The sequence below is a fragment of the Talpa europaea genome, assembly GCF_964194135.1.
Source record: "Talpa europaea genome assembly, chromosome: 16".
Lineage (NCBI taxonomy): Eukaryota > Metazoa > Chordata > Mammalia > Eulipotyphla > Talpidae > Talpa > Talpa europaea.
In genome coordinates, this window is record NC_140084.1 from 37,830,196 (window position 1) to 37,969,231 (window position 139,036).

At 55.3% G+C, this 139,036-nt stretch overlaps 5 protein-coding genes across 11 annotated transcripts; 1 reads left to right on the forward strand and 4 right to left on the reverse strand.

Moving 5' to 3' along the window:
• Positions 1 to 17,778: 17,778 nt before the first annotated feature.
• KIFC3 (kinesin family member C3) lies at positions 17,779 to 46,792 on the forward strand (the record flags this gene model as incomplete). The annotated part of the gene is made up of 20 exons (XM_084256868.1): positions 17,779 to 17,980; positions 20,400 to 20,542; positions 24,902 to 25,040; positions 27,864 to 28,066; positions 35,627 to 35,692; positions 36,255 to 36,398; positions 36,516 to 36,755; positions 37,579 to 37,752; positions 38,287 to 38,434; positions 38,516 to 38,646; positions 39,845 to 39,956; positions 41,234 to 41,415; positions 42,483 to 42,587; positions 43,718 to 43,848; positions 44,362 to 44,485; positions 44,656 to 44,785; positions 44,863 to 45,092; positions 45,428 to 45,562; positions 45,942 to 46,053; positions 46,767 to 46,792. Exons 1-20 carry the CDS (start codon positions 17,809 to 17,811, stop codon positions 46,790 to 46,792), a joined length of 2,847 nt encoding a protein of 948 aa, XP_084112994.1. The 5' UTR covers positions 17,779 to 17,808.
• A 1,669-nt stretch (positions 46,793 to 48,461) lies between these two features.
• On the reverse strand, positions 48,462 to 66,481 carry KATNB1 (katanin regulatory subunit B1; the record flags this gene model as incomplete). Of its 3 annotated transcripts, none has more annotated exons than XM_084256730.1 (19): positions 48,462 to 48,594; positions 48,876 to 48,992; positions 49,202 to 49,276; positions 49,349 to 49,425; positions 49,661 to 49,810; positions 49,904 to 50,023; positions 50,175 to 50,230; positions 50,867 to 50,935; positions 51,342 to 51,472; positions 51,590 to 51,780; positions 51,921 to 52,071; positions 52,226 to 52,297; positions 52,605 to 52,720; positions 52,955 to 53,038; positions 53,668 to 53,709; positions 53,984 to 54,084; positions 58,775 to 58,892; positions 62,183 to 62,313; positions 66,442 to 66,481. In XM_084256730.1, the coding sequence occupies 19 exons, from the start codon at positions 66,479 to 66,481 to the stop codon at positions 48,462 to 48,464; spliced, it is 1,974 nt and encodes a 657-aa protein (XP_084112856.1). The 3 variants fall into 3 exon arrangements, with proteins under 3 accessions (XP_084112856.1, XP_084112855.1, XP_084112854.1); XM_084256729.1 differs by having other exon boundaries at positions 50,175 to 50,242; XM_084256728.1 differs by having other exon boundaries at positions 49,904 to 50,041; positions 50,175 to 50,242.
• A 4,919-nt stretch (positions 66,482 to 71,400) lies between these two features.
• DRC7 (dynein regulatory complex subunit 7) lies at positions 71,401 to 88,507 on the reverse strand (the record flags this gene model as incomplete). 2 transcript variants are annotated; one of them, XM_084257661.1, is made up of 17 exons in its annotated part: positions 71,401 to 71,526; positions 71,620 to 71,759; positions 72,364 to 72,558; positions 73,684 to 73,794; positions 73,879 to 73,989; positions 74,601 to 74,816; positions 75,622 to 75,842; positions 76,804 to 76,932; positions 77,080 to 77,208; positions 78,270 to 78,342; positions 80,293 to 80,424; positions 82,266 to 82,484; positions 84,131 to 84,289; positions 85,673 to 85,867; positions 86,606 to 86,731; positions 87,732 to 87,906; positions 88,302 to 88,507. In XM_084257661.1, 17 exons carry the CDS (start codon positions 88,496 to 88,498, stop codon positions 71,433 to 71,435), a joined length of 2,622 nt encoding a protein of 873 aa, XP_084113787.1. In that variant the 3' UTR covers positions 71,401 to 71,432. The 2 variants fall into 2 exon arrangements, with proteins under 2 accessions (XP_084113787.1, XP_084113786.1); XM_084257660.1 differs by lacking the exon at positions 85,673 to 85,867 and having other exon boundaries at positions 88,302 to 88,498.
• Positions 88,508 to 95,768: 7,261 nt separating this feature from the next.
• On the reverse strand, positions 95,769 to 106,147 carry ADGRG3 (adhesion G protein-coupled receptor G3; the record flags this gene model as incomplete). Its single annotated transcript, XM_084256869.1, has 10 exons — positions 105,418 to 106,147; positions 103,775 to 103,921; positions 102,919 to 103,053; positions 102,406 to 102,445; positions 102,189 to 102,289; positions 101,949 to 102,061; positions 99,476 to 99,756; positions 99,222 to 99,315; positions 97,287 to 97,561; positions 95,769 to 95,881 (listed from the first exon to the last, which is right to left on the reverse strand). The coding sequence occupies exons 1-10, from the start codon at positions 105,538 to 105,540 to the stop codon at positions 95,769 to 95,771; spliced, it is 1,422 nt and encodes a 473-aa protein (XP_084112995.1). The 5' UTR covers positions 105,541 to 106,147.
• Positions 106,148 to 122,767: 16,620 nt separating this feature from the next.
• Positions 122,768 to 133,759, reverse strand: ADGRG1 (adhesion G protein-coupled receptor G1; the record flags this gene model as incomplete). 4 transcript variants are annotated; one of them, XM_084257702.1, is made up of 13 exons in its annotated part: positions 122,768 to 122,898; positions 123,874 to 124,142; positions 125,467 to 125,575; positions 126,531 to 126,799; positions 128,189 to 128,307; positions 129,100 to 129,203; positions 129,478 to 129,520; positions 129,717 to 129,833; positions 130,117 to 130,248; positions 130,762 to 130,909; positions 131,243 to 131,372; positions 132,778 to 133,197; positions 133,696 to 133,759. In XM_084257702.1, 13 exons carry the CDS (start codon positions 133,757 to 133,759, stop codon positions 122,768 to 122,770), a joined length of 2,055 nt encoding a protein of 684 aa, XP_084113828.1. The 4 variants fall into 4 exon arrangements, with proteins under 4 accessions (XP_084113828.1, XP_084113826.1, XP_084113827.1 ...); XM_084257700.1 differs by having other exon boundaries at positions 126,531 to 126,817; XM_084257701.1 differs by having other exon boundaries at positions 129,478 to 129,523.
• Positions 133,760 to 139,036: the final 5,277 nt, after the last annotated feature.

Below are 139,036 nucleotides of genomic sequence, written 5' to 3' on the forward strand. Positions count from 1 at the left end.
ACGAGAACTGGGGTACAGGCCAGAAGCGTGGGAGGGTGAGAGGATTCACCAGAGACAGAGTGGGGAGCAGAACAGGCAGATCGACTGATAGACACTGCTGAGGGGAGCAGCAGGCAAGACAGGAGAGGTCTGCCGCACCATGTGGGTAGCTTCCTGGCCGGCCGGGATCAAACCCGCACTGCAGAGGCTGCGGACAGCTTCACAGCGCTGCGCTCAACCTGCTGTGCCACCGGGGAGGCCCTGAGCCTTGGTTTTCTCCTTGGAATTTGGGGGTACCAACAGCACCTATCCATGTGTGGATTAACAGACAACACTAGACTGTGTCTGGGGCTGCCCCGGCATGGAGTTCACCGTGGCCGTGTTCATGCCCCAACTCAGCCAGGAACAGCGGAGGGATCCCCCTTTCTGCCACACCAACTCCTCAGTTCAGCTGTGAAGGCCTCATGGGTTCTTCACCTGGTTTTTCTCTCCTTGGGAATGGCTCCAACAGCTGGCCTTGCTGCTGGCAGAGAGCGGCGACAAGGGACTGAAACCCGAGAGGTGAGTGTAAACCCCGGATTTACAGTGACTTTTATGAGCTTGGCAGGTGTAGCTCAAGTGGGTGTTATCAGTAAGCGCAGCAGGGCCATGGATCACACCAGGTAAATTGCCTCAACCGGAGTGGCAAGTCTTGAGATGTTTCCATCAGACCCCCATAGTGGAATGTGCTGGAACTGGCGTCACAAGACCTGCCACTCCTTACCTGTGTGACCCGGGCCAGGTTAATTAGCAGGGACCCTTTTCCTCTTGGTTTGTGGCACAGAGAAGGAAGGTGACGACGATCAGGAGAAGCTTTGTGACCTGCTGGGTGCCGGGAACCTCTTTGAGGAGAGGGTGATGAGCGTGATGTCGGGGCAATATGATGTGGGCACTAGGATCAGAAACTGGGGTCCAGTCCCGACTATGTGAACTCAGGCAAACTGCTTAAACTCCCTGAGCCTCCGCCATCTGTACACTGGCGCTAAGAGCAGTATCGGGGCTCTTGTATGAATGACACATGACATGCTGGATGGAACAAGATCTCCCACAAATTCAAGGTCTTTTGGGACCGTGATTGTGACTTTATTTAGCAATGGGCTCTTTGCAGATGTAATCAATTTAAGATGAGGTCACCCTAGATTAGAAAGAGCCCTAATCCAAAATGGACCGATGCCCTCAGAAGAACAAGATTTGGACAGAGACAGGGAGGGGGGAGCACCACGGGGAGATGGAGACAGAGGTTGGGGTGACCCGTCTACAAGCCAAGGGCTGCCAGCAACCATGAAAAGCTGAAAGAGACAAGGCAGGGATCTTCCCCAGCGTTGGCAGAGGGATTGTGGCTCTCGACGGTTTGGATTTGGGCCTGCAGCCTCCAGAACAGGGAGGGAATAAGTTCTTGTCATTAAACCATCCAGATCGTGGTGATTTGTTTCAGCAGCCACAGAAAACGCATGTGTGTCTTACTCCAGACACAGAGCGCAGTGCTGCAGAGAGACCGCATAGAGGTCAGCCATTATTATTATTATCGTTCTTATAATTATCTTTATTAATGGTTCGCGTTAGGTTGTGATGGCTGCGGACGTGGCTGGGGGCGAGCTCTGCAGCCACCTCGGCCTAGAGTCTTAGCCTAGGGAGGAGGGCGGGTGGCTGCCCCCCTTGGTCTCCACGAGCCTTACCTGGATGGGGGCAGCTGGCTCCTGTGACTCCTGGGGGGCTGGTTTTGAGGTTTGGGGTGGGTCTAGTATGGGAAAGGGTGGTGGCTGCCCTGTGGCCTCCTGGGTGCTGCCTGGTGTGGCAAGAACCCAGGCCTGGTTTCTGCAGCCCATCTCAGCAGATGCCTCATAAACCTGTCTGGCAACAACATTCCTCTGAGTCTCAGGCCAGCGGCTGTCACCCCACAGCCCGTGATGGTTTTGTAACGCGCTTGATGAGGAACATCAGCTGTGACTTGCTTTGGCAGTTCAGAGCCCAGAGTTTCCGTGGTGGACACAACCCTTGTCTTCTGCCCAGTTTCTGTTCAGAGATCCCCATGGGTTTTAGAGGCCTTGGGTGGGGGGGTGGAGACACAGCCTTGAGGATTCCCTGGACACATCGCGACTTCCTCGGGCCTGTCACAGTTTCTGGGTTCAGGACAAGTGGTGTCGTGGTTACATTTCAGGGGAGAGTGGGCCGCTGAGAGAAGTGGCCTCGGTATTCCTGGTTCTGGCACTTTCATTGGGCTGGCCACTCTCTGTTAGGGCCTGGGTTTCTCGCCTGTGAATGGGGGTGTCTCAGGAGCTGGAGAAATGGAGGGCACCCCTCCTCCCCCAACAATGACGCGAACACATTTGTTAGGACTATGATTAGCAGGTCGAATGGCTGGAAGAGGGTTTGATGACATCCTCTTCTGCATGTGTCCACTAATTTATATCAGGGCAGAGCAGCCCCTGGGGAGAAAAGGGACAGGGCGCCAAGCGGAAGTCACGGAGAAAAACCCATCTGCTCGGCAGGGGGTGCCCAGCTGAATCCATTGTAGGAATGGAGACTAGGGCTTCCCAGCAGAGCACAGGGCACAGACTTAACAGGTGCCCAGAGCTGACTGCTTGCCTGGGAAGAGAAGTGGCAAGGAAAGGAGTGGGGGGGCATGGAGGGGCACTTGGGGTACATCAGAAGAAGTCTGTGCCACCACGAATCTGGGCAACGTCTGGGTGGGACAAGCCAGGCCGGCCATAGTGGGGATGGAAGACATGTCCCCCTTCTCTGGCCTGTGGGGGCTGTTTCTCAGGAGCTCAGTCCTCATGTTCACTTTTGAAGCCTAGTTTCCAACATCAGGCACTTGGGGGCACCCCCAGCCTCCCTGGAGAGGGGGTTCAGGTGTCAGCATTGGTCGTCCAGAGCATTGCAGTTGAATAGTCAGGTCAGGTGCTGATGTGGTCACAGCTCAGCCAGTGGGGGTGCTGGGCAAAGAACCTTGCAAGCAGCCCCTAGGGCTTCTGGGAAAAGTTTGGAGGGGCACCCATAGAACACTGGGGTGACTGGAGCTTGGAGCATGCACACATGGGGCATTCTGTGCTGTGGCTTTGAGCTGGCAAAACCAACCCTGAAGCTATTCTGTTATACAAGTGCACGGATTCTGTTCCGGGCCAGCCTCTAGGACCTCCTCAGAGCCTTGGTCACTACCCAGAGGCCTGATCTCCAGGACTACGAGCATTGCTGGTTTGGGTCTGTGTCTGAGGGTAAAGACAGGACTGATGGGAAAGGGAAAGCCGGCCACCCAAGTCCCCAGCCTTAACTCTGCCAGCGTCAGGCCCCAAAGATGGTATCTTTCCAGCCATGATAGGGTGAGGCCTGAACTTTCTTTGGAGTGTGTACAGCTCTCTGTCTCTGAGCTCTTTCCCTGTCCAAGTCCACTCCCATTTTCATGCACACTTGAGTTTAACAAACAGGATTTGAGCATCTGGAGCTTTTTTTATTTTTTTTTGGCCTTTGTTGCAAAGCTCCAGGATTTGAGTATCTGGAACACTGTTTTGGCTTTGTTGCAAAAGAAAGAACAGCAATAAGGATAATGGTGGTGGGGCCTCCCTGGTGGCGCAGTGGTTGAGCGCTGGGTTGCGAATTGCGGGCGATCTCTGCGGCTCCGGTTCGATCCCCGGCTGCTCCCCGGCCACCAGAGGAGGGTCCCACATGGCGCGCAGAACTCTCCTGCCGCCCGCTGCTCCCCTCAGCAGTGTACTTCGGTCTTTGCCTGCTCTGCTCCCCGCTCTGGCTCTGGTGAATTCTCTCACCCTCCCGCGCTTCTGACTGTACCCAGTGCATGTATAAACAAAAACAAACAAACAAATAAATAAATAAAAACATGCCTCTATTAAAAAAAAAAAAAAGGATAATGGTGGTTACCCTAATAATAGCAATAATTTCTTCATCTGTCCCATGGGGTAATATTAATACTTGCCTCCGGGGGTGCTGTAAGATCATTTACATAAAGTGCACACACAGTGCCTGGCACATAGTATGTGCTCAATAAATATTTCCCATTATTGGTTGCCATTGATTGGTTGCCATCGAGGATCAGAGAAGTCAATGCCTTACCCAAGTTAATGCACAGCACGGGAGCCTGAGTCAAGGAACTCCAGTGTAATGGAGGAGACTGGCTAGTCCCCCGCAAACTCTAATCCAGTGTGCTAAGTGAGGGAAGGGTAGGTGGTCCTGGGGGAGCTCTGACAGTGTCAGGAAGACCCCATGGAGGGGGTGATGTTTCCATTGGGCCTCAGGAGGTGATGGCTTGTCATCATGGAAGGAACTGCATGTGCAAAGGCAGGGAGGCACAGGCACAAGGGGAACACCAAGACCAAGAAAAGCTACCTTGGCAGAGTCAGTGGGAAAAAAGGCTGGGCAGCTCAGCTGCAGGCAGATGATGAAGAGGCTGGAGCGCGTGCTGAGGAGTGACACACAGTGACAAGGACCCTAGTGACTCTGCCCTGGAGCAGCAGTGTGGTGCAGTAATTGGAGAGCCAGACTGGGGTCAAATGTTCAGGGCAAATAGCCCAACGTGCACCCCAGGGCAGGAGGAGAAGGCATTGCTAACTTATATTCCCTCAGTCTTTGCCAACCAGTGTGCGGGCTTGGGGTGGCTTTTTATGCCAGGAGTGTATGGGTCTGTCTTGAGGCTGTGACCTTCCAGCCACCTTGGGTGTCCTGAGTCCCTGGGTCTCTTCCCTCTGAAGACGTGCACTGCAGGGGCTGTGGGAGCACCAGACTTACCTTGGTGCACAGCCCGCCTGCTGGGACTTACTGGTCACAAGCAGACGGCCAGGCTGGAGGCTTGCTTCAAAGTCGAGAAAATCCTAATTGTTGGCAAGTAGGTACTTGGCAGCATGCGGGTTTGACCGCAGGGCTGAGATTCTTGAGAGCAGCTACAGTCTGCAAGACGCACTTCTCTTGTTCCTTTACGGCTGGGTCATCCTGTGCCTTATGCCCCAGGAGGCGGGCATGAAGGGATGTGTCTGCATGGATGGTGGTGGTTTGGCTGTGCTTCCAAGACCCTCTGGGAGTCTCCGCTTCCAACATTGAGTTGCCCAAACAGCAGGAGTGGCAGGCGCTTCTGTCTCTTATTGGCCCATTTTGCCATCCGTTTGAGTCCCCTGCACCCGTGCATCTGGCTCAGGGTCAAGTCTGAGCTGACATTTCCTCTGGGACGGTTGCATCGTCTGTGTCCCCCACTGCTGCCAAGCAGCACCAGGCTCTACCAATTTACGGGGGGGCCCTCAGGAGCAGCAGGAATTTCACATGCACACTGTGTAGATTGCAGCCGTGTTTCTAAGCCACAGTGAGAGCTTCTGGAAGCTTCTGGATCTGGCTCTTTGTTTCCAGGCACACCCCATTTGGGCAACACTTCACTTTGACTCTCAGGTCATCTCCATGACACTCCCCCTGCTTTGGCGTCCGTCCATTTTCCGGGCCTCCCCCTTGTTCCTCCAAGCCCACACCTGTTCTTCTTTAGCCTCAAGGAAAGCAGCACCTGGGGCTGGGGCTTCCGCACTCTGGCTAGAATCTGGAGCCCTCGCCTGCCACTTGGTGTCTTCACATAAACCTTTACCTGGCCCTGGAGTGGGGATGCTTGGAGGGGGTCGTGAGTTCTGAGGACCCAGTGCCCAGGAGACAAATCCTAAGGTTGGCCCTGGCCTACCTCTGTGCAGGCCTCTCCTTCTGCTGCCCCCCACTCCCTCCCTCACCTCCTTTCTCTCTCTCCTTTCCTTTCTTCCTTCTTTCCTCTTTCAGACAGCCTTATTGGGATATAATTAGCATGCCATAAAATTCACCCATTTAAAGTGTACAATTTAATGGTTTTCAGCATATTTGCAGAATTGTGCAACCATCACCATAATCTAATTTTAGAACATTTCATCAACCCAAAAGAAATCCATTAACAGTCCCTCCCCGGGTCCCCCCACCTCCCAGCCCCTGGAGGTTTTCATTCGTGAAGCTACTGTAAATGGTGACGCCTGAACCCCAGGCCCTGCACTGGAGCCCCTCTCTTGTACTAGGCCTTCAGCAAGCAGAATCACAGAATGACAATCGTCCCTTCCAACTTGCCCACCTGCTCCCTTGAGGCTTGAGGGCCAAGATGGTGACCGGTCGACCCTCCTCTTTCACCCAGAGAGGAGAAGAAACCAGCCTGAGGTCACAGTCGTGGGAAACATCACTGCCCCCTACTCATGCTGGGGCCTCCTTCTGGCCATTCTTACAGTGGCTCAGATCTTCCATCTGTAGAATGGGAATTATACCCCCTGCATGAAACTGTGAGGCTGACATGAAATCAAAGGCAATCTTGTGTGTAGTCCTGTGCCTAGCACACAGCTCCCCTCAACAGAGGCAGCATAATCATAGTCCAAGGTTGATGGCCTTGGCCTTCCAGGCCCTGCATATTCATTCTGGTTGTTTGGGATGGTTGGAGGGCCACTCCGTCCCCCTTGAAAAATGACAAATGAGAGCCACTGAAACTACCAAGTTCCCCGTGGCTTCTTCCCTGCCCCCTGAAAGCTGGTTCTGTCGGCAGGGCGGGCGGAAGGTTGAGACTTGTCTTGATGACTAAGAAGTCAGAGCTGTGGGAGTCTGGTTAATCAGCAGCAGCGTCAAAACTTCCTGTGGCTGTTTGCAAACATGGGCCACCCCCAGAGGAGGAGGAGGAAAGACCAGGGCTGGGGGAGAGGCCTGTGGGCTGCGGCCGCCGCACCTGAGCCGTGCTGCTGTGTAAGGTCAGCATGGTGGTGCTGGAGGCTGGCAGGGGGTGGGCCATCATGGCTGTGGTTCCTGGGGCACATGGATTCCCTCACCTGGCTGCTGCCTTGGCATGCCCCGCCCCTACCAGAACTTCCCCAGTGTCCCTCCAGGAACAGAAAACTTATTTTAATGCCCAGGTCTCTTGAAGGATGCTCTTCCCAGGAGTTAATTGATTTATTCAAGAAGCCAGAAAGTGTCAGAGCAGGGGTAACCTTGGTTGCACTAATGATTGCCTGGCTAGACTCTACCAGGGTTTAGAATGTTCCAGAACCTACCCGGGAAGGTTTTTGGGGGCTGAAGGGATGCTTCAGTGCTCCCTGCCTTTCCTAGCCCAGCCCGGCCCAGCAGACTGAAACGCGGCCCAGGAATCTGACACTCCCCTCTCTTGACAGCCATCACTCAGACATCTTTTTATATGCCTCGTGTCTCACAGGGGAGCCAGCCGGGATGCAGAATTTCAGATCCAAGAGAAAAACTGTAAATTAGCGCGAAAAGTCATGCTCGTCAAAACTGCTGCCAACACTGTGTAAAGTGTAAATTTGGTGCCGTTTCCTGATGGCAATCTGGCGGCATGTTTAGAAAGTAGAAAAAGCAATACTCAGACTCAGCTCAGAAACACTTTATAGAATTTAACAACCTCTCTCCGCCCCATCCCCACACCCCCAGGTGTTGATGGCCAAGCTGTTTATGAAAGTGAAAAAAAAAGAGGGCTACTCCCATAATTGGCCCCCAGTCTCGGTCAGCTCATTTGGCACAGTCTTTCTGTGGAATATTATGCAGCCCTTAAAACATCTTTTTCAAGTCACTTTTACTGAGTGCTGGCTGTGCCCCCAGACACTGGGCCCCAGTGCTGAATGGAACTGGGCCTCACTCTCAGTCTGGGGCCCCCAGTTCAGAAAAGAAAAGGCGTTAGGAGGAAAAAATCACGTGGGAAATGCTTGTTATATGATTTAAGAGGAGAAAAGGCAGAGTAGAAAATTGTAGCCTCTTTCTTCCTCCCACTATAAACTCACTCGAGTTTCTGGAATGCAGCTGCTGAGCTGTGGATGTGAGGAGCTTGTCCTTATTCTCGCAGCACCCCAGTGGGTTAAGTACCAGCAACACACCCATTGTCAAAGGAGGAAACTGAGGCATGGAGGAAGTGACTGAGCCACGGATCAAATCCAGGATCACCAGATCCCTAAAAACCCAGTTTTGATCATTGCCTGTACCGTCTCCCCTTAATATAGAAGTCATGTCTGTTCAAAGTCAAATACGAAAGAAAATTGAGGTCAATGACTATAAGTTAAAGGTGGGGGGGACAGGTGTCGGTAGCGGGGGGCCCTCTTGGTTTCTACTACGCTTGTACAGAAAAAGAAACTGAAGTTTAAAAAATAGTCACCTAGAATTTGCAGCAGATGAGGAGAAATGAATAGGGAAGTTGGGAAAAAATGGGGATGGTGTAAATAATGCACATCTTAGTTTAGAATAGGAGATAGGATGATTTGGGAGCAAGAAGTGGAGGGGGCTGGCATTTGGGTGAAGGATGCCAGGCCTTTCAGGGTCCATGGGAAGAGAGGACTCAGAGGAAGGGGGGGCAGGGCAGGTCTTATCTTCCAGGCCATTCTTGCTAAATTTTTTTTTTTTTTTAAGATTTACTTATGTATGTATACAAGAACTGGGGTATCGGCCAGAAGTGTGGGGGGTGAGAGGATTCACCAGAGACAGAATGGGGAGAGAACAGGCAGATCTACAGAAGTACACTGCTGAGAGGAGCAGCAGGCGAGACAGGGAGGTCTGCTGTGCCATGTGGGTAGCTCCCTGGCCGACTGGGGATCGAACTCTTGCTGCAGTGGCTGGTGATAGCTTGATAGCGCTGTCTTGAACCCCTGCACCACTAGGGAGGCCCCTCTTGCTAAATCTTTTTATTACCTGCTGCTTCAGTACATCTCTCCTCAATGTTTGCATTCCTCTCATTTTTATAGTGCAGGATATGATGAGGGGGGAGAGGAGGGAAGGCAAAAAAAAAAAAAAAAAACCAAACAAAAATAAACCAACCCTCTGTTTGCTTTCCTCCCAGGAGTGCAAGGAGGTGGGTATCTCTGCCAAATTCTTCAGGTCATAGAGAGGTTTTAAGTTCCCCTTATCTGAGAGTAGGAAGCTAGCTGAATCCAATCGCCCTGGCAAATGCAAAAAAGCATTCTCTGCCTAGACACTTGAAAACAAGGTGATTTTAGTAGGGGGAGGGTTGCTTTGGTTGGCGGCAGTTAGTTCTCCATTTAGAAAAGGGAGAACTATTTTCCCTATTGGGTCTCCCTGGTGGCACAAGGGGTTAAGTATCAGCACTGTCTGCAGCTACTGCAGCAAGAGTTCGATCCCCAGCCAGGGAGCTACCCACATGGTGCAGCAGACCTCTCTTGTCTCACCTGCTGCTTCCCTCAGCAGTGTATTTCAGTAGATCTGCCTGTTCTGCTCCCCACTCTGTCTCTGGTGAATCCTCTCACCTCAGGCCTGCACCCCAGTTCTTTTTTTTTTAAATGGCATTTTACATTTTTTTTTAATAGAGGCATGTTTTTTTATTTTATTTATTTATTTGTTTGTTTGTTTTTTATTTATACAAGCACTGGGTACAGTCAGAAGCGCGGGAGGGTGAGAGAATTCACCAGAGCCAGAGCGGGGAGCAGAGCAGGCAGAAGGACCGAAGCACACTGCTGAGGGGAGCAGCGGGAGGCAGGGGAGGTCTGCGCGCCATGTGGGACCCTCCTCTGGTGGCCGGGGAGCAGCCGGGGACCGAACCGGCGCCGCAGAGGCCGTGGGCAGCTTCGCAACCCAGTGCTCAACCGCTGCGCCACCGGGGAGGCCCCTGTACCCCAGTTCTTGTATGCATAAATAAAATGAATCTAAGAAGGAAGGAAGGAAAGAAGGAAGGAAGGAAGGAAGGAAGGAAGGAAGGAAGGAAGGAAGGAAGGAAGGAAGGAAGGAAGGAAGGAAGGAAGGAAGGAAGGAAAGAAAGAAAGAAAGAAAGAAAGAAAGAAAGAAAGAAAGAAAGAAAGAAAGAAAGAAAGAAAGAAAGAAAGAAAGAAAGAAAGAAAGAGGGCACCCTTGGCCTGGGAGTGGAGGGCACTGGGGAGCAGGAAAGGAGAGGGCCAAGAAAGGTACCCTGTTTTCAAATGTGTGGTGCCTGTAGGAGCTGAGTCAACAGCAGAGGTGACACAGCAACTTCCAGTCCAGCCCAGGGTCGTCCAAGATGCCACCCCTTCGTGTTGGAGCAGGGTGGCTTCTGGAGAGTTCTCTGGGCTGAGCCTCGAGCCAGCCCCTACAGTAGACCAGAGACTGATGCCCAAGGCTGCAGCTGGGAGTCAGACTCAAGCTCCCTGGGCTGGGTGCAGAGCCCTGTGGTCCCCTCCGCAGAGCCTCTGCAGCTCACTATTTCAGGGTGTTGGAAGATGTGTATTCAAAGTAGTGGCTTGTTGAGTCAGGATTACTTAATAGGCGACTCTTAATTCCAGAATGTTCACTAACTTCAAGAACTGTTACCCAGAACTGTGTAGGGAGGTTAACTTCACAGCTGCAGGGTGCTCCTTACAGACCACATGGGCATAATCACTTAAGGATCCATCTCTTCCTTCCTTTTGGTAAGAATTAGCATCAGTTTCTATGGAGAGAAAGTCTATTTGGATATGCTTAGTGTGCCCTGCCCGCCTCTCTGAATTGTACTCGGTCTGTTAATTTATTCAATGAAAACATGTGGTACCAGGCACTCCAGAGGCTTTCCCAGTGTTAAGTCAGGAGAAGTTCTGCCTACAAGGAGCTGATGTGGAGAGAGGCCACTGCAATCCCCAGCAGGGGTTGGGGGTGGCTGCCTGGAGGTGAACAGTCAGGGATTGGGTGGCTGCCTGGAGGTGAACAGTCAGGGATTGTGATGCCTGGGAGGGTCAGGGAAGATGATCTCTAAACTTGGAGGACTTGAGGGACAAGCGGGAGTTGGCCAGGTAAAAGCGGGTGGGGCAGGTGGGAGTGAGAAGGAGAGAGTTCACCTGGGCAGGCAGGACTGTTGCAAAGGCCTGGGGGTGATCGAATCACAGGTTAAATCATTAAAACTGGAAAGTCTTGTAAATCTTATCTGCACTCTATTCTGGGTTACTAGGAGAATCAGATCAAACACAATCTGGCATTTATTCCGCCCCCTTATTTCCCTCTGGGCAGAACTCAGGCCTGTGGCTACCTGGGGGTGATGTCTGAGAGATAAGGGGTTTCAGGCTCTTTGAGCAAATAACAGGCACTGCTACTCCCTGACAGGAGGACTGGGTGGATGTGGTTTCTGATCTATAGTGTTCTGACCGCTGCCTCCCTGAGATAGCTGTGCCTGTGCCAGAGGATGGACAGGAGGTCAAGGCCAAGGCTGAGCCCATCAGTCCTTATTTAGTGGTACAGGACCTCAGGGTGAGAATCCCCAGGTGTCTGTTAAATCCTCCACCCTCCCTGTGGCAGCCTCCAGATCAAACCACCAGTGAAGTTTCTGGAATAGAAATGACCTTGAAGTCACTGGTATGTAGTTCCTGGTGAGGTAGTACATTCTTCAACTAAATTCCAGCAATCGTGAAGCAATTTGTTTTTGTATTTCAAGGCAGACTTTTGCTAGAATGCTGAAAAGTCCTCCTAAAACTTCAAATTTCTTTCTCCTTTGCTGGTTCTTTGATTTTTTTTTTTTTTTTGCATTTTGCTTTTTGGGTCTTTAATTTGAATAAACTCTTGCACCCTTGCCTATATACACATGGTCGCATTATATATTATACATACACACCCATTAGGTTCATATTATTGTTCTATCACCAAGGGGAACAGGATGGTGCCCACCACACAGGGTATTGAGGGTTAAATGGGAGCTTGTTTATAAAGGGTTTAGTGCCGTGCCTGGCACCGTGTTAGCTTGAATAAATGGTCGCCTTTATGTGCATAGGGGAAAAGAAAAAAGGCTGCACTAAAGTGTTGGCAGCTTTATCTCTAGTGGGTGGGGTTATGGTTACAATGAACATCTTTTTTTTGTAATCAGAAAAAAGAACAATAAATGTTATTATTAATTTAAAAAATCTGGGTTTGGCTTTGCCGGAAGGGAACCTGCAGTTAATGTCAATGTACTGGCGTGCAAATAAGACAAACTGTCCCGTGTTACACCAGGACTTAAAGACAGACACTCCACCACCTTCCAGCCAAGTGAAAGGGACACGCTTGGTCAGGAATCTAGAGAAATTTCACCCCATCTAAACTTGCAGTCGCTCTGACCACTGGAGGGCAGGCAGCGGGGGATCTGAGTAGGTAAATCCCAAATGATGGCCTTCGCTCCCATTGCAGGGGGTGGGGGGAAAATTGGGGGTGATCCTGCTTCTTAACTGGCAATCTCTAACTCTCCAGGGAACTATTCCAGGAGAGTGACATTTATCCTCGAGTGGGCCTTCACGGGGCATGGCAGTTAGAAAATGACCCCCATGAGCCCACTTCCAGCAGAGGGATGGTGAGTGGCCTGGTCTGGCAGCCAGGACCCTCTGAGCACCTTGGCTGTGTCTCTGGTTGAGACTCTTGACCGCCAGCCCAAGACCAGGTGGCAGCAGGAGGCAGCACCCTCCTGGAGCCACAGTGCCCTCCAGTACCCTCTTTGCCTCCTGGGCCACCCCCTGCCAAGCAGGAAGGGGCCAAATGCCCATCCTCCTTGGATTATCTGCAGAAGCACCAGCCTGCGCTGGGCTTGCTTCTGAGCTTCTTTCTTCTCCTCCTTCCGCACCCTGGAGGGGACTGTGCTGTTGACTCTGGAGTAAAATGCCGCCTCTGTTTGGGAGACAAAGAACAGAGTGGCTCCCTCGGGTCAGCTGTCCCTCCTTGGCTGGCCGGCTCCCCGGCCTCCCCGGGGCCTCTTCTGAGGCATCTGTGACGAGGGCCTTGTGAGGCTAGACTGGGAGCTGCTGTCTGCTCGGGGAGCCACTGCCCTCTGAATGTCTTCACTGGCGCTTCAATGAATATTATTTTACCTTAAAAATACCCGCGCGGCTTCCCTGCCCTGGAAGATGTGAATTTGCAGGGGGCTGGGTGGGTGTGCGGTGGCTGGAGAGGCAGCCTGGCCTGTGTGTTCCTGCCAGAGCACAGGTGTGAAAGCGCATGTGCATGCTGACCAGCGTGAGAGCAGTGGGAAAGTGTGTGCCAGAGGTGAGCGGGAGTGTCACGGAGCACATGAGGGCGTGCGTGTGACAGTGTGGAAGTGTCGTGTGCGCTGGGCAATGTGCCAAGCATTTGTGGGGCAGCAGGTGGGAAAGCACCTGTGCTGGACAGTAATTTGAGTGGCGTGAGATGGGGTGTGTGCAAGAATGGGGACCAGGATTTGTGGACGCATGTGTGTGAGAGAGCGAGCGCGCCCCTGGAAGAGACTGTGTGAGGACTAACCAGAGCCCAGAGCGAGCGAAAGTTTCTGGTCCAGGGCTTGAGGCTGTTAAGGTTGGAGTGTGAGTGTAAGTGCAAGTGCAAACGCACGTGTGTGCGAACGAGTGTGGGCATGTGTGTAAGGACGGGGAATGTGCTCGTGTGAGCAGAAAAGCGTGTGTGCAAGCAAGCGTGTGTGAGGCGTGTGTACTGGCGCGGGGCCTGCACGCAGCACGAGCATGCAAGGCGACGCGTGTGCACCGGCGGGGGAGTGCGCGCTTGTGCACCGGCGTCGGGACCAAGTGCGCGCTTGTGCACCGAGGTGTGGGGGCGCGGGGTGGAGAGGGTGGGGGGCGGGAGGCCGGTGGGCAGGGGGAGCACTGGGGGGGGGCTACGGAGTGGGAGGCCCGCTTGTGGGTGTGAGCGCGCGTGAGTGCAAGTGAGCGCGCGCGCCGCCCCCCACTCGGCTCCAGCGGTTGCCATGGGAACGCGCCGCGGCCCCGAGTTAATCATTTCCTGTGGAAAGTGTGCGGGAGGGGGAGCGGGGCGGGCCCAGGAGGCGGCGGCGTGGAGCTCCCTCCCGCCGGCGGGCCGGGCCGGGCCGAGCCCCGGGCGCTGCGGCGAAGCCGGGATCCTGCCTCCCCCAGGCCGGTGAGTCGGGGCCCTGGGGCGGGCCGGAGTGCACGGGGTGCTCGGGGCGCGCCCGCTCTGCCGCTTGGGGCGCCGCGTGCCGGCCCCAGCTGTCTGCGGGACCCGCTCGCCGGACCCGCTTGCGGGGGTGCGGGGTGCGGGGTGCGGGGTGCGGAGGCCGGGCTCTGGAGCCCCAGCGCTGCGCCGCCGCCGCGCGGGTCCTGGTCGGCCGGCGTGTGCCTTCTGGACAGAACCTGGGACCTTCTCCACCCCCGGCAGGACAGGGGCCGGGCGACACGTTCCCAGGGGTGGGATCAGCCTCGGGATCCCCTATTTGATTTGTTTGACCCCGGAGAGTTGGAAGCTACCCAATAACTGCGCGCCAGCCAGCGCCACCCTCTCACCTTGCAGGGATCCCCTTTGCAGAGCTCCCTTAAAGGCTGCAGTTTTGGGCCCTCCTGTCACCACCTCCCCTGGTCAGTTTGTTTTGCCTTTTGCGGGGCAGCCAGGAGGGGGGGAGCCAGCTCGGAGGTTAGGGAGGAAGGCCAGGGTCTACGCCCTGCGGGGCACTGGGGAAATGAGCCATTGACAGCTGCAGCCTTGGGGGTCCCAGCTGGGAGGGGCACAAGAAGCCACCTCCTTCAGCTCCCTGTTGTGAGTTAGAGCAGAACTCTGGGTGCAATGAGGGGCCTCCAATGGGAGAGTCTAAAGAAGCAGCTGTATTTAAATCCTTAAGTACCATTTGTCACCTTCTCCAAACCCCAACACATCTGTCTCAAGGTGTGGGGGCTTGCAGCCTCTTACCTTTCCTGCTTTTCCTTCCACCTAAGACTGGGTGAGCACCTCTTCCCGTCCAGGAATATTTCCTATGCCCTTGATAAAGTAGCCATCTCCTTTGTGGGGGAGTCATTTGCAAGGAATGCAGACTCAGAAGGGCCCCATTATTCGTACTGAGAATTTTAGGGATACAGGCTGATGAGTTTTGCCAACCTTATGGGTCCCAGGGAGGTTGCCCTTGGAAGGTCCAGGACGTTTGACTGTTCGCAGGGGAGGTCCGGGTCCAGCCACCCTCCCCTCTGCCTGCTCTCCCAAGGAGACTGAGCTCTCCCCAGTAGCAGTCTCTGGACAGTTCTCAAGTCTTTCCCCCAATCAGTGCAGCATCCTGGGTCTGGGTGGGGGGGGTGGTAGGGCTGCAGGTCTACCGCCTTGGCCTAAATCCAGAATGGCAGCCCTCCTCTCCTGCCCACCCCTCTGTCTTCACCCACCACTGGACAGAGGTCACTGAAAAAGAAAATGTTTGAGTTCTTTGTATGTACCACTATTGTTCTATTGTATTCAGAGAGTCGATCGAGAGTCCTTATCCCAAGGCGGTAAGTGCAGTTCCTTCCATTTTACAGATGGAGATACTGAGGCACAGAGAGGCAAAGTAATTCCTCCAAGGTCCCACAGCTAGTAGGTGGCACAGCAGGCCAGGGCAGTGGACCTGCAGCTTTTGCTATAACCACTCCTCTTTGATGCCCCCTCTGCCCTCCCTTCCTCTGGAGTCCTAGGCTGTTGGTAAAGGTCCTGCCTTGGGCTTATTTGAGAGTCTTTGATGCTTCTGACCTTCACACCTCCCCCCTCCCCCACATCCTCAACTCCCCCTCCTACCCCTCCTCTCCCCAATGTTACTAAATTCAGCTGCCTTTCCTCTTCAGGATCTTGCACACACCCTTCCTCTTGATATCTTTCTGGCTGCCTCCCGGCTTCCCTTCCTGAAAGGCACAGAAATGTCTCCTGTCCCTGTCCCTCAGACTGTGCTTATCTTCAAGTCCATCCCCTCCACTGTGGAACCGACTTCAGTGCCCTGTGCCATCTTACCTTCCCTCTGCTGGGCACGTCGTGGAGTGTCTCCCTGTGTGCCTGCTGGGCAGCTGCTCCTGGGGCGGGGGGTTGTGTGCCCGGTTCTGTGCCAAGCAGCTTGGAGAAGAGGACTTTGGCTGCTCCCCCTGCTTCCTGGAACTCCACGCTGGTCTGTCTCCGTTGCTTCAGTGCAGCCGGCCCACATATTTGGATGATCCTCTGAAGGCCTGCCCTGCGGCCTTCAGGAGCCTCCTCCTCCAAGTTGTCTTCCACAGTCACGGGAGGCGGAGACTGAACTCAGCCAGGAGCCTGGCGTTCTTCTAGGGCACTGTGCACATCGGGCACCAGATCTTCGGGCCGCTCTCCTTCTGCCTCTCGGTGCTTCAGCCTTTTCTGCCCCACTGCCCACCCAGCATGCTCCAGCCTTTCCTATTGTCAGTCTCCTCCTTCCCATCCTAATAAACTTCCTCGAAGAGCAGGAAGTGACTGGCTTCCTCTGAGCCCTTCCTGCCCCTCGGTCCTTCCCAGGTCAGTGCTCTGCCCTGCTTGGCTGACGTTCTCTTAAGGAGTGCCCCGGGCTTTCTTGCAGTTTGACCTCTGTGGTGGGGCTTACTGGGAGCTGACCATCCTCTCCTCACTTCCTGATAACTCTGAGGACTCTGCACTGCTTGGCATGCCTGCCACCCCTCTAGGGTTCCCTCCCCAGCCTCCCTCCCCACCAGGAGTGGGTGCTCCCAGTCACCTCTTGCCTTGCCCAACCTTTGGTGATTGCACCCTCACCTGTGGCACCAGTGACCTTTAGCCCTCTAGCTGAGTCCCCGCCTCCAGCATGCGCTCTCTCTTCCAAGCTTCAGTCCAAGCTTGTGCGCATTCATTCGGGACATTCACAGGCCATGGCAGAGTGATAGACTGGAAGTGGGTAGAGTGGGCAGGTGCTGCGGGGCTGTGAAGACAAACGTAGCGTGAGTCCCACCCTGGGGAGCCAGAGTGTTGGGGAGGCGGGATCTGTGGAAACAGATAAACCACAGAGAGCAGTCAGTGCTGTGAAAGTGGGGAGGCATGTGGAAGGCGGTCCATGGTCCAGGCAGCGTCATTTGGAAGTTCCTCGGGTGCCTCCAATCCCACTCTCTTTAAACTGAGAGCTTACTCCATTTTGCCTCTCTGAGCTGTAAATGGCATCACTGCCCACGTTTGGGGATACAGTTTGGTCCCCTTAGGTGCCCCGAAGGCTGCTCTGCACATAGTATGTGCTTGATAAATACTTGGGAAGTACGTGCTTGAAGTCTGTGCTGTTCATTTGCTCAGTTCACAAGGGACCCATGGGACTTTCCATCCAGACTAGCGTTCCCCCGCCACCTCCCTTCTCCCACACCACCTGGAGCTCCCTGCATCCTGTCTGAGCAGTGAAGGCTTCATGAAGTGCTTGCCTCCCTCCTGCCTGGGAGCTTTGAGGTCATGCCTCTCCTGATCAAAGAGGCCCCCTGGAAGGTGCCTGGCACAAAGCAGCACTTGATAAATAATTAGTAAATGGAGAGTGAATGAATCCTTGTATCCCAGCACCTAGCAGGGGGCCTTCCAAGTTGTAGGCACAGGGTGAAGGCTACTTGAATACCCGAATGAGCTGACGCTGAGAGAATTTGCTCTATGGAAGCCTGGCCTGTCACTGACACAGGCTGAGCCCCTCCTCAGTGAAATGTTAATTTTCAGGGCTCCTGGCCAACAGCGCTGGGGCTGTGCCTGAGCCTCGGGGTTTGGGCACTTGGGGGTGTGCAATCAGAAAATAAGATTGTCTTGGGGGAAAGGATCAGATAGAGACTCAGGCTTCCTCTTTGCGGGCTTGGCCAGTCATCCCGCTGCCTTCCCAGTGGCCGGGCTGAGAGGTGGGGTGTCCACCACGTGCTGCCCCTACCCAAGCACCTCCTGGCCCACCATGAGCCTCACTCTGGGGAAACACACATGGACAAATGATGCCAGGGTCTGAGTCACCGGGGAGCCCTGGGGTCTGGGGAGTGGGGTCTGCTGGTCAGGGTCCCAGGCCACCCCATTCCGTAGACCATTCCAGAAGGGGGCCTGGGGTCTGCCCAGGGGTGCCGGTGAGCATTCTTCAATCTCGCCCCCCTTGTTCTCTCCTAGGCTGCCCGGCGCCCAGAGGAAGCCGCTGAGCCCCGGGCCATGGTCCCGTCTCGCAGGACGTGGAACCTGGGAGCCACGCCCTCGCTGCGCGGCCTGTGGAGAGTGGGCCGGGCCGGGGAGCCCGACCCGGGGATGGCTCGCCCCGCCCCAGCCCCAGCCGACCGGGCCGCCCGCCCATTCCCACACACCGGCCCGGGGAGGTTGAGAACTGGTGAGTCCGCATTTTTAAAATGCCTCTTTATTTCCCTTCCTTCCTCCAGATACCAGAGATGAGACCGGGGTTTCTCGCAAGTTCGTAGGCTCAGTCAGAGCTGTCAGGTAATTACAGGGTGCCCGGGCGCCCGCGGCGAGCGGGCGTGGAGTCAGGGCGTCAATCTCGCCGGCGCTCCCGCCTGGGTCGTCTGTAAAGAGAAGTCGTGGACGCCGAGTTAAACTTTAACGCGGTGGCTGGAGCGGGGGTGAGCGCTGCGGAGCGCCCCGGCACGCGCCCTGGCCCCTGCGTGCGCCCTGGCCCAGCGCCCGGCCGGGTCAGCGCGACCCCGCGGCCCTTGGCCGAGCGCACCCCCTGCTCTCGCTCCGGTGCCTGCCCCAGGCCGGTAAACAAGGTAGGTGAAGTGGCTGCCGGCTGCCGGCGCCCTGCGCAGCGCTGACACTTGATCCGCCTGGGCTGGCCGGGGGGTGGCCAGAGGAGTGGACGCAGGCTGCTCGGGAGCGTGGCCTCCCTCGTTTGGGTGCCATGCGCCTAGGGGTAGGTGCCTTCCAGGGCGGCTGCTATAGGGGCCCTCTGCAGGTGGGTGGTGAAGGAGCTTGCAGTCTGGGGTCCCCCCCTACTGTCCCCCTAGGGGAGCTGTCAACACCAGCTCTCCTTTCTGGGTCAGGTCCCCTGGTGACTCCAGCGTGGAGGCTGCTCTGGTGCCCGCTGGGAGCTGAATGGCCCTGGGCTTGGGAGCTGCCGTTGACCCCATCACAAGCTCCACTAGGGCTGGTGGTCCTCAAGTGTGGGGAGAGAGGGGTCTCTAGGGAAGGTGACTTCAGGGGGTTGCTGAAGTCCCTCCTGACCTACAGGCTGGTTTAAATGACCAGCCTGTCTTCCTGCCACGGTGTCTAAGCCCCCATGGAGTCTGAGTACAGAAGGGGAAACTGAGGCCCTGGGAGGACATAGGCAGACTTCTGTCTAGTCCCCTCCCACATGTGCATCCCAAAGGTGAGGTCCTTTAAGGTCTCTGCAGGAGACAAGGCTAGGTATGATCCTGGGGGCCTCCCAGAAAAGCTTGGTCTTTGAGAGGTCAGATAGCCCCCGTTTTCTGGAAGAGTTCACTCCCAACCACAAATGTAATATGAATGAGTATTGCTTTTCAGGGGCGGTGGGCGGGAGGGGATAAGAACAAACAACCCCAAAACATGTTCCCTTGGAAAACTAAAAACCAAAAGAAACCGCATAGGGGAGTATAAAAAAAAGAAAAGAAAAACCACCCATAAGCTTGTCACTGAACATTTTATATCTTTCTTGCCTCTGTGCGTGTGTATGTGTGCGCTTGGTCTGTTAAATGTGTATTATGAGGATTATCTGACCATATAGGCTTTTATCCTTTTAAAATTTAAGTGCAGTCAAATGACATTCTCTGAAATGCTAAGCAGTGCCTGCCCCTAGATGGGGTTTCAGCCCATTTAGTTGCCCCAAGGCCCCTCTGCTATCCCCCACTAGCCCCCTAATCTTACTGCTGCCTTGAGGGGGAATAGGTGAGCAGAGGATGCATTAATACATGGGGTCAGAATTCTGGCTCGTATATCCCTGGGCACGTTATTAACTCTCTGGGCCTCCAGTCCTCACCTATCAGGGCTGAGTGAGAAGCTGATGGCCACTGTGGTCTGCATTTGTGACCACTTCCTGTGTGCCTGGCCCTGTGAGCAGTTTATGTGTATTAGCCCCTTTAATCCTCACCACAGACTGTGAAGGAGGTTCTTTATCCCCATTTTATTGACAAGGAAACTTAAAATAAGAAGGGCTTTAAGCCTTGGCCCGTGGCTGGCATTTGGGATATTATTACGTCACCTGCAGTCTGCCCCTGTCAGGTAAGCCACTTTCCCACACTGTCCAGCCCACAGGCTGTGGAGGGGAATTTGAGGTGGGGTGGTAGGGGGGGGTCATTGCCACATCAGCCCTCTCCCCCTTCTGGTGAGGGAGGCAGTGTGTTGGAGGCAGCGGGGAATAGTTTTGACTGGTTCTGATTGTGTTTCTGGAGACTGCTGGGTCAGGCCACTCCTGGGGTCTGTAGGAAGGCAGGGGAGAAATTGCCACCTAGAAGCAGCCTGGGCCATTGGGTGCTCCCCTGAGGGTTAGCACAGGCAGAGTGATGTGGGTTTTCTTCAGCTGCTGTCTGTAGAGGGTGCTCGTGAGCAGGCCCAAAAGCTGCTGTAGAAGTAGGGGAGCCCCCCTCCCCACCCCACAGGGTCTTGAGCACCCTTCCAAAGAGAATCTTGGGGCGGCTTTTGGTAAGAAAGGAACGCAGCCTCTGGCTGGCGCCAGGCTTCCCAGGCATGGGAGTCCCATCCAGGCCTGCCCGAGTCTGAAAGCTACGCTCAGCCAAAGCCTGTCAGAGGGTCTCACCATCTTCTCTGTCTTGGGGCAGCACGTGGAAAAGACACTCCAGCTGGCGGTGACGAGGACTCCGGTGCCCGAAGTGCAGCTCGCCCAGCCCTAGCTCAGTGCCGAGCCCTCAGCGTGGACTGGGCTGGCCCTGGGAGCCCCCACAGGCTCTACCTGACCGTGCAGGTAAGCACTGAAGCCTTCAGAAACAGGAGGGGTGGGGCTGGGCCGGGTGTGCCGTGGCCTCTGAGCCCCACCAGCTAGGTCCCGGGACTCCTTAGGGGAAGGAAGCACCTGGAGACCTGCCTCTCTGCTAAGCTCCTAGAGCAAATTGCTCCATCCGCCCCGCGAGCTCTCGTGGATGGAGCAATTTGCTTTATTAAGCTATCTCAGGGAAAATCTCCCAGGAGATGACAGAAGCTTTTCAGCCACTCCCTGGCTGAGGTGCTAAAGTGGGAAACGTGGAACCCTCACTGAGAAGCTGTTAGGAAAACAGGCAGGTTTTAGGGGAACTGTTTGTTTATTCCTCTTGTGCATGACTCCATGGGATAATACTTTCGTGACTTTAATATGGCTTTCTTGTTTTCTGTGCGAATTCAAAGCTAGACAGAGGGCTTTGCCGAAACTTGGGTGCTTTGAAAGTCACCAAGTGACATTCAAAAGACAAACTATAACATTTTTGTATATTTGGTTGTAGAAAATAATATATGACAGCAGGAACAATAGCTCCTATTTCTCAAATGCTGACTTTGTACCAGCTACTGGGCAAATGTTACATAACTCACATCGGTCCTCATAATCCTCATAACAATATCAAAACATAGTTATTGTTTTAGCTGTGTTTTATGGATGATGTAATAGAGACTCAGAGAGGTTAAGTAACTTGCTACTGGTCACACAGCAATCTGGGATCTTTACTAAAAATGACCAGTTTTATAACACAGAGTATAAAGAATTAACACCAGACAGAGATGCAATATCTAGAAATTAAATTCTTCCTGTATCTATGAGAAATCCACTATTAAAGAATTTGGTGCTTATCTTTCCTATGTAACTTTTTTTTTTTTAAAGATTTATTTATTTATTTATACAAGCACTGGGTACAGTCAGAAGCGCGGGAGGGCGAGAGAATTCACCAGAGCCAGAGCGGGGAGCAGAGCAGGCAGAAGGACTGAAGTACACTGCTGAGGGGAGCAGCGGGCGGCTGGAGAGGTCTGTGCGCCATGTGGGACCCTCCCCCCGGTGGCCAGGGAGCAGCCGGGGATCAAACCGGTGCTGCAGAGGCTGCGGGCAGCTTCGCAACCCAGCGCTCAACCGCTGCGCTGCCGGGGAGGCCCTCTTTTTTTTTTTTTTTTATAAAGATTTATTTATTTATTTATACAAGCAATGGGTACAGTCAGAGATACGGGAGGGTGAGAGAATTCACCAGAGCCAGAGCGGAGAGTAGAACAGGCAGACTGATGAAATACACTGCTGAGGGGAGCAGCGGGCAGCAGGAGAGGTCCGCACGCCATGTGGGACCCTCTCCCTGCGGCCGGGGATCGAACCGGCACCACAGAAGCTGCGGGCAGCTTTGCAACCCAGCGCTCAACCGCTGCACCACCGGGCAGGCCCCTATGTAACTTCTTAATTACATCCATGCAATGTTTACTTATGCCCACTATTTTGTGCTCTTTCCCTCAATAGTAAATCTTGATGATTTCTCCTTGCATGTCAGTATTTAGAGAACTACTGCATTCTTTTAAACTGCTGCATAATAGTCTACTTCAGGATTTACCGTAAATTATCTAGCCAAACCTCTGTATTATTTCTGATTGCAGTGAATTCTTTAAACAAATATCTGTGCATTCATGCAGCTGCAGTTTTGAGTTACTGCAGGCCAGCACAGGTTTGACGCTTTTAATTTGAATTTTGATAAAAGAAAATAAAGCCAAGAGCTTTAACAATAATAGGTATACCTCCTGTATGCCTGGGAGAGACTTAGCATAACTGAGTAACTCCTACACTCTGAAATGAACGCATTTGTTAGTAGATATTTATGAAGTGCTTACCTTGCCCAGGGCTGTGCTAGGTCCTGGCACCCAGGGAAGAAGAGAAATAGACCAGACAACCCAGCAAAAATACCAGATCACAAATATGTGAATGTAAATTGTGCAGGGGCCACGGACACAGTGGCAGAGGACGAAGAACTAGCTCTCTGGGGGTGCTCACGCCAAGGCCCTTCACCCCCTGAGAAAGATTGTGCAGGGAAGGGACCACCTTGAGGAGACAGGTACGCGTGGAAGGCAGAATGGGGTGTAGAAAACACGTACCCTTTGAGGGTATTCTCCCTCTTGGGAAGGAAAGTCCTGGGCCCATGTGGCACTTGGCTGCAAGCCTTAATCTGAACCTGGACCCAGTGTCTGAATTGGCAGTCTTGGGCTTTGAGGTTCTTCTTGCTCCTTCTGCTATGGTTCATGTGAAAACTGATCCAAACATTCCTTCTTCCATCTGTGAGGTCTGAAGTCGGTGCAGGAACAGTTAAGGGAACCGGAGTCCATTTCTCCTGACCCGAGTCATTGGCAGTTAAATCGGGAGGTGGTCAGAAACTGGCTGCTTTCACTTGGGCGGTGGCTGTGCTCTTGACTTTTGATTATGGGCTGTGGGGTTGTGGTTACAGCTGAATCCTGGGGTCAGCAGATCTGCTGCAAGGATCTCCGAGAAGCTCCTGCCAGCAGCCAGTCTCCACAGCCATGTCCTGCGGGGCCCCTTGTAGCTCCATGATGTCGACAGGCTCTTGGCAGCCCAGCTTGTGGGGCCAAAATGGGGACCCACAGTGCAGTGACCCAGTAGGCTTCATGACACCCCCTTCCCCCGAGCTCTTCAGCAGCTAAAACCTGAGGCTATCCCTACAGAGACGCTGCAGAAATTCCCAACCCCCAGGGGCCTAGCTGCCCTTCCTGTGGCTTGGCCAATGGGCCAGAAATAGTGTAACCTTTGCTCTAGTCCGGCAAATGGAAACTTCCAGCTGCCACTGTGGCCGCTACCACCGACAAGCCTGCTTGTGATGGTGTGGCGGCGGGTGGAAGGGCAGGGACAAAATTAAGTTGGCGGGAAAATTCCTAAATTCAGAGATGTGCTCACCACAGTCTCTTCTTGGGTAGAAGTGGGGTCCACAGTGGAGGGGAGTGGATTATGCACTAGCCAGCCTGCTGATAATGCTTTTCTCGCCTTTACAATTCTGTGGTTTTTTTCTTTTTATTATAAAAGTTTGTTTTAAAAAAAGGAAGAGTACAGAAATAATATAACACCACTGGCTACCTGACAGGGAGATGTCTCTCACTTTCCACACAAGCTGCTGGAGGGGGTGGTTATTATTGTTTCTATTTTAAGAAGGGGAAAAATGAAGCTTCGGGAAGGGAAGTGACTTGCCCACCAGCTCACAGCTCACATGAGGGAGAGCCTGGCCTTTCTGGCTTGACTTTGGAAGATAAAAAAAGGCAAAAAGTGACACTTGTCTCTTTGCTTGACGACTGCGAGCTCAGGGACACACAGAGACACCGGTTAGCCCTCTTCCTAGAGAACGTCTGTTGATGTTGAAAGGCAAAACGGAACACTGCAGATATTTATAAGGTTCACCGTGCCAGCACCAAAAAGGTCCAGGATGAAATGAAACATGTTCCTCTCCCTTCTTCGCACACTCTCGGTTAAGTCTCTTTTCACTCCTTAAAAGGTTTAAGTAAAGCGCGTTTTTTCTCTTAGCCATCACACCATCCCGACCTCCCAGGCAGAACCACTGTCTATAAATTTCTGCTGATTTTTTGCCGATGCAGAAATTGTTATTTCTATTCTCAAACAGGATTGCATGTACCTGCTGTTCTGCTTGCCTGGGAGGTCTTTTTGTTTGAGCTGCAGGTGAATTTCTCTGGATAAAACTCTGCCTCTCCCCTTCCCCTGCCCCCTTCCCTGCCTGCCCACTGGCTTCCCCTACCTCGGCCTTCTTTGCCTCAGTTGGTCCTCCACCAGGAGACAGGGGCCCATGGTCCCTGTGTAACCATGTGGCTTGGGGGAGCCTACGGCCTTCCTCTGCTCAGCCGGCCCCCCATGTGTCATCTTGGTAGTGTGATGACAAGGCTGGGGAGGGAAGCACAGATGACATCATGGGGGAGTTGCCCTAAGATTGCCCTGTGCTCTGTGGGGCTGGACAGCCCTGTGACTGGTGGGGCTGTGGGCCTGAAGTGAGCGGGCATGACTCATGCCCCAAAGAGCCCGCAGGGATGGCTGAGTGAGCTTGTCCGTCTGAGGTTTCTGAGGGCCTGAGAGTGTTCTCCACTGGTGCAGAGGGCTGGCTGCTGCTGGTGGCCAGAACGCATTGCCACTGTCTCTCTGTGAGATCTGGACACAAGTTCTTCTGGAATCTGGGCCTTAATGTCCCCACCCACCCACCCACCCAGTGGAGGACAGGCCTGCTGGGCCCCAGCTCCAGGTATGCGCCATCCTCAGGCCGGAGGGTGCCCCCTTCCTGGCAGTCCCCTTCACGTGAGGATTCTGGTTGTGTCTTGGCAGCAGGCCCTGCAGGACAAGGGGTGCGAGAACAAGAGTCAGGGGAAGAAGGAAGAGAAGCTCCTGAAGAGGCAGGCGCCGGCCCCCAGGCGGGACCGGGTGGCCCGGGAAGCTGGTGGCGCCATGAATGTTGAGAAAACAGGTAAAGGAGGGCTGCCTGCCGACCTGGAACAGTCCTGGCTGAAGCAGGAGCTGGAGGGGAGGCTCGCGGTGTCTACGTGGTCCTCACTATGAGGTGGCCAGCTGAGCCCAGCCTGAGATGGAACTCAGAGACCCCAGGGACACCCTCTTCCCAGGGCCACTGGGGCCCCACCAAGTGAAAAAGAGGCTCTTTGGCCCCTGTGGGCTGGGGTTGAAATTCTCCTCTTTTTGTCTTTTCCTCAGTCCCTGTCAAAAGCAGGTGAGGGCGGCAGCCTCAAAGACGCCACCGCACGCAGGCCGAGCCTCTCCTCTCGAGCCTCTGTGTCTGTGGGGGCCCAGAACAGGGCTTCGCTCTGATGCCTTCATACCAGGGAAAGTAGAGCTGGTCTCTCCACTCTTCTCTGTCAAGGCTGACTAATTCTAGAAGATTCCACAGGCTCCCTTTGTGGGGTCTCCCAGTGAGAAGCTTGAACCCAGAGGTAACTGGGACAGAACATCCTCAAATAGCCCAGCAATATGTGGGGGAAAGAAAACCAGAGTCAGTTTTCTCTCTAGAGTTCATCTGTGGGCCTGAACTTGCCCTGTGGTTGGCAGGAGCCGCTCCCTTGCCTGAGGCTATGTCTGGGCCCGCAGGTCTTAGGGTCTGGCCCACAACATGTAAGCAGATAGGCTTTGGGAGGGAGCATCATCCAGTCAAGCAGGAGAACATTCCTCCTGCAAGTTTGCTGAGAAGAGAAAGAAAGTCAAGAGCGAGGACAGCACCAGGCCCCTGTCTCCCTGAGACCAAGTGTCCCCAGGGTCAGTGCCTAGGCAGAGCCTCCGAGGCTTGCCCCCAAAGCTGACCTAAGAGCACGCAGCCCCCTTGGCACAAGGGCCTCTCAGTCCCTCACCCCCAGTGCCCCTTTGGTCTCCCCTCTCCGCTGGCGTTCTGGAGCTTCTCCAAGGCCTTTTCTACCCCAGCAAGCACCCTCTAGCCCCATGTGCTCCCAGGCATTGTGCTGAGGAGGGAGGAACCCCAAGGCATGGTCTCCAGGGCATCTCAGAACCTTCGGTAATATGAGCAGTGTCCCAAGGAAGAGAGCTTCTCCCCGTCTCATTTTAGCCCACGGCCAGACAGGTGACATGCTCCTGCGAGTCCCTGCTAGGTTCCAGGCTGCTCTTCTGAGACGTGGGGATCCCCTGCCACATGGCTCTTGAATGGGAGCCCCAGCTCCTGGATGTGGGATGCAGAGTATGCCCTACCAATCAGGGCCACCCCCAGAGGGCTGAGGACTGGAGGGTCACGTGCTGCCCATGGCAGCCCTGGTGCAGGCCTGGAAACTTCCATCTGACCTCACTCTAGATCAAGAGCAAAAGCTCGGCCACCCGTGTGGCATGCGGGCTGTGGCAGGTGCAAGGCCCAGGGCCACGCGGTTCACTAGCTAGTGACAGCTCCTGCTAGGACTTTGGAGAGTCTGGAGCTGAATGAAGGTGCCCCAGGGAGTGGAAGGACACCAGTGGGCTTGGGGTGTGCTTGGCCTGCTGTCTCGAGAGTGCAAATTGGAGCATCTCACTGACTCCCTTTCTGGGGACAGTGCTGACAGTTGCCCTGCCCAGAAGTTTCCCTAGGTTTCTTGCAGTCTCAGAGACTGGCTGCCTCCCAGTGGGTGGAAGCTGCCAGCTGGGTGTGTGACTTCAGGCACAGGTGGCTTTCTTCACAGCATAGGGGAGCCCCCCAGTCTGGTCTGCACGGGGCTGGCATTCCATGTGGGGGAACCCAGACGCCCTGGAGCCTCAAGAGAGCGTGATGACTAGCAGCTCGCAGATGCCTTGCTGCAGGCTTCCTTTCAGACACCTGGCTCTGCCTCTCAGGGCCTTGGGCCAGAACCAGATTGGGCGGCCTGAAGGGAGGAGGCAAACCCCTCGCCCCAGTACCCTCTCCTCCTCCCCACTTCTGCCCCACCCTCACCAGCTCATCCTCCGAGACCACGTCCATTCCTGGTGCCCTCCAAGCAGTTAGAACAAGCCTCCCGGCCCCTTTAGTAAGTCACAGGCCTTGAGTCTGTGTCTTTGTCCATCTGTCCACCTGTCTACCTGTCTGTCTCTCTCCTGCTCCGGGTGACAGGACAGTGGAAGCCATGGGAGGAGGAGGACTCAGCCTGAGGCTCTGCCCACCCCGGTATTTATCACTCCTCATCTGTGCTCTCTGCCTGCTCAGTCCTGCCTGGCGCAGGTCCCCTGGGGGCCTGGCTGTGCCCCCCTGTGCTGCGTCTGTGTCCATGTCCTGGTCTGTCTGTCCCTTGCACAAGCACCCCCTCCCCTTGTTCCCTCTCCTTGTGCAGGTGATCTCTCCCTGCAGAGGGTGGGGGCAGGCTGGGGAGCCCCATCCTCTCTTCTGTACTCTTGAGAGGGTTTGAGTTTTGAAGATATCCTGTTCCCCCAAGAATAGCATTTTCTGGGAGTAGAACTCAGGCTCCTGGGCTGCTGCCAGAAGGCCTATCTGTCTCAGCTGCCGTTCTCTGCAGGCCGGCCATGGAGAGGGTACCGCCCATCACACCCAGAACGCATGGTTTAAGGGAGGATTCAGCAAAAGTGGCATTCCTAAGCCCTGATCTGGGCAATGCTGCCCCCTAGAAGCTGCCCACTGTAGAGGCTTCCTCGGAGGCAGGCCCCGCAGGTCCCCAGCTAACCCAGGCTGCTGCTCTCCCCAGCCCTCACCCGATCCCCCCCGCCCCTGCTTGCATCCCTTTCCCTCCTCGATGTCTACCCTGCCTCGACGGCATCCCTGTCCCCCACCAGGGTGGGGCCTCTGCTGCCCTCTGATCGGCCGCTACTTTGCTCATAGGTGGGCGGCTCTTTGGCAGCGGGAGGTGCTCGAGCCTGTCGGGGCCGCCGCGTGCGGCCCCCGTGGTGCATAGGATGGTGGAGGCCATGTCCCAGCTGCAGGAAGAGAAAGCCCGGCTGCAGGAGGAGCTGGCAGCCCTCCGGGAGAGGCTAGCCCTCCGAGACAGTGACCAGCAAGCCACATCCACCCAGCTGCAGAACCAGGTACCTGGGGAGGCCGGGATGGGCAGACACCACTGCCCACGGTGGAGCAGGTTGGAGGACGTCGTCCAGGGCACCTGGCACCCACCAGGCCACAGGCATAGTGTACAGACAGGATCCTCTCTTGGCTCAGGGATGCACAAGAGGGCAAGATGGCTAGAATCAGAGGCCCGGGCCTCCCGCCTGGTCATCCTTGCACTTCACTCCCCACGGTGACCAGGCATCAGGACCCACCTCTCCAGAAGGGATGCACCAGGTGTGCAGGCATGAGACCTGGAAGATACAGGGGTGCTGCCCTGAGGCCAGTGCTGAGTGCATCCCATCTTCATCTGTGCCCGGGACCGGGCAGCCTGAGTGGACAGAACTTGCATAGCCTCCTCCTGCTCCCCATACACAGAATACTGGCAGGGAAGGAGAGGCTGGTATAAATGTGCCGGGAGGGGGAGCACTCACTCCTGGGGAGCCAGGAAGCCCTGGGTTTATGTGGGTGAGCTTTGTGCATGTCTCAGCTAGCCAGGAAGATATTTAGGCTGTGAACCCTCTACGGGGGTTTGACCACTGGCCCTGCTCCTGGTGCATGGTTGCTTTATTCTCCTTCCCTACCTCCACCCCCAAGTCAGCCCTGAGGCCCCTTTCCTGGGACTCAGCCCCCTACACCCATGTCAGGGTCTGTCTCATGACTGACCCTCCCCACTTTCCAGGGTCTCAGCTCTGGGAGCCATGTCAGCCCCATGGGGGATCCGGTCCCTGAGCTCTGGGTTGTCTGCAGAAAGCCTTGCCTTCAGGAGAAGCCAAGTTATTCCTCTGTCCCAAGAGCCGGTTGCTCTGTCAGTCAAAGAGATGCCCCAGCCGTGTGGACCTGCTCCTTGTACCGTGACGGTTCACTTCCAGGAGCAGAAAATTTTTTCCATGCACCTTCAAGCGCACCGTTCCCAGCCTGCACATGTATTCATAAGAACCACACATCCTGACCACCTGCCTTTGGCTAAGTTGGGTGTGTCTCCTGGCATCCCCTGTGTCTCTCTGTCTTACACGCCGACTTCATTGTTTATTGTCTTCCAGCCAGCTTGTCTGATTAACGGGGGTTCCCCTGTCACCTGCTGCGGTGCCTCCCTGTCTTCTGCCCTCAGATGTTTGCTGAGTGCCTGGCACATAGCTGAGCGCTGGGGATGCCCACGTGGGCAGGCACACCCTGGCCTGTGCAGCCTGCAGTCTGGGAGGACAGGCATTTGTTGTGTGCACACATGTAAAGTTGGAAGAGCGTTGAGGTCGTCATGCACCCAAGGCCTGAGGGCTGGTACCAGGGGACTTTTTCCAGGAGGGAGGGTCTCTTGGGGAGGTCAGGCAGAGCCTCCCCAAGAAAACAGTGCTGGAGCTGAGGTCTGGCCCAAAGCAGAGGAAGTGTCTTCTAAGCTGAGGAATAATCCGTGCAAAGGGACTGTGGCAGGAGGAACAAGATGCGTCTAAGAGAGGAACCAAGGCAGGGGAAGCAGGAACATGGCACCAGGCGGCACTGCCCTGGAGGACTGTGGGTTGGCCCAGAGCCCATTCTGCAGGATACACGTGTGGTCCACGGCGAGAGCTCAGCAGCAGCTCCGCCTTCCCTGAACACGCCATTTTGGGCTGTCCAGGCATTTCCTTTTTCAAACAAGTTGTGTTTTCTTAAAAAGCTTTCCTGAGCTCATCCATCTCAATTTTATTACGATATAATTTACCCGCCATAAAACTCACCTCTGTCAGGTAAGCAGTTTAATGACCTTAAGTATATTAAGATGGTGGTATAACCATCACCACTCTCTAATTTCAGAACATTTTCATCACCCTGAAAAGACCTATTAGTCACCTCCCTGCAGCCCCCGAGACCACAGATCTGCATGCTGTACCGATCTGCCTTTTCTGAACACTTCATACCAATAGAATCATAATAAAATGTGGCCCTTTGTGACTTTAAACAAGTCTTTAAAAACATTTCCCCCTCTACTAGCAAAATCTACTTTTTTTTTTTAAAGATTTATTTACTTATACAAGAGCTGGGGTACAGGTCAGAGGCGCAGGAGGGTGAGAGGATTCACCAGAGACAGTGGGGAGCAGAACAGGCAGACGGACTGAAGACACTGCTGAGGGGAGCAGCGGGCAAGACAGGAGAGGTCTGTTTCACCATGTGGGTTGCTTCCTGGCTGGCCAGGAATTGAACCCGCGCTGCAGAGGCTGCAGACAGCTCCACTGCGCTGCGCTCAACTGCTGTACCACTGGGGAGGCCCCACAAAATCTGCTTTTGTAAGAGGAGAGGTTGAAGGTGAGCATCTCAGTGTTTTTGGTGTCTGAGCCCCAGCTCTGCAGAGACCCCCAAGTCCCTGCTCCTCTACACGCTTTGGAGAATTCAGAATGGCCCCTGGTCTTTGCTCATTCTTTGCCTTTGAACTTTCTGACAATTTTTCCCCCCAAATTTCTTAGGGGATGCCCCTGAAGCTCCAGGTCTCGGGGCCACTCTCCAGAGGGTCAGACCTTGTGGCCAACCTCGGGGGCCTGGAGCCGGGTTCCAGTCCTGGCTTTGACACCGCTCGTCAGCCGTGTGACCTTGGGCTAGTCAATCACCAGACCCAAACTCGGGTTCCTCCTCTGTGAGATGTGATGGCACCGTGACAACAGTGCCTGATGAGACAAGCCAGTGTTGTTGGCGTTGCCACCTCCGCCATCAAGGTTACCAGGGAGGGCTTGAGATTTGGAATCACGCGATGAGGCTTGTGTTCCCAGCTGTGCGGCTGCCTGGCTGTGCAGCTGCAGGAAGTCCTCTATGAGCCTTCATTTCCTCATCTCTAATCCCAGGCTGCTAAGTGATGCTTCCCGGTTATTCGGCAGATAGATTTTGAGATTGGGCAGAAACGTGGACAGTAAGCTGTAAAGGGCTGTGCCTGGACAGGTGTGGCTGGTCTGGGTGACTTTCCTGGCTTTCTGAGTGTGGCTTCTTTGAGAAAGTCCACGTGGGGTACACTCCACCTCATGCCCCACCTTGTCCAGACTTGCCCTCTGAACGTGGCTGCTTCTCCATGTTGCTGTTCCTGAAGGGCAGGGTAGCCTAGTGGTTAGTGAGAGCCCTGTGGGGGTCACTCAGCCCACGTTCCCGTCTGAGGTCCACGACTTTGTGGCCAGGGGACCTGGGGCAAGTTGCTAAACCTAGGCCTAGTCTTGCAACCTCAGTTTTTCTTTCTGCAAAATGGGGATACTGATTGTACCCACTCATGGGATTCATGAATTAATTTTTCCAGCAACATTTGGTAGTTTTCAGGGTGTGGGTGCAGCTTGTTTTTTTGTGCTGTGCTTTATTACACTCTGCAGATATTGCAGTTTTTACAAATGGAGGGGTGGTGGCCACCCTGCCTGGAGCAAGTCTGCATGAGGGCCATTTTTCCAAAGCACGTGCTCACTTCCTGTCTCTGTGTCACAGTTAATTAAGGCATGTACAATTATTTTTATACCTAATGCTCTTGTTCCTCATAGACCACAGTAGAGTGCGGACATAAATTTTTTTTTTTAAGATTTATTTATTTATTTATTTATACAAGAACCGGGGTACAGGCCAGATGCGCGGGAGGGTGAGAGGATTCACCAGAGACAGAGTGGGGAACAGAACAGGCAGACTGACGAAATACACCACTGAGGGGAGCAGCGGGCGAGACAGGAGAGGTCTGCCGTGCCATGTGGGACCCTCGCCGGCTGTCAGGGATTGTACAGGCGCTGCAGAGGCTGCAGGCTGTGGCCCAGCTTCACAGCGTGGCGCTCGACCACCTGCGCCACCAGGGGAGGCCCGTGGATATAACTTTTGTATACCCGGGGAGACCAGAAAATTGGTGCAACTTGCTTTATGGTGATACTTGTTTTATTGCGAGATTCATCTTAGTGCGGGGGTCTGGAACTGAACCCACAACAGCTCTGAGCTGTGCCTGTACAGCCTTTTGCCTCCCTGGTGAAGTTTATTCCTCAGTATTTTATTCTTTCTAACGTGACTGTAAATGGAATTGAATTGTTTTCTGAATCCCTGTCTGGGTTGTTCATTGCTCGTGCGTGGAAACAACTTGGATTAGACCCTCGGCAGTCAGGACGGAGAGTCCCTGTTCTCAAAGTGTGTCTCAGTGGCTGAGGACTTGAGTGTGAAAACTTGGCAGAGGAGGCAGGATGAGGTGGATGGGTTCAGGAGGTCAGTGGTCTCGTAGACAGGAGGAGACAGAGGGGGTGCTCCCCAGGGGTGTCCCTCTGGTCTCCAACCTGTTTTCCTTAAGGCCTCAGGATCCCAGGTCTTCTTGCCTTCCCAGCTCAGCAGTGTCTCGGCCAGGCTCCTGGGAGAGAGCCCTCTTTTCCTCAGAAGACAGCCAGTGATGGGCTGGTGTGGTGGGAGGTAGGCAGGTAATCAGCAGGTTGTCTGCGTTGATAAGAGCAAACAGCTGAGAAAACAGATCTGAGAGGGCAGCCCCACCCTCTGCTGAACTGCTGAGCCAAGGAAATGGGGGTTTGTGTCAGATCAGCAGACTGGCCCCAGCTCCCTCTCCCTGCTCCCCCAAGCAGAGGCAGGCCTGAGGCCCCTCTCCACCAGGTCCGTGTCTCAATTTCTCTGACTGACGAGGAGCCTGGGTATGGGGAGGGGGTGGGGTTGACATCTGTGCGGACCTGTGGGCCTTCACAGCAGCCTGTCAGGAACCTCTTCTCCTTTGGCCTGGCTCTTTGTGCCCCTTACCTGTCACCTCAAGTGTTTATTGAGTATCTACTGTGTGCTGGTAGGCCACCTGCTGGGGCTGGGGCATAAGGGATGGTGGGGGGCTTGTGGCTCACGGCCAACTCTATGGTAGAAGGTGAGGCTTTCTAGACTCCTCCTGGGCAGGGGCTGATGGGACACATGGGTGGAGCCGGGGCTCTGGGCAGTTAAAAGCTGCAGGGACTTTGGCGGTGGACCAGCTTCTGCTTTGGCAGTTAAACCGCTAATGAGAAGGGTTGTCTGTGGAGAAGCTTCGGCCACCACAGGGAAGGTGGTGACTGCCCAGTGCCCTGTGCTCTTGGGGGGCAGGCCTGTCCATGCCCGAGAAAAGCAAGGTGACTAAGTGCTGACATCTCTGGCAAAAAGCAGTCTTTTACAGGTGATTTCTCAGTCTGTTGCCCACACCCTCCAGTCTGCCCCATGTTGTAGGCACTTCCTTTGGGAGAGCCCCTTGGATTCCAGACTGAGCCTAGGAGCACCCAGAGTTTCGATTGTGATGCAAGAAGGCAACAGGAGTCTGGGCTGCAGGAGGGTGGTAGAGCATCCTGGCCTCCCAAGTAAACACTGGGGAACCCCATTTTCACTGCATCGGGGTCTGAAGGCCAGGCCGATGTTGGGGACAAGCGAGGTCACCACACACTCAGCCTGGTGCTGAGGAAGCAGCCTGTTGGGGGCACCGGGTCAGTGCAAGTGGACCTTTGGGGGGTGATTTCTGTGTGAAGGGTGTGGGGGTGGGTGATTCCAGACTTTCAGAAGGCGGTAGACCCACACCCTGTCGGGTGGGGGAGCACAGGAGGAATATATATTCTTTGAGACTTAAACATTACTCTGAGAAGCATAAAGGCTTTGTCTAATATAATCCTACAGTCCAGAGGGCTTTGCTTTCTTGTACTGCATGCGCGACTTTGATTTTGGGATTTTTCTTTGACTAAAAACATTGCTGGACCTTGATAAACGTTAGTTAACATCGTCTGTGTGCGTGTATACCATAGTTTACTGGACTGCTCCTTTCTGGTTGGGTTTTCGGGTTTCCCACATCTCAGGACTAAGGACTTAGGCAGGCACCTTAGGCGAGCTGTCCCCCACTGCCCTCGAGGCTCAAAGGGACAGCTCCAGGCCCCAGGCTCTTGGCAGAGGGGCCATGGTAGTGCATAGAGCTGTGGCCCAGTGGAGTGAGAAGGAAGGTGGAGGTAGTGCCAGAGGTGACCTATGCAGCCCAGCCCTCAGGCTTCCTGCTAGTCCACCAGGCCCTCCCTGGGCCTTGTGTCTAGCAGATCCGTCTCCAAACTCAAGTGAACAGCCCTGGTGTCACTGAGCTTTCTCGCCAAGGTGGGATGGAAGCCGTGGCCCACTTCAGAGAAGCAGAGGCCTCCTCCAGCCCCAGACGGAGCTCAGAGGCTGGGGTACCCACAGACTGTGGGTGACATTTCACCATGTCAAAGGAAGAAAAGACACCTCACCATGTAAAGTGGGGAGATTTCATGAACACCAGAAAATCCCAATGTCTGGCCTCTCTTGAAAGCCAGAAGTTGGGAGATACTGGGCCTGTGTCTCTTCCCTGAGCCTCCTCCTGCAGGGTGTGTGTGGAGGCTGCCTCTGTCAGGTGCATCCTGGGTGTCGGGTCCTGCCCTGCCCCACACCTGCCTCGCCAGACCAGCCCCTGAGTGGTCCTATGTTTAGTTGTGAGAAGCCAGGTCCTCGTGGCCAGGATGAGCAAAACACCTCCTGAGCCTCCACAGAGTGAGCCTGACTCTGATCGCACAGAATGTTCTGCAAGGAAACCCCCAAATGTGCTCTGGTGAACCCCAGTACCCAAATTTTTGTCTGTATCTTGGGTTCTCCCCTGAGCAGGGTGCGTGGAGCTGGGCTGTGGAGCACCAGGGAGTGTGCTCGGCTGGAGGCAGGTCGCCATCCTGGGAATGTTCTCTCAGGGCTGAGCTTTGGCGGAGCTGGGTCACCCAGGCCTCCTGATGGGAGGTGCACCCCTTTACTTTTCTTCCAGACTGGAAACTCTAGTGGGTGCAGGTCCCGCATGCACCCTAGTCCCCAGCAGACAGACCTCCACAGGCCGACTCAGAACCACTCAAAGTGGAAAATTCTAGGGGCTGGGCAAGGACCAATTCAATTTGTTATTGTTGTTTTAAAGACTTATTTATTTATGCATACAGGAGCTGGGGTACAGGCCAGAGATGCAGTGGGTGAGAGGTTTCACCAGAGACAGAGTAGGGAGCAGAACAGGTGGATCCACTGAAATACACTGCTGAGGGGAGCAGCGGGTGGTGAGACAGGAGAGGGCTGCTGTGCCATGTGGGTAGCTCCCTGGCAGGGATCGAACTCGTGCTGCAGCGGCTGCGGATAGCTTCATAGGTTGTGTCTCAACCCCTATGCCACCAGGGAGGCCCCGATTCAGTTCTGTAGTGCCTAAAGCTTATGCATTTGGGGGGAGGGCCTTTTAAGAAAAAAGGATATAAAATGACATCTACAAAAATAGGCGCAGGTCTTGGCAGGGGTGTGAGCAAGGCCACATCCTGAGGGTTGGCCTCTTGAGTCTCTAGGGAGCTGTCTTGAGTGCGGCCCATGGTCAGGTGTGCCACAGGGGTCGCCTCTGCTAGGCTCGCTCCCCAGACTTCCCTGGGAGCCCAGGCTGGCCCGTCTGGAGGTGGGACAGGCACTGACCCTCAGAACCAGGCCAGCCTTTTCCCATCTGGAGTCCCGGCTGTGGCCTGGTGCTTGAACACACAGAGCCAGGCCAGAGACCCAAGAGCAGGCTGGAGGTGAGGACAGGACTCATTGCAGCCCTGGCTTTATGCTGGCAGGTGGAGAGCCTGAAGGAGAAGCTCATTAGCCAAGCCCAGGAAGTGAACCGACTCCGATCAGAGCTGGTGAGCAGCCATGCCATCTTGGGGCGCTGGGTGGACGGGCAGCCCCGGGCAGACTGGACCTTCCAGAAAAGGGTGGTGAGCCCCCCGTCTCCCCAGACCGGGCGTCCAATCCAAGCAGGGCAGCATCCTGACCAAGCAAATGACTGCCCGCCTCAGAAACACGCCCGGAATACTTGTCACCAATCACTAGGCCCTCAGAGGTCGCGTGGCCCCCCCAAAGGGAGGGAGATTCATGCTCATTTGCTGACGTAAAAAAGGAGTGTGAACTCTGTGTATAAATATGACTTTTCTTGTTACTTTCACACTCAGGAAATAGCAGGGAAGGGGCGGGGGGCAGCCGGGAGTGCAGGGCCTGGCTCCCGCCCTCTGGTGCTTTCTCTTTCTCTCTGTTTCTCTCATGGGCTCCTCTCTCCTCTCACTCATCTTTCTTTTTCTGCCTCCGGCTTTCTCCCCACCTCTTTCTCTCCCCTACCCCTGCAATCTCTTGGCCTCCCCCCCCGCCTCCTTTCTTACCCTGATCCGGCTCCACCACATGCCCCCCCTGGGCCCTGGCTCTCTGCAGGGAGGCACCGACTTGGAGAAGCACCGAGACCTGCTGATGGTGGAGAATGAGCGACTGAGGCAGGAGATGTGGCGCTGTGAGGCTGAGCTGCAGGAGCTGAGGGCAAAGCCGGGGGCGGCCTGCACCAGCTGCGAGCACAGCCAGGTGAGCACAGATCCAGGGTGGTCCTGGGGGGTTCCCTCCCCAGCAGAACCCCAGTGCCTGATGGTGACCCCAGCCTGCCTGCCTCACACTTGTCTGGGGCCTCCCGACTGCCTGCAGGAGAGCGCCCAGCTCCGAGACAAGCTGTCGCAGCTGCAGCTGGAGGTGGCAGAGAACAAAGGCATGCTGTCCGAGCTGAACCTGGAGGTGCAGCAGAAGACGGACCGGCTGGCCGAGGTGGAGCTGAGGCTCAAGGACTGCCTGGCTGAGAAGGCCCAGGAGGAGGAGCGGCTCAGCCGGCGCCTGCGGGACAGCCACGAGACCATCGCCAGCTTGCGGGCCCAGTCGCCGCCGGTCAAGGTGAGCCTTGGCCGGTGGCAGAGAGCAGTGTGTGTCTGGGCTGTGCTGGGCCTTGGGTCCAGGTAGGAGGGGCTTGCCTGGTGAGTGTGTAGGTGTGAGCAGCTCCAGGAAGCAGGCCAGGTCTGCACGCAGCCTCGACCCTTCCCCATTTTGCTGTCCAAGACCAGGAGCATAGTAGGCACCCTGGAACTGAGGCCTGCGGCGCCCACCTCAAACCAGGTTTCCCTGGATTCCGCCCTCGCCTTACCCTTCTGTGTGGGCTGCTGCTGCTCTTAGTAGGCTTACCGAGATGAGAAGATTCCAGGAGCCCTGCAGCATTCTGCAAAGTGCAAACCTGGTGGCTCCTCCAGTTTTTTTTTTTCCAATTAATTCATTAATTAAAATTTTAGTTTTATTTATTTATGCATACAAGAACTGGGCCCTGGGTCCAGGTAGGAGGGGCTTGCCTGGTGAGTTGGTAGGTGTGAGCAGCTCCAGGAAGCAGGCCAGGTCTACTTTCAGAGGAGGGGGCGGGGGTGAGAGGATTCACCAGAGTGGGGAGCAGAACAGGTAGACTGAATGAAATACACTGCTGAGGGGAGCAGCGGGGAGTCAGGAGAGTCTACTGCACCATGTGGGTAGCTCCCTGGCCCGGGATCGAACTCATGCTGTAGTAGCTGTGGATAGCTTCATAGTGCCAATGCTTAACCCCTTGCGCCATCAGGGAGGCCCCTCCTCCATTTTTTTCAGGAGCTCTTGGTGGGATGTTTGTTGAGGGCCCCCTCAGGGCCCTGGGTGAGGTTGAGGTGCCCACCCACCTCCACGTGCCTTTCTTGCTTCCCAGTATGTCATCAAGACGGTGGAGGTGGAGTCGTCCAAGACCAAGCAGGCCCTCAGTGAGTCCCAGGCCCGGAACCAGCACCTGCAAGAGCAGGTGGCCATGCAGAGGCAGGTGCTGAAGGAGATGGAGCAACAGCTGCAGAGCTCACACCAGCTGACCTCACAGCTCCGGGCGCAGGTGGGCCTCGTGGGGGTGCGTGTGGCTATTGGGGGGCATGTGCATGCAGACCTGGAAACCGAAGGTGGAGAGCAGTGGTTGAGCACTTGGGGATCCGATGGTCTTGGGGCCCAGTCCCTCCCCTCCCTACTGACCGTGTGACCAAGGGCAAGTTTTGTCTTAGTCTGTTTCCTCCTCTGTAAAATGACCTGGTCACAGAACCCACTTCACCGTGGGGCTCAGGGACAGTCACAAGAGCCTCTGCACAGCTTGGCACACAGGCTCTGGGAAAGTGGCCTGCAAGTGCTCGCCCCACCCTGCTAGGGCTTGTCACTCGTCACCTGTTTTGTGTGGAGACCCAGGTTGGTGTTGGAGCTGATGCAGGAAGGAAGCAGTAGCTGCAGAGTTCATAGTCCTGTGGGGGACAGACCAGGCCATTTAACTCCCTCGTGTGTGTGTTCACGGTGTGTGCATGGGGTGGGGATGGGCTTCATTCCACACCTCTTCCCCTCCCTCCTGAGCCCCGAGTACTGAGCCCCTGACCCTGGCCGGCAGATCGCCATGTATGAGTCTGAGCTGGAGCGGGCACACGGGCAGATGCTGGAGGAGATGCAGTCCCTGGAGGAGGACAAGAACCGGGCCATCGAGGAGGCCTTCGCCAGGGCCCAGGTGGAGATGAAGGCCGTGCACGAGAACCTGGCAGGTGAGCTGGCTGGCTGGGCCCCGGCCTGCCCCATGCTGCAGCCCCTCACCCACCCATCTCACACCCTCCTTGTCCCCTTAGGCGTCCGGACCAACCTGCTGACCCTGCAGCCGGCACTGCGGACCCTCACTAATGACTACAATGGGCTCAAGCGGCAGGTGCGCGGCTTCCCCCTGCTGCTGCAGGAGGCCCTGAAGACGGTCAAGGCGGAGGTGAGTGCAGGCTGTGGGCCTTCGGCTCCCCTCCCCTGGTGCTGCCATCTTCAGACCCTGTTTGGCCTGCCCAGGGGCAGGTGTTTGGGGAATTGTCTTAAACCAGACCCGTTACCCGCACATCTTTATCTCAAATGTGCCACATACTTCTTAGATCTGTTGTGGTTAATTTAATTTTTTCAAGCTGCACTTGCACAGTATGAGAATAGCCAACGTCTCTTAAGTGCCTCCTACATACTGAGCCTTTTATAGCCATTGGCTTGAATCTATACCCAGCTCTGCAGGGAAGAAAGACTGATATATTTTGGGAATAGAAAATAGTTTTCTTTCAAAAAGAAAATGTTGTTAATACATGGTAGAAAGTGCAAACCTTGCAGAAAAGGCACAAGATGAAAAGGAAAGGCCTCTTTCTGCCACCCCATCTGGCTCCCAAGGACAGCCTGCCCCCAGCGCTGCCCCAGTACGCTGTCTCAGTATGATGAAGCCTGTTGATGTAATGTGCATGTGTACGAACTTCCTTTTACCAGCTCAGCTCTGGTAGATCCACGTGTTAGATGGTGTTACCCCACTTTACAGATGAGAAAATCGAGCCTCAGAGCCACTGAACCACTTCCTGATTTTCCCCAGCTCCTCAGGGTAGAGCTGGGATTGAGTCCAGTCAGATCATGTTGTCAGGGGCCGTGGCGTTGAGGTCCGAGTCTCAGCTCTTTGCTTTTTTTTTTTTAATTAAAGATTTTATTTATTTATACAAGAGCTGGGGCACAGGCCAGATGTGCGGGAGGGTGAGAGGATTCACCAGAGACAGAGCAGGGAACAGAACAGGCAGACTGACGAAATGCACTGCTGAGGGGAGCAGCGGGTGAGTCAGGGGAGGTCTGACGCGCCATGTGTGTATCTCCCCGGCCAGCCGAGAATCGAACCGGTGCTGCAGAGGCTGCGGACAGCTTCACAGCACTGCGCTCAACCCACTGCTCCACCTCAGCTCTTTGCTCCATAAGCGGGGCAGCTTGAACTATCGGTGGATAATGTGTCTGGGGCTCAGTTTCTTCCTCTGAGAATGGGCCTGCTAGCAGTACCCATCCCGAGGGGTCTTTGGGAAAATGTGATGTGTGACAGCACATGCCAAGCGCTCAGCCTGGGGGCGGGCAGTGAGCAGGCGAGGCCCGGTCCCCCAGCAGCGCTGCGCGTCCCTCTCCAGATCGGCCAGGCCATCGAGGAAGTCAACAGCAGCAACCAGGAGCTGCTCCGCAAGTACCGCCGGGAGCTGCAGCTGCGCAAGAAGTGCCACAACGAGCTCGTGCGGCTCAAAGGTGACTGCAGGGGCGGCTGCGGTGCCCGGCGTTGGGGTCCCCAGCCTGGCTTGAAGGTGATTTTGCTCTTTCCCACGGCTCCTGACACTGCGTCTGGGAGCTGAGTCCTGCCATGGAAACCTGAGTTATCACCCCCTCCGGTGGCTCCAGAAAAGGACAGAGAAGTCAGGGAAACTGCTGGAAATGGCGTGGCTAGTAAATGGCCCACCTGGGTTTGGACGCTGATCTGTCCACCCTGAAGCCCTGGGTCGGTGCCCACGACAGGCTCCCCCCAGGCCCTGCAAGAATGCGGGGTGTGGTCTGAAGCACTGGGTGGTGGGTGCTGGAAGGCCACTTGTTCTGACTGGGGGGCCTGGTCAATCTTGAGACTCTACCTGGCTGCTGCACAAAGGCCTAGGGAGCGCCTACTCTGTGCCAGGTGCTGTTCCAGACACAGATGTGGTCGCAGGCCCCGCAGATGCCATCCCTGCCTGTAATACACCCACTCCAGTTGGGGGAGCAGACAATGACCCAGCGCTGCCATTACCAGGGCGGGGGCTGGGCTCAGAGAGCCCTGGGGGTCTGACAGCTGGGCCTGTCCTGGGTGCTTCCTGGAAGGAGTGAAGCTAGCGTTGAGACCTGAACTATGAGTTGAAGTAGATAGGGGATGAGGAAAGGCGGGGCTAGCTACCACTGCTGCCTGCGGTAGAGTTTTCCTTCATCCAGGAGCTTGAAGCCAGGGGGTGGAGTGATCAGGGTCATGCCTCCAAGCACCCCTGGGGTACCGTGGTGCCTGTGCCCTTTCAGTGTGTTGCCAGTTGTCCATCTGCTGTCTGGTCCCGTTTGCCCATCTGGCTTCTAAGCCTTGTCCTGGCATTCATCATGCCTTCTAGAAGTATAGAACAAGTCCCCTGGCTCATGGGGATCCAAGTCCCTCATTGTGTAGATGAGGAAACTGAAGCCCAGAGATGTAAAGAGAGTGTTCATTTGGTTTCCCACCCAGACTGGGTGAGTGTCTGAGCCCCACAGTTGACATTTCTTCCTTGTCCCCAAGGTGAAGTTCTCATTCTCAATTTGTTTGCTCATGAAGGAACTATACTGACGAGTATTCATACTATAGTGTGAATGACTGATAGCAGCTTTGTGGGACACCCTGCCCTGGTGGGATGGAGGGGCATGCTTAGAAGGGAGGCCTCTCCTGAGTCACTACCCTGCTCGCAGCGTCAGCGGAGGCCATTGTGGAGGCAGTCTGGTCTTGACCGAGCCTGTACCTTTCTCTCCCCCCCACCTGCAACCAGGCAACATTAGGGTGATTGCTCGTGTCCGGCCAGTCACTAAAGAGGATGGGGAGGGGCCTGAGGCAACCAATGCTGTGACCTTCGATCCTGACGACGACTCCATCATCCACCTGTTGCACAAAGGAAAGCCTGTTTCCTTCGAGCTGGACAAGGTCTTCTCCCCGAGGGCCTCACAGCAGGACGTAAGTAGCCCTTTGGAGGGGTAGTGGGACAGTCAGCAGTGGAGAGAGGGGGAGGATCACAGGGAGAGGGACAGCTGGAAGGGCAGAAGGAAGTGTAAGAGGAGGATGGAGAAGATGGAGAAGATGGAGAAGCCTGTGGTGCAGGGTCTCTTTTTCCCCTCTGGAAGAGAGAAGGTGGGAAGAGAGAAGCTGAGACTAAGCCCCTGATGGGTGAGAGCCTGCAACCATTGGCCTCCTCCCACCTGAAGGCCCCACCCACCCCCAGCTCCCACCCACCACACAGCCCACATGACTCCTCCCATCTGGGTGAGGTTGCCCAGGTCTTTCTGCACAGGTTTCCCTTCCATCCACATGACCCCTGCCAGCCTTGAAGCCCCTCCAGCCAGGACCCCCCTCAGGGATTAGTCTCTTGGGTCTTCTAGGGCCTCCCTTGTTGCCCTCAGCCCCAGTGCAGGGCCCTTGACTTAGCATCCCCTCTTCTCTCCGGCCATCTGCCCAGCCTGTTGAAGGGCAGTGCTTACTGCCCACAGGCACTGGAGGTGGGGGCTGCCACCTGGGGGCTCAGGAGCTGGCTTTTCTTGCCCCTAAGGAGGACTCAGCAAATGAAGGCAGAGCCAGCATGGGCCTGGCACTTCTTCTGGCCTGCCTGGCATTCTCTGGGCACCTGCCAGTGCCCACACGTCCCCATGCCTCATTTCACCTTTGCTCCTCTCCTCTGCCCTGTAGTGGACAGGCAGGCAGGCCAGAGGAGGTGCCAGGCCCGTGCTGGCTCTGCCTTCATTTGCTGAGTCCTCCTGAGGGGCAAGAAAAGCCAGGGTGGGTGGGGAGCTCCTGAGCCCCGGGGCTGGCAGCCTGCACCTCCGGTGCCCTTCAGTCTTTCGGCAACCAGGTCACCACTGACACCCAGTCCTAGTGACAGGAGTTGTGAAATCTCCCACAGCTAGCGGTTGCCCGTAGTAACGTGCTGCATTAGTGCTGAAGGAGAGTGGCCTGGGAAGCTGGTGCCGACCCTGCAGCCGGCGGCCCTGGCAGCCCCTCACCCTCCATCCCGCGTTCCCCCACTTCAGGTATTCCAGGAGGTGCAGGCACTGATCACCTCCTGCATCGACGGCTTCAACGTCTGCATCTTTGCCTACGGCCAGACGGGCGCTGGCAAGACCTACACCATGGAGGTGGGTGCCTGCCGTACGGGCAGGGGCTCAGAGTGAGACCCCCCTGCTGCTGCTGCTGCTGGAGCGGGGGTTAGGTCTCAGTCTCCACAACCCCCCGAGCAGAGCCCGTGGTTATTGGTGTTGACCCCCAGGCAGCAGGCCCCAAAGAGGGGACACCTTACCCAGGTGCACCTGCTGTTGTCCTGCCAGGTGTGGGGAAGGGGCAGGCGTGCTGACAACAGGGGGGCCCTGGCCTGGGATCAGGAGGGGTCAGACATGGGCAGGATGTGGGTTTAATGCACTCCCACTGCGTGACCACCCCATGTTGGGCCCTGGGGGCATCAGGATAAATGAGGCAAGTGTGGGCCTTCGAGGAGATCCAAGGACAGTGGGTGACACTGGCCAGTGGGGGCCATCATGGGGTGCCCAGCTCTGCCTGTGGCCCCAGGATAGGGCTCATGTCCCTACTTATGACCATCCCCCTCTCTCTGGGGTGTGGTTGGGGACATGGGGCATTGAGAGGAAAAAGAATCTTGACTGTAGAAAAATTGCAAAGCTGCCCCAGGGGGTGTCTTTGGTTTGTTAGCATTTCCCTGGCCCCCGAGGGGGTGCTCTCAGGCATTGGGGACAACAGGCTTGCCATGTGCCTGGGCAGGAGCTGCGAGTACTGAGTGGGAGGGGGACGGAGGTGCCATTTAAGGGGAGGTGCGGGCTCCAGGTTTCTGTCTAGAAAAGCCAGCCAGCACATCCCAACCCAGGCACTTGCCAGCGCTGCCTGCGCCACCTCTGCACAGAGCCTGGCTCGTGCCCTCCCTGACATTGGGCAGCGGCAAGGTAGTTAGGTTCCCACTGCCCCCTTCCAGGTGGCCCCCCATGTGTGTCTGGTGCCCAGCACCCTGTCAGTGCTTCACCTGGGTGGTCTGCTTCAAGTCCCGGGGTGGCCCTAGTGGGGTGCTATCATTTTAAAGGTGAGGGGGACTGAGATCCCGGAGGTGAGATTGTCTGCCACTGGTGGAAGGGCAGAAGGGCAGCCAGGTGAGGGCTCCGGGCAGTGTAGTGGGGCGTGGGGCCACAGATGCTGCGTGCATGTCTGCAAGGCTCACCCTTTGTGGCAGGGTGGCAGGTTCACTGGGGTCGTGCTTCTGCCCCAGGGGACCCTGGAGAACCCCGGCATCAACCAGCGGGCCCTGCAGCTGCTGTTCTCGGAGGTGCAGGAGAAGGCGGCCGACTGGGAATACACCATCACCGTGAGCGCGGCCGAGATCTACAACGAGGTCCTCAGGTGGGAGGCCCCCCGTGGGAGGCCCTCACAGGGGGCTCAGGCCTCCCGGAGCTTGAGGCCCTGAGGCTTTGTGTGGAGCCATGGGGGATAGGAAGCAGGGTCTCCCCAAAGGGCCAGGGCCATGTAAGGCAGTCAAGAGCCCAGGCAGGCTTAGCCCTAGGTTCCGATGGGTGGGGGTTGTGCTGGGGCCGACCCCAGGCAGCAGCAGGGAGGAAGGCTCTCTCTGAGCTCGTGAGGGGCACCCCAAACAGGTGCTCTTTTTTCCCCACAAAGCTGCTTCCCCCAACCTGTGGGTTGCTTCCGGTGGCAGTAAACCAGAGTGGGGCCTTGGAGAGCCCTGCCACGGGGTCTGTGCACCGGGGCACTGCGGGGTTGGTCCCCACCCTCAGCCGAGTGCAGGGGGGAGCTGGCGGAGGGTGGGGGGACATTCTAGCCTGGGGGAGCAAGGCGTAGTGCAGCCGAGGGGGGAGTGCGGGGGTGGGGTGGGTAACGGCCGCCTGCGTGTCCCTCCAGGGACCTGCTGGGACAGGAGCCTCAGGAGAAACTGGAGATCCGGCTGTGCCCAGACGGCAGCGGGCAGCTGTACGTGCCGGGGCTGACCGAGTTCCAGGTGCAGAGCGTGGAGGACATCAACAAGGTGCGGGGCCGGCGGCCGGGTGGACGATGCTGAGGGGACCCGGAGACAGCAGGGCGGGAGGAGCGCAGAGCCGGGGTCCACGCGGGCGCTGCTGTCCGGGCCTGGCAGTCCCCCGCGGCCCTGCGCTCAGTTTCTTCCTCTGCGAAGTGCTGAGCGCGTCGCCCCCGCAGGTGTTTGAGTTCGGCCACACCAACCGCACCACGGAGTTCACCAACCTGAACGAGCACAGCTCCCGCTCGCACGCGCTGCTCATCGTGACGGTGCGCGGCGTGGACGGCAGCACGGGCGTGCGCACCACCGGTGAGTGAGGCCCCGGCCGGCGCGGGCCCCTGCACCCCCGTGGGGCGGCCCTGACCTGCCCCGTGTCCTCCCCGCAGGGAAGCTGAACCTGGTGGACTTGGCCGGCTCGGAGCGCGTGGGCAAGTCGGGCGCCGAGGGCAGCCGCCTGCGGGAGGCGCAGCACATCAACAAGTCGCTGTCCGCCCTGGGGGACGTCATCGCCGCCCTGCGCTCCCGCCAGGGCCACGTGCCCTTCCGCAACTCCAAGCTCACCTACCTGCTGCAGGACTCGCTCAGCGGGGACAGCAAGACCCTCATGGTGGTGCAGGTGAGGGCCGAGGGTGGGCAGGGTGGGGTGGCGGTCAGCGTCCGGGGGTCCAGGCAGCGCCTAGACCAGGGGTCCCCTCCTGGGTACTCCGGGCTGTGCAGGGAAGGGACCCTTGTCCTCAGCAGCTCCAGAGTCAGTGGCCTGCCTCCCAGCTCCCCCTGCAGACCTGACCACGTGCACCTCCATGTGCCCCCATCGCTGCCACCTTACCTTCTGACTCCCCCCAGAAGCTCTGGCTGTGAGCTCCACCCCCCCCCAAACTGGGAGCGTGCTGCCCCTTCCAGTTCTGGGGGGGCAGCTGGCTCTTGTGGGGTGCGAGCTCTCCTGTCTCCTAGGTGTCTCCCGTGGAGAAGAACACCAGCGAGACGCTCTACTCCCTCAAGTTTGCTGAGCGGGTGCGCTCGGTGGAGCTGGGCCCCGGGGTCCGCAGGGCAGAGCTCGGGTCCTGGTCCAGTCAGGAGCATCTGGAGGTACCGGACCACTGTAGGCCTGTCTCGGGGTGCCCCTGGGACAGAGACTCCCGGGTCATGAGCAGGAGGGCGGGCCTGGGGAGCAGACAGGAGATGCCCGAGGGGGTAGAAGAGCAGCTTGAACCCAAACCTAGTGGTCTCTTTAGCCCATTTCTTCTTGGCCTGGGAGGCATGTGTGGGTCATCAGCTGAGGGGCGCCAAGAGCACAGGTGCCTGGTGTTGAGTTAATGCCCTTGAGCTGGTGCAGTTCTCGCGATCAGGAGGTGGAGGGCTGGCGCCCATTTTAGAGACGCGCAGTTTCAGGAGGCTAGGAGGGGAAGGAAGCGTGGAGGGGCCAGGGCAGGCCCCCTTCTCACCCCACCCCTGTTTCTGCCGACAGTGGGAGACAGCGTCCCAGACGCCCCCACAGCCCTCAGCACGCGCCCATTCGGCTCCCAGCTCTGGGACCTCGAGCCGCCCGGGCTCCATCCGGAGGAAGCTGCAGCCCTCAGGTGAGCGTTGGGGCGCGGGCCGGGCGGGTGGCAGGAAGGCCTCCCCAGCAGCCATCACAGCCACCGGGTTGCCTGCACCTGGATGGGCTTTTTCTTGTTTTTCCTTTTAAAAGAGTGTGTAAGAACTCTCCAGAACCTGTTGCCCGACCTCAGCCAGCCTTGGGAAGCAGTCACCCAGGGCTGGGCTTGAGGCCCCTTGGTGAGGGGGTAGCCCCACTGGGGCTGCTGTCTGAAGGGCCAGGACCCTGTTCTAGGCTGGGCTGCCTGTGGCTCCCAGAGGTGGGAAAGGCGGGGCTCCCCCCAGGGAGGAGTGACTCTAGTCCCAGGACCAGAATGAAGGGCTCCACCCCACCCCCAACTTGACCCCACGCATGTAAGGGCCTGGCCGATACTTGGTTCAAAGGAGTAGGGGCAGCAGAGTTCAGGGGGCTCCTGGCCCAGGGTAAACCCACCAGTGAGACGTCTGTCGCTTTGATTTCAGCCTGAAGGCTGGCGCTGCCGTCTCCAGGTGAGTGTGGGGCCAGCGGCCCAGGGCTGCCGCCCACCCGCCTGCCTGGCCGCCTTGGGTTGCAGGGCTGCGCCGGGAGTTCTGCTGCTCAGGGCTGGGCCTGTCCCTCCGCTGTGTGCTGTCTGTGCGCTTCTGCCCGGCTCCCGCCTGCTCTCAGGGGTCCCCAGACTGTGCCGGTGCTGACAACCCTCCTCCCCCCCTGCAGGGAAGTCCAGGCCGGTGCCTGTGTGAGAGACGCGGTCGTCCCTCGGGCCAGGAGCTGGATCCTGAGGCCTCGCTGGCCTGCTCCTGCTGCAGTGCTGGAGCCTGGGAGGCAGAAGGCAGTGTGGAGGCTCCTCCTGGCCTGTCTTCCCTCAGAGATGAGAAACATGTTCAAAAGGAAATGGTGTCTCTCGGCTGTGGCTGGCATGGGCTGGAAAGGTGGGGATGGCCTGTTCCACCTGGCGGGCCCAGGCTGCCGAGAGCGGGCCCTTGTGGAGAGGGTAGTAATGTGTGGGAGGGTGGCCCCTGCCGACCCAACTCTCCCCAGCCTGCAGGGCCCTTTCTGTGGTGGACGGGCTGAGGCAGCCCAGGAACTGTGGGGACTGGGCGGGCCGGCGGGTGCCCCATGCGGTCCACGCCCCCTCCCGCACTGGCGTGTACATAGTCCTCCTAGGTGTACATAGGAGCAGGCCCTGCCGCCGTGGGCCTGGCTGTATTTATGGCTGGCAGGAGGCCAGTGGACGGGGATTCTGCTGCTCCCCTCTTCTGCCTGCCATCAGGCACTCTCCTTGCTCACTGGCCTCTTGACATTTTTCTCCCTCTGAAATCCTATTTAAGAACTTTTGGAAATTTAGCCATTTATACTTATGAAAATAAAAGCCTTTTTACACAAGTATAGCCTGAAAGAGTTGCTCTCGTGACCCCAGTCAGATCACAGGGAGCAGGGCATGGGCAGACACTGTTGGCCTTCCTACCCCCTCCCAACCTGCCCTCTAAGTCACGGGTCCTGAATGCCCACCAGTGGGAGGCCCAGCTCCTCCCACCCCCGAGTGTCTGAGGACCCCAACCACAAGTGTATTTGGTCTGCACCTGGCCCCAAACTTGGGGAACCTGAGCAGGGGTTAAGAAGGGCCCTCCCTCTGAGACTGAACCCAACAGCTGCTGTCTTTGTCAGCCCTTTTGGGGCTGACACCCAGGTCAGGAGAGCTTATTCTGCCCAGTCAGCCCTGGGGGCTCCAGCAGGGAATAAAGATTGTTCAGAATCCTCCTCCTTAGAGGACGGGAGTTGCCCTTGCAGGCCCGTCCTTAGAGGGCCCCTGAGGAGTTGGGGGAAGGTGCTGGGCCCTGGCCAGCCTGGTGGTGGGTCCTGCAGTGCACCCTGCAGTGTACAGCTGTTGGCTGGCCTTGGACATCTATAGGACAGCTGAGATGTGACCAAGGCAGAGGGGTGGGCTAGTGGGGCCCACCCCTCACCTGTTTGTCCTGTCCACAGAAGGGGGTGTTGCTGTCTCTTTCCTCTTCCAGAGTTATCCGCGCTGGCCACCGCTCTGCTGCCCCCTGCTGGCCACAGTTTGGCACAGGCTTGCAGGGAGTGTTCTTTCTGAAGAGGCCAGGGAGGGCCACATGACCAGTAAGGAAACCAGGCCATAGTTACAAATTTAATAAAATTTGCCTTATAAATTACAGCAGCAGCCCCAGGGCTCGGTTTGCTGCCCCAAGAAGCAAGAGCTGGGCCAAGCTGGGCAGCCGTTGCCAGAGTTGTTTGAGAGTTCGGGGCTATGGAGGTGGCCAGTGAGCCGATGCCGCCACCTCCATGATGGCCACAGGGCAGCAGTGGGGGCTGGGCTGAGGCTCGTGGGCAGTGGGCACACCAGGAATCAGAGTGGGGGCTGAGGCGCGCCCCCACCCACTGGTCTCCTCAGTCCAAACTGGCCATGAGCAGGTGCAGCTCGCGGAAGGCACTGCCGTGGCGGCCGCTCAAGCCCGACTTGCTCTTGACGAGGCCGCTGATGCTCCTGAGCTGCTTGTAGCAGAGCCGGCACTTGTGTAGCCTGTGGGCCGAGGGCAGGGTAGTGTGGGAGGACGCAGAGAGCAAGGCCACTGTGACCCACATCCGACCCCAGGGCTGCCGATGGTCTCATGGTGCCCACCTGTTCCCAGAGGAGAGCTGAGGCCCAAGTGCAGAGGACCCACCCAATCCCAGCCAGGGCTCAGGGCAGAGCTGGGCCACGGAGGAGCCTAGATGTGATCCCACTCCGAGCAGCCACCCCGGCACAATCACCTCACAAGCGTGCCCTAGAGCCCTGTACCCCAGCACTGCCTGAGCCCTCACCTCTCCTCCCGGCTGATGTCCACACCAACGGAAGGTGGGGCTGACAGGATGTCTGTGATCAGGGGCAGAAACCGCTGCAGGATCAGCTTCAGAGAGGTGCAGCCCGTCTGGACGTAGCTTCAGGGATGGACGACAGATAGAGCCACAGACAGAGGGAGCAAAGGCAGATCAGAGGTGGCATGGGCTTGTTTTCACGCTGGTTCCTCCAGCGCTTAGAGGGGACAGCAGCGCAGCGGCCGCACATGGGCACTGGCCTGGCGCTCCCTGCAGGGGCTCCTGCCCCCGCCCCTCCCCTTGGGGAGCAGGTGCGGCCTCCCGGGGCATACCTCTCATACTTGCTCTGCAGAAGCTTCTCAATCTGTGGCAGGACCGTGGTGCACAGGTCCAGCTTCCACAGGGAGCTGGGGAGATGGCAAGACATGCTCAGTGCCCCAGCTCGGCCGGGCACCCACCCCACCCACCGCAGCACTTACGCTTTCTGGTTGACAATGTTAAGGAGATCCACCACCACCGACAGGTCATTGATGGCCACGGCCGAGTCCACTGACGTCTGTGCAGACAGAACACCTGTCAGGGGGCTGGGGACAGTGGACCCAGCCGGGTGTGGTGTCGTGATGGGGTTTGCTGTGGGTGTTTGTAAGACTAGCTAAAATGAGCACACGGCCAGGCCCAAGAACAGGTGCTGAATACAAGCAGCTTGTGAGGATGGTAATGACCAAGGGCCCGCTACTCCTGCCCCGGGCCTCCCCGGGTGCGGCCCAGCGCAGGGCAGGGGCAGGGCTTGCCTTGATGTCGCCCGTCGTCCACACGGCCCGCACGGTGTCCAGGTTCTTGTGGCGGCTGGTGAGAACGACACACATGGTGTCGTGGCCTTTGCGGATCTGCGACATGGCGTCCTCATCAACCAGCTCCGCCTGCTGGGGCATCTTCACGGCCTGGCAGGACAGATGCCCAGAGGCTGGCAGCAAAGCTCTGCCCTCGCCCCCTCCAGGCCTTCACCCCACCCTTGGGCTGGGCCCCCCACTTACGGGCAGGAAGTCGGAGGCCTTCAGTCCAATGGGCTCATTCCGGGTGGCAGGGATGATGGCAGGCTCGGCCTTGGGAGCAGGGGTGGGCGTGATGACTGGGGGCCGGGGTGGGACTTCGAGCTGGAGGGGTTCAGAGCTCAGTGGGCGGCCAGTCTGAGGCCTCCCTCTCTGCCCCCGGCACGGAAGACCCTCCACGCTGGTTCAGGACTCCAGCCCCACCCCACCCCCGCCGCCCTGGTGCCCTCACCTGGCCCTCCCCAGCCAGACATACGTTTGGCACCGGAAACTGCGTGTCCACAGCTGGGCTGGCCTTGGCTGCCTCCTTTGCTGTGGCCACGTCTGTGGATACGAGGAAAGGTTCATTGGCTGGAGTCAGTGGATGGGAATGGTGGGAAGGCCCGGCTCGGGGTGGGATGCCGGCTGGTGTAAGTAATTGGGGGTGATGATACAGGAGACAGTGGGGCAGCTGGGAAAGCGCCTTTAGCAGTGCTGGGTGGGCTGTGCCCTCACGCTCACCTGCCTATAGCGCTCTCAGAGCAGACTAGGGCCGTGTGTGCATGGAACCTGGGGAGCTCTGGGGAGTGGTAACCCCATCACTAAGGCAGGAAGTGCAGGAGGGAGAGGCCCTTCAGAAGCCTCAAGAAGGGAGACGAGAAGACAGAGCCAGTGGCAGGGAGGGATGCTGTGAAGGACAGGGGTGGCCTGGCCCCTTCTCAATAAACAGATGGTGTTTTCTCCCTTAAAGCCTCCAGAAGCAAAACCCCAACACCCAAGTAGTAGTGGGGGGCCTGCACCTGTTGGCTCCTTCCCTCCTCACAGGGCTGACGTGGCCCCCACAAAGCCTCACACCCCATCTCCGCCACGCGCCTGGTTCTTCTCCAGCCGGCATCTCAGGAGCAGGCCCGCTGTGAGGCTGTGCCTGCAGCATGAGCGAAGTCAGGGTGGGGGTGGGCCTGAACTCACCATCTTCTGGGGGTGCGACATCCTCCGGGGGTGCTGGGAAAGGCTCAGTCCTTCGGGGCGGGGTGCGACCTTAAAACAAAACGGGTGTGAATGTGAAGTTGGGGAGATGGAAGCCACGGGGGGAGAGAGGAGAGGGCCCTGCCCTGCCCTCTTGGACCTTCTTCCCTTGGACCTCCAGGCCTCCCTCCCTTCTCACCTTCTCTTTGACCTTCCTCAGGGCCTCCCTCCCCTGGACTTCCCTCCTTTCTCTCCTTCCTCTGGCTCACCCTCCTCCCAACTTTCTCTCCAGCCTCCCTCCCTACAAACCTGTCTGTCCTGACCTTCCTCCTGACCTCCCAACCTCCCTCCCCCTCTGTCCTCCAGACCAACCTCCCTCCCTCCCAACTTCCTGACCTCTGTCCCGCCTCCCTCCGTCCAGCCTCCCTCGGTCCATCTGTCAGTCTGCCCTCCGGCATAGGGGAGGGCCCAGGCTCACTAATTCTGTTCTTGGGCTGGAAGATCTCATTGTAGTCCTCCGTGTTCTGGATCTCCGCCCGCGACTCCCGCTCGTCCCGGTCATCCTCACTGCTGGGGCTGCGGCGCTCGCTCTCCGAGTTCTGCTTCACCCTGCGGAGCAAAGCCAAAGGGAGGCCCGGGTCCCCCAGTGAGCTCAAGGCTTCCCAGGGCCGAACCCATCTCCTGTGCATCCCTGCAACCCCCGAGGCCCAGAGCACCCTACCCTACCTCTGAGGCTTGCTGCAGGTGGTGCTGGGTCGCTCGTATATGCGCCGAAGGGGAGCGCTGGTCTGGGGTGGCTGCTGGGCCAGGGGCTGGCTGTCCTGCACAGGGTCCTGGGCCACCGTGCCTGTCCTGGTGACCCGCGTCAGGTCCACCACATAAGAGGACACATTGCTCTGGGAGAAGGCCACGCCTATCTGCGGGAAGTGGCAGAGCTGGGGCCAGACCCTCTGGGGCAGGCTCTGGGGTGACGGCAAGGGGCGGGATCCCAGCTGGGCTACAGGAAGGTTGGGGGGTGGAGGCTGGTGAAGAGGTGGGTGGTGGGCCGCTCGCTCACCAGCTGGTTGTTGCAGATGGCCAGGTCGGCCACCTTGCCCCAGTTGACGAGGACCACATCGAAGCAGCGTTCGGGCTCCCAGCCGTAGACACGTAGCGAGTCCTGGCAGCCGCTGTACAGGCAGCAGCCGTCGGGGTTGAAGAGGACACTCCTGGGCCAGGCGAGAGGTGGCTGTGGGTCCCAAGAAACCCAGGGAGGCTGAGGGGTGCTCGGGACAGAAGGGAGCGGAAGCAGAGGTGGGAAAAGCCCGCCCGCGTGCACGGCCTGCTCCTGGGAGAGGCCAGGCTCATGCCCCGCCTGCGTACCTAACGGGCCCTGGCTCCCCTTCGATGCAGCTCACCATCTGGAATTTCTCCAGATCCCAGAAACGGATGGTCCTGCAAAAGCAGCCAGGTTATGCTGGGGTTCCCAGTTTCTCTCTAGTCACGGCTCCCTCCAAGGGACCAGCCCACTCATGCTGGGCCTGGTTGGGGGTGCCACTCATGCTGGGCCTGGTTGGTGCCACTCATGCTGGCACCAGTATGGGGAAGGTGAATAGGGAGGGGCTCTGATGCTGCCTTGACTGGAATTTCTTCAGTCTCTGTGGGATCATCAGGCATATGACACCCCCGACAGCCAAATTGGGGACACACAGGACAGATGTGAGGGAGAGCAGTCATGGGTGACAGGCCTGTCCCCTCTCACCTGTCAGAACTGCCAGAAGCCAGGAGGTACTCGTTGGGGTGAAACTCTACCACGTTGACAGGCCCTGCGTGGCCAGGGAACTCGGACATCATCTTGCCAGCGGTCAGATCCCAGAGCTGGTGGGGGGGCAGTCAGGGCAGGGTGGATGTCAGAAAGAGGCCGGGCAACTGTGCTGATCCCTCCCTCTATTCTAGCCCATGCTCTTTATCCATGCCTGCACCCCCATTCTGGAAAGGCTTGAGACATGGGGGCCTGATCAGCAGGAAGCCCAGGACTGGCTTGAGTGTGATCAGCAGCCCCCAGCCCCCAGCCCCCACCGTAGTTCTGGGCCCAGGTTAGCCAGGAGCTACCTTCACCATGTGGTCGTCTGCAGCAGATGCCAACCACTTCCCATCGGGGCTGAACCGGAGACACCGCACGGCCTGGCTGTGCCCCTGAGAGAGGACAGAACGCTGGCTCATCCAAGGGGTCCAGGCCCAAGGGGCTTCTCTCCCCACCACCCTCCGCCATCCCTGGCCTGACAAGCCGGGCTGCCTGGAGAACAGGCAGAGGGGACAAGGAGCCCCAGATGGGTATCCTGGTGGGCACTTCTCCCTCATGGCAAGGACTCCCAGTATGCAGGGAGCTCTAGGGATCAAGCATGTGTAACTACACGGTTCGGGACACAACATCTCATACCTCTTTGGGGGAATTAAGACCCTCTCTTCATGTCCAAGAGTCTAAAAATCCCCACAAATAATTCATTAAACTCAGTGCTTCCAGACTCATAAGATCCTCCCTCACTAATGGCACCTGTCAGCTGTCTGGATAAGCCAGAACATGGAGCACAGGTGGGAAAACCTGGCTCTGGGGGGATGCATGGAAAGTTGGGGTTCAGGTGGACCACCCAGGCACAGCCACTCAGCTTTAGAGTTCTCATTTAAACTCATTTCTCATGTTCTCACCCGCGTTGGAGAGCAGTACCCTCCCACCAGGGAGCAGTACCCGTCCAGCCAGGCCTGGACGTCACCCCATCGCCATGCCTGGGGTACGTGTGGTATGTTTGGCGGGGTGCCCACCTTACCCTGTATCGGAAGACGCAGCCTTTCCTCCTGATGTCCCAGAGCTGTGGGGAGAGTGTACAGGGCAGAGTCAGGAGCGGTCACCTCCAAGGTGAGCCTGGGCGGGAGGACAGTGTGCAGCCAGGCCATAACCCCCCCCCCCCCAAGAGTGACAGGGTGTGGAGAATGTGCACCAAAACGGGCAGCCGAGTGAGCAGAAATGCTGGACAAATGCCTCCCAGACCCTTCTCTAGGAGGCTGTGAGCCAAGGTCCACCCCTCCCCGCAGCAGGGCACGAGGCCCGTCCCACTGACAACAGGGCACTGAGGGGCGTCTCACCTTAATGTTGGTATCCTGGGAACCTGATGCTACGAACTCGCCATAGGGGTGGAAATCCAGGCTGCAGATGTTGGCCTTGTGTCCCATGAGTGTGCGAAGAACTAACCAAGTAGAGACAGACAACGGTGTGAGCGGCAAAGCACAAGGCCAGCAGAGGGGCTGCTGTGCTCATCTGTGTGCGTGCGCTATTAACTGCACAGAAAAGTTTAAAAACAGACTTCTAAAATGGGGGGAAGGGCCTCCCCTGGTGGCGCAGCAGTTGAGCGCTGGGCTGCAAGGCTGCCCGCAGCCTCTGCAGCGCCGGTTCGTTCCCCGGCTGCCAGTAAGGGTCTCACAAAAAAAGGGGGGTAATCAACCAGCATACTAACATGTGAGAAAAGACAGTCATTCTGTCTTTACCTGGATCCCCAGTAAACCTACTGTAACACTCCCCCCGCCGTTGCCTTCCCATGCAAAGCCCCCCCCCCCCCCCCGCCTTGGCAGAGCCATGGCGCTGGGATCAGATGCTGGACATGCAGCGTATTGCCAGGTTGCCCACGGCCGCACACCCCCCCCCCCCAACCTACCCCAAGACGGCACAAGGACAGGGATGTTCAAATTGGGGAAGCTACTTAGTCGAAAAGAGAAATCCAGGAAGGCTTGATTTGAGTGGTAACTGAGCAGGCTGTCAGTGGGTTGAAGGCAGTGGTGGGCATGTCTGGGGTGACCCTGGTGTTCACACCAGTCTAGTCCAAGTGATCTTGGTGGTGCTGAAGATGAGGTGCTGCGCTGCACTCACATAGCTTACTCCTTGGGAGGGCTTCATTTTGTGGAATTGTTAACTTGTTAGAAATTTCTTGGTACCTGAGGATATTTGTATGTTCTGGTTTGGCGTATGAGAGAGGAGGGGGAGAGAGGGAGATTCCCCCCTCCCCCTTAACAACAGCTGGGGGATGCAGCAGACAATACACAGGTCTGCTGCACCATACCTGCGTTTGGGCTCCCCGGCCGGGGCTCGAACTCAGGCGGTCCGTATTGATAGCACTGAACCTTAAGTCCCTACGCCACTGGCGAGGCCTTCAGCCTAGCGCCTTTCAGAGTACCTGTTAAGGACCTTGAAACTGACGCAAGAGGAATAAGATGAGCAGGGCCTGAAAACAAGGCCTTTAAGACCAGCTATACCTCATCAGCTAAATGGACCCATTAACCCATTGCACTAACCCTTCGCTTACTACTTTCAGGCTATTTCAGGGCGTAGATCACGAACACCCAGTACAGAACGCTTTCTAAATGCTGTAGGCCTGGTTTGGGAAATGCAATCACTACGTCCCATAAAGTATTTTCCATGAATCCGAGACACCACTTTAGACATGCCATAACTTGAAATCGGCAAACATGAACTTTCCTTGAATGCACACAGCAATGACTAGGGGTGTAGAGACCAAAGGGAGGGAGCCCCTGAACTATACTGAACCTATAACCCTTCAATATACACAGTTGTAGTCCAAGGAGACCTCAATAAAACTCATAGTTCAGGAGGAAGATCAGGAGGGAGGTTGGGAGGAAAGCCAGGAGGGAGGAAGGTCGCAGAGGGAGAACCCTCAGGAGTGGTGGGCTAGGAAACTAGGTCTGCCAGCCTTCACGGTTTATGCAAGCAGCTTCATGGTCTGGACACACCCACAGGCAAACTCTGTGTTACCGTCTCTAGTAGCACTCGAATCTGAGTCTTTAGGCTCATGTGTTGGTTTTTAAAAGATTTGTAAGTCCTGGGCCTTCCTGGTGGCACAGGGATTAAAGACACAGCACTATCAAGCGATCGGCAGCCATGTTTCCCGGCCAGGGAGCTACCCCCGTGATGCAGCAGACCTCTCCTGTCTCGCCCACTGCTCCCCTCAGCAGTGTATCTCATTAGATCTGTCTGTTCTGCTCCCCACTCTGTCTCTGGTGTCACCTCTCACACCTCTGGCCTACACCCCAGTTCTTGTATGCATAAAGAAATAAACTTTAAGAAAGAGTTATAAGTCCTCTGAACAAACCCAATCATTCCACAAGTGCTGCTGCCAAGGGCTGTGGGTCCGTCACCCAGGTTTGAGCCAAGGCGAAACAGCGTGCCTTGGAAGGTAGAGTGCTCGTAAGAGATGTTCAAAGAGACACCAGATGTCAAGTTTTAGAGACACCAGAGCTAGGCTCCAAGTGCTGGATGAATTAAATGAACTCTGTTGGACAACTGCTTCCATCTCTCAAGGTCCGGGTCCAGGGCTCTGGAGCCAGACAGAACTGGTTTCAGTCCTGACTTGGCTCCTTGCTTCCTGTGGACCTTGGGGAATCCCTTACCTTCTCTGGGTGTCATGTTGGGCCATGGTGTGAATCAAACAAGGAAATGAACATAAATGCGTAGCAAGGGCCTGACGCATGCTCGGTCGTGAGTGGCGGTAAGTATCATTATTGCTCTAATTTCTCCCTAAGCAAGATGCACCTTCACTGTCTTTTCTCTGTTCCCAAGCTGGGCCTTCCTCAGGCCTCAGAGCACAGGTCCTGGTCCTCTATCTTCTGGACCCAATGATGAGCTAATACTCACTGCCAGGAGGCACCTCCCTCTTCCCCAGGATGTCCGCTGCACTTCACAGAAGTTGTGGTTCTGGTTCTAGGATAGGCTAAGAGATTTCTGCACATTCGTACTCATCCCCATCCCCAGAAGTGCTAGGAGGGGGGCCAGGGCCTGATACAGAGACAAAGCAGCCGCCTAAGGTCAGCAGGAGCCGGACGGAAATCAAGCCTGACTCTCCAGCAGCACCAGGCGACCCGTTACCTGGGTCGAGGGCTCCTCTGTCCAAAGCTCCCAGGACAGGGCCAGGAGCACCAGAGGCAGGATAAGAGTGAGCAGCTCTGGCTGTTGTCCACTTGAGGACAAACTCCGTCCCACTGCCCACTGCGTCCACACACCCCACCAGGTAGCCTCTGCAGCAGGCCCCATGGGGTGCGAGCTGGGAAGAAGCCACCTTGATATCCTTCCCTGAAGCTGGCAAGGTACCCGCACATCTGTCCAGTCCGTGACTCCAGTGCACCAAAACCTGAGTGGCTGCCCTCCTGGGTCCCTGGAGTTGTCATGCATCGCTAGGGCTGTGCACCGCCCTGCTGGGCAAGGCAGCCTTGCGCATGGTCCAGGGCCCAGAGGCAGCAGGCTCATGTCCACATCCACGCCAGTCCACTTGCTTTGCATCTCACAGGCAGCTACCAAAATGCTGCCCTGCCCAGGGGATGGGGCTGGTCCTGCCCCACGTGGGCTGGCTCCGCGATGTGTCCTTCCTTCCTGTGGGATCCACTGGCCCGCCCTCAGCCTCTGGCTGCGCCGAGGAGAGCAGGCAGGGCCACATTCTTCAGGCGTGACTTCTGCCCGTGCGCTTCTGCTCCAGGAGGGCCCGCGGAAGGCCTCCTGATGCCGGAGTTCATTACAGGATCTGGGAACGGCCCAGAGGAGGTGTCTGAGGTCTGTCTGCCTCGTCCTCTAAATCCTCTAGCCAAGTAGCTGCTTGGGCTCCTGCCGAATCTCCCTAATGACAGGCCACGTTTCGGGGCACCATCGTGGCGGCCAAGCAGCCGTCAGAACACGTCCTGCACCTGGGTACCAGTGTGCTGCTCTGCGTTGTTTCGCTCACGCTGTGGTGGGTGGGGGTGGAGGCGGGCCTGAGGTCTTAGCTCTTCCTGCTGAGGTGGCTGAGGGCAAGATTCTCTTCTACTGGAGAGCACCCCAGATTCAAGGCAGCCATGGTCGGTGGCAAGCACCGGGAGGGGGTCTTGACACCAAGATCTGCGTCCCAGGCTCTGCCACCCCAGCCACGGGTCTTTAACAAGCGTGATGCCCTCTCAGGTGTCAGTCTGCCCATCTCTCAGCTTGCTGATGTGGCTCTGCATCAGAATCACCCCAAAGGCAGATTCTGGGCCATGCCCTACTGAGGCTGTCTAGGGGTCTGGGCCATGTGTCTGTAATGAAGAACAGCCAGCCCTAGAGTCCTGAGCCCAGAGTTCCAGAAGCCTTCAGTCTTCGTCCTTTGCCCACCTCAAGGAAATCCACACATCCCCACGAGGCATGAAACAATCACGGTGTCCTTGGCCTTTCTCTCTCTTGTCCCTTCCCCTTAAATGAGCAGTGGATGGCGGTACCACCCACTGAGATGCAGGCGCCCCAGGAAGTGAACTGCCTCCTGACCAGCCTCTCTGCTGTCTCAGCAGCCCAGCCAGCCTGCACTTGCCCCTCCTGGCCCTCAAGTCTGGCGATGCCCGAGCACAGCAGGCCCTGGTCCTCCGCGCGACCAGGCTGTAGCACCGCACACTAGACCTTGGGCACGCAGCCCCTGTTTGTTACCAGAAAGATCATGGGGCCCTCGCTCCTCAAACAACATGACCAGGGAGACGCCATCACCGCAGAGGCCCAGGAGCATCCTTTTTCCTGAGGCCCCCCACAAGCAGAGCATGGTCCCCTAAACCCCGCTCTCCAACATGATGACCTCAGGCATTTCTGGGACCCACGGGACCCCTGGCAGCACTTGATGTCGTTCCAGGTTCCGAGTCCACACAGACACCCACCACCCGGCCACACAGTTGTCCATTCAGACTCTGCCCGGGGGTCCCTTTGTGCCGCTGCTCAGACAGTAGCGCGTGTGGCTGCTGCTAGTCACCAAGGACACGGGCAGGGGGGCAGTCACAGACTGCTCAGCGCTCCAGCCTAGTCAGGGCAGGCTTCCTGAAGGAAGCGGCAAAGCGTGAGACAGCGTGAGTGCAGCGCAGCACATAGGGAAAGCAAGCGGCACCTACTTTTGGCAGCTTCCAGGTCCCAGACGCGGATGGAGCCTGACTGAGAGCCGGCCACGATGAGCTCCTCGGGGGTGTTGAGACGGACGCTCTCCACTGGGGATGTGTGGCCCGTCAGGCTCTGTGGAGAGAGGGGGGCAGCTTCAGCGCCTGCGTGGACAGACCCCCGAGGCTGCCCCAGATTCCAGGTCCCCGGGAAGAGTGTCAGCAAGAAGTGGCTCAAGTGGGAAGGCTGCCTCCAGCCTCACCTGCTTCCCTCAGCCTCAGCTCCCGGGGCCAACAGTGGGCCAGGCCTGTCAGCTCCCACCTGTTTCCCCTTCCACTTCCCACTGTGCTCCAGGCATGCATATCACCTGCACCCTGGCCTGGGGCCCAGGGGCGCAGGGAGCAGCTGACCCTTTCACCCGGAATCCAAACCACCCCTGCCTCAGCTCTGCTCCCACCTCCACTCTGAGCCTGGCCCAAGCCCCTCAGGGGGGGAAACTGAGGCAGAACCAGGTTCTGACTGGTCAGCGACACACATCTTGGCCCTTCAGGATACCTGGGAGCTGCCCCCACTGCACGATGGTGCCAGGCTCCCAGCAGGGCATGCCCCAGGCCCCGCTCCTTGTGAGGGGTGGGAGGTGCCAGCATTTCCAGCTTTCTGGAGAGGAGGCTGAATCTCAAGTCCATGCACCTGCCGCTCCTGCCCAGCACTGCCCCAAGGCCGACTCCATCAGTGCTGGCTCCACCAGTGCTCCACAGGGGCTGGGATGAGGGGGGACCACGACTCCTCAGAACTACCCGACACCCAGACAGTTACAGGCAGCTTGTCTGACTCCTGAACCCCACCGGCAGGAGCATAGACAGGTACAAAGTCCACGGGGACACCTGGGCACCGTCTCTGCACATGTGGGTTGGCATACGCCCTGCACCCCAGCACCTCCGCTCTGCAGCTGCCCCTCCACACGCTCACACACGAGACACGCAGACCTGCGTTACCCATGGTAGGGAGGGCTGGACACGAGGTTGTAACAATAGAAACACCCGTGACAAGAAGCTGGATAAGCTGTGGTCCCCCCCAGTACCCCGTGCGATGGAGCACCCTCTGGCCAGATCAATGAACGAGGCAGCCCTCCGGCGACGGCACAGTCCTATCACCGTGATATTTTCAGAGAGAAAAGATAAAGGGCGGGGTGTGTGGTATGAGGTCACTGGGGTGAAAAAGGAGGGGCTGGGGAAGGTGGACATAACTCTTCATAAATGTGTAAGATCATCCTGGGGGGGACACAGAAATCAGGAGCCGTAGTGTCTCTAGGAAGGGACGTGGGGTCAGGGAAGAAGGGACTTCAGTTTTCCCCGGATCATCTGGAAGTGACACTGAGTTCACACGTATTCAAAAATAGCTCCCGGTGGACTGCCGGCTGAGGGGTGGCGAGGCCTAAAATAAGGAGAAGAAGGGCCGGGCAGGGGAGCGCGGAGAGGTGATGGGGGGCTGCTCTGCGGTGATGCGGGGGTGTAGGGTAAGGTAAAAAGTGTCAGGCTTTTCTGCCCTCTCGCCATTAGGATGGATGATGGATCCTGCAGTTCTGAATGCATGCCTGACGGCGGGCGCTGGAGGGCGTGTGGGCATACGTAGGTGGGTTCACCTGGGCTGAGACTGGGCTTATAAGGGCGGCGTCATGGGAATGCCAGAGGAGCAGGCGAGAGCAAAAGGAAGCAGAAACCAGAGCAGAAGGGAACGAGAGAACCAGCAGCAGAAAAGGCCACGAGAGAAGGCCGGAGAGCCCAGAAAGAGCGAGCACTCGCCGGGGGCTGGGAGGCCTGCCAGGCTCCCGGCCCCCCCCCCCCCCGAACCCCCTGCCTGCCGTGTACCTGGTAATCCCAACAAAAGTCTGCAAAAGCCACCGAGGGCTCCAGGACTCCTCCTTTACCTGTCTGCCCGATCGTAGAGTTCCTGCCCTGTGCCCTTCCTGGCCCTACTGGGGGGACAGGCACAGGCTGAGACCAGCCCCAACCACTGTATCCCTCTAGGGACAAGGGCACAGGGTCACTTCGTGTCCATTTTTTCAGCCTTGATTTTTTCTGACCTTGTATATGTTACTTTGACACTAAGGACGGTGGGGGTAGGTAACACTCTAAAAACAATGAGCCCTAAAAACAATGACAAAGAACAATCTATTCTGGTCTAACCCCTGACTGAGGTTCAGAGCAAAGCCCAGATCTTCACTGGGTCTCCCCAAAACACTGAGGTGATTTGGTTCTACTCATAAAAATCACCTCCCACCCCCTTTCATCTTGACTTGGCCCAGATTCCAAAGAATGACGATTCTTTCCGCTGTGAGGCTGAGGGGCGGGGCGGGGCGGGCTCCAGCAGCAGTCAGAGTGGACATCGGCCCCTGGCCGGCCACTTGGCAGCACGTTTGAAAGCTTTCTAAAAAGCGCACCCCCAGGTTGAACATAATGGTCACTGATCTGCTCAAAGATTCAGGTAGATGAGGATGTCGATCGCTGTGGCTGAGCCCAAAACTGGAAATGACCTCCATGCTGGGAACAGGGCGGGGCTAAGTTCATTCTGGCTCCTTCCTGTAATGCCATGGAGCCATTAAACAGCACTTTGCAGAAGAATATTGGCTGACACAGGAGAATGCTCACAATATTGTTATTTTAAACACCCAGGCTGCAGTCGAGTAAGACAGGGTCTGAAAACATGCTGGTGGATATTTACGTGTGCATGTGTGCGCGCGCGTGTGTGTGCACAGTTCTGCACACACGCACATGCATGTGAGAGGGCCACATTAGCTCCTAGAAGGACAGACACTGAAACAGCAACTGCCATGGTCTTTGGATAATGAAACTATGTGTAATACCTGCCTGCATGCTTTCTTTCTGTATGCTTCCCTGCTCTGCAGAACCTTTTGGTGCTGAACACAGTTGTGTAACTCGTGGGGAAATGCTGTTACAGACAGCTCCCTAGCAGCTCCCACCAGGTGCGCTCCATCTTTGTTCGTGGGCAGAGGAGGGAGATGAGTGAAAATAAATGCCACCCACCTCCCACCCTTTGGAGCTGACAGGCAGCCTCAGGGCTGGTGGGCTCATCAGAACTTTCTGGCACAGGCGGCCTGGAGTTCTGCCCACACCCAGGAGCCTCCCCCATTCCCAAAGACTGCCTTCCACCGTCCAGCCATCCGGGGGTGTCCTGGGTCTTCCTGAGCAGATGGCTGGGGGAGGCACTGATGATGATGAACTGTGTCTCCCCACCCTCAGGTTGGGGATAGTGGAGGCTGATGCCTGAAGGATAGGGGAGAGGGTGTGCTGGGACCTAGAGAGTCTGAAAAGCCGCCTGCTCCCCAGCTGACAGCCCCGCTGCCCGCAGGCCCTCCCAAGGCCCTCTCCAAGCCTGGCCCTGCCCCTGTGGACCACGAGGCTCACCATGATGCAGTTGGGCTTGTTGATGGACCACAGGTTGACGCGACAGTCATCCCCGCCCGTGGCCAGCAGTCTCCCGGAGGCTTTGCCCAGCACCAGTGAGGACACATTGCTGGCATGGGCGACGATCTCCTCTGTGTGTACAAAGGGCAGAGAGAAGGGTCAGGGGGCTAGACTGGGCCACGTGAGGAGACGCAGGCCCCGCCCTGTCCGCCACCAGCTTTGGCCCTGGCCCCTGTGACTCCCCTTTGGTGCCCAGGCACCCCCATGGGCAGCAGAAACAGCTGACAGGTAGGGCTTGGACGCGAGGCAGAAGCGACTCTCGAGTCAGCCATTCCTGTCCTGCAGGCGCCATGATTTTTTCCTTCCTCCGCACATCATCGGGTCATGACTGAGTCACTAGGCTCAATTTTTAAACTGACTGGCTGTTTTTATTCAGTGGTCTTTTAAGCAATGATATCCATGAAATTCTACTCGGTATGTTCATTCACACCTTTCCTATGATACAGTAAGAAAAATGAAACCATTTGACTCGTGTACCACACGGTGCCCCTCGGCTGTGTGCATTACCCCCTTTTAGGGAACACCCTTCAGGAACCACTCAAGTCAACGCCAGACAGGCCGCATCCAGGTGAGCTCACCCTGGGCATCAGGCCCCAGTTCCAGAAACGTGGATCGAGTTCTAGCCTAAGCTCTGGCACTGTCAGCCATGTGGCCTTTGACAAGCCACTCACCCCTCTGGAACCAGGCTCCTTGTCTGGTAGATGTGGATAGTAATGTCTGGCTTGGGTGCTGCTGAGGATTCTGGAGCCCGTGGCTGTGTTGGAGAGAGGGCCCTCTGGATGTCAGGCAGGTTAAGGGTTGGTCACCAGAGGGAGACCCGGGCAGGCATAGGACTGTAAGCTGTGTGAGGAGAGGCCAGGACACAGCGGAAAGCCCTGGGTGCCAGGGTGGGAGTGAGGGCTGACTGGACAGAGCAGAAGGTCTGGCCATGGTGGGCAGCCTTGAGCTTGGGCCCCAGCCTGGATGGTCGGCTATGGGGCGGCAGACACAGGCCTCAGAAGGCATGGACTGGACTTCAGAGGAAACAAAACATGGGGAAGGCACCAAGAGGAGCCAGGCCTCCACTCAGTACCTGAGTTAGCTCCTCCTGGGAAGCAGAGGAGAAAGGACAGGTTTCCCCATACAGTGGAGGGAAAACCCCAACTATCAATGCCCTGCAGCAACTGGGCATCTGGTTTGGTTGAGGGCAGAGGCTCTGCAGTTCCACAGAGGGCCTCCCCTGAGTTCCTGGAAGCTCAACAGGCTTCCAGGCTGCCTGGGATGCTGTGGGGCTTCAGACCACAGGGCAGTGGGGAAAATGAGCCAGGAGGCATGTTTGCCAGGGGGCCTGGCTTCAGGAGCCATTGCGACTCCTCAGGGGACCAGGTTACAGGCTGGATCTCACAGATGACACCCAACTTCAGGGCCCGGCCAGGCCAGAGCCAGGACAGGTTGCTCCCAGCCCCAGTGGGAACAAGAGGCCCCTGAAGACCTAAATGTCACCTAGGGATTTGGCGACACCATCATTTGGATCCAAGGGAGCTGGGTCCCTCTCTTGTGTCCTCTGGGATTGTAGGGACCGATGCCTGGCGTGCTCTGGCCCCAGACACTTGTTTGTTCAAAAGCATCTGCCAGACCCAAGTGATTGCCCAACCCAGAAAGGACAAGCCACCTCTTCCAGAACACCGTTCCCAAGCCTCGGGCCTCTCCCCTTCTCTGAAGACACTCCCCACATGCTCTGTCTCCACCATGACCCACCCACAGGCCTGTCAACCCCAGCTCTCATCCTTCTCAAGCAAGGTTCTGGCTGGGTCCCGCCTCCCTGGGCCTCAGGACTACGGCACCCGAAAACAGCCATAATTCATAGAACAATGTTTCCCGGGATCCTACTCTGCTCAGCACCAGGGAGACAGTAGAAGACAGTGGGAGACAAGAGGGATGAGGTTCTTCTGTGATAGCCTGAGCAGATGGCTCCCGAGACATGGACTCCAGCTGGAAGAACCAAACTCTGGGATGAGAGCGATTTAGAGGTTGGACCCTTCTAGAAGGGCTCAAACCATGCTCCTACCCACAAAGCAGCCTCGCCAGGGACTGACTAGAGTCCATGGAGGGATGGGGGTGCAGTGGGGGAAAATAGCATGGGCATCAGGCAAAGGGCACAGGGCACAGGCCCACGAGCCCAATTCTGGCCTAAAGGACAGTAACCACCAATGGCCCGGGTCTGTGGGTAGTGAATTTTAATGCAAATAAATAAAATCTCAGCATCTACTGGAAGGCCAGGCTGACTGCTGGCTCCGCCCTGTGGCACAGGCCACACCAGTTTCCCAAGCTAAGGTGGCACAACCTGGGCACCATGTCCCAATCAGAGCTGGGGAGCACTATGCCTGATCACGTTACCCACCCCCAAGACAGAATAATTTGACAGCTAGGCCTTGCCTTTCAGATTAATCCAAAGCCTCAGAAGAGCTGGGAGCCTGTGCTCAGGTGTCCCACAAGACCTCAGCAACCTCACGTGGCACCACATGCTCCTCACTGCTGTGCCACAGCCCATGCCTACTTCCAACGCACTGAGCTTCCTGCCTCTGGGCCTTTGCACATGCTATTTGGATAGCTTACACGTTCTCCTGCTCCCAGCCTCCATCATCAAGTAAACCGAGTCAAAGCACAGCCCCAGCTTGGAGGAGAGATGGAGAAGTGAAGGTGTGTGGTTACCTGATTCCTGTCTGTCCCTCTCCCCAAGCTGAGCCCCACAGCACAGGGACCTCGTCTATTTCGCCCTCCATTGTCTCCATGTCAGGAAAGGTCAGCGGTCAAAGGGATAGACACACAACCCCAATAAACAGAGTCATGATGCCAAAAGTGCCCCCTTGGGGGGACCCATAACAAGGTTTTCAGAACCCTGGGATTATGAGGAATAACTTGAAATTGGCCCAAATCTCTCATTTTACAATTGAAGACATTGAGGCCCAGCAAGGGGCTTTGCCCAGGGTCTCAGTTAGAAAATGGTGGCGCCTGTGCTCGCTTCGGCAGCACATATACTAAAAAAAAAAAGAAAATGGTGGCGCCATGCAAAGTCCGGGGTAGCCCCCAGCGGAGGTGACCAGTATGAGTATACCAAACCCATGCCAGCCGATCCTGAGAGGTGCAGAGAGCCCCACAGAGGCACCAACGTGCACAGCAGCAGCTCTCAAAATATGAACTCTGAACCCCAACATCACCCTCCTTCCTTCAGGGGGACTAAGAGAATCACCACTATTCTCATACCACTACTACTTTTTATACCGTCTTTGCTCACAAGCAGAGTTTTCCAGAGATAAATGACAGGTATTGACATCGCCAATGGCGTGTGTGTTTGAAAGTGTCTCAGTATTATTTTCTAGCATGGAAATATTGATATAACTCCTATGAACAAAAACTCTTTGGGGTCCTCAATACTTTTTAAGAGCATAAAGGGGTCCTACAAGCAGAGCCTGGAACTAACAGTGTCGAGTAATGTTGTACTAGGGGGTGCCAGTGCTATTACATTCCAGAGCCCTCTTGTCACCCCTCTGCCTTTCCTCTCACCCCCACCCAGTCCCGATGCCCTCATCTGATGGGAGCACTTGACCTGTGAGATGTAAGAAAATGCTGGGAACATCTTTCACGCTTTCTCACCCATCCGCCTGCCAGCCTAACTGGAAATCCTGCACTTATGTTCATCATCTCACCTGAATCTCAGAGCAACTCTAGGAAGTAGGTGTTATTATCTCACAGACAGGAAAGTAAACCTCAGAGAGGCTAAGTCACCTGCCCAATGTCACCCAGCTAAGAAGGGCCAAAGTCACGATTTGCATCTTGGTCTCTTACTAAGGCTTGAGATTCTCTCCCTGGGCCAAAAACAAGAGACAAAATTCCCCTGGTGGCGCAGCACTGTGAAGCTGTCCGCAGCCTCTGCAGCGTGGGTTCGATCCCCCCCGCCAGGGAGCTACCCACAGAGCACAGCAGACCTCTCCTGTCTTGCCCGCTGCTCCCCTCAGCAGTATATTTCAGTCAGTCTGCCTGTTCTGTTCCCCACTCTCTGGTGAATCCTCTAGCCCTCCCGCACATCTGGCCTGTACCCTGGTTCTTGTATGCATGAATAAATAAATCTTAAAAAAAAAAAAAACAAGAGACAAAGTTGGGGGTTCAAGCAACAAGCAGCTAAGAAAATGGGGTGAGAAAGAAAAATGAAAACTACTCACGCAACTTCCAGGCGGTCTTGGTCACCACAGGGGTGGCCATCCTTCAGCTGGCTGGCACCTGAAGCTTCACCCACAAAACAGACAGTGCTTTCCTCCTGGGGTGGGGGGTGGATCCCCCCCAGATCAGCCAATCAAGTTGGCAGGGAATTCCCACACATCCAGGCAGAGGGAATGCCTCGTCTTGCGGCCCCCGACCACCTTGCGGTTTTAAATCATCCACAGCAGCCACAGCAGCAGCCTGTGTATGTCCGTTGGGATCCTGGGTCATGGAATGTCAGGCTTGAGCCATCTCAGCTCACCACTGGGCTGGAACAGAAACAGGCGATGGCTTGTTAGGAACACTCAGTGGTGGCTGGGGGACCCTGGGTTTGCAGAACTGCGGCTGCAGCTCCCTGCATCACCGAGGCCACTTGATAAGACGGACACCCACCAATGCCACCAGAGTCCGGAGCTGCACTGCAAATTGGGTTTGAGAAGCTGGAGAGGGGCCACTTGGAACCCAGAGAAAAAAACAGGTCCTCCCGGAGGCCAGGATGCTGGGAGGAGTCTCTGCTCCAGATGCTGGCCACCTGAAGTGCAGCAGCCGCAATGGGGCGGGGAAGACCACATGTCTGCAGTTCAGACAGATTTCAGATAGAGTCACTGTTTTGTCACTGTTTTGTATGGGAAGGGGGTGGAGTCAGAAGCTAAGCTTAGTGGCCCATGAGGGGCAGCCCACAGCCAGGCATTTGAAGTCTTCTCTGGGGAGAATCTCAAACAGGGCCCTGAGGATCCAACTCCCCAGTCTGTGGCACGGGAATTACTCCTGGCCCCGCGATTCCCAAGGATAGTGCTGGGAACGAGGTTCGGGCCCGATTCGAGTCAGAATGACTCCTGAACTACAAAAGGTTACCTCATGGGGCCGCCTAACCCCACACCTCTTTCCCATGAACCCTCTGCTCTCCTTATCTGTCTACCGGGTTCCCCCAGCTGCCTCTCCAGTGCTCCCGTGCACACCCCTTCCCCAAGCCCCACCCGGGCACGTCCTGTCTCCCGAGTTCCCTCACTTGGCTCCTGCCTCTTCTGCACCCCCTCTAATTCTGCACCCCCTCTGCTCGCGGTATCCCCCATTCATTCACTCTCCTGCTTTTTGGGTCCCTCGTCATCATCCACCCTCCTGCAGACCCCCAGCTCTGCTTCCGGCCTCCCGGGCTTTTCCTTCCAGCCCCCAAGCGGGTCCCGCCAGTCCCGAGGCTGGGGCTGGTCCCTCGGCCTCGCCCGATCCCCCCAACTCCTCTCAGCTTGCGGGGCGCGGTAGCCGGCGTCCCCACCGCCGGAGCCGCCGCCCGCCCCGCCCCGCCGGGCTGGGCCGACTTCCCCGCCCACGGTCGCCGAGCCTCCTCGCCCCCTCGGCCCACTCTACCTGCAGCGGCGGCTCCGGAGGCCGAGGCTCTGCTCCAGGCGCGACCCCCACTTGCCTCCATCCCCTGCTCTGATTGGACGCTGCTTGACAACCGACCCTCACAACAAAACCTCCGGGTCATAGCCCCGCCTTCTTCACCTGCCCCGCCAATCAGCCGCCGCAGGCGCTCCGCCTCTCGCTAGATTTGGCCAATCGAAAGAGGCGCTTATGCCGCTTTTCGAAGTACCCGCCCCCTCTACCCGAAATGGACGAATCACAAGGACGGAGCGTACAAGAGCCGCCCCTCAGCCTCTGGTGAACCAATGCAGGCTGCCATTTCCTTGATCCCGCCTCCGCATCAAGCTGTTCCTTTCCTTCCCGTGCTGGAACCTGGTTTGCGTTTGAAAAATTTTGAGCGACGCCTTCTAATGGCGACTTCACCAATCGCGTTAGCAACCGTCCTAGATTGACCAATAAGCACCAATATTGTTGGCAAGCCCCTGTCCCCGCTAGCCAATGGGAAGGGGCCCTCGGGAGTCGGGTGAAGCCACTGGCCTTCCATCTTGGAGTGGGGCGAAGCGAGGGCGAAGTCTTATTCAGCATTTTGCCACGATTCCTGCTTCTTCCCTTTGCCCCGGGGCGGTACCGCCGTGGTCTGAGGACTTTGCTCCTCTTCTTTGGCTCGGACGCGGGATTGAGCCAAAGAGGCCTAAAGGGGAGCGGAGCCAGATGCCGAGTGGAATCTGCAGGGCCTAGACCTTGGTGGATGTATGAATGGGCTGCTCTCTTCAAGGGACCGCCCTGTGTCATTCCCTTTAACTTTTTCGCATTTCCCCTTCGTTTATTTATTTGTTATTTTCATTGACATAACAGTGGCTATGTTAGGGGGAAAGGATGTTCTGAGCTAATCCCATACAGGCTTTGTGGACTCCACCCTCACTCCAGACCAAAGCCATCAGGACGTTGGGAAAGACAAATCCCGTCATCACCGAAGGGAAGGTGGCTGGGACCTGAGGGTGGAGTTAAGCAGCCAAGTGTGGTATAAAAACCAAACACGTGGGCCTTGGAGTCGCTCTCGCCTCCTGGCTTGAGGCCAGCTCTCAGAGTACCATTTGGGGTTCCAGATCGGCGGGTCGGGTAGGACGCATTTAAAACTTTGTATCCTACTTTTTCTCCCTGAGTTGTGCATTTCCTCATTTGCCCTTCCCTTGTAAATAAACTTTTTATTAACCTTTCACGTGTGCCTGCAGTATTGATAAGTCCTTTTGTAACAGGGTGGTCCCCAGGAAAGGGGGAGGTTGCCTGCCCCACCCAAGGGAGGGTGGAGCTGAGCAGGAAGAGGAGAAGCTGAAGAAGAGACTGAGGAAGGAAGGAGGAGGATGGAGCCAGGAGACCTGGAGGAGGCGCATGGAGCCTAGAGACACATAAAGAAACTGTGCTTGTCTTTTGGTCGTGGACTGGGTGACACAGATGTGGGTGAGACCCGTGGGGAGGTGACAATGGCAGCTTTTATCTTAATGTTGATTTTGCTCTTTTCCTTCCGGGCTTGTCCGGTTGTTTGTGACCCTTTTCTGTGGGTCCCCACTGGAAGATGCTTTAGACTTGTAGCAGGCTTTGGGGCCTTGTTCTGGGCCGATCCCATTTGGATGGAGTTTTACCCACGAGGGGACGGGTAACTTTGGGTGCTTCATTTAGAAACTAGACTCTTTGCCTTACCTGTATTGTTTCCTAGTTTTATTAAAGTTCCTTCCCATTAAAGTCTCATGTGTTTTGTGTTGATGCGGCGGATGGCAGAACCCATTTAGAATAGGCAGGTTTGCGGGGTTTGGGCTGCCCCTCTCCCTGTCCTATAACACCTTGAAGCACACGGGTGAGGACCCACAGTCAGTCACCCCGTTTTGTATCGGGGCTGCTCTATAACAGTTGAATAGTTTTGATAATACAGTGTGACCCAGGTACCTACCCCATGAATTTTAAATTTTCATTATTTGCTAACATTTTGCCATATTTACTTTGATATGTTATTTTTTTCGGATTCCATCAAAAGTTGAGACTTCACACCCGACCTAAGCAAGTAGCTCTTAAAAACAAGGCCCTTTCCCTACCATTGTATTACCACCTCTAACAGAACTAATATTCTCTAACATCTGACGCATATAAGATTTCCTGAATCATTCCAAAAAGATCTTCAGTTTTTTCTTAACTAGATGACCATTCCTATCAAAGAATGGCAATTCACAAATTCAGGTTGGAATCTAGGAGGAACCCGGAGGAGGGACAAAGTTAGGAGATTTTGTGGAAAGATGAAATAAGTAGGGAAAGAGAAGACTTAGTATAACAAGCTTAACCTGTTCTTGGCTACATTTAATGGGTTACTGATTCTGCCTGTAAAAATTCCCTGTCATTTCCTTAAGAAATCTTGGAGCAAACAATTGTTTGAGAAATCATGTGGATCCCAGGGACTGAAGATTAGGGACTTTTTGCCGGAGATTAGAAGTTAAAAGCTCCTTTACCTAAATCAAAGACAGGTGAGACAATGTCTCAGGAATGGCTGCCTAGCTCGATTTTTAAAATGGCTCTGCAGATGTCAACTTTCCACGTAGATTCAGCATATTTGGCTTTTTAAATCTTATTCTGTTTCAGTCCCCTAATTTTTTTTTTTTTTTTATGACATTGATATTTCAGAGGCAACGGGCCTGGTACACCATCCCAAATGGATTTTGCCTGTTGCTATCTGAATTTTGCTATTCTCACTTTGTGAGCTGGGCCACCCTTGTCACATTGAGACCTAACTAGATGTTTACAGGTAGCTCTGGGGCCACCTGCAGAGATACTGCAACATTTCAATGGAAAGGTGAACAGGAAGCAAGTGAGGAAGGTGGTCAAGTTGAGGGAGTGGGGTGATCCCTGCTATAAAGAAGTTGTAGGGTAAGTGTCAGGTTTTTCTGCCCTCCGGCCATTAGGATTGATGATGGATCCCTGCGGTCCTGAATGCATTCCTGATGGCGGGCACCTGGAGTGGGGTGTGGGCATACGTAGGTAGGTTCACCTGAGCTGAGACTGTGCCTATAAGGGCGGCGTCACGGGGACAGCAGAGTGAAAGACACCAGGAAGAGAACCAGCAGAGAAGCAGAGGCTACAAGAGAACGCCAGAGAGCCCAGAAAGAGTGAAGACTTGCTGCCAGCCTCCTGGCACCCCAGACCTCCTGCCTGCCGTGTACCTGGTAAACCCCAGTAAAAGCCTGCAAAAGCCACCAAGGGCTCCAGGACTCCTGCTTTACCTGTCTGTTTGAATCATAGAGCTCCTGCCCTGTGGCCTTCCCGCTGCTACAGAAGGAAAAGAGATAAAGGCTGGTGCTGGTGCCTGTGAAACATGAGGTACAAATAGCAAGTTAAAATTGTGTTCATTTATAGGGAACTCATGAGAAGCAGGACAGACAGGGCTACAGGGGGGTGGAGTGGCAGTGGGGCCTGGTGCCTGAGTCGATGGTCATTAGCTAAGGGTAGGAGCACAGGGACTGGGGCGGGGGGGGGGGGCAGGTTTCTTTCTCTGGCAGCTTCAGCTGAGGCCCATAAGGGGCATGCAGGGGCCAGAGGAGCCGGAGGGTCATCAAGCAAAGACTTTGAGGAACTCCACCAGGCGTGGATCTTTGTAGAGCTTTTCCTCCAGAGCCAGGTACTTCAGTGGGGCCAGCTCCTTATGTCTGAAATTAGAGGGCGGAGTGAGAGGTGGTGGGGGTAACAAAGCTGATGCTCCAGCTTTCTAGTGGGTCCCCTCTGGCTCCCCAGCCCCTCACCGATTGAGCCGCTGCTCCAGGATGCGGATGCGGAACATGGCCTGAGAGCAGTAACTCAGATACAAGTCTTCATCCTCAGTCGTCAAGGTCACCTGGTTCTCCTGGTACCACTGCTGCTTCTTCTGTAGCTCCTGGGTCTCCTGCAGGCACAGGGAGGAGTGGACAGCACAGCTGATGAGGACTGACTGTCACCCAGACTGGAGTCCCACTGGCAGAAGCCAGAGGAACAGAAATGAGGGCAGCAAAATATTTTGGATGGGAGCCACGGTGGTCTTGTGGAGTCATATCTATCACATCAGAACGGTCAGAGTAGGGGTCAAGATTGAGAGCCACGTGATGCTGGACAAGTTACTGGTATGTTCAGAGACTTCAATTCCTGTCTGCAGAATGAGAACCACTGCACACACACATCTGCCCATAGAGTCTTCGAGAAGATGAAATAAGATAATATGTGGGAAGCACACAGGGCCACCTGGCCCACAGAAATGGGTCAAGGACTAAATGTCGTTAAAATGCATCATAAGTCCCCCAACCCACCTACTCAACCAGGCATCTGCCTCCCACCCACCAATCCACTACCTACCTATCCATCCTGCCTTTCATCTCTCCACCCACCTCCACCCATTCCTGCATCCACCTGTCCTTCCACCTAATGAACAGGAGTGAGGAAGGCCAAACCGGTCATTTGGAAACTCCCAGCATGAAGATGCCAATGTTCCTCCTCTGCCTGGGCTCTGACCACACCTTCTCAAAACGGGCTTGGATGAGGTTGGCCTTGTCAATCAGCCGCTGCTTGAAGTCATTGAGGCACTCGTCCTTGAGCCGGATGGCCTGCCAGCGTGTCAGCTTCTCTGTCGGGGGCAGCTGTGCCAGGAATGGGGCTAGGTAGTCCAGCTGGGCCTCTACCTGCCGCAAGTGCTCCTCGTGCATCACACGTTCCTGTGGGGACAAGGGGTCAGCTGGACCAGCAAGAGCTGCAGAGACCCCCGCCAGCTCTGTATCAACAAAGGACCCCCCAAAACCAGGCCTCCACTCCTCAGGCCTGGTTGCTCAGAGAGGGCCTGTGTGCTCTTGTTACCTGCCGTTATTGGTAACACTCGTGTCTTAAATGAATTCCCTGAGTCTCAGCACGTATATAACGTTCAGTAAATACTTGCTTAATAAATGGTGGTTATTAATGAGGTATGATCAGAAATTGCCAGTAACTCTCTTCCTTTTTCTCTCACCCTGAGACCTTACGTTTTGCATTGGCCAAGAGGCCAGTGAAGTTGGACGTGTGGAGGCTGATGCCCCTCCCTGGGAGTCTGAGAGCCAATTACCTGATACCCTGGCCTGCCCGCCAACCCCAAAACTTGGGGGAAGGGGATTCAGCAGTGGCCTAGAAAACTAAGTGGGTCTTGCATCCTGAGGTGTAACCTTATTGCTCTGTGCTTTGGGACATGGAGAACTCGGGCCTGTGGCCAGAGTCAGTTCACTATGGTTGGGCCGAGGTCAAGGCTGAAGGAGAGATTGGGCAGAGGTGGGTGCACGATTTTAATGGTGAGAGAGGCCTTGACTTGGAGGAAGTGGGATGGGGAGACCTGGCCTAGATCCTGAATGCTCTTGGGGGTGAGCCATAAACATGGGCTCCTCAGAAACCAGGATGCTCAGTGTGATATCAATAACTGCACCCCCTGTTAAGGGCTTCCAGGCAGGGCCTCCCTGGTGGCGCAAGGGGTTAAGACACAACCTATGAAGCTATCCGCAGCTACTGCAGCATGAGTTCGATTCCCGGGCAGGGAGCTACCCACATGGCGCAGCAGACCTCTCCTGACTCGCCCGCTGCTCCTCTCAGCAGTGTATTTCAGTCAGTCTGCCTGTTCTGTTCCCCACTCTGTCTCTGATGAATCCTCTCACCACCCCCCACCCCCACACACACCTCTGGCCTGTACCCAAGTGCTTGTATGCATAAATAAATAAATCTTAAAAAAAAAAAAAGGCTTCCCTAAGTCATCATCAGCGCCCGAGAAGCCCTGGGGAGGAGTGGTCTGGGAAAGCCAGGCCCGGGCCAGGGAGCAGGCTCACCATGGCCTCCCGATACTCCTTGCTCTTCTCATTGCGCTTGGTGTCGTAGATGGAGATGGCCAGCGTGTGTGCCTCCTCCTCTTCCTCTCGAAGCTTCAGGATCTCTAGCACCTGGATTGGGAATGGGAAGGACGGGGTGAAGACCCCCTCTGCGAGTGCTGCTTCCCACCTGCCCGCTTTCCCCGGGGTCCCCACCTCCAGCTCTGACTCCCAGGCCTGATGTCGGGACAACTTCTCCTCATTCTTCAACTGCATCATGGCCTCGTACTGGTAGAGGAGCTTCTTGGTGTGCTCCATGGGCTCCACCTGCGGCAACAACCACCGCAGTGACCAGAGAGGCTGTAGGATGTGGTCATAGGCAGACTCCAAAATCCCTGGGTTCGAATCTCCCCCTGCCATTTTCCAGCTGTGTCATCTCAAGGAAGTCGCTTAACCCTTCTGGGCCTCGTTTGCCTTATCTATAGAAACAATAATCATAGAAGAGAAGAGAAACCGGAGACTCGGTGGAGATGAGGAACATGCCAGGAGCATGAGGATTTGAACCAGGAAAGCCAGCCAGAGCTGCTGAGATCATCTACCCCAGCACTGGCCTCAGGCTGTGGGGTCTGCTTTGTCCACAGCAGAGAAGGGAGCGGCGGGGGCGTGGGGGAGGCGGGAATGAAGAGTAGTTTTGGCCAGCTAGGCTGTCTTATTTGGGGGTAAAGGGAAGATTTTCAGAGTGGCTAAGGGAAGGGTACCCCGATGGGAGCTCTGATTTTCCCAAGGGACAGAGATGAATTTCCAGGCTGAGAACCAGGAGTTTCCATCCTAGTTCTCCTGAGTTGCTGGGATGGAACAGAAGGCCCGGTTCCTTCCCCTCAACACCCCTCACCCCGGGTCCCTGCTCCCCGGCCTCCAGCCAGAGCTCCCAGGCCCACCTCGTAACTGATACACATGTCAGGGGTCATGATGATCTTGTTGCCTTTGCTGTCCACATCCATGCGCCGCAGGAACTCACGCTTGGAGGAGGTGATGTGGTCCTCGCAGCAGTGGTAGCGCAGCTGGATGCGCTCCTCCTGGATCAGGAACACACGCTCCTCCACATCCTCATCCGCTTGCTTGGCGTGGTTGCGGAAGAACCGCTCGGTGATTTTCTGCAAGGCCCCAACATGCATAGGGTAAGTGGGAAAGGGCTTCTGTGCATACCCCCAGGGCAGGAGCCAGGGTCGCTGCTGGGGGCACCCCAGCCTGGGGGCACTTGAGGGTTCAAGCGGAGCATCCCTTGAGCCTCCTGTGGCCCCAAGGGTCTCAGTGCCTGGCAACTGCAGCCCCTTTGGGGGTAGATCTCCTCTAGCTCCCTCCTTGAGACTCTGTTGCCCACCTCTGGAGATGGGGCGCTCAGCACCTGCTCAGGCAGCTCACCAGACATCCCTTCCTGCTAGAAAGAGCTTTGGTATCAGCCACCAAACACAGCTGCCAAATAGCAACAATTTATAAAGGCATGCAGCAAAAAAATGCACAATGTAATGTGTGATGGGGTGACATAGGGGTTCTAGACACACACACACACACACACACACACACACACACACACACCCGGATTAAATTGGGACTGACTCTCAAAACCACACCTGTTAATGCTCAAAATGTCTAAGAGATGCCATTCTGAGATACTATTACTTTTCTACTGATATTTTCCCACATTTTCTAAATGTTTAGTCACAGGGTGTATTTTTATACCAGTAAGGAAATAACACCTCCTCGGCCAAGTGGCTGAGGGCACCGTTTGGCATCAGAACAGCCTTGAGAATGCATGTTCCGTAAAGCACCTGGCTCACAGAGCTTGGGAAAGGCTGATAGGGAAAGACACTGCTCCAGAGTTGGGGTTCTCCCCACCCGGGGTGACCTGAGCCTGCCACAGCGGGCAGCACCCCGCCCCCAGGCCCGGGGAGCGCTCACCACCATGGGCCGGGGGTTCGACTCTGCGCTGTTCTGAGCCACCTTCTTGACCCTGGGTCCGAAATTGACATGGCGGTAGGAGAGGAAGTCGGGTCGCCCTTGGTAGTGCTCTGTCATCGTCAGGGGCGTCTCCTCCCGCTTTATCAGGCCGTCCACGCGGGCCGATTCGTAAAACTCCATGATGCGGTCCATCTCCGGCTGCATGGACTTGTACGAGTGCACTGCGGAGGGAGGCGGGGGCCGGAGACAGCAGTGAGCGCCAGGCTCTGGCCACCGGGGTGACAACCCCACCCCAGGCCCTGGGAGAAGGCGCATCCACAGACGCTCAGGGAAGAGTATGAAGCTTGTGGCCAGCCCCGCCTGCTGCGGATTCAGGCCGTTTTCAACTTTTTGTATTACACCCACCATGCAGAACATCTGCGCCACGCAGCTGCTGTTCTTGCCCGGTAGTTGCTGCAGACAAATCCTCAGCAGTGGAAGTGAAAACGTTACTTTCCAGAAAAGCTGTGCCCGCTGACTACCCTCCAGCAGGAAGGGGGTGACGCTGGTTTGCACCACGTACTCACACCCAGAAGGTCACTTTTTTCATCATTGCCCACATGAGGATTGTAAGATGGCCCCGTATTGGTTTAAATCAGGTTTTTTTTTTTTTTTTTTTAAATTCAACCATCAAGTGAAGCTCATCATGTTTTTTCAAACTTACATGAACCTGATGTTTTCCTTTGGTGAGTTCTTGGTTAGTGTTGTTGATGCTCTCCCAAGACACGCCTCCCGCCCTCCATCACCTCCCGCCCTCCATCACCTCCCGCCCTCCATCACCTCCCGCCCTCCATCACCTCTGGCCCTCCATCGCCTCCCGCTCTCCATCGCCTCCCACCCTCCTTCACCTCCCACCCTCCATTACCTCCCGCCCTCCATCGCCTCCCACCCTCCATCACCTCCCGCCCTCCATCACCTCCCGCCCTCCATCACCTCCTGTCCTCCTGACTCCTGGGCTCCTGGCCATGTCCACACCCTTCTCACCCCTACCTCTGAATCCCCCTTGTGGGTGCACTGGTTAGCTTCCCACCCCCCTGTAAACACGCCCCCATGTGTCCTGGGTCCCAGCCACGGAAAGGGCAGTTGGCCCAGCTCTGACTTTTCTGGACGAGCGAGCAAAGCCCCCCTCTGACATCCATGCACCTCGCAGAGCCTGGGGATGGCCCGGCTTGAAGTAGTCAGTGTTCAGGCCCGTGGTCTTGTCTATGTGCTTCAGCTCCAGCTTGTCCTCCCGGTTCTGGTACCATTCCTTTATCTCCAGAATGTTGGTACCTGTGGGACCCGATTCATGCTGGCGGCCAGGCCGCCTCCCCTGCCTCCAGCCCACACTCACGCCAGAGAGCGGCAGCCATGTGCCCAAGATCACCCAGCATGTCAGGGACCCAGGTCTCTGCCCCCCGCCTTCCCCAGCCCCCTTACAGTCTAAGTCCTCGAAGGTGGTGAGGCGGCACACCAGGCCGTTGCTGTTGAGGTAGGGGCTCCACTTCTCCAGCTTGGCCTTCTTGTACTGGATCACCTTCTTCCCGCCTGGGCATCGGGTCTCGAATGCTGTGGACACAGTGAGCTGGGGTCCTCCTCCCCAGATTGGGGGAGGGCCACCTGCCGGACCGTCCTCTGGCCACTGTCCCTCGTCTGTCTGCCCAGCTCCTCCAGGCCCCACCCCACCCCAGGGAGGCAGGAGGGAGAGGGCACCAAGGGCGGCTCTGCCCCTGGAGGAGTTCTCAGGTCAGGCAGGAGCACAGGCCCCGCCAAGAATGGGGTTGAGCCCAAGCAGAGTGTGCCCCCCACCCCACGCTCTCTCGCTGCCAGGCCTGTGCATGTGCAAGCTCTGCTGGGAACAAGACTCCCTCCTGCCTCACTGGGCTGACTTCCTCCGATCCCTCAAAACTTAGCTCAGATGACCGCCCTCTCACCCCCAGACCTCACCCCCATCATTGGTTATGGTCCCGACAACAGGATGGGGTCAGGAAGGGAAATGGCTCTACGGGACTTGAACCTATGTCCTCTATCACCTCCCATCCTCCATCACCTCCTGTCCTCCATCACCTCCCGCCCTTCATCACCTCCCGCCCTCCATCACCTCCCGCCCTCCATCACCTCCTGTCCTCCATCACCTCCCACCCTCCATCACCTCCCATCCTCCATCATCACCTCCCACCCTCCATCATCACCTCCCGCCCTCCATCACCTCCCGCCCTCCATCATCACCTCCCATCCTCCATCACCTCCCGCCCTCTATCACCTCCTGTCCTCCATCACCTCCCGTCCTCCATCACCTCCCATCCTCCATCACCTCCCGCCCTCCATCACCTCCCGCCCTCCATCACCTCCCATCCCCCATCACCTCCCATCCTCCATCACCCATTGAATGTTAAAGCCCCCCTCCTATATGCTACACAGGTGTTAAACCTTTGGTCACAGAGCTGGGGGGAGGGGTTGGGGGAGAAAGGGAGGAACGGGGTACAGCAAAAAGCAGGAGGGGTGGAAATGAGAGGCCAGGGGCTCTAGCCTGTTTCCTAGGGGTCCCCCACCCCCCGACCTAGCTGTTGCTGAAGATTGCTCCAGAGACCCAGGACCTGATCCCGGGGAGCAAACAGACCTGCTCATACCTTCTGGGGAGATCTCAATCTGCTCCACCCACGAGGGAGGCATGTCAAAGCTCTTGTTGTCATCTTCCTTGCCCTGCAGGGAGAGGGCTGGTTCTGGTCAGGGCTGGGTCTTGGAGCAGAAGTTAGGGTTAGAGCCTCTGTGTCCACCCCCACTCTACCCCCAGCCAAGCCAGGCTTGTGAGCTCCCTGGGGGAGCCAGAGGTCACCAGCAGGCCTGACCTGACCCAAGATGGGGTTGAAGGAGGGGCGTCAGCTTGGCCAGAAGGCCCCTGCACCCACCTGGCTCACAGCAACACGCTGGTCCTGCGTTCCCTGTCTCCCCCAGTCTGCAGAGGCACCAGGCACAACCACAGGCTCTTGGCTAAGAGCCCCCCATCCATCCAACCAGCTTAGGGGTCCTGGATGAGGCCCTTAACTGCTCTAGCCTGTTTTCAGCCAGATGCTGTTGGAGGATTAACTGATGTAAAGCACTTGGGATGCTGCCTGGCTGCTGTTGTTATTGTTTTTGTTTTCCTCTTCAAGAGTTAGTGTCCCTGTCTGTAAAGTGAGTTTGGATAAGATGTTCTAAATTTACAACTTTTCTCCTGCAGAGGTTGACTTCTGAGGCCTGGTCATCTAATTAATGCCAGCAGGGGGCGCCTGTGCCCCAGGATTCACTGCCCAGGGCCAGGGTCAGGTCTCCAGGGACACCGAGGGTGTCAAGAGCTCCGGTTTTCCAGGCACGTCTACACCGCTGTGCCAGGCACACCACAACTCAAGCAGTTTTGGGAGGGAGAACAGAGCTGCCACTGCAAACCCAGATTTGGGAACCAAACTGTCAGACCCCCAGTTCAAATCTCAGCTCTGTCACTTACTGGCCTTGTAACTTTGGGAAAGTTACTTCATTCTGTGTCTAAGTCTTCCTATCTGTAAAATGGGATATTAATCGTGGGTGATAATATTACCGCCCACCTCACTGGGTGGTTATGGCGATGCAGACAAGTTCATCAGGTTAAGGACCTACTGCTCCATAGTAAGGGCCACACGAGTATAATCATATTGTCACAGACAGAATGGCGCCACCCCCTCAACCCCCAATTCATATGTTCTAACCCTCAGGACTTCATAATCTGACTTTGGAGATAGGATCTTCAAAGAGGTAATTAAGTCAAAATGAGGCCACTGGTGTGTGTCCGTCTGACGTGGCCAGTGTCCTTACGAAGAGGGAAGACGGTGTGAGGACCCGGGGGAAGGAGGTCCCTTGGGAGAAAGCCACCCAGCTGACCCCTTGATCTCAGGCGTCTAACCTCCAGGCTGCGAGAAAATACATTTCTGTTGTCTGAACCCCCCAGTCTGGGGCTCTGTGCGGCAGCCCTAGCAGACAGACACACCTGCTATTATTACTATGAGACAACGGGCCCCACTCCCCCATTTTCCACCATTCAAGGAAACAGAAGCTTGTGGCTTTGGGACATTTCCCCAGTGTCACAGCCAGCACCCAAGGCCTCTGGGCCCCTGGCCTCCACACACAGGGCCGCAGGCAGGCTGCCTGGAAGGCCCCTGACTATGAGACCAGAGAAAGGAAGCCGAAGACCTGGGGAAGACCCAGGTCAGTGACCCCATGAGGAGGGCTGAAAGGATGGACAAGAAAGGCCTGGAAGTGAGGACTGGCCGGGCCTGGGGTTTCTGGGCTTGTGGAGAGGGTCTTACCCCCTAGTCCTAGTCCAAGAGGCATGCTTCCTACTGTCAATCCCTGACTGGAGTGGGTGATGAAAGGGGTGGGAGACCTGAATATAAGTCCCAGCCCTCCTCTCTCCCCCACTCGGGAGTCGTAGTCAGGTCACCAGACTGTCTGGGCCTCCGTGTGCCCATCTGTAAAATGTGGGCATGGTCCAGGTTCTTGTGTTCTGAGGTGTCTGTGTTTGGTCTATCTGGACTGTCCCTCCCCCCCAATATCCATGCAAGTGGTGGGGACTTTCATCAGGCTGGACTGAAGCAAGATGAGACGTGAGCTGCCCCACCCCCATGTGCCGCTGAGACTCACCAAGTTCTCCACGTCATCGTCTTCTTCATTTGTCCCATCTTCATATTCCTCAGAAGTGGCCAGGTATGGCTTATCAGTCCCCAAAAGCAGGTATTCCCACTTCACAGGGTCTCCCAGGTCAAAGATCATGTCCTGGTAGAGGAGGGGAGCAGCTGAGTGCACCCACAGTCATCAGGCCCCCTCTCGCTCTGAGGGATCGGGCAGCTGCACCCCAGGTAGAGAGGATGTCAGCCCCATCAACCCCAGGCAGTCTCTGAGGATCCTGGTCTATCCTCATTTCAACAGGGAAACAGAGGCCCAGGGAGGGGGCAGAACCACTTCCTCACTGTCTGAAGTTCCCATGAAGAAACCCCTGCTGGCCTGGGATAGGCCTGACTATGGAGGAAGGTGGGGACATGAAGATCTTTCTTTGTGCCCTCACTTGGTGATGCAGTACTGCATCCCAGACTTGTTTAGAGCCAGTGAGGTTTCCTGGGAGGGGGAAGGCGGCCTCCTGATGCAACTGGGCAGGGGTGTGGAATTGTGCATAAGAGGCAGCTGGATATTTCTCCTCACTCCTATGGGTCCTCCACCTCCTTTTCACCCCAGCCCACCTGAGCCTCAGCTTTCCTCCCAGCATTGGGGAGCACCCCACAACCCAACCTACGACCCCAGGTGTATCCTCCATCCCAATGCCCTCAAAAATCACTGTTCGGAGGGATATCAAGGACTATGGATGACAGTCCAGGGGCTCCTGAACCTGCCCTAATCCTCATCCTCACTCTCCCGTCTGATCCTGCAGGGCTGCTCCTGGTGCTTTGCTCTAGCGGAGGTGGGGGAGAGAAGAGGAGGAAATAGAGGAGGAGTCTGGGAGACAACTGCTTGCAGATAACAGTGACTGAGGATGGTGAAAGTTTCGCAGGGAGGAACCTGAGCCTGGGGTTTCCCACACTCCGTGTGGTGCACATCCCCACTTCTACGCCCCCGCCCACACCCACCACCATTTTCGCCCCCGCCCACACCCACCACCATTTTCAAGGCACTTTGAAAGAACAAAGCAGTACATTTGTCAGTGAAAGAAAGCACCTGCATCAGGATCTTTCTTCATGCCCCCACTTGGTGACGTTGTACTGCCCCTTGGCCTCTCTTTCCCACCAGGTCACCTTTCTACCTTCATTTCGTAACTTCTGTTATCCCTGTCATAAATTTCCTTCCCTGTCACTGGTGCAAGGCATGCTGGGGCGGGGGGAGGGGGAGAATGGGGGGGGTAGCATTAAGGGGCAGAACCTGGGAAAGGGGCTGACAGAGGACTGTGAAACCTCAGGGGGCCATTATCCTTTAGCAGAGACTGATTCCCAAGGGGATGACAGGGGGAGGGAAGTCTTGGCTCTGTCCTGTCTGCATAGCTCAGCAGAAGTTATTTCTGTAAAATGAGGGCAGCAATAACTAACGCTGAATGGCCAGAGGACTAGTCTCCACCCCTGCCAGGTGTTACTTCCCACAATCCTATGAGGGACTGAAAAGAGCATAGGTGGGGCCTGTCCCTCTTTGCATTTTGTACAGCTTAGTGAATTTCTACAAGCTGGAAGCACCCTGGTTCCCGACACCCAGATCAAGTCAGAACATCGCCCACAGTCTCTTGGGTCCAATTAAGACATGCCCCCAAATGTGTGCATGCATTTGTCACTTGAATGATATCTATACTCTATATACATCTGGAAATTCACTGAGCTGTACTCATCTGCATGGACACATACTTCAACAAAAAGTGTTTTTGAAAAATCATTCATAAAAATGAACAACCCATATTTTACAAAGATGCACAAACCAGGAGAGAGAACACTTCTGTTTGAACGGTCACCAATGGGCAATGTGGGGGAGTAGGAGGGCTCTGCTTTAAGGCTCCGTGGCCTAGTGGCCAGTTCTCTCCTTAGGTTACCTGCTGTGCACCTCTGACTGTGTCTGCCACGCCCACCCAGGCCCCAGGCTGGCACCTTGCAGCAGTTCCAACAGTCCTGCATGTTGATCCAGTAGTTCTTGTGGTTCCAGATGCTCTCAATGCCCAGGAAGTGGTCGTCCTGGGTGCTGTAGCTGCGCGCTGTGAGCGGATCAATGAAAAAGCTCTCAGGTACCTCACGCTTCCCGGACAGCACCAGGACCCAGCAGTGCACCCGCAGGCCATGCAGGGGGTCGGTGTTTGCCTTCTCCAATTGCTGCATAAGAAAGGAGGGTGACCATGGGCCAGATGGGTAGGAAGGGGGGCATGGGGGCTAGAACATCTCAGGTGGGGAGCAGAGTGCTGACCCAGACTGCATCCTGGCTGGCTGCACCACCTTGAGCACATCACCTGCCTCTGAGCCTTGGCAGAAGCTTGGAAGATCGGGTTAGAGCTGTGCTTTATTTATTTTTTTTTAAGATTTATTTATTTATTTATACAAGAACCAGGGTACAGGCCAGATGCGCGGGAGGGTGAGAGGATTCACCAGACAGAGTGGGGAACAGAACAGGCAGACTGATGAAATACACTGCTGAGAGGAGTGGCGGGCGAGACAGGAGAGGTCTGCTGCGCCATGTGGGACCCTCGACGGCCAGCCGGGATCAAACCGGCGCTGCAGAGGCTGCGGACAGCTTCACAGCGCTGCGCTCAACTGCCTGAGCCACCAGGGGAGGCCCTAGAGCTGTGCTTTATAACCTGGGCCTTGTGGAGGTCTGGGCTGTGGGGGATTTACTGACTTTCTGTGCTGGGTTCTGGGAAAGGTGTCATCAAAGAAAGGTAGTGGGAGCTGGGGTGACTGGCTTGTGTGTTTCCCTCTGGGAGAAGGGTGTGTCGTGTTCATTATTGTATATCCAGGGTCTGGACAGAGGAGAAGCTCAGTAAATACTATAAGGGAGGAAGGAAAAACAAGAGGGAAGAAAAGAGGCTGGAAGGGAGGCTGGAAGGAGATCTGGCGGGCTAGAACGAGAACTGAAAGGACAGATGGATACAAGGAGACCTGAGGATGCAGGGACAGAGGGTGATGGAGGCTACAAGTAGAAAATTTGGGAAGGAGGCATCCCACGACCAGAAACTGGAGGTGGGGCTAGAAATGATTAACAGGGCCATTGTAAGAAAATCACCAGTCCCTTCAAATCTACCTAGTGCAACCAAATATAGAAAAAAATCCCTTTGGTGCCAACCCTAGAAATAATTAATTTAGCAGCAGTTAATGATCCCACCAAGGAATGAGCCCCTCCCAGAAGAGAAGGCTATCTCAGTGCATTTTCTACACTTGCAAAATGGAGCCCTCCTGCCCGCCTGTGCCTACGCAAGGGTCTCCTGCCCGTGTCTATGCAGGTGCCTCTTTCATCAAACCTGTCCCCCCTTCCAGGGGCAACTCTTTCTGCCTGCTTGGGTCCGGGCGAGCATTCCTTATTTCTCTTCCCTTTTTATAATAAACCTGTCCTTTTGGCTATAACGAAACGTCTCTGCCTCGTGGGGATACTGCGTGCTAGTGAAATTTTCTCAGAGGTACCCCAAGGACCCTGCTCTCTGAACCCCATACCTCTCCAAACTGACATCAAGGGTACACAGAGGGATGACCTGGGTTCCAGAGTCTGGAATGCGACAGGGCAGCACCCCCAGCACACAGTGGCCGTTCAGGCAGCAGAGCGCTCTGGCTTAGAGGTCTGTCCCCAGAGCTGCTGACCTCCAGTGGGCGAGCCCCGCTGGTAGGGCAGGAGGAGATGGTGGAGGGGTGGAGGAGAGGATTTGGGCCTGGGGGGTCCATGTACACCTCCCATTCATGACCCAGGTCTGCACCCCACTTTTAGCACCCCTTAATAGCAGAGCTTAGCCCTGAGGGGAGGATGGGAGACCCACCATGAGGCGCTCCTCCTCCTCCCTCAGCAGCCTTTCTTCTTCAGCTTTGCTCTGCTCCAACTTCTTTATTGCCTGCTCCTGCTCGAACCGGCTGCTCAGGTCGCGGGGAGGCTTGATGGTGTACTTCTTCGGGGGTGCCTTTTCCTCCTCCAGCACCATCTGCTCAATGACAAGGATCAGCTACCGTAACTGGCACCCCTCAGACCGGGAGAGGGCGGTGGCTCCTGCAGCCTGCGGGCTTCCAGGCCCTGAACACAGCTCACTCAGGGCCCCTCCAGCCAGAACCTGGCCAGTCCTCCCACTTCAGCCAAATGTAGTGAGGAGAGTAAGAACCTTCTCTCCAGGCTGTTCTGAGACCCAAAGAGAGCAACATGCCCATGTGAGGTGAGGGCAGCAGCTCAGGAAATAGTGATTTTCTCCTCTTAGGCCAAAGAAGAGGGTCTGTTAAGGTTATGAGGGAGGGATGGCAAGACTCTATGGAAAGTTGGACAGAACCCAGCCCCCCCCCCACCCCCAATTACCAGCCCTGCAACTTTGGTGCTATCTCACTTTCCTGTTTCATTTGTAAATAGGGGTGCTAATGCCTACCACACAGAGCTATGGTGAGGGGCAACGGAGACTGTGGCCCTGGAAGTGGTTTGTAAACTGGAAAGTTCTCTGTGGCTGTTAACTAATGATCTCACTTTAATGATTAACATTTTGGCTGAGATGAGAGTTCTGCATGTGAGCACACAGGCCCTAGGAGTCAAAAGCAGAGAGGGGGAGAGGTTTCAGGGGGAGTAGTTTGGGGCTCACCTAGGTGGAACACAGGGGCACAAGCCTCCCGCCCCAGCTGCAGATACCCACAGGGCGTAACTGATGTCACAGTCCTGGAATGAATCCAGTTCACGAAAAACATTTTCTGTCTCTGCACAGACTCTTCACCAAATGTCAAGATGCCTTGAGGTCCCTAAATTTAAACTCCCTTTTGAGTATTTCTTGGTCCACAGTAGCCTGTGGTCATGGAGTTCTCAATCAAGACATACAACACTCCCACCACCATCTGGAGGCAGGATGACTTTTGTTGTTGTTGTTAAAAAAAACTCCCCCTGGTTGGGGAGAGGGGTAGGAAGACAGAACAAAATGCCTGTCCGTGTGTCTGTTTTTCCATGTATGATAAAAGCTGCATGGATTTTTACCAAAAGCATAAGGTAAATTTGGAAGTGTTGGACTTAAGAGGAGGCATGTGGCTTTCCCTCAACTGACCTGGCGGGGCACACAATCGCTGAAACTAAGAAGGGGAGAGGGACAGCAGGTTTAAGACGCTGCGGACAGCAAAACAATCAGTGGTTTGATATAATAACTCTGGGGCAGCCAATGGGATTCTTGCTAATGGGAGCAGAACCCTATGGGCGGGGCCTGTGGTGTGGGCGGGGCCTTGGTGTAGGTGGGGCCTTGGTATGGGCGGGGCCTGTGGTGTGGGCGGGACCTTGGTGTGGGCGTGGCCTTGGTGTAGGTGGGGCCAGTGGTGTGGGCGGGGCCAGTGGTGTGGGCGGGGCCTACCTTCTTCTGCGTGGTCATGAGCGGGCACACCTCCCGCGTCAGGTCCATATGGCACAGGCTCTTGGAGCCATAGCCATTGACGCAGTAGGCGTCGTAGCCAGAGCCGAGCAGCATGGAGCAGAGCAGTGTGCTGAAGTCGAAGCAGTTCCCTTTCTGGTACTTGAGCACGGTGGTCGAGGAGTACAGGTGGGTGGGCTGGCCAGAGTGGGCTGGTCAGCACTGCCGGGTCCACTGCCCCAGCCTGTCCTCCCACTTGTCAGGAGCTGGGGGCTGGGGACATTGGGCAGGCTGGACCCCACAGGGCCCCTCCCCTTTGGCAGGTTAGGGAGCCTGCTCCTTAGGGGCTGGGAACCACAGACCCCTGACTAGAAAGTGCAGTCCACATTGGCCTATACTTTTAAGACACCTGTGGACTTCCTAACAGCAAAGACCCTCTGGACTGCAGAAGCTTCTGGTCTAATGCTCTCTGGTGATTTCATGTCTTTCTTTGCCGAAAGTTCCCGTCACCTTCTATCCCTATCTTTTCCTTCTCTCTCCTTGCTCAAATCTCCACCTACACCCATCCCTCTCGCCCTCCCTCCATTTTCAGTGAGAAGTGGATGGAGCTGATCAGAAATCCACAGATGGGGCCAAGGCACAGCAGTGGGGCCTCCTCTCTCTCTCCCCCCACCTCCTGAAGTCATGAAAGGAAGACTCTAAAGGCAAAGAGAGGCAAAGAGGAGGGAGCTGGGAGACCAGGCTTGCTGTGTAACCTCAGACCAGTGACTCTCTCTCTGGCCCTCCCCCAGAGACCTCCCCAGGGTGTCTATGAGAGGCTCAGCCCAGACAGACTTGAGGGCTTTGAGATTAGCCCACCCAGCCTCCTGCCAACCCATCTGGTTCCCCATCTTGGGCCTCACGGGCCTAGGGATGAGGGCCCAGGGTGTGGCTCACCGGCTTGAGGGGGTCAGGCAGGGGGACCATGGAAAGGAAGTCCGAGACAAACTGGGCGCAGGTGTCCCAGTTGTAGAGCTCAGGGTACGGCATCAGTGTGGGCCGGATGGTTGTGCTCACGAACTTCTGCAGGGGGCGAGACCGAGGCCCCAGGAGGGCATTCCATCTGGGAGGACACCCCAGAGCTCCCAGGAGGCGGGGAACTGGAGGCCTGAGGTGACTATCTGGGTCTCCCCTTGGGTGCCTTGAGAGCTGGAGGGAGGGATTCCCCAACGCCCTTCCAGTCCCAGATTCTGCTGCCCCCACTCCCTGTTGGAAATGTAATCAGGGCCCCTCCATTGTCTCCAAGCCCTCACTAGGTGCTGCCAGACCCCAGTCCCCAGCAACTGTGAGGACTGTGTGGGGGGCAGTTCCCCCACCGGTGGGGTGACAGAGGTTCTGGGAGACAAGCAGACTTGCTTAGGTTCACAGTAATAGTGGAGCTGTGTCTAGACCTCGAAGAGCTGGCAGGTCCCCTGAGGGCTGGGGGCCACAGGCCAGGTCTGGCTCTCCGGGGTCTCCCCACAGATTCAAGGAAGGCGCCCCCCGCACCAGATCTCACAGGTCCAGACTGCACGTGGCCCCACCTCACAGGGAGCCCAGGGCAGCCCCCCTGATTGCTGCAGGGGAAATGTAGGAAATAGAGTTCCCAGATCAAAGGGCAGAAGAGATCTATGTGGGAATCTGAGTTTCAAATGCAGGCAGCTTATGCAAATATTGAATATTACCAAGTGGGCCAGAGAATAATCCGATGCGCCACCCATCTACAGATGGGGAAACTGAGGCCCAGAGAGAGCCAGGGATATGCCCTGGGTCACAGGGCTGGAAGGAAGGAGGCCTGCATTAGCCCTGGCCAGTCTTGTTTCATTCCCTGCCCTTCCCTGGACAAGACTGGCCTCTGGAGCTGGAGACTGCACTGGGTATCCGCTGCCCCTGAGGTGGACAGGGGTTCCTTATACCCAACCTGCTGGCATTTGAATTCAGGCTGCCCCAGACTATAAGCTCTGACCCCACGAGAAGTCTGTGCTTTGACAGCCCCCTCCTTCTGCTCTTCGCCTTCTGCCCCACCTCCTTCTGCCAGCCTTACCGGCACTTCGCACTCATTCAGCGGGTGCAGGAAGAGGGGCATGCGGTCCGGGCACAGGTGGCTGTACTGGGAGGCGAAGTTGTCAGCCACCTGCAGCAGGTGTTCCTCCTTGAGCGTGTTGCTCTGGTAGGAAGGGGGCAGCTTGGAGGTGTCAATGGTGTCCTTGGTAAAGGCCCTGTGTCCACGGACGGGTGGTGTTAGTGTGCGTGAGACCAGGCCTGGTGTGCTCCTGATCCACCTTAGCTGCTGCTGGCTCTATCCCTTCCTCCTTAGTCCTCACAACTAACTAGGAGGGAAGCATGTGATTAGCATCTGTACTTCGAAACTGATGAGAGAACCGAAGCACAGAGAGGCTGAGTGCCTTACCCAGAGTCACACAGCTAGTGGGGGCGCGTGGGGACTTGGACCAAACAGTCTGGAAGCTCAGCCCTCACTCTGTGCTCCTCCCTCCAAGTGCTGCTCCCACCTCCCAGGCACCATGCCAAGCACCATGCTACTCGGCTGTCCTTTTGCTCAGTCCTCCTCTGGCCCTCCGCAGGGCTGCCGGAGGAAGCCCTGACCGGTACTCACGCGGGCAGCTCCGGCACAGTGATCTCAATGGCCGACAGCTTCTTCTGCAGCTCTCTGACCATCTCCTGTGTCATGATGGCTTCCTCCCTCCGCGCCTCCACTGGCTTCATCATTTTCTCACCTCTTTCTGCCCGCTCGGCTGCCTCCTCCCGCTCGGCCTCTTCTTCCTCCTCCACTTTCTCCTTCAGGACCTCCATGCCGGCCAGTCTCTGGCGTCGAGGGATGGACTCCCTGCAAGGCTGGCAAATGCACTCAGGATAACGGCGCTCAGCCCAGGAAGGGGCTGCCGAGACCCCTGAGGTCCCTCTGGGAGATAGTGTGAGGCGGTGGAGGTCACCTCAGGAGGAAGCCAGTCCCTGTTAAACATCCTTTCCATCAAGGAGAACGTCCCCCTCTGGTGAGGACCGAGGAGAAAAGGGAAGGGTCCCCTAGACTCGTCACAGCCCCCGGGCACAATAGGACTGAGACAGCAAAAGGCAGGAGGAAAGAGCTAGGTCCCCCTTGCTGCCCCAACCCCAATCTGGGCCACCTCGGACGGCCAGCCGGGTCGGGGGAGCTCGGTTCTGCCGACAGCAGCGCTTACTGGGCCCTCGGGCCACTCCCCCCCCTTTCTGAGTCTGCAGAAGGCAAGGCCTGGACTAGCTAGGGTGGGGGACTGCGGGACGGATGTCTTCTGTCCAAGGCTAACACAGGACAGGACTCTGCAGGTCTCAGGAGGGACTGGCCACTCGTGTTGCTGCCTGAGTCCCAGGCGGTCAGCATCACAGCTGGGCCTTGTGTCCAGCAGGCCCATGCAGGACCCCAGTTTCCGGTGGGCCAAACTCCCGCTCTGCCTGTCAGCCAAGCACAGCCTGGCGGTGATCCCATTCACTGCCCGCCACTTGCGCACAGAGAGGATAAGCCCAGAGGGGACAGTGGTAACCGTCACCAGGCTGTTACAGTTCACCGAACACCTGCTGTGTGTCAGGCACTGTGCCAAGGATTTCTCGGAGATGATCTCATTTATCTGCCGAGAGTATGAGGTGATGCCTAGAGAGGTTAAGGACACAGAGCTTGTATGTAGCCAATCTGGGGCTTGAACCTGTGTATTTCTGGCTTCTGACCCAGGCACTGAAGGCCTTAATGAGAAGGGCAAGCCCCAAATAGCTAGGGTAGGGGAGTGGTAAGATCAGAGGTTGGAAGGGGAGAAGGCCTTGGAGCCAGTGGGCAGCAGGGGTCATGACTGGGCAGGCACTGAGTTGGTCCTTGAGCCCGAGGTCACAGACCACCTTACTCAGACACAGCTGGGCCAGCACCAGCGTCCTCTGTGCCCCACACAGGCAACAGGGTGGTTTGGGGAGAGCAGTCCCACCTCAAGCTCTCTAGACCCTGCCCTGAAGTCCAGAGGCCCTCCCCATCCCACAGGTCCTTCCCTACTCCCTGTTCCTAGCAGCAGCCTCCCCCTTACACACACACACACAAACACACACACATACACAGAATATCTCCCCAGGAAGATCAGGACTGAAAGCCCCCACCATCGGCACCCTCCCCTCCACCTGCCAGCCAGGGCCCAGCCACCCCCAGTCCCCATGTCCCTTCTCACCCCTGTCAGGACAGCCTGTACAATCTGTTAGCCCGTCTCCATGGTAACAGCTTTCGCAGCTGAAGGCAGGCCCTGGAAGAGGAGGTTTCTGGGAAATGTAGTCTGCCACTACCCAGGTCTAGGCCCTGCAGGTGCCTTGGCCAGTGGAGGGCTGCAGCCAGCTAGTGCCAACTCACAGAGCTCGTTGTCAACATTCAGGCATCTAGTGAGTCAGTTGAAAAACATACCCATTATTACAAATTAAGTTATAAAAACTTACAAGTCAATAGATTATATTAAAAGTAAAGGCAAGAAATACTCCAAATTTAACACTTTCTAATTCTTTTATGACCTTTTACTATTATGGATGCTCTTGACGTTATTCTGCTTATTGTATTTGTACAATGCAAATATTATATAATGGCGAGTCCCCAGCTTCTATTCAGTGATGTCACACTGATGGCTTAAAATCAGCCATGGGGTTATTTATACTACAGAGATAGAAAATGCCATAGACCAAGGTTTTCTCTCCTAGAAAGCCAGTGGGTAGACATTTACCAGGATAACACTGCCTCTGACCCCTGCATGGTCATTATGGCCTTCAGCAAGACAGATGGAAACAAGTGTGGAGCCTGGCATGGCTGCCTGGCACAGTGGACAGAAGCAGCCTGCCTATCTGAGTGCTGGGTTCTAGTCTGCAGTGGGCCTCTGGGTTAGTATATAAGCCAAGGGAGAGGGAAAGGTAAAGGAAAATACATTAAGTTAGGGGCCCATGAAAATGTTTGATTTTCTTTTTTTTTTAATTCAGAAGAAAAAAGGAATAGACTAATAACGAAGATGTCATTATGAACCCTCTTGTCTTTGTACCAATGCAGTCTTCAACTTTATAGTCACTGTTACTGGTGGAAAAGTAAGTATCACCTCAATTATCAATAAGAAACAGTTCTCAATGTGGGTTGGAATATTATGCAGCCATGAAAAATAAAATGTGATAAAGATAAATTAGACCTGGGGAAAGGTCATGAGACAGGGCATGGACCTAAGTCCTGGTGCATGCCCAGGGATGACCTCTGGAATATTCACCTGGGGTGAGGGCAGGAAGGGAAGAGGCAAAGGAGAATACATGATATGTTAGGTTGCTAAGTGGAATGTAGGTTTCCCATGTAATATCTCATTTCCTTCGCATATTTACTCCCTTTTATCTCTATGCCCACTTCTATTCCCCATGCCTTATAGGCAACTGTTCTAATGTATTCTCCCCTCTCCCCGCCAAATGAGCACTGTTTTGCATACTGATGTTTTTAACTTATGTAAATGATATTGTGCTTATATCTCCTTCTGTCTCTTATATTTTCATAAAGAATTTTTTTCTTTAAGCTCAATCCACATTGCTTTGTGGCCATGATCTTGCTCCACACTGATTACCTCTCTACTCCCCCTGTGATGGACACTCTGTTTTGCCACCATCTCCCTCCCACCACAGATAATGCCTTCAGGGGTGTCCTTCCAGACCTATAAGAGTGTTCCTTTGGGGTGAAATTCCTTTGCCGCACACAGATCACCTCTGCAGCCAACGTCACGGCCAAGGCAAAGCTCTGACCTAGTTGCATTCATACCTAGCCCAGGAGCTGGGCTGCTGGGTCAGAAGAAGTATCCCATTTTTCCCTAGGCAGAAACCTATGTTCTCCCTACCTTCTAAATATGAGGGAGCCTAAAACCCTCACTCTTGCAGGCAGTCGATCATTTCTAGCTCCCTAATGTTTGCCCATCTAATGTAGACGTGAGAGCTCACTGTCATTTTACCGTGCGGCTTTCTGGTCGCTAATGCTTCTAAATATGTCTGCATGTGCTAATGTATTAATTTTAGTGATTCTTCCTCCAAAATTGTCTTTAAAAACCTCAGCCTATTTTTCACACTTGGGGACTTCCTCATTTTGATTTCCAGGACTCAAGAGTGTTAATCCCTGCTTTCAGATGTTGCAATTACCTTCCCATATTCTGTCATATGTCTGTAAACATCGTGCCGGGGAAGAAGGGAGTAAGAGGGAGAGGTCCTTCATTAAACAGAAAGCCCCATTTTGCACGCAGGCCTCTCCTGCTGCCCACTGCTCCCCTCAGCAGTGTATTTCGTCAGTCTGCCTGTTCTGCTCCCCGCTCTGTCTCTGGTGAATCCTTTCACCCTCCCACACTTCTGACTGTTCCCAGTGCTTGTATAAATAAATAAATCTTTAAAAAAAAAACAAAGCAAAACCAGAAAGCCCTATTTTGAATGACATTAACCTGATCGCGTTTGGGTCCGATGTCTTGTGCGTTTGGATTTTGGTTTGAGAAGTCCTTCCTAGTCCTTTGTCACATTTTCCTACATTGACTTTACAGTTTTGCCCTCCCATTTCAACCTTTGATGTATCTGGATTCATCTCGGCAGGAGGAAGGAATCCCACTTGTCTTTCCCCATAGGATCACCAATTTTCCAGAATCATTATCACACCTTCCAGCCCTTCTTGGTGGTAGCATCTTGTGTGTTAAGTCCTCCGGGGACACCCATGTCTCCCACTCAGTCCTCTGTTCTGTTCTCCTGGTCTTCATGCCTATCCCTGCACAGAACACACATTGGACCTACCACCATGACTTTGAAAGCTATTTGCAATATCTTCATAAGATCAAATCTTCCTTCTGTGCACTCATGCTATAAAACTGACTGAGCCATTTGAGGCCCGGGTGCCTCCGTTTCCATTTTGGGATATCTTTGCAAAGTCTAAAAAAATTCATTTGGCTCTGTTGGAATTGCATTGTCCATTCATGGATGAATTTAACAAATTTTATCTTTTGATATTACAGTATCTAGCTGGGAGCACAGAACAAGTTAAGTCTCCTTATTTCCTGCAAAACTGTTATATTGTAATGGAAAATACTAGGAATGAAGAAATTGGGCCTAAACAGAGTCCAGAGCCATGGGGGGCGGGGGGGAATCTCCCTGCCGCACACAGATCACCTCTGAAGCCAAAGTCACGGCCAAAGCAAAGCTCTGACCTAGTTGCTTTCATACCTAGGCCAGGGCAGCCAGGGACCAGCAGCCCTTTTAGCCAGTGCCTCATTTAATCCTCACCCACCCATTGGGGCAGCTACTGTGTGCCTGCTTCCAGGTTCAGTAGACGAGGGGCTGGACCAAAGGAAGCAGCAAAGGCAGAATTTGCACCAGGCAGGCTGACCTCAGAGTTCCTGCCATTGTCTATCCTCATCCTAGACTGCTATTATGATGAGTAAATATCCTCCAGAATGTTCTGGAACAAACCCCTGCCTGGTCTAACAGATGAGAGGACAGAGCCACCTGCATGGACTTGAAGTCTGTGAAGCAACTATGCAAAAATCTACTTACGGGATGGGGGGTGGGCGCTAGGTAAGCGGCCTTCTCAACCCCCACTCATGACCAAGGAGCCACACGGTGCATTTATTTAGAAGTGGGATGGTGATTTTTCAAACTCCAGCATCTGCCTTCCTCTGAGCAAAGATCAGCATATCTTTAGGTCAAAATAACTTAGGACCAGAAGCCCAACTACACTTTTTATGTCGATGGTTCACTGTTTGTATCTACATAAACTGAACTTAAATTTGTGACAGTTGACCGTGCCCACAGAGTGAAATATGTCAGGCTGCATCCTGGCTTTCGGTGCACTTTGATTGTCTAGTGAAGGCTTTACCTGTTATTCCAGGTAATGCTTGTTTCAACAACGGGGCAGCCTGTCCATCCGTGCTGGGCCTTGGGGTGTATTTTTGCCCTACCCACTCTAGGCCTTAGTATGTGCTGGGTGTAGCCATCGGAGCCGCTTTGCGGGTGACTCCAGACAACGGGGGAGCCCAGCCTCTCAACCCTGCCTGGACCTGGCTGGACACATACCCACAATTAGCTGTTTCTCCCCTTGGCCCTCTCCATCTGCACTAGGAAGCCCCATCTGGGTCTGTGGTTTGGGTGGTCCCACATCTCACTGAGTAAGTCTGAGCAAACCACAGTCTAGGGTTTCCCTTGAGCCTCGGGGGCTAGAATCCTCAAACCCAGGGAGTGCTCTGGGAGGAGCCGCCAGCACTGTCAGCTCCCTCTGTGTGGCCCTGGGCAGGTCGCCTGGCTTGGCTTGGCCTCCATCCCCCCCCCCCCACAAAAGCTGGTCCACTTGGCAGAGCTGTAGGAGGACTCTAGGAGGGGTCTCTAACCTGCTCCCCTCCTTGTTTCCACACAGAATCCAGATTTGCTTTCCACAAGGGGTCCAGCTAACTTTGTATAAGTCAGGGGCATCCCAGGGAGCTGATCCACTCCTGCTGAGTTACTTTACTTCTGTCACCTCACTTAATGCTCCCAGGACAAGGACTTGATGATCCCCATCTTATGGAGGGGAAACTGAGTCTCAGAGAGGGGAGGTGACTGGCCCAGGGTCACAGAGCCTCTAAGGACCGGAGCCAGGATTTGAACCCAGGCCTGTCAACCCTGGGACAGCTGTTCTGAGAAATGCTGAGCCTCTGGCTAAGGGGACTCAGCCTTTCAGCATGAGGCACACAGATGCCTGTGAAGATAAGCAGAGACTGATAAAGTGGCTCAACCCAAGCGATGTCCACACCCTGAGATTTCCCTTCCAGGAACAAGGCTTGCACAAAACAAGAGCCCCAGCCTTCCGGTCTTTCATGTCTCTGCTGTGTGGGAGGAGGGAGAAGGGAGAGAATCCCTACCAGTCCAGAGATCAACCCTGGCATGGTGGCTGGTAACCCCGGCGGTTGTGAGGGAGGATCTAATGATAGCAACCTCTCTCCTGGAGAAAGTATTTCCAGCGTGCAAACCACACTGGAAACAGTGAGATTTTCTGGTGTTTAGTTAGGCTGGAGTGGGGGCATGGATACGGGGTTGGGGCTCTGGGGAGGAACCCATACCGATACCCTGCCGTCCTGGTAGGGAGTGGGGGCGGGGACTGTCTTTCTTCCTCTCTCTGCTCCGTGTCAACTTACTGATGAATGCTCTCTCTACCCCTATCTCTGTCGGTTTCCTACTGAGGAAACCAGCACATGGTTGTGAAATGGTGGTCCGGCCACTGGAAGTGACGTACCCAGCCAGGGTCTGGCCTGAGACACTCACCTGGCCCAAGGCCCTGTCAGACTGATGCGAATCTCACATCTGTTTGCACAGCAAATATTTATCCAGGGCCTGGAAACACCAGGTTCTGTAGGGGCTCAGACCAGAGTAAGCATCTGCCCAGCAAATCTAAGACACCCCCAGCAAATGCTATCATTTTATTTCAGCCTAATTGTGACAATTCCCTTGACATTACCATTTCTTGAATTTCAGTGTCGCCAGACATCTGGGGGACCCCTGAATGGGCTAGGGGGGCTTTTCAGTGAGGGTGGACCCTGGTGGGATTGGTCCAGGCCAGGGGCAGGTGGGTGGGAGGGCCAAAAACAAACCTCTGTTGCATTCCTTCCCTTGGTCCCCCTTCCTGAATGCCCCTCACATGTGGGTCGGGGGAGCTGTGGAGGCAGGGGCAGTGACAAGGGGAAGAGAGGGGAGAGGGTGTGTGAACAATAACTCCCCTATTTGGGCTTGGGCCCATCCTGAGAGCAGAAGTGGGGCCCTGTCAGAAGGGATGAGCTTGCGGGTGGGGGTGAAGGCATGTTAGCAGGTAGCTCAGGATGGCAGGGACTTTAGACTCCTGCAAGGCTGGAGCTGGACTCTCAAAACCACAGGTACATCTGGATGAAACCTCTGAGGCCAGGTGGCCCAACCTGGTCTCCAACCCCTCCCTCCCCAGTTACATTATGCAAACACGGAAACTGAGTCCCAGCAGGAGCCACCCGAGGGCACAAGGTGAATCAGAGCTGAGCCTAGGGTGCAGGTTAGGGCCTGGGCTGGGCCACACTGCGGCCCACTATTCGCGAGATGAGGAGTGGGTCTGGCTGATGGCGGCAGTGCCAGAAGAGGAGGACTCGGCCCACTGGCCCGGGAGGTACAGCACCACGAACCAGCAGAAGATGAAGACTCCTGTCAGGGGGAGAGGGCCAAGGTGAGCGTGAGGCGACTGAGAGGGCTCGGAGGTCTAGCTGGCAGCTGTCCAGAGATAAGTAGCTCTCCTGTCAATGTTCGAGAACTTGCCAGAAAGGCAAAAATGAAACCTACTTCTAAAAAAGAACCAGATAGCCATCTGGGACGTGAAAGCCAGAGAACTTGAAATAAAATCCATCCATGCATAGTTCTATGCCAGAAGAGAAAGAGCAAAGGAAAGCAATGTTTAGATGTATATCCCAGCCACCCCACTGGGGTCTCCCCACCTCTCCACAAAGGCGTATCATAGGATGAACTTCAGCAAGAAAAGGGAAGTGTGAGGTGTACAAAGTGGAGTAAAGACGGAAACTAATAGTAAAATAAGAGCTTTGTGTGGATTTAGTCCCTGGGATTCTCCAGACATAGACTCGTGACCCTCCATGGACTTGTGGGGGGCTCCCAGATGACCTCGTGGTGAAGATTTCTGATGTTATTAACACAGTTCCCACATATTAAAAACCTACTGTGGGGCCTCCCTGGTGGCACAAGGGGTTAAATGCCAGCACTATGGAGCAATCTGCAGCCTCTGCGGCACGAGTTCTATCTCTGGCCAGGGAGCTACCCACATGGTGCAGCAGACCTCTCCTATCTCACCCACTGCTCCTCTCAGCAGTGTATTTCTGTCAGTGCACCTGTTCTGCTCGCCACTCTGTCTCTGGTGAATCCTCTCACCTCTGGCCTGTACCCCAGTTCTTGTATGCATAAATAAATAAATCTTAACCAAAAAAAGAATTTTAATTAAAAAAAAAAAGAAAGAAAACCTACTGTGCTCCTCACAGGCAGTTCCTCCAAAAATCATTTCCCTCCCACTTCCACAGTTCCTTAAAGACTGTCCCTGTCATGTGGCCATCATGTCACATGACCCTGCCCTCCTGGTCACAACTGGCTGGACCAGAATTGGACAGCTGACCCAAGATGGCCCGGTCAGATCCTTGCCTCTCCTAAGAATGTGGAAGAGATGGCCTCACACTGTGGTCTGTAGACTTGGAAGATCAGGAAAGGTTGAGGCTGCCATATTGGGAAGCCATTGATGACCATGGGAAGGAATGGGCGGTAGAGAGGCCATGAAGGAGTTTCCACAGAAAAAAGAAGGTGAGAGACATAGTTCCAGGGAAGAAGATGGACAAAGTGTCTGCTTTGATTGGTGACTTTTCCTGACCTTGATACCAGCACCCCCATCTCCCCTGGGGTCCTTGGGGGAGCCCTGGATATTTCAAACCAATACTCTTGATCTCAGCTAGCCTGAGTGGAGTCCTGCTTCTTGCCATCCACCCTTCCCTACCTCCCAACCCCGGCCAGGGCAGATGAGGCACCCCCATCAGCTCCCCAGGTCCTGGAGTCTCACCTTGTAGGGAGTTGAATAATGCGAAGACATAGATAGTGGACAGGCCCAGGGGCGTGAGGATGGCCAGCCACCACGTCATGCCCACCAGGATCGAAAGGCCCAGCACAGTGAAAACTGATTTCCATCTCGGTCCCTCCTCTTTGCCCGCAGTGGTGGTTGGTAGTGTGAAGATCTTCCAGGCCACCAGGCCCAGGACCACGGCGCTGAAGAGGGAGGTGATGAGGAAGTAGCCGTGGACAGTGATGTAGAGGGCAGTTTCTTTATGGAACCAGCACCTGGAGGAAGTGGATGGCCATGGGGATGGGGAGAGGTACCCCCTGACCAGCAAGTCTTGGGCAACCCCCCTCGACTGGCCATCTGTGACCAAGATGTCTTCTCTCATCTCCACCACTGATTCCTGCTCTCCTGGGGAAGCCCCGCTCCAGAGGCTCCACTCTGCTCTCTCTTTGGACCAATGGGTGCAAAAGGGGCAATTTGGCCCCCAAAACACGTTTTGCTTGCTCCATATTATGTTTAAAAAATGGAATTATTGGGCCTCCCCGGTGGCGCAGCGGTTGAGCGCTGGGTTGCGAAGCTGCCCGCAGCCTCTGCAGCGCTGGTTTGATCCCCGGCTGCTCCCCGGCCACCTGAGGGAGGGTCCCCCATGGCGCGCAGACCTCTCCTGTCGCCTGCTGCTCCCCTCAGCATTGTGCTTCGGTCCTTCTGCCTGCTCTGCTCCCCGCTCTGGCTCTGGTGAATTCTCTCACCCTCCCGTGCTTCTGACTGTACCCAGTGCTTGTATAAATAAATAAATAAATCTTTAAAATAAATAAATAAATAAATAAATAAAAAACAGTTTGGCAGGCCTCCCTGGTGGCGCAGCAGGTTGAGCACAGCACTGTGAAGCTGTCCGCAGCCTCTGCAGCGCGGGTTCGATTCCCGGCCAGCCAGAGACCCACATGGCACAGCAGACCTCTCCTGCCTCGCCCGCTGCTCCCCTCAACAGTGCTTTCCATCTGTCTGCCTGTTGTGCTCCCTGCTCTGTCTCTGGTGAATCCTCTCACTCTCCCGTGCTTCTGGCCTGTATCCCAGCTATTGTATGAATAAAAATTAAATCTTTAAAAAAAAAAAGGGCAGTTTGGCATAAATATCCAATATGCTTCTGTTGTGAAACAATGTACCAGGCAAGTCTGTGGACACCCCTAGGGGCAGCAATCAGCTGCCCATAAGTGGGGTGTGGCCAGTTCACTCTGGCCAATGCCTGCCATTAAGTTACCCGCTCAGTCCCTGTGGTCTCTGCATTCGAGGGCCTGAGGACAGGACAAGGCCCGCCAGCCCCTCCGAGCACAGGATCATGGGCCCAGGGTCGGAGCCAAGGAGAGGTTCAGGCCACCCCGCTGCCCCAGCACTGCAGAGCTGAAGGCTCCCATCGTACAGACAAGGGGAGGCCCTGGCAGGGGGTGGGCTTACCCAGGGTCACTCAGGGGCAGAGCCTAGACAGAATCAGGCCACTGCGGATGGCTGAGCAGGTTGTGCCCTACACTGGGCACCTGGCTGACAGCAAATGGGACGGAACTCCAGCACCCCACTGCTTACCAGCCCAAACACCTGGCATGGCGGGCGGGGGAGGCAGACAGGAGTAGCTTTTATAATGTGCCAATTATAAAGGGGCCATGTGTGTTGGTGGTGGCTAGAATCAGGGAGGGCAGGGCAGGGGAGGGGAGGAGAGGCGAGGTGGGGTCTTCAGTCTAGTTCTCTTCTCTCTTCCCCTCTCCTCGTTCTCTTCCTCCCTCCAGGCCTCAACTTAGCCGTGCACCCTCCACCAGGGGCAGCCCAGACCTGAGACTCATCCTTGGCCTTGAACACTGGTGTCTCTTCCCAGGATCCCCCCCTCTCCCCCTCCCCCTGGCACAGTCAGGGCCAGTGGGCACCCCGGCTCCCATGGTTCCCACTTACAGCTTCATCGTGATACGTTTCTCCTGGTCAAGGATGGTGTAGGGGCCATAGCTGTTGGCACTTCCGGTGCCAATGACCATCAGGGCGGGCAGTCCTGGGCGCAAGGGGAAGAGGCATGGCGTCACTGGCTTCCTTGACATGGCCTCCTCTAAAGCTCCCTCCAGCTGCCTGTCCCTGAGCCCTGGGCCCAGACCACTCCCCTCCCTGCTCCTTCCAGGGCAGCCACCCCCTCTGCCGCTCCAGACAGCACCTACCCCAGCCCACGAGGCTCAGCTTGAGGAAGTAGTGCCCGAAGTAGGTGTTGAAGACCCTGATAGCCAGCAGGTAGAGGTGGAAGGCCTCCAGGCCCGTCCAGGTAAAGACGCAGAGCAGGAAGTAGTGGAAGACGGCACCCTGGGCCCGGCAGGCTGCATGAGGCCCCCGGGACCCCTCCTCCACATTGATGATGAAGGTGAGATTCAGGAGAAATAAGCTAGCGCTCAGGGCCACGTGGATCTTGGGGGCATCTTCTGACTTGAGCCTCTGCCTGAAACATCTGGGAAGAAAAGGGGCCGCAGCGCCCATGGGGCACCCAGTCATCTCTACCCCGCCACCCATGTTGCACCCCCACTGCCAGTTTCCACCCCTGCAGCAGCCAGCCCGCAGCCAGCCGGCCCACATCCACTTCCTTGGGCCTAGCTCAGTCGGCAGGAGGAGGCCCTGGACATGAGCTTGAGTAGATGGCAGGGCATGGGTATGTGAGGCCTGTGAAGCAGCAGGGAGAGTGAGCACAGAGGGACTTGGACTCTTGTGGAGTCACAGCAGAGCAGGGCCTCCAGGCTCCCATCCCCAGAGTGTGGAGCCCCCGCTCCAAATTCTGAGCAAATCAAATCCCAAAGGGCCTGAATGTGGGAGCACAGGGAGGCCTAGAGGGGACAATGAGGGACAATGTCCACCTCACCTGCCAGGCCCTACCAGCTGCCCTGGGGAGCTGGTGACCCTTCCTCCTGGGCCCTAGGGTTGAGCTGGCAACCAGCTCTGGGGATGGGCCAGTGTCCTAGGCCAGGGCTTGGGGGATGGAGACAGGGGCACCTCTACATGCACAACAGCACCTGGGAAGGAGGGGGTGGGGCTAATAGGGGCCGCAGTTCAAGGTCAAATGGTGGCTGAATCAAGTGAAGAAGGGGAGTGGACTGGGGATCAGGAGACCCCAGGGCTGCTCCAGGCCAGACAGGTAAGGAAGCTGAGGAACAGGGCAGTCTGGGGCGTGGGGCTGCTCATACACACTCTTCAGGCAGGGGATCCTGTGGGTCCCTCAGTCACAGCCTGGGCCTGCAGCAGACTCGGCTGTGTCTGCCTGTCCTGCATCCTATGCATCTTCCAGCTTCCCTGACGAACACAGTCCCCAACTCTCAGCCATGAAATCGGGTGGGCTTGGTCTTGGTTTGCTCAAATCCAAGTGCAGGCTCGTGATCTGATCTGGTCAGTCAGGGGCCTCTTCAGTCATGGACATGTGGTCCAAGTTAGACCAGGAAAACTCATTCTGGTATACATTTATTGTGTGTAGACAGCAGCCTCACCCCCACCAAAAAAAAAAAAAAAAAAAATGATGCCAGCATCATAGTCATGTGAATGCTGCGGGGCCATATTTAGAAGAGCCCTGGGCTTGGTTTAATGCTCTGCTCTAACCAGTCTGAAAGGGAGCATTTTTAGTACATTTTTTTAAAAAGATTTATTTTATTTATTTATACAAGAACCAGGATACAGGCCACATGCGCGGGAGGGTGAGAGGATTCACCAGAGACAGAGCGGGGAACAGAACAGGCAGACTGACAAAATACACTGCTGAGGGGAGCAGCAGGTGCAACAGGAGAGGTCTGCCGCGCCATGTGGGACCCTTGCCGGCCGGCTGGGATTGAACCAGTGCTGCAGAGGCTGTGGGCAGCTTCACAGTGCCGCGCTCAACCGCCTGCGCCACCAGGGGAGGCCCAATTTCTAGTACATTTTGAACAGTGGGCCACATATTTTACTTTTGCACTGGGTCAAATGATAGTCAATCCTGTGCACATGTGTGTGCACACACGCGCGTATATGCACGCATGATTAAAAAATGTAAAAGTGGACTGCAGTCTTCATTCTAGTTAGCAGCACTGGGCCAGTGTCAATTTCCTGGCTGTGATATTTGTAAGTTATATCAAACATCATCACTGAGGACAGTGGGACAGGAAGGGACCAGGGACTCTTTAGACTATGTCTGCAACTGCCTATTTGTCTATAATTATTGCAAAATAATTTTTTAAAAAGAACTTAATTTGGGGTCTTAGTTTAGCCTATTAGCTATGTAGACAGCTAAGAAACCATTTTAATTCCTTAGGTCCTCAAAGTCCCTGAATGTGCAAATGTTGCTGGTTGTAACTCAGGAGAAAGCAAAGTTGGGAGACCAAACCTTGGGGGCATCTTTTGAGCCCCTGGATCCAACCAACCATGCCTGAAGGGAGCTCACTTTGGATTGTCCAGTTACACGAAATACACATTTCCTATTATGTTTAAGACAATTTGAGTTGAGTTTCTGTCACTTGCCACTGAAATAACCCAAACACAATTCAGCCTCCAAACCCATTTTGTAGATGAGGAAATAGGTTTGGAGAAGCAGGTGTAAGGCTACAGCACCAATGGGGGCTTTCTACCCCACACTGCTGCCGCCCTGAGGCCTGGCGGAAGATGTGGACTAGGTTGCAGGCCACCCACCTCAGGAAAATGTAGAGGGCAATGGTGAGGGCCAGGAAGAACATGGAGGCTGTGCAGCCAACCTCAGAAATGCGTGTGAGGACCTTCACCGTGGCCCGATCCAAGATTGGCTTCTGTAGCAAACCGGGGAACAAGAACCCTGTTAGTTGGAAGCCAAAGACCCTGGCCCCTGCCTGGCAGCCTGTTCCCAGGAGCCCTGGTACCCCCAGAACCGCCAGGGTCAGGTGGGCCAGCAGTTACCAGAAGCAGGGCGAAGAAGGTGAAGTGGTCACAGCGGCACACGGTGCTCTTGTTCCCAATCTCTGTAGAGCAGCCCTCAGACGACCAGTCTCCTGTTGACCCTGGACAGGAGGGGTGAACAGGGAGGGAAAGGGAAGAGAGGAGCCCAGGGTGGAGCCCTGCCCCCCAAGGGAGCCATCCCCCATCCCCCCATTTATCTTTCCAGGGGATGGCCTACCTTTTTTCTCATCCCAGAATACACAGCTGAAGGTCATGTTCTGAAACCAGACAGTGGGAGGCGGGGGAGAGGCAGGGGAGGCTGAGTTAGGGAAAGAAGGTTGGGAAGTGGGGAGGAGGGTGCACCCCCATGTGTCTGCACGTGTGCACCAGGTAGAAGGCGGGGCTCGCCCATGGGTCACACAGGCACAAGAACTGCGTGTTTGATGTGTCCCGGACCAGCGTGCAAGGGGCGTGGCTGTGGTGGGAGGCTGGGTGGGCACGTGCTTTAGGGGAACATGTATGTGAGTGGATGAGCAATGCCTGTGCATGCATGTGGCTTGTCCTGTGGGCACCCCAGTGGGCACCTGAGTGGGGCAGGGGCACATGTCTTGGGCACAATTGTGTGTGGTCCTCATGCTGTCCTGGGCGGATTTTGATGGGTACAGAGTCCCCTGCATCTCTGTCTTAGTCCCATGGGTGCCCACCGCCTGTCTGCCGCTCAGTCACCACCAGGCCTGGGTGGGGGACTCACAAGCAGAGGAGGCTGGTGGGAGAAGGTGATCTCAAAAGGCTCGGCCAGCCCAGTGACAGAGAGGTTGCCCAGCCTGAGGCCCACCAGGCGGTTGTTCAGCACGCTGCTACCGTCCTTCAGCCTGAGCTGGGGGCCCTGTGGAGGGATGGGGGAGGCCAGTTGCAGAAGGGGATGTCCCAACCCGAGCCAGATGGGGCCTCCAGAGAACCTCCAAGACTCAGGGCCCTGGCCTGGAGAGCAAAACCAGAGCCTGCTCCCTGGGGTCCCCTGTGGCCCAGCTGGGCCAGAGCAGGTCCTGCACTCCAGGCCAAGGGTCTCAAAGCCTTACACCCGAGTTCTCCACTGTTGGCCCCTGGAGCTACTAGAGGGGCTCAGGCCAGAAGCGATAGCCACCCAGACATGGAGGGCAGGGGGTGACTGTCAGGGGAGTTGCTCATACCAGCCCTCGGGGGTACACATGTCTACGAGTGGGTACACATCTCTAGGACACACGCCTGGCAAATATTTGCACACAAGCTACACGTGCTCATGTGAACACAGCCACTCCTATGCACACGTGAGCCTGTGTGCACCAGGAACATGAAAGATTTGTGCACATGCAAGAACACTCGAGAGACACAGTCACTCAGGATCCACATCCACGCATCTAGAGTGTGTGAGCAGTGTGGGTCTGCAGGTTGTGGAGAGAGGGGTTTGGAATGACCGTGGGATGCTTTAGAATCACTCTCCAGAAGCTCATCGCCCCTCTGTCTCCATCAGGCCCCTTTGCAGAAAACTCCTCAGTGAAGGCAAGCTGCGGCATGGGCCCCAATGAGGGCCTCCTTGCTGCCTTGAGTCCCCCCAAGCCTCAACTCACCTTAAAGACATCCCCATCTCCAATGTCCAGGACAGTTACGGCCAGCCGGACCTTATCCCTGCTGCTTCCCAGGGACGCAAAAAGGCTCTGGGGAAACCGGACTCTGTCGGGGGGCTTGTCCTCACTTGCTGTCACGGGCCTCGGAATCTGCAACCACAGACCCAGCTGTTCCAGTCTTTACCCAGGATTCCAGCTCCAGACACAGGTCTTGCCACAACCCCTACTTGGGAGGGGGAACAGGCACATGGGTGGAGGCTCAGCACCCAAGGGCCTCAGGCAGGACACTTGGGGGCGCAATGCAAGCTCAGCTCTGCCCAGGTGCGTCCCTGGATAAGGCACAGAGCTCATGGAGCCCCAGTTAACCCAACATGGAGAAATGAGCAATTTGTGGCCACTGGTCAGGTGAAGAGATGACACCTGGACAAGGCCAGTTTGCAAGCAGGTCAGGGGTTAGCTCTGATGTGCTTTTGGCCAAAGTTCTGACAGCCTGTGTGTTGACATAGGGCTTATGTTGACAGTTGTCTGGCTTCTCACTGGGGAATAAATGGAAAGAATAGGGTCACCAGGAAGGCGACAGCGAGTGCAGCATGGAGGACACGAGAATTCACACTGAAGGTCCTGTCCACCCTCCCTACAATAACACATTTTGTAATAGCTAAGGATGGCCACTACAGTCCACTCGATTCCCTGGTCATCGCTGGGCATGCTTTGTTCCTTCTCAGTCCTTGGGCTGTCCTTGTCCTCTAGGGCTATCTCCTGATCCCACCTGGCCTGCCCCTAAAGCATCCCGTGAGCATGGAAACAGGGGGAACTCGGCTGGAGCTAAGGGCCCCCACTTCCTCCTTCCCTGTCTTATCAAAGGGACACATGGGTAATTTCTGGGGCCAGTGTGTACCCCACACAGAGGAGTCAGCTGCTTGGGTGACATATCAAGTGTGAAAAAGCCCTATCTATCTTCCATCTCCCCTTCTCCAGACAGCTCAAGAACCTCGATGAGGGCCTGAACCTTTTTCCTTGAGGGCGGCTGAGCCATCTGTGCACCGAGCTTTCGGGAGCATTATCTCTTATGCTCCCCCCAATAGCCTTGAAAGTGGGCGATACCATCACCATTTTACAGAAGGCAAAACCAATGCAGAAATGTTAAGTAATTTGCCAAGATCACAATAGCTGCTGAGGGGTAGACCTGGGACTCGAATCCAGACTGAAACAAACCCAGAATCTGCCCATTGTCCATAGGCAGTCCTGAGGATGCCTTCGTGCCCTGGCTGGAAGAGCTCCTGGGAACCTCAGGCTTTGGAGGAGACTTAGAGTTCATTTTCCAGTTGAAGACTCGGGGGCCAGACAGTGGAAGGGATTTCCCGGAGGAAGCCGAGTGACGTGGTGGGAGCTGGGGACCAGGACCCAGGTCCCCTGACTGTCAACTTGGTGATCTCCTCGGGGTGTCCTCTGAGCAGGTGGGCTGAGCTGCTAGGACGACCCATGCATCTGATGTGCTCACCAGCACCCATTAGCGAGGTGGCAGAGGGGTACTGGATGGGACTGGGGGCCACGAAAGCCCATGACTATCTCTGAATTCTGAAAAATGTGCCTTCCCTAGGAAAAAAGGGCCTGAACCACCAGAGGGGATGGGAGGATCGCTTCACCTGAGAGGGGGTCAGAGAGAAGTGCAGGTCTTCTGAGATGTTGGTGCTGACGTCATTGACAGAAGCCTTCACAAAAGATGTATTCACATGGTCCAGCTGGCTGCTCACCAGGAAGTGCTCCATGTTCAGCCAGTAACTGCAGGGGACAAGAGATTGGGGGAAGGAGCGCTCGGGCAGGCTGTTAGCTCTCACCTGGCCCCCAGTCCGGATGACAGGAGGAGAGGTCACCACGGGCAGCGATCATCAGGCTCTTAGGGGACACAGAGTATCAGAGGAAAACTCTGGTATCACCCAGGAGCAGAAGGGTGTCTTGGGAGTAACCCAGGCTGGCTCTGAGGGATTCCAACCAGCGGTCCCTCTTGAGTATTTTGTTTTTCATGTGTGATAAAATACATATAATGCAATGTAGCATGAACCTTGACAGTTTGGTTTTCTTTTTCTTTTTTTTTTTTAAAGAAAGCCTTGGTTTTTTTTTTTTTTAAGATTTACTTATTTATGCATACAAGAACTGGGGTGCAGGCCAGAGGTATGGGGTGTGAGAGGATTCACCAGAGACAGAGTGGGAAGCAGAACAGGCAGACTGACCAAAATACACTGCTGAGGGGAGCAGCGGGCAAGACAGGAGAGGTCTGCTGTGCCATGTGGGTAGCTCCCTGGCTGGGGATTGAGTTCATGTTGCAGTGGCTACAGATAGCTTCATAGTGTTGTGTCTTAACCCCTTGCACCACCAGGGAGGCCCTGGTTTTCTTTTTCTAATGCCTGATTTATGCTTTGTTTGCAGAGGCATCCACTTCAAAGAGGATATTTCGATTAAACACTATGCTTGACATGAAATGAAGAGCCGTTCACCTCCCCTCTCACACCCAAGCCCCTTTGCTTTAGATATCCTGGCTGATTCCAATAACTGACCATTTCAGAGATCTCTCTTTCTCTCGCCGCCCCCCCCAACCCCCGCCACCGCCTCTCTGCACCTATGCTTCACCGTGTGACCCCAAGAGTGCTGTGTACTTTCCAGGTCTTGTAAGTAGTAAACCTTTGTATAATTTTAAGTTTCCCCATGGTTATTACTGAAGGACATCTTGCAATCATCCAACAACCACTTTGCATAATGATAGGCTGAAACTGGCACAAAACACAGGAAATTTACCATGTTGATCATTTTGAAGAGTAAAATTATGTGGCATTAAATATATACAGAATGTTGTGCAACCATCATCTCCCCAAAAGGAACCCTTGTCTCATTAAGCCATCACTCCCTTCCTTCTCCCCTCAACCCCTGGAAACCGCTTTCTATTTCTGTGATTTTTGCCTATTCTAAGTATTTCATTACAGTGGAATTTATGATATCTAGTCTTTTATAATGGGCTATTCTCATTTTGAATAATGTTTTCAAGGTTCATTCATATTGTATCACATACTTCATTCCTTTTCATGGGTGAATAGTATTCCCTTGTATGGATACAGCACATTTTGTTTATCTATTCATCCATCGTTGGACATTTTCTACTTTTTGACTACTCAAAATCAGGGTGCTGTGAGCATTCATGTAAAAACTTTCCATGAATTAAAAAGACTTTTTTCCCCCCAATTCTCCTGGCTATACACCTAGGCATGGAATTGCTGGGTAATTCTATATTTTATTTTTGAGGAGCCACCAAACTATTTCCACAGCAGCTGCACCATTTGACATTTCCACTAGTAATATCTGAGGGTTCCAATTTCTCTGGATCCCTACCAACATTTCAATATTATGATTTTAATTATAGTCATTCTATTGAGTGTGAAGTAGTTTCTCATTGTGGTTTAGTTTGCATCTCCCTAGTGAGTGATGGTATTGAGCATATTTTCATGCACTTGTTAGCCTTTCTTTATATTCTTTGGAGAAATTCCTCAGATCATTTATGTGTGTGACTTATAACACTGTATATGATTTAGAGCTATAGGTTTACACCTCCTCAGGTGTATGTCTCCACACCACGCCCACCACCAAAGCACCCAGTCTTTTACCTTAGGCCCCTCCACCCTTTATTTCCTACCCTCCCCTCTGGTGGTAGCCTTCTCAGAGTATTTTAAAACGTAGAATGGTGATTTTGTGGCATGAATGGGCAGGTTCATACACGTGAATGCTAACTGAATACCGAGAATTGGGTTTGCTCTTGAAGACTGAGCTATATAGGAACTGACTTATGGGAACTGTGCTGGTGTTGAAACCACAAAGAATTACAAAAGCTAATCAGCATTTGTTTCACTGCAGTGCCTTTGCCATTGGCTGCAAAAAAAGGGGGGGGGGTGTGTAAGGCACGCTCGTGGCGCTCTCCATGGTGCTGAAACTTCACGGTGGGCCGGTGTTCCTTCTCCTAAAGGAGAGGTTTTAAGATGTGCTACCCAGGTGAGGGCTGCTGTAGCAATGGGAAGGAAGGGGAACCAAGGAGAGCCAACCATAATTAGGCTGTTGGGAGGTAATAGTCATGGAAGATTTGCCAAGAGATAAAAGGAAGTCTTCTATTTTGACATCATTTTTGAATAATCAGTTACCAAGAGAACATCTCCCAAAAAGAGGATATTCTATTCAAAAGAAAAGTAAACCATGCTAATATGTCCAAATGTGCTTGGGTGGAGTAGGCAGTAAGAATGATATTCAGGGCCTCCCTGGTGGCGCAAGGGGTTAAGCACAGCACTATGAAGCTATCCTCAGCCTCTGCAGCACAAGTTCGATCCCCAGCCAGGGAGCTACCCACATGGCACAGCAGACCTCTCCTGTATCACCTGCTGCTCCTCTCAGCAGTGTATTTCAGTCAGTCTGCCTGGAGAGAATCTAGTGTCTATCAGTTGGTGGTTGAATGAACAAAATAGGATGTATCTATACAATGGAAGGTTACTCTGCAATAAAAAGGAATGAACGATTGATACATGTGAAAATATGGATGAAACTCAAACACACCATATAAGCAGGAAGCCAGACTCAAAAGCAAGCCTGTTGTAAATTTCCTTCTTTATAAAAGGCCCTGGAAAGGCAAATCTATAGACTTGACAGCAGATAGTAGTTGACTGTGGCTGGGGATGGAGCAGGGATATATTGGAAAAAGGCACAAGGGTATGTTTGGGGGTGATGGAAGTGTCCAGAAATATGCAAATCACTGCACTGCCCTCTCCAATGTACAGATTGTATGGTATAGCACCTGTCCCCTAAAAATGCTCTCCAGATCAATAGAAATAAATGAGGTACCATTCTATACTTTGCAGAATGGCTAAAAATAAACACTGATAATACCAAGTATCACAAGGATGTGGGTCTGAACCTGGAACTCTCACACATGGCCTGCCGGAGTATAAATTGATACAGCCACACAGAAAATGATGGCAGTGCTTGCTAAAATTCACCATATACCTACATTTCACAGCAATTCATCTGTGGGTATTTACTCCAGAGAACTGAATGCACATGTGAAAAGACATGTAGAAAAATGCTCATCATAGCTTTATTTGTAAAATTCCCTGTTGTAGACTAAATATTTGCTTTCCCTCAAATGCATATGTTGAAATCCTAACCCACCATGAATTGGCTCAGGAGGCGGGGGCTTTGGGAGTTAAGTGGGTGTTGGGGGTGGAGCCTCCATGAGTGGAATTAGCACTAAACAACCAGCACAAAGTGGAATCATTTATGCCAGTCTCTACCAAGGCTTTATACTTAATCTCACTGCAATTTCAGTTTCTCCCCCAAAATGAATTGTAAACAATCCATCCAGAAATTTCTGGTCAGCACAAGTGAGGTAACCCTGATTTTGTCCCCCACCCCACCCCACTGCCTTCCCTTCAGGGCAAGTTGCATTGCCTGAAATAATCTTTCTTTTTTTATTCCACTCTCTTTCCAATTGTAACATGGTGGTGCCCAGGAAAGGGGGAGGTTCCAGGATTCCTGCCCCACCCAAGGAAGGGTGGAGCTGAGCAGGGAGAGAAGAAGCTGCAGAGGAGACTGAGGAAGGAAGGAAGCAGGATGGGGAGCCAGAAGGAGACCTGCAGGAGGCACATGGAGCCAAGAGACACGTGAAGAAACTGCACTTGCCTTTTGGTCGTGGACGGGGTGACACAGATGTGGGTGAGACCCGTGGGGAGGTGACAATGGTGGTTTTTGTCTTGATTTTGATTTTGCTCTTTTGCCTCCAGACTTGTCTGATTGTTTTTGATCCTTTTCTGTGGGTCCCCACTGGAAGATGCTTTAGACTTGTGGCAGGCCTTGGGGCCTTGCTCTGGGCCAATCCCATTTGGATGGAGTTTTACCCACGAGGGGACGGGTAACTTTGGGTGCTTCATTTAGAAACTAGATTCTTTGCCTTTCCTGTATTGTTTCCCAATTGTGTTAAAGTTCCTTCCCATTTAAAGTCTCATGTTTGGTGTTGATGCAGCAATGGCAGAACCCATTTAGAGTAGGCAGGTTTGTGGGGTGTGGGCTGCCCCTCTCCCTGCCCTGTAACACAACTATAAAAATTCTCTAATTTGTACAACTCTGGGAGGATCTCTGGGAGGATTCTGCCCCATTCATGAATCACTTAGTAAAGCTAATTAGGTCGCAACATTTTCAAAAAGCCTGCAGCACCAGTATTCCTAAGCTGTCTCTCATCCAAGCACTCACCAAGCCTGGCCCCGCTTAGCTCCTGAGATCAGACAAGATGGGCATGTTCAGGTTTGTATGGCCTAGACTCTAAACTTTTTAAAAAAAATTTTAGCAAGGGCCTCCCTGGTGGCACAAAGAGTTAAGTCTCAGCACTCAAGCTCTCCGCAGCCACTGCAGCACAAGTTCGATCCCCAGCCAGGGAGCTACCCACATGCATTAGACCTCTCCTGTCTCACCCGCTGCTCCCCTCAGCAGTGTATTTCAGTCAGTCTGCCTGTTCTGTTCCCCGCCCTGTCTCTGGTGAATCCTCTCACTGCTTGCACCTCTGGCCTGTACCCCAGTTCTTGTATGCATAAATAAATAAATAAATAAATATATTTTTTAAAAAATTTAGCAGATTTGGTTGCAGCAGTGAGATTCAATTTAAATTTCCCCCACCCACCCCCCTCACCATTGTTGCCTCCCTCCCTGGCACTTCACTTTCACAATTCACAGCATTGCATGCAGTTCCCCCAATAGTCCCCAACATTCTGCTTCCCTGACATTGTGTGGGCCCATCTGGAAAACTTCTATAGAGCTTTCAAAACCCATTCATTGGCCACCACTTCTGTGAAATCTTGGGAGACTTCCCTCTTTTAAGCAACCCTGGCACCTCGTCCACTTTTTTCTATGATCACACGCTAGAGGCATCACCATTTGGGTCTGTGCCTGTCCCTCCTGAACTCCCAATGGTAGGAATAGTGACTGATTCATCTCTCTAGCCCCAGGATCAGAGAGGTCTCCGTGTTCAGGGGAAATGTGGGTATTAAACAACAAAGTAGAAGGGTGGGGTGGGAGCAGCATTTTCTGGGGCCATGGGGGCTGGTAGCTCCATCCCCTTGTAAGAGCATTTCCCCAACCCTCCCAGGAGACCCAGATTTCTGCTCCATCTCAGGGGGCCCCGCTTACCTCTGCAGGTTTCCCAGATGACAGGACTCGTTCCCCCCCTGGTTGCACTTTTCGAAGCACTCAGCAGTGTTCTCAAGGGCGAAGTCACTATATTGGTTCATATTGGCCAGTCCCTTGCAAACATTCCTTGGCAGCTCTACCATGTTTGCGAAATTTCTCATACCTAAGGGAGGAGACAGGTCGAATAACTGAGTGTGGGGGCGGGGGTATAGGCAGCAAGGGCCAAGGGAAGGGAAGAAAGAGGTTGGGCTCCAGAGACTGGTGCTATGCCTAACTGTGGGCACTTCAGCTGGACTCATACCCTCCCTGGGTCTTGGTTTCCAAAGTGAAAGGAGATACTAGTCCCTCAACTCTCTCACCTCCTACCCCCTCTACCCCTACTCCTAGCCACAGTCTCATAGCCAGTGAGATGCTTTGGAGCAGATATATAAAAAGGTCTTAGCACATGGCTCTGTAGATAAAAGGTTTCATATGTTAGTGCTATTGCCCTTTACCACTTCCTCCAGGGAGTCTGCCTGGCTTTTCACAGTTGTTCCATAGCAGATTTCCCCAAGCCCTTGCAACTATAACCTTATGGTATAATTCTTGAATGTATTCTGTCTTGGTTTTATTCTGTCTTGGGGTACCTTGTTCTCCCACGTTCCCATTATAGTCGTCAGGGCTACCTCCTAGGGTGAGTAGAGAATACAGCAAACTGAGGTCTCTGGGAGCACAGTGACTAGTGCAAGGTGACTGGGTAGTTGGAGGCAGCTCCAGAACCAAGTACGAGCTTTAATGACTTCTAGTTTGTTTTCCATTCACATTGGGTCACTGACTAGCTGTGACCTTAGGCCAAGTTCTTTAAACTCCCTTCTATTCAATATTCTATTCAGCCAAATGAGGCTCACAAGCCTCTTGTGAGTTTTGGGGAGCATTAGAGACCATATGCATAAAGGACAGAGCTCACTTAGATCTTCAAAGTGTTATCTATTCCCAGGAAGTAGGCATTTCATTGCAAGACTATTTATATATTTGCATCATATGTCCATGTGTCTCCGTCTTTATCTAGCACAACAACAGTAAAACACGCAAAATTAAAAAAAAAATTAAACTGTACGCAAGGAACTAACACGCAAAGTAAAGACCTCTTCCTGTGGCTTGAAGGTCACCTCCAGACTCCCCTACCTATAACTGTTTATTATACAAACTTCCCGGAAAGTTCTCTGCATATGCAAGTACATTTACGTAAGCCGTCTTAAAACTTACATGAATGGGCTCATGTAGCAATAGATCTTAGACAGCTTCCCTCACCAGCTTGGGGCCTCATCTGCCTTTTTTTTTTTTTAATTTTGAGGTTTTTTTTTTTTTTTAAAGATTTATTTATGCATACAAGAACCGGGGTACAGGCTAGATGCATGGAGGGTGAGAAGATTCACCAGAGACAGAGTGGGGAACAGAACAGGCAGACTGACTGAAATACACTGCTGAGGGGAGCAATGGAAGAGACAGGAGAGGTCTGCCGTGCCATGTGGGACCCAGGATCGAACCGGTGCTGCAGAGGCTATGGACAGCTTCACAGCGCTGCGCTCAATCCCCTGCACCACCAGGAGAGCCCTCATCTCCCTCTTGATGTGCCTGCATCCTGTTCTGTTATATTGGTTTGCAACACTTTCTCAAGGGGTGGTCTCTCAGTGGCCATGAGGGGTGATTTTTGTTTGGGTTTTGTTTGTTTTGAACAAAGCTGTGTACGTCTTTCTTCACTTTTGCTAAGGATTCATAAAAAAAACATTCCCATCATATGGATTTCTGGGTCAAAAGAACATACTTTTAAAAATTGCTAGGCAGGGCCTCCCTGGTGGCACAAGGGGTTAAGACACAACCTATGAAGCTGTCGGCAGCCACTGCAGCATGAATTCAATCCCCAGTTGGCCAGGGAGCTACCCACATGGTGCAGCAGACCTCTCCTGACTTGCCCGCTGCTCCCCTCAGCAGTGTACTTTGGTCAGTCTGCCTGTTCTGTTCCCCAATCTGTCTCTGGTGAATCCTCTCACACTCTGCACCACTGGCCTGTACCCGAGCTCTTGTACGCATACATAAATCTTAAAAAAAAAAACAACAAAAAACAATGAGGTGATGATCACAACAGAGCAAAGTTAGAGTAGATGTCAGTTAAAATATATATCCCTATCATATACAAAGAACTCACAGGGCTCAGCAAAAACAAAAATAAACAATCCTGTCAAGAAATGGGCAGAAGAACTCAAAAGACATTTCACCAAAGAGGAAATGCAAATGGCCAACAGGCGTATGAAAAAATGTTCAACATCCCTTATCATCAGGGAAATGCAAATCAAAACCACACTGAGATTCCACCGTACACCATTGAGAATGGCACATATCAAAAAAACAAGCAACAACAAATGTTGGCAAGGATGTGGTGAAAAAGGAACTCTCCTGCATTGCTGGTGGGAATGCAAACTGGTTGATCCAACCATTGTGGAAAGCTGTGTGGAGATTCCTCAGTCTACTAAAAATGGAGCTACCACATGATCCAGCAATTCTACTCCTAGGGATCTACCCAAAGGACACAAAAACAGTGATTCACCTGCACCCCTATGTTTATAGCAGCACTGTTTACAATAGCTAAGCTATGGAAACAATTCAAATGCCCAAAAATAGATGACTGGATCAAGAAGACGTGGTACATATACACCATGGAATAGTACTCAGCAATCAAAAAAGATAAACTCATGTCATCCGCAGCAACGTGGATGGAGCTAGAAGGAATTATGCTCAGTGAAATAAGCCAGAAGGAAAAAGAAAAATATCGGATGATTTCACTTACAGCAGGAATATAGGGGAACCAAATAAGACATCAGTGTAAAAAAAAATAATAACAGTACAAACCACAAAAAGCAAAAACAGACAATTACAAACCAGCGACATCCTGCCGGGGAGGAGGAGGGAGAGGAGGGAGAGAGGGAGGGAGGAGCACAGGGGTCTGTGGTGATGGTGCACGGGTGCGTTGGTGAAGGAAATTCTATGGGGACTCAATCTGAGGGGGTGGGGGGAAGCAAATATTGTCTAAAAATGTTTTAAGCAGCCTATAAAAGAGCTTTGATTTTCTGTTAGATTGTAAGTGTCGCTTGATGGGTAAAAACAAAGTGGGTGAGCATGCAGTAATATAAGCCATGTTCGCTTTTTTAAACAAAGGAAGAAGAGAGAAAAGGAGAGGAGAGGGGAGAGAGAAAGCGGGGAGGAGCCATTCTCTACCTACTCCCAGGGTTTTTGTGTGCCTGGGAGGTCCCAAGGGTGCTGGGTGCAGGGTCTTGCAGTGGGTGTTAACAGAAACCCCACCTGGCTGTGGAATTTCAGGCCAGTCGTGCACGAGTCTCTTGGCAAGAACTGAGGGCAGAGGAGACTATGAAATAGCTCCTTTGTGACTATATTTTGAAGACATCGGCAGCTTCTAACCAAGCCTGAGAGGCTGACGCAGGCCTGGACATGAGGAGGGAAGGTGCCTCTCTGCCCCCCACAGCCTGCCCTGCTCTGCCCCCAGAGTCAAAGGGGGACAGGCTGGAGGGCAGAAGGCAGGAGGAGGGCGAGGTGGTTATTGGTCTCCACACACACCACCCTTTGCCCTGGTGCCGCCCCAACATGTGACCTCCCTTCTTGGCTCCCCTGCCCCCACCCCACCTTGCAAAGTGTCCTTTATAAAGGAGTGTGTCTGCTTCCTGCTAGACCCTGACCTCCCAGGCCCCACGCTGGGTCCCCCACCACACCCTGACTCCTTTGAAGGCCCCTGACTGCTCCCCGTCAGCCCCTAAAGGGTAAGGACTATGTACAGGTCAGGGCACTACCACTAGTTCTAGAATGAACGAATGAACAAGGGGATGTGTGACCATTAACCCATAAACATCCCCAAAGGAAGGCTCCCCACACCATTCCTGTGGCCGAGGCTTTGTGTGACCCGGAGACCCCACATCAACACTGGGTCAACTCTATCCCTCAGAGGAGCCTTGAAGGCCCAACCAGAGAATTTCGGTTTTATGATGGTCCCAGTGTCCTTATGCTGCCCACCGATGACAGTCCCTTTGCTCATTAAGGTAATTAATCCATCGAGTGTTCCCCAATGGCCTGCTCTGCCCTAGGCGCTCCCAGGCCACTGTGGGGACCGCTTGGCCATTTTCAGCCACGACTGAACTTTGCATATCACTGAGTCTCCCAACATTTGAAGAGGGTTCTCTAGAGCCCAAAGAACTGATCCATCTGTATGCTCAAAGCCACAGGACCCCCGTGCTGTACAGACGCCAGGAGGCTGCTCACTGAATGGAGCAAGGCAGCAGGAGCACAAGACACCAAAATGGGAGCACAGAGCAGAGAGCACCCCCTTGCCTGAAGGGATCACTACAGATGACCCAGCGCAGACAAAAGTGGGAATAAGGTGGCCAGGTGGGCCACGGTTGGGGGTGGCTTTCTTGGAGGAGGTGACAGCAGGGCAAGTTCTGGGGTTCTCAAACCCCCACTGCTGGTGTAAGGCTGGGAGGGCAGGGGCAGGAAGAGTTTGGTCCTGCCTCCAGCGATGGAGGGGTTATTGCTGGGACAGGAAGAGAGGAGAGTTGGGAGGTGTGGGGACCAGACTAGGGGGAGCAGGCGGGGATACAGTGCAAGCACTCCCTGGCCTCAGCCTGTGGAGGGCCCAGCTGCTTCCCCGGGAGCTCAGAGGCCAGCTGGAGAAGGCTGGACCAGGGTCCAGCCCCAGCCAGGCCTATCAAGGAACGGCCACCCAGGGTGGGGGGGAGACACTTTCCATTAACCACCCCCCCCCATCTCCAGGGCACTCAGGGGATGCAAAGGGGAGATGAGACCCAGACTTGGCTAATGTTTATCAGGTCACAGGACTGGCAAGGAGGCGAGGTTAGGGATGGTGCTGAGGTAGTCAGGGTGGGCTTCCCGGAGGACTGGTTCCAGGCACCTCCGCTCCCTATCTCTTCCCAGTCCCCACCCCGGGATCTCCCAGGCTTGGCAGAAGGGCTGAGGAGCCAGTGCTCACCTGGGAGCAGGAGGGGCAGCAGGAGCAGGACCCTGGGGGCGGCGGGTATCGCCATCCACGGCAGCCTCGCTGGAGCTCTGCGGTTCGCGTTCCTGGCTGGAGCTCTGCAGTGCACGTTCCTGTTAGGCTCTGCCTACTTGACCTGCTCCCACCCAGTGCACACCACCCACTGCCCTCGGCCACATCACAGCTTCCTGCGGTCTCTCCAAGTGTCATCATTTGGATTGTGTCATCTCCCCACAATCCTCTGTTGGGGCCACACAAGGGCCAGACTCTACAGGAGCTGCCAGAACCACCGAGGGCCTCTGCTCCCAGAACCCTGACTGGGTGGGCATTGAGGTGCTGGGGTCCTGTCACCGCAGGGGCCTCTACAACTAGAAGACACCCCTTGGTAGGGTAATGAGCCCCAACCATGGCATCAGGGCACCTAGGTCAGAAGTGGGGAACCCCGGGCCTCCCCTGGTGGCGCAGCGGTTGAGCGCTGGGCTGTGGGGCTGCCTGCAGCCTCTGCAGCGCCGGTTTGATCCCCGGCTGCTCCCCGGCCACCTGAGGGAGGGTCCCACATGGCGCTCAGACCTCTCCTGCCGCCCTCTGCTCCCCTCAGCAGTGTACCTCGGTCCTTCTGCCTGCTCTGCTCCCCGCTCTGGCTCTGGTGAATTCTCTCACCCACCCGCGCTTCTGACTGTACCCAGTGCTTGTATAAATAAAAAAAAAAAAAAAAAAAAGAAGCGGGGAACCCCCTAGGCCTTGGTGCCCTCCTTTATAAAGTGGAGCCATGTTGGGGCCAAGACGTCACACCTGGACCACAGCCGCCTCTAGGGAAAGGATGAAGATGCACACAGAACTCACACTCCCTCGTGCATGCTTCGGAGTTCCAAGTGCTGACAGATACCAATATTAAAAATCACCAAGTGGGGGGACTCCCTGGTGGCACAAGGGGTTAAGATGCATCACTATGAAGCTGTCTGCAGCCACTACAGCACAAGTTCGCTCCCCCACCAGGGAGGTGACACACAGGGCGCAGCAGACCTCTCCTGTCTCGCCCGCTGCTCCCCTCAGCGGTGTACGTCAGTCAGTCTGCCTGTTCTAATCCCACTCTGTCTCTGGTGAATCCTCTCACTCCCTCCATCTCTGGCCTGCACCCCAGCTCTTGTATGCACAAATAAATCTTTTTGAAAAATAAAATAAAACTCACCAAGTGGGCCCAAGGATTAGTTCCGTGCCATTCCATCTACAGATGGGGAAACTGAGGCCCAGAGAAAGTCAGGGACATGCTTTGGTCACAGACTGGAAGGAAGGATCCCGGTACTTGGTCTTGAACAGGAAGGGCTCAAGCCCATGATTGCTGGAGGCTGCGGGGAGCCAAGAACCCCACTGCAAGCCCAGCTCTTCCCCAGCAGGCCGGGGAACAGGCAATGGGAGAGGCGTGATGGCGGGAGGGCCAGGGAGGACAGCGTGGGCCCTGGGGGTGGTGAGGCCAGGGCTGACATTGCTCCTGGCTAATTCCTGGTTGGGTGAACTCAGCGTGAATACAGCTCCGAGTCTCCCACCAGGCCTGTGGGGAAGACAAACCGCTCGGTCAGCTAGTTTGGCGGTTGCTATGGCTGTCGTTTTACAATGCTGAGAAAGTTCTGCCATTGTCACCCAGCAGGTCACAGGTGGTCTAGACGGGAAGTGGGAGCAGCAGGCAGACATGGGGCGCGGCATGAGGGAAGGAGTGGGACCGACCGCTCAGGCCCCAGCCCTGGTGGCGCCAAGGAAGCCACGTGGATAGGCCCAGGCCTTGCTGTGGTCCCATAGCCACTGCGAGATCAGAAGGTGAGGGGCACCCCGCCAAGAGGGCGCGTCCTCACCAGCACCCTCTCAGGCCTGCAGGCCGGACTCGCCCTGTCTGGCCCCCATTTGCTCTTCCTTTCACACAGTCCAGACACACAGGGCACAGCCTCAGTGCAGATGGGAATGGAGCCCAAGCACATCCTCTGTGGGAAAGGTGGGGGGACAGATGGGAACTACATGGCCTGACCCTTCCCCCTCTGCAGCCTCTCCCAATCGACATTCCCCTCCCAGCTGCCGGCCAGGGTGAGAGGAGGTGGCGGACAAGGGCTCTGTGAACTAGGCTGGCTAGGACCCCCCACTGAACCCCCATCCTAGTGCCCTCAGAGGGGCTCTTGGGTGGCTGTCAGTGAAGAAGGGCCTGGAGATCTGCATCCTGGAGCACCCAGCACACCCGGGGAGTGCTGGGTGGGTGCTGGGAGAGTGGCAAGGAGGAGGGGCCTGGGTAGTGTCAGGGTGAGCCCCCCCCCCTCCGCCGCTGAGCCTCACAGGGGCTGGAAACTAGCCTGGGCCACTCACAGAGCCCTGGGACCTCCAAATCCCGGGGCAAACCAAACTGCCCTTCTGCCACCTCCCTCAGGCTTGTCCTAAGGGCTCCAGGTGGGCTCCAGGCTCCAGGAGCAAGGCCCCCCTCTGGCCTGTCCATCTCCCTTGCCCGGGGCTGTCTCCAGATGCTGACATAGTCAGGTCCTGCTGGCAACAGTGGCTCTGTAACAGGGTGGTCCCCAGGAAAGGGGGAGGTTCCAGGTTCCCTGCCCTTCCCCCCCCCAAGGGAGGGTGGAGCTGAGCAGGGAGAGAAGAGGCTGCAGAGGAGACTGAGGAAGGAAGGAAAGAGGATGGAGCCAGAAGGAGACCTGGAGGAGGCACATGGAGCCTAGAGACATGTGAAGAAACTGCACTTGCCTTTTGGTCATGGACGGGGTGACACCCGTGGGGAGGTGACAATGGTGGGTTTTGTCTTGATTTTGATTTTGCTCATTTCCCTCCAGACTTGTCTGGTTGTTTCTGATCCTTTTCTGTGGGTCCTCGCTGACTTGGGGCAGGCTTTGGGGCCTGGCTCTGGGCCAATCCTGCTTGGATGGATTTTTACCCACAAGGGGATGGGTACCTTTGGGTACTTGATTTAGAAACTAGACTCTTTGCCTTTCCTGTGATGTTTCCTAATTGTATTAAAGCTCCTTCCCATTAAAGTCTCATATGTTTTGTGTTGATGCGGCGGATGGCAGAGCCTAGTTAGAGCAGACAGGTTTGCGGGGTCTGGGCTGCCCCTCTCCCTGCCCTGTAACAGATTCACACAGTGGGCCCAAAGCCCCACAGCCAGTGCCATCACGAGGGGTATCAGGGTCAAGGACACCTTGGCCAGGGCTGATAGAGAAGATGGGACCCAACATAAGAGCCCCCCCACCCCCCACCAAGCTGAGCCAGCCTGGAAAACAAAGGAGATTTCAGGAGCTGTCCTTAAAGTGGGAGAGTTTGTGTGGGGGAGTGCGCTCTGCCTGGGAGAAGATCCTTTCCTTCCCTCCCTGAAGATGGAGAGGGGGAGGTAGCCCCCTGGGACAGCCCACTGATGGGCTCCACCCTCTCTGAGACTGAGGGGTCCATGAGGAAGGGGGCCAGTTCTGCTCCCTCTAGCTGGACAATGGGGATGTGAGGTGGGGGTGGGGGCACCTTGAGGTTTGTTCTCTGTTCTCAGGACTGGAGAAAGGTGGAGGCAGGAGCCAAGGGAAGGAGCATGGAGGGCGGAATGGTGGGAGAAAGGCGGGGTACAGTGGCTCCCCATGTGCTGAGGTCCCTGCCAGCCAATCCCTGGCTGCCACGGTGGCTTCCTGTCCATCCTGCCAGCTTTGGGGCTCGCTGCCCCTTTCCCCAGCCCACCAGGCGTCAGGCAGGCAGCTCCAGGCGGCTCTGGGGGGACCCCCCCCCATACTTTTAGACCTGGGCACAGACAGCAATGCTCATAACTGAAGGGGGACAGAAACCTAGTAGATCTGCCCCCCTGAGTCACGGTGGGGGAGGGGAGATTGGTTGGCCTGACATTGCAGGCAATCAAACAGCCTACCTGACCTTTTTTTGAAGAGGTGTGGGGTTCAGTGAGCTGGATTCTTGGGGGTCCTCTGAAAGAAACTTTTGGCAGAGTTCCCTTTTCAGCAGCACGCAGTGAGATGACCCAGGAGATGAAGACGTTTACACAGACACAGGCAGGTTACATTTGAAAAGGGTTTATTAGGAAAAGGAGAAAGAAAAAGAAACACCTGCATAGTCACAGGTGGTCACAAGAGGGGCCCCTGCTTTGCAAAGGGAACGGGCTGGTGAAAAGAAACACCTGAATAGCCGGCGGGTGGGAGAGCTGCCTCCAGTCCAGCAGAAACTCTGCTGAGTGTCCTTGCTTGGGGGAGGGGCTCATTCCTTTGTGGAATTGTTATCTTTTGTTAAATTACTTCCAGGGTGTGACTGGGTGGATTTGAAAGGACAAGTGATTCTCTACAAAGGCCCCCCATCTCCATCTCTGGATTTTTTTCCTTGCTACGGAGGTGCGATTTTCGTCTCTACGGCTGGTTTCACCAACTACGTAAATCATGTTTACCCCCACCTTCTGTTTCTGGCCCTGTGATGCCCCCATCCCAAATTTTCTACTCAGCCTCCACCACAGCCACTTCACACTAATCAGTAAACTGGTTACACATGTCACGTACCTGGCAAGGCCTGAACTTGGTCCTCAAATGTGATGTCTTTGGTCAGTGAATGTTTGGCATTCACCGAAATTGCTCCATCAGGGGACACTCTGAATTTCTTCTTGCTTATTAAAGGCAAGAAGACTCTGGACCCTATCTCACTACCTGGACCCTCATTCTGCAAGGCAGAGACCAGCTGGAGCTGGGAAGTAGCTGCTTTACTCTCCAGCTCACCAAAGATGCCACAGCCCCACTATAACAGGGTGGTCCCCAGGAAAAGGAAGTTCCAGCTTCCCTGTCCCACCCAAAGGAGGCTGGAGCTAAACAGAAGAGAAGCAGCAGAGGAGACTGAGGAAGGAAGGACGCAGGATGGGGAGCCAGGAGACCTGGAGGAGGCACGTGGAGCAGAGAGACACCAGAAGAAACTGCGCTTGCCTTTTGGTCGGGGACTGGTTGAAGCAGATGTGGGTGAGAGACCCGCGGGAGGTGACAATGGCAGCTTTTATCTTGATTTTGCTCTTTTCCTTCCAGACTTGTCTGGTTGTTTCTGATCCTTTTCTGTGGGTCCCCACTGAAAGGTGATTTAGACTTGTGACAGGCTTTCGGGCCTTGCTCTGGGCCAATCCTGTTTGGGTGGACTTTTACCCACGAGGGGACAGGTAACTTTGGGTGCTTGATTTAGGAAGCATATTCTTTGCCTTTTCTGTATTGTTTCCTAATTGTATTAAAGTTCCTTTTCATTAAAGTCTCATATGCTTCGTGTTGATGAGACAGATGGCAAAACATCTGCCTATTTAGAGCAGGCAGGCTTGAGGGGTTTGGGGTGCCCCGCTCCCTGCCCTGTAACAGATTTGGTGTCCAATGTGATTTAGGGAAGTGCCAGAACCTATTTAGAGCAGGCAGGTTTGTGGGGTCTGGGGTGCCCCCTCTCCCTGCCCTGTAACATCACCACGCCCTATTGTCTCCCTAACACTGAGGGGCCATGTCTCCTCCCCCCGCCCAAGTTGATAGTTTCCAGAAGTTCATTATTTTCCTAATTGGCCCCAGGTGATAGTATTAGTGCCGCTAAACAGAAGCACAGAAAAAGAGCTCAGAAAATGCTCCAAAATGTTTACATCAGTTTGTTAGGTGATAACAACAGCTGATTTTATTTTCTTCCATAATTTCTTCTACAGTTTCCAAAAACTCAACGACGAACATGTACTTCTCTTTCATATCAAAGGATGAATGAACGGGTAATTAAAAAAAGTTCTCAAAAAAGAAAGAAAATCCACCCCATCTTTAAGACTCAGATCCAGGTCAAATGCTGCCACCTGCAAGACGTCTTCATGGATTTCCAGCCTGGATTGATGCTTCCGCCAACCCCTCGTCTGTAGCTCCGGGAGTTCTTGTCTCATACATGCCTCCGACACTAGACTGAGAGCTTACCATTGAGCAACCCAGTCTGTAGCCCCAAAAGATCTGTTTTGTACAGATCTAGCTATGATGGGCTTGAGTGTGTAGGAAGCCAGACTAGGGATCCAGGTTGACCCCTAATGAGCACGTAGGGCTTAAGATTGAGGTCACCAGGGGAGGCGTGTCTCAGTCTTACGTGTGTTGGGATGGAATCAAGAATGCTCCACGTCACAGTTCTTGCCACAAGGGGGCTCAGGGAGGCTGAGGATCCCTGTGAGATGTGGGCTTGGCAGTGGTGAGCAAGGTTGACGCAGCTTACAAAGAAGACCGGGTGAACAGATGGACCTGGCCCAGCCCGGGTGGCCTGAGTCAGGGACAGCAAAGGCCATACATAGATAAAGGTTTATGGCTGATACCAGGTGACTCGAGAATCACCACCCAAAACCCAGTATTGGAATTGGGGGGCCCTGGCTAAGAGCAGAGGACTAGGGAGAATAGACAGGGGAAGGAAGAGGGAGAAGGGTCTGACAAAGGCCAAAGGCCCTGAATTCAGGTCCAGGCCAGACCCTTGGGGTCATCCCACCCACAGCCATCAGGGCCCAGTAAGGCGTATGTTAAACCCCAACTTCAGCCACCGGATATCCGTCTAAGTTATCCACTGGCGAGGCCAACACGGAAACCTGGGAGTCTGGTCACCATGGCAACAACTCCATTCCCAACAACCCATCCCTCTGATGCCCCTGCACCTCCTCAAGTTTTTGGTTGAAGGTCCAGGGCCAGGGCCCACTCTGGGGCCCACAGGCAGTGGTGAGAAGAGGTCACATCTCTGTCTCCTCACGCCAGGCGGTGGCTGGCAGCCTAGATGCGATTGGACGAGGTGCTGCCGGAGCTGATGGGGAGCCGGGCGCTGTCCGAGTGGCTCTTCAGAGGAGAGGGGCCACCCCGGGCCTGCAGCCGCATGGACCAGTACCAGAGGAAGATGAGGAAACCTGAGGGTGGTGCGGGGCACAGGGCTCAGCAGACTGGGGGTAGCCCCCACAGGACCCCTCCCTCCCAGAGTCACACTGACTCAGATCTGGCCCCTCCCCATAAGGCCACCCAGGTCAATGGGACCCCAGAGGGGCCGCTATGTCCAGGCACCGTGCAATCCATTGCTCGTCAGCTCACTTGTATTCTCCCAAGGTTCCTAGGAGGTCAGGCCTATTCATGATTATTCTGCTTTGCAAAGAAGGAAACTGGGCCCAGGGAGGTGAGGGGAGTCGGTCGAGCCAGGAGTCTGGTGCTGGCCTGGCTCCAGGGCCCTCCTGTCTAGTTCCCTCCCCAAATACACTGCTTCTTAATAGCTCAGTAAATGTTCGTGTGACTTCATGGGCATCATTTGTAGGGGAACTTACAAAGTCCCCTTCATTTCACGGAGAAGAGAAAACACCTCCCTCACCCCACTCCTGCTCCTTGGTGACCCCCTGTGGGGGCATCCCTGGCAGCCCTGGTGTGGCCCTGGGTCTGGCCTCACCATCCCTGTTGTCCTGTCCAAGTCCTTCTTCCAACCCAGCACAGCCAAGAACAGAGCAGAGAGTGTGTGTGTGTGTGTGTGTGTGTGTGTGTGTGTGTGTGTGTGTGAGAGAGAGAGAGATGTGGGAGGCATAGGTGAAGGGCAAATAGACCACAAAGGGACTCTGTTGGCATCAAGTTCAGGCCCTCATGATCCAGCCCCTGTACTTCTCTCTTTCATGACTCCTATTCACACCGGTAGCCCTAGGGCTTGGCATAGGGCCTGCATGCAGTAGGTACTCAATAAAGCCTTGGTGACTGTGGTCTGGATGCCTTCACTTTATGGATAGCAAGTCTGAGGCCCAGAGAAGGACAGCCTTCAGGTTGTCTGGGCCATTTCATTCCTGCCCTGTGTTTTCAAGTCTGGACACCCACATGTGGCGGCTGGGGGGCAGAGTCTTCTCCATGCCTACCTTGGAAGGAAGTGATGATGCTGAAGAAGTAGAGGACCACAAGCTGGAAGGTGCCAGAACCAAAGGAGAAGAAGACCAAGGCCCAGGGCAGGCCGAGGACCAGGCTGAGGCCCAGCAGCGTGAGCACGTGGGGCCACTTCTGGCCATGTGGACGCAGCCGCAGGATCTGCACCACCATGGTGCCCAGCATGGCCATGTTGAACAGAAACACCAGGCTGAAGAGGCCAAGGTTGATGACATGGCTGATCAGGGAGTCCCGGATCCAGCACCTGCGGGCAAGACTGGGATCAGCCCACAGCATGGCCAGGGTATGGGTGTGCACCGGCGTGAACCCCAGTTCCAAGGCAACTTTAGACACCATGGACCCACTGGGTGAAAAGTCACTTTTCAGTTCTCTTTCATTCCTTCTCTGTGGTCAAGGGAGAGGCTCGTTTTGGTGCAAGTATGTTTTCAACACCCTGAAACTTCCTAATCTGTTCTTCAAAGAACAGGCCGAGGCTCAGCCCACCAGCTAGTATTGAGGATAGGGTTTCTTTTCTTTTCTTTTTTTAAAAGATTTATTTATTATACAAGAACAGGGATACAGGTCAGAGGTGCGGGAAGATGAGCGAATTCAAGAGAGGGGGTCCTTCAGGCAGAAGGACCGAAGACACTGCTGAGGGGAGCAGCTGGAGTGACAGGAGAGGTCTGCTAGGCCATGTGGGAATCTCCCTGGCCGGCCGGGAATTGAACCCGCGCCGCAGAGGCTGTGGACAGTTTCACAGTGCAGCGTTCAACCTGCTGCGCCACGGGGGAGGCCCGAGGACAGGGTTTTCTTGTCCCTGTTTTTACTTTCCTGGTACACTCACTGTTTATGACATGTGATGCTTGTTCCCTACCTACCCTATTGACATCATTTAAAAATTTTAGTTAACACGTTTTAAAATGTATTAAGTTAGATCATTTAAAGAAAAAATATGAGATCGATAATAATATAGATGGTCCAAACATCACACAAAACTCATAAGGTCAAGATGTAAAAAAGACTGAAAATTTTAAAACACTGAGGCAATGGAAAGAATTCCTTCCCAGCCTGGGGGGCTTGGGGAATCTGGGGCTCCAGTCTAGGTATGGGGGGGGGACACACAGTCCAGGCTTTGTCATCCACCCCTGCTGGATGCCTCTGAGCTGTGGTCTAATCACCCTCTCTGGGCTCCGTGTGAACAGAGACAGCAGCCAAGGGACACCCGGGCAGGTGGTGGGGGGGTGCTCATCTGCTCCAACCTGCCCTCACCAGTGAGGAAACTGAGGCCCAGCCAGGGGCCAGGACCTGTGCAAAGAGGCCTGGTGAGTGGGAGGCAGAGAAGGCTGTTCTTACCCTCCCAGGGCACTGGCCACCCCCAGGCCAACACCCACAGGCCAACACCTCCAGGCCAACACCCCGAGACCAACACTCCCAGGCTAACACCCCCAGGCCAACTCCCCCAGGCCAAACCTCCAGGCCAACACTCCCAGCAGCCTGGGACTCAAGCATCTCCTGGGCAGCGACACTGGGCCCAGGCTGCTCTCCAGCCCCAGCACCCCCAACCCCCACTGCAGCGCCCCCAGACTCACATGGAAGGGTAGGTGACAGTCTCTGGAGTCCTGTGCACAGCCAGGATGATGGGGCCATAGGTGTTCACATCCACCAGCGCCACCAATATCACCAGGAAGATGGGGAAGCCTGTGGGCAGTCAGGCATGGAGCTAAGTTCCACCCAAGCATGGAGCCTGCCTGCCTCTGCTCTCTGGCCAGACCTCTTGTTAGGCCTGGGTCCCCAGAGCTGATCCAGCCCTGGGTGGAGGAGGTCCTCCAAGCTCCAGCCCCTCCCCCTGTTCCAGTTTGGGATTCCCACAGAGGGAGCCCCGCAGCCGGGGCCTTTTAGAGAAAAGGCCTGCAGTTCCCTGCTGAGGGGCTCTTGTCACAGGAGAGATGGGAGGAGCTGACAGGACATAAGTGGGGTGGAAGGACTAGTCAAAGGGGATGTTCAGAGTTCTGCCCCCAAGGGACATGTGTCCTGGGCCTTGACCTCACTCATGAGGTAGAGAGTAAGAGCTCCCCAGAGAGAGTCACCCACCACCAAACACCTGGGAGTTGACAGAGTCAACTCTGAGGGAATTTCATGTAAATCAAGAGAGTGACCCAAAAAAAGGCTGAACGAGGAACAGAGAAGAGCAGCGAGCTGGGGTGAGGGACGTGGGGAGGCTGGTGACTGAGTGTCCAAAAGGGCATGTTTTGTGAGCCCCTGGGCCTCCAGGTCTGACGTGAGAGAGGTCTGGGCCACAGGTGAATGGGGCCGTCTCTGGCCAAGCACAAGGGTTAACCGAGGGACATGGTACCTTTGAGCAGCGCGCAACCTGCTCATCCACACCTGGTGGCTCTTTTCACACCCTCCCCCCACAGACATGTTTTGAGGGAGTGAACAATGTGGAGCGTGTGGAAGTGTTTCTTGGGCACAGAGGTCACCGTCTCATCATCCTAAAGGGGACCTTGACCCATCCAGGGTAAGGAACACCTGAGAGAGGGTGGGCGAAGGAAACTGAGGAGCAGTCAGAGAGGTGGATGGAGACATGGAACCACTCACCAAGAGCCACGTGGGGGCAGGTCTGAGGGGCCACCATCACCCTCCCACGACTCACCCCAGCCCACGGCGCTCAGCTTGAGCAGGTAGCCAGGGACATAGGTGCCAAAGACCTCCACCACGAGCCTATAGAGGTTGTAGCCCTCAAGGCCCATCCAGGTGAGGCAGGCGAGCAGGGAGAAGTGCAGGAAGATGGCGCTGGCCTGGCAACCGGCCTGGGAGCCTGACAGGGCCGCGGGCTCACTGAGCAGGAAGCTCACATCCAGCAGGAAGACGGCGAACAGCAGGTTCATGTGCACCTTGATGGTGTAATCACGAGACTTCCTCCTGCACGGGGGTGGGAGAGAGAAGGTCACACCCATAGGGGCTGGGGAGGGGCGAGAAGGGCACCCTCAGAGCTGAGGCACCTGCACCCACACATGTGTCTGCCCCGTGACCCGCTTGCTCCGAGTCACCTTCCCAGTCCAGGGGCGCCAGGGAGAGGGGTGGGGCCGCTACTCTCAGGGATGAGCCGTCCCAGAGAGAAGGCGCTAAACCCAGATGCCAGCAGAGGGGGCCGCCGGGGAACTGGGGCACCGTAAAACCCCCAGAAGCTGTCAGCTGCCTGGAGTGAAGGCCCCTCCCTGATAATGAACTGTCTTTGCTTAACTAGTTGTGAACAGTCAGTGAGAGACGGGGGGTTAGAGGGACCTTGGGAGCACGATGCTTGAAGATCAGCTGGCTGGTCTAATCAAAGTGCACATTCAAGATTCCATCCCCGTCCTTTGCCGTTTCTGGTTTCCTTGGAACGTGACAGGCAAAGAACCCACAATTTCCCGGGAACAACCCTGGGTAGGAACGGGGGCGAGGAGTACACACTCCTCTTCCAGGCAGGCTTCCTAGAATATGAATACACACACACACCCCTATCCTTCTCCTATGGCTGCAGTCTGGCCACTGCCCACTTGTCCCTGCAGATCTGCTGTGTGCCCACCACCCACGGGCACGCTGGGCATTTAACATGCCTGTGGACAGAGCGAGGAAGAAGGGCTCCCCCACACCTGCCTGACAATCCAGAGCATCTGAGGGTGGGTGGAAGTGCTCTTCATTGCACCAAAGGTGGCTCCTTCTTTCCCCAGGCACCCCAGAAACTGGGGGTCACAGAAGCATCCATGGAGGGGAGACATCAAACCCAACTGCTTGCAGAGGTCAGGCCTCAAAATAGACAGCAGGGAGTGGGGGCCTGGAGAGAACTCTGGAGGTACGCCTGTCACTGCCACCCAGCCCCCAGGCAACGGGAGCCTGATAGGCCTGGAGCCAGCCTGCTGGGTGCCAGGCGGCCTCCAACACCTCCTTGCTGTGTGACATCAGGCAAGTCACTTGCCCACTCTGAGCCCTCTTTTGTGAGGACAAAGCAAGGTCAAGGATGTGAAGTGCTTAGCAGCATGCGGGGCACGCTATGTACAGGCTAACCATGGTTTTCTCCACTATCATGTGGTTATGTGTCCCCAGTGGAGTCACACCTGATTATTCAGAGGCAGATTCTTATGTCAACTCTGTCAACTTTAAATGCTGGCAGTTAATACAATTTGCAAATGCTGTTATCCAAAGAGGAGATGCACCCCAGGACTCTCCCAACCCTGCAAGCATGTCAGGGCCAGTCTCCAGGGTGGGTCTCCACAGTTCTGGGGTCCCAGCCCAGGCCCTTCCCTGCCAATGATCCCTCCCAGGTCCTACCTGGAGCAGAAGTAGGTGGCGATTGTGAGGACACAGGCCAGGGCGGAGATGACGCAGCCCACGTAGGAGACGAGGGTCAGGTAGTGTTTGTGCACCGCGTCCAGCTCCACGGAGGAGACCTGGGCCACGAGACAGATCAGGCGTCTGTCCCCAAGTCCACATGAGCCTTTGCCCCACATTGGGACTAGCCTCTGGCCCCGGGGAGGTGGCTTAGGAGTCCATGTACCACCCTCCAAAACTAAGTAGAATGTGTCCCCATCACTACCTTCTCTGGGGTGCTCCCTGATTCACAAAGGTCAAGAACCCTGCACCAGAGGATCCCTGTTATGTGCTGGCACTAATTATTGTTCTTAACATTCAACAGAGGAATAGGTTTCCTGCATGGTAGTGAGCTCCCTGTACCCAGGGGTGTTCAAGTCATAGCTGCACACCCATGGGAGAGCTGGTCCCGGCTCCTAAGAATCTGGGAGCGTGAAACCAGCACACAAACCCTCTGAGCTCCTGGGGGCACTAAAGCCCACCTCAAGGCCCCACACTCAACATCCCTATGGGGGCCCCTTTGAAACATACTCCTGTGCCACCCCCTCCCAGCTGGTGCAGTCAGAATCCTAGGTTAGGACCAGGAATCTGAGTTTCATCACACACCCAATTTAGGAACCAAAAGCAAGAAATTTAGAGATGAACTCTAACTTACTAGCTCTTTGATCTTGGGTAAATCACTGAACTTCTCTGAGCTCAACTCTCTACTTATGAAACGAGACAACTGGAGCCCCCAGGGGCAGGGAGTTGTGGGGTAGAAAAGCCACACTCTGGGCAGAGCGCATGGCCCACAGCGAGAGGTTGGCCTGTGGAGTAGCAGTGGGGTGGGAGTGGCCGGGGAGGTGGCGAGAGGATGCTGGAGGGGCGCTCACCATCAGCACCGCAAAGTAGGTCAGGTGGTTGCAGAAGCAGGATGTCTGTGTCTCTTTCCTCACAGTCTCACACCCAGCGTCGCTCCAGCTCCCAGAGCCATTCACTGAGGAGGAGGGAGCACAGGGCTCTGATCAAGCCCAGATCCCCTAGGACCTCACTTTATACCTCCCTCCCCCAAATACAAGGCTTCTCACTCTTCCAAGGCTTTGATCCACCTGGCAGATCTGTAGTCTGCCAATGCCTAGTCTGCCATCATTCCCTCAAAGCTCACCTTCCTCCAGGAAGCCCTCCCTGATTCACCCCCATTTCCCTCCCCACTCCAGGTTCCCCTTTCTCCTCCAGATAACTGCCCGACATACAGCCCCTTCCATACTCACTTGTCAGGTCTTCAACCCAGAAGACACATTGGAGAGTCATGTTCTTCTGTAGGGACAAGAAAGGAGAGTGGGTTCTAGTACTGTCCGGGCCAGGCTACGGCAGCGAGTCAGTGCCAAATACCACCCTGTTTGGACCTGACTGGCCAATGGTTTTGTTAAAGACAGGTGACTCAGAAGAGAGGGGGATGAAAGGAGGAACAGACCAGGGGAGTCCCTGTATCCTTGGTTTACTCACTCACCGGCTGTGGCTGGTGCTGAAAGGTGATCTCCACCGGCTTCGAGAGGTTGGCCACTTTGGTGTCTTGAACAACGATACCCACGACCTTCTCACCCAAGACTTGGCTGGAACTCTTGTCCTAGGTATGTGGGGTGAGGGACGGGAATAAGGAGGGCGCTCAGGGCTGAGAAGACAGATTCTGAAGTCCCCTAGACTCTCGAGTCCTGTGGCCCCAAAAGATCACTCCAAGACCCTTGAGTCTCCCTCTGGAAACATTTCTTGCACGGGTAGTCATTTACACTGTAGTTAGAACACCATGGAGACTTCTCCCAGGGAGATCTGCATGTTGTTGTCCAATTTCTGACTTTATAAGAAAAGGCTCTTGCTCCCCAGGGGCGGGCGGGCAGGATGAGGTCCCATACCTGGAACAGGGCCTGGCTGCTGAAGTCCACCAGGAGGAGTCTCTTTGCGGCTTGTCCCCTCCGGCCTTTGGCTCTCTGGAAGAGCGTGTGGGGCAGCAGCACCGAGTACTCCAGAATCTCGCTCTGCTCCTCCTGCAAACCAGAGTCCCTTGAGGGCTCAGCCAGACCTTCTGCATGCCAGCACATCCACCCTGGTGGCTGCCACCACTAAGCCCACCTCCTTCAGGAAGCTGTGATTGTCTCATGCCAGCCCCTCTTCCTGCTCTTTTCCTGGGCACCAGCTCCAGCAGGGAAGCCTCAGGGCCTCAGGGGCAGGCATTGTCTGCCTACAGCACTCTGGTGTGATGGAACATCCCAGCAGGGGTGACTCCCAGCTAACCAGGCCCACTCAAGGGGCTGTCTCAGGACTGGGGTGCACACACAGGCATTGGGGGTTGGCACAGCCAGGTGAGCAGGGAGCAGGCCCGCTCCCACTATGCCCCACCATATGCTGTGGGGTGACCACTGACTGCGGGTATTCCTGGGGCCTGGGGCCGCCTAGCCAGCACACATCTGAGTCCCGGAGGCCTGGAGGAGGGGCATGCTCCTGGCCTCCGCATCTGCTTCCCACCCCGGCTGCCTGGATACTGGCCCCTGGCCCCTGACCTCCTTCCGGGAGTGGATGTGCAGGTCCTGGAGGCTGGCCTCAGGCTGTAGCTTCCACACCGTGGCATTGACCTTGTCCTCTTCAAAGGACACCGTGTCCCCCGTGAACTTCACAGAGGTCAGCTTCGACTCCAGGCTCTGCAGCTGCCTGGCAGAGGGAGGGTGGTGACAGTGGGTGGGAGGCAGATCCAGGTGGGTCGGGGTTGGAGGGCGAGGAGGCTCAGAGATACACAGGAAGAGCCCCAGGAGAGGGGAAGGGGCTGGGGGCAAGAGAGAAAAACTGCCAGGTGAACGCAGGGGTGGGATGGGGAGAGAGGAAGCATCGGAGCAAGCAGGGAAGGAGAGGGACCGGACAGGCTAGGGGGTTCTCCAGGGACCCAGTCACCAGGGTCTGGCCCAGTTTTGCTTGGAGTCCAGAAGGAGGTGGAAGGAACATCCCAGCCCTGAGCCCCACCCTGCCCAGTCTGAGGGCCGCACTCACTGGCCAGCAAGGGAGGGAAGGAGCTTTCTGGACTTCCGGGGATGCTTCAGAAGCTGGCTGAGCACCAGCAGGTCCCTCTTCAGCTCACACATGCCAAGTGACGCAGTGTGGGAGGCATTCTGGGGAGGAGCTGGGGGAACAGATGAGCAGACCCACTGAAGACTGGTGACCAAGGTGCCTGCCACACCCAGCCTATCCCCATTCTCACTGAAGGTGTCTATTCCCATTTCACAGAAGAGGAAACTGAGGCTCCGAGTGGAGAGTGGATGAGGCCAGCCAGAGGGGCCTCTGCACTCAGGACTCCCCAGCAATCCCAGGGGCCTGCAGGCCAGGGTGGGACACGCCTAGCCAGGCTGGCTGCTTCCGGCCCCCATCAGGAGGGGTGGGGGCGGCTTGTGAAGTGGCTCAAGGGCCTCCCACCACCCCAGGCTCCAGGGCCCCCACCCAGGTATCCCGCACTCCGAGATGGCAGGCTGGTGTCTCCAGGGATCCGAAGGATTCAGAAGAGTTAGTGACATGGGGATGGAGATACAGGGGAGGAGGCACGTGCTGAGCATCAAGGCAGGCCCTGCGTAGTCACGGCGACATTTGTAAGGCAGAAAGCCCGGCTTCCGTGATGCGAACATTCTGGCTCGTGTTTTTAAAAACTCTTTACAAACCAGACCGGAAGTGTTACTCAGGACCCAAATTTATAGCAGAGCCTATTTGACCTAAACGCTCCCAGGCTGGGGTGGAATCTGGCCTGCCCAGCCTGGGGGGGGGGGCCCATCTATGCTCCAGCCCCTGATGACCCCCAGGCTAGGACTTAGGCCTGCCCCTGCCACACACATCCTCTCAGCTTTGTTACGGGCCCGCACACTGCTCAGGGTGCTGTGTCCACCATCGCTGGGGGTCCCCCAAAGCAGAACTGCCTGGAGGAAACAGGATCAAGGAACTTTTAGAGTCTCAGTAGAGCCTCCAGCTCCCCCTGGCACCTCTCCTCCGGTCCCCCATTGAGCACTTCATGGAAACCAGTGGCCTTATCCTTTCTTCCTTCCATCCTTTCTTTCTTCCTTCCTTCCTAGACAGGACATAGGGTCCTAGGCAGCACATATGCCCTTCACACCTGAGAGTGTGACCTCTGACCCCCTCTTTGCGCTCCCCAATCCTCCCAACCAATCAGCTGCTGGGTTCAAGTCCTGCTCCCTCACTTGCTAGCTGTGCAATCTTGTGCCTCTCTGTGCCTCAGTTTCCTCCTCTGTGAAATGGAGATTCATCATTTGTGATGATACTGACGAAGCAGAATTTTTCTTCTGGCTTCCAACATCTGTCTTTCCAGCCTCTCATCCCACTCTGTTTGGACTCCATCTTCCTTCAAGGGAAACTTCCCTGTCTCCTGTGCATAGGACTTTGACTTCACCCTCCCCTACCATCCCGGCCCCTCCTCAGACACCTTCACTGCCTGGGGGCCTGACACTCACACCCAGTCCACTTCCAAGCCAGGCTTGCTTGTTGCCTCCCCTGCCTCAGGCCTCCGCCCCTGGGAGCTGACTTACTGTGGAAGGAGAAGGTGTAGCCGGAAGCACTGGGCAGGCTCGTATTCCGTGGGTTCCACCAGGACCTCACGGAAGTGGCGAGCAGTGGGGGGCCCCGTGCCTGTCTCTCCTCCTGGTGCCGGAAGCACAGGAAGTCAGAGGCTTGCTTGCTCAGTACGAAGTCGTTCTTGCCATAGCGAAGGTGCAATTTCCCAGCATGGCGGTCCCAGTAGAGGCAGAAGTGGTAGATGCCCCTGGGCTCAGGGAAGTGGAAGACTGACTGGACCTCAGGGAAGGGAGCGTGGATTGTGAGATTCTCCTCGGAGTTCCAAATGGAGAGGTGCAGCTCCTCCACCTGCTTGTACTGGAGGCTGCTCTTGTGTGTCTGGTTCCGCTGGCCGCAGAAGCGGAAGTCTTCCCGGTGGCCCCCACCATGGGCACCTGGGGAGGTAGAAAGTGAGGATGGGTTTCGAGAACACTGGCTAGACAGGGGCATGGGACGGGCAGATCCTGGGTCTAGAACGCAGGAGCCCAGTGCCTTGGACCCACAAACATTCCAAGGACCTGTATAAAAATGTGTGTCTGTCCTGCTCAAAAAGTATGGGCTGGGCTTCAAAATATGAGAAGAAGCACTCTAACATTAATAATTTCAAAGACAAAATCAATTTCATAGCAAAAACGTATTTAATGAGGCCATGTCTGCCATGGACAGTTGTGCAGGCTGTGCACTGTACAAGAATGTTATGGTTGCAGAGGTGAGTCTGTGGATCCACTCCTGCCAAAAGACTAGTGGATTTTTTTTTCCCTCAAAGGTACAATCCATTTTCTAAACTGTCCATATACCCATGGCTCCCAGAAGGCTAGTGGATGTCCTAGATTGGGGGGTGGTGGCGCTTAACATAAGTCACAACAGTCCACGGCATCCTGAAGAAAGCCTACCTTGAACCAGGAGGAGCAGATCCAGCAGGAGCAGCGCAATCTGCAACAGCACTTGCGAAGCCATCTTCCTTCCTGAAGTCAGCCTGGGATGGCACTGCCTGCAAGAGGTCAGGAGTGTTAGCGGGGGGCCTGGCCTTCAGGATGGTTTGCCTACTTAGCAGTCGGGGAGACTAGTGGAGCATGAGTAAGGGATGTGAGTGAGGGAAGCAAGTGTAGACTCCCCAGAGCTGCCAGAAACAGAGCATCAAAAGGTAGCAGTGGGCCTCCCCTGGTGGTGCAGCGGTTGAGCGCTGGGCTGTGAAGCTGTCCGCAGCCTCTGCAGTGCCAGTTCGATCCCCGGCTGCCGGCGAGGGTCCCACATGGCATGGCAGACCTCTCCTGCCATGCCCTCTGCTCCCCTCAGCAGTGTACTTCATCAGTCTGCCTGCTCTGTTCCCCACTCTGGCTCTGGTGAATTCTCTCACCTTCCTGCGCTTCTGACAGCACCCGGTGCTTGGATAAATAAATAAATAAATCTTTAAAAAAAAAAAAAAAAGGCAGCAGTGGTCCAGAGCCCGTTTAGGTTCCAGCCTGGCTTGCACCCCTGGCTTGCTGCATGACCCAGTGTCAGTCATGGAAAATGGGGCTAATCATCATCAGAGTGCCCCTTCTGGACCCAGCAGTGATGGGGTGATCTTGGCTAGAATCTTTTGGGGACAGCTCCATAGCCTCTCCTGGAACTGCCACCATTACCCTGCTCCTACCAGCCTGGTAGTAAAGGGGGCTCTTGGAGTTATTCCCCAAGAATCTCAACATCATCATCCCTGAGACCCAGTTCAGAGGACACTTGCTTTAGGAAGGCTTCCCTAAAGAGGGTGTCTTCTGGTTTCCACCACTGGCCAGGACACGGTGGGGCCTTCCCTCCTTAGGCAGCCAAAGAAACCCTGATTCATCGCTGTGGACAGGTTGCAGCGCAGGCAGGTTTCTGGACAAGGTTGGCCAGTGGGCAGGCAAAGGAAAGGGAGTGATGTCATGGCGCCCTCTACAGGAGGCAGGAGGGAATGACACGTCACACCATGATCACCAGGGGGAGCCAGTTTCCAGGGCGTTGAGCAGCTGGAACCTGGGCGGGGATACTCAATGAGGCCTAGGAAGGGGAGGCCCAATTATCCTCACCCCAAGTCTTATATAGGGTGGGCACTTATGACGCCGCCCCTCCGCACCCCAGCCTCTACTAGCTGAGCACCAACTCTCTGATCCACACCTGTCTTAGTTCTCATTCCAATCCTGTGAGATGAACCCATTGTTGGCCCATTTCACAGACAGGCAACCTGAAGCCTAAAGGGCTTAAACAATTTGCCCGAGATTTCTCCAGAGGCCTGGAACTTTCCCTACCTGGTCAGAACTTAGTGCCTGACAGGGAACTTGCGTGCTTAGCACTCTTAAATGGATGCCAGGTGGTTTGGCTGGCACCACTGCCAGCCACCATACCACCAAAACAGATGCTGACAGATATGGTTGGGCATCCTCATCCTGTGGCAAACTGCATTTGGGCATCGTAACATGCAATCATCTGCCACAGGTCAAACAAGTCTGGCAATTTGGGGACATGTGAGGAATCTGAGTTTGGGGGAAAACCAAGGAGGGCTTCCAGGAAGAGGTGACTTATGACTAGAATATTTAAAGACAGAACTAAAGGAAAGAATGTTCCTGACAGGCACTCATTATCTCCTTTCTGGGCAGGGAAGGGTCCAGTCTCCTACGAGCCAGTCTCCAGCTAGAGTCAGTCTCCTATGTCTCACTACCCATAATGGAGTCCCAATTTCTCAAGCCTCATCATTCTGTTCAGAGGTTTCACTCTGCATCCTCTCTGAGAATTTTGGCTCCTTTTGAAAATGCTTCCCACCACCTCAGACCAGACGGAACACCCGCATCCGGAGACAGGAACACGTTCTTCCTGGAGCCTTCTTTCCTTCTCCTTTCTGCCAGTCTCTGTCGCTGCCTCACCCCGCTCCCCAATCCAAATGTCACTTACTAGAAGCAGACCCTTACCCTGACCGGTGCTCTCAATCCCTTTGAGAATCTGGCCAGATTCCCCATTTTTCAATATTTACATTTGAGGCCCAGAGAGGGCCGGTGTCTTCCTGGCATCACACAGCAAGCAATGATGGAGTTGGCTTGAACCCACATACTTCTCTGGCCCACTGACTTTCAATGTGAGCCCCCGCTGTCAGCAGACAGGGCCCTACTGCAGGGCATAGCCACTCAGGTGCATCAACCCTCCTGGATTAACCTTTGAGAAGAAAGGAGGCAGAGACAGGGAGTCGAGTCCCCATTACTTGAGGGGCACAAATGAGGTTGTACCACTGGGACGTACGGTGGCAGGGAGTCAAATATAGACAAGGGGACAGTCACATGACCTGATGCTCGGCTCAGTCCCTCTCCACGCTGACTGTTGGAAGAGCCGCCCCAAAGCAGACCACTCTGACCCCATTATTGCTTTGGGATCTGAGGGGGTGGGCTGCCTGACTTCCTGGAGCCCAAATTTAGTCTGTGGAGTGGACTCTGGACCTAGACTACCTGGGTTCAAATCCCAGTTCCCCAACTCACTAGCTGTGTGTCCTTGGATGAATTACCCACCCTCTCTGGGCCTTAATTTCTTCGCCTGTAAATAGGAATAAACATCTAAGCAACTTCAAAAGTTGTGAGAGTTAAATGAATTGATTAAAGGAATCGGCTCCTGTGAAGGACTTGGAGCAGGGCCATCGTGTCAGCTGAATACCCGTGTTCTTTCTGGCCAGCGCACGCCTGCCCCTAACCCATAGCCCCCCACCCCCACACACCGACCTATCACGGGTATTCCCTGCCTCCCCACCCCCTCTCCTTGCCCCTCTGCCCTCCAGTGCACCTTGACAGGAAATTCTTAGTGCATGAAACTTCCTTTCCTGGAGCAATGGGAAAACTGAAGCCCCACCCAGAAAACTTCCCTCTTGCAGATAACCTGAGGTGGTCCCCAGGGCCCTCTGAGGGGCTGGAGAACTGGATTGGGGACAGGGGGATTCCAGCCCAGGAGGGGCAGTGGAGGGCACTGAGCTGCTTGTCCTCCGGCACGTTCCCCACCCCACCCCACTGAGAACACCCCCTTCTGGCCATAGCCTCCTCTCTGCCCCCTCTCCTGCCAGGCTGGGGAAGCCCACAGGTCTTCTCTGCACACACGCCCCACGCAGCCCACTCGGGGGCACAGTCAGCATCCACAACGGAGGTCACACTCTCCCAGCACCCCCTGCAGGGCTGCAGAAAGCCCGGACACCACCCTGGGGCACACTGGGCTCAGTCAGGGAGGAGGGGCCTGCACTCTGGAGGTTGAGGCCACACCGACGGAACAGGGTCCCTGGGCCCCGGAGCGGGGACCTGCGGGCTACTTGGGTCTCGGCATCAACACTCTTGGAACCCGCCACTGGGCCGCAGATCAGATTCACCTCACACTGCACGGGCCAGGGCAGGGGTGCCTGAGAAGGGTTATTCTCTCCACAGCACCACGGAAATAATAACCATCCTTCTCCATTAGCACCCAGGCTCCTCAGTCACGCTCTGAAGCTGCCCCTACAGATGAGGAAACCGAGGCTTGGCAAAGCTCTCTGTTCCAAGACCACCACAGGGTGGAGTGGAGGTGTGGACTGAAATGGAGCTAGCAAAGATCCCCTGGCTTTGAGAGACCCGCCCCCCGCAAGGAGAGAGAAGGAGACAGTCAAGCCAATAGGCCATGCAGACTATTCCAGCTTAGGACAGAGGGTTTGGGGGGCCAAGATCCCCCAGGGAAATGTCCCCCTCCAGCTCCTTCCGGAACCGCCACCCTTGACCTCAGGCCTTCCGTAAACACACGGAGAACAGAACAGTCCGGCCCAGAGTGACACAATGGGCCACCCTCAGAGGGTCCCCAAGGATCCAGCAGAGCGGAGGTCGGTCAGGGCTTCTCCAAGCCAACTCTCCCCAGCCCCCTCAATTTCCCCCAGGACTAGCTGGACCAGGGAAGGGGCTGGAGCCCCAGCTCAGGCCCAGTCCTGCCAGCCTCACGGTCGGCAGGGAGAAGGGGGGCACATGGGCAGGGGACCCGCTGCTCACTTTCTCCCCAGGGCCTGAGTCACTTCCTTCTGCCAGCCGTGTCAAGCTGGCCACGTTCACTCCTGGAAAACCCATTTCCTCAGGGGATGGAGTGGAAGTTGAGTGGACAGGAGCTGGGCGGCCCCAGGCTTAACCCTTCCCCGACCTTCCCGTCTCTGCCCGCCCCACACTGCGTGGTCCAGACTGACACCCCACCCCACCCCATGCTCCCTGCCCCTGGAACAGCCTGACCCATCTTTCCAGACAGCTAAGACCGTCCGTCCGCCCACCCCATCAGAACTCACTGTGTGCTTGTCGGGCCCACGGCCCAGCCACCTGCCCTGCGGCCCGCGAGGAGCTCACAGGCCAGGTGCCCAGACCCACCGGAGGGTGAGAGCCACCCAGGTTCGACGACAATGCAGGCTCACAGGCCCCCCGCAGAGTCAGACGTGCAGGGCAGGCCCAGGAACACACTAACCAGCGTCCCATTGACTGACATTCCTTGGGCCTGGGAACCCCCAAGCTTGTTACAACCCCCTGACCCTGTTTCAGGAGCCCCAGGGGCTGGGCACAGCCTGGGATCGCCCTCGAGGAAATGGCAACCTGATTGGACACCCTGGTGCCCTGATGGTCTCTTCTCTTCCTGGTGACCACAACAAGGAGGTGCCCCCCTCCGCTGTACCACACCTAGTGCTTGCTGGGCACGGGGCGGGGCACCAGAACCTGCGTGGGGTGTCCAAGAGCAGCCAAGAGCAGGAGCCAAGTGGTGGGAAGGGAGCCAGAGAGAGGCGCCCCAGGGGCAATTCAGGTCTGGTCTGGGCTTGCCCCTCCTGGGAGAGACAGGAGCGTGCTGGCCTGCTCCAGACCCCGTGGCCACTGCTCCCCACGCTCGCTGCTCTCCCCTGGAGGAGGGAGGGGGCGCCATCCTGCTGCCCCTTTGAGCCCTGGGCAGAGGGCAGTGGAGCGGAACAAGGAGCGGGTAGGTGAGGATGGAGCCTTGAAAGTGTGGGCTCGCCCCTGAGTGTAGATGTGGGTTGCCAGGGGCCCGTGCCCCTGCTGTGGGGGGGCTGCAGGGGAGCCAGGAGGAGAAAGCACGAGGGGGCTGGGAGCAGCCGTTAGCGGAGGCAGCCCAGACAGACCTCGAAGGCCCCCAAACAACTGCGTCAGAAATGAACAGGGTACCGGGTTCTTGCAGGTGTTTCCTCCTTGGGGGCTGAGGGCGGGGGCTGAGGACCCTCCATCAACCGTTTCCAAACTGATT